Genomic DNA, 144179 nt, shown 5'->3' with positions numbered 1-144179 from the left:
ATTCTCTCAACGTTGTGTGAAGACATAGCACTCGGAGGGAGATAGAAAGCAGAGCCGGTAGAACATCAACTATGCAGATTCACTGGCCAACCTCCCTGCCATGGACAGGAGGGTAGGGCAGGAGCCATGGACACTGGTTCTCCCCAGGAAAACCACAAGAGCCATTGGTTCTCCCCAACTTCAGAGGAGAGTTCCTTTGCTTTTCCAAGCCCTGCACAAATCCTATTTATGAAGCTTTGTGCAGGGGTCAGGATTTGGGGGACAGCTCTATCCCTGTTTCTCACCAACCCCTTGAAAGTCAAAAGTCGCGCAATCAATTTCAGACTATGTCACATATCACTGTTGAGTGCTCACTGACTTATTTTGATGGCAGGCTACTGGTTCTCCATCTGGCTGATGATGATGCCATTAAACAGTTGGGCACGTTGTGCATATGCCAATGATGGCCAACCCCTTCCTTCATGGATTTCTCCAGAAAGCAAGAACTGCTTTTCTGGCTGGCAGTTCTTTGTGGATTCATGTTCACCAGAGTAATGGACTGGATAACTTCTGATCAAACATCTTATCAAAGCAACAACATTATACACAGCAATTTCCAGCTGCCTTTGAAAAAGAAAGAAGAATACTGCTTCATTGCTGGGGTTAAAAAAATGTTTCTGCTCACCACAGAAATAAAATTAAATGAATGATGAGCTATAACTTTAATGAGACTAATGCCCTTGCTTGTTTCTTAAAGTTAATTCTTCATATACATTTTTTCTGCTCTGTTTTACATCTGTCCAGAGTCCGTGCTCCTGGGGATTAATTATGCACTCAGCAGTCATTCTGAAGCCCAGTTTTAGTATTTGGCAAGACCAATTCTTCCAGACTAGCTTGCAAAACAATACCTTGTTTCAGAGCAGCACCACTGGCTGGAGTTTCTGCCCAATTTTCTTCATTTTGGATAGTCTTTTATTGAGCTGCTATTGAGAGGTGATTGCCTGTCACAGAGTGTATATTCTCAGTAGAGTATTTAAAAAAAATCCCAGGAGATTTTTTTATTCAAAAATACATTGTGATGTAATCTTGTATTCTCCCCCATCCCATCCACCCAACCACCACCCTTACTAGCCTTTAGTAGCAACTGAGTCAATCCACAAGGTACAGATTCAGACCATCTGGATCCATTCTTGCCCAATGGTCAGTGGTGTTCACATCCAGTGTTTTCAAGTCCTTTATTAGATTTACCATGAAGTTCGAGGTTCAGATAGTTATTGGTTCAACTCTGAATTTGAGGGTGTTCTGACCAGAGAGGTTGTTTTGGGACAAGTTCCGATTTATGATGAACATCATGAACCACAAATAAGCAATTTTCTTTGCTGTACTGACCCCCTGGGTGAAAATTCTACCATTGATAGCATTCTTGTAGTGCCTCTGTAGTCAGTGAGACTCCACAGATGTAACTGAGAGCTGAATTCTCCAGGAGACATTACTCGAGAGGGAGTGGCTATGGTCCAGGGATCAGAGAACGTGGCTGGGAGTGAAGCATTCTTGTTTCCATTCCCAGATTCCGTTCCCCCTATTTCTGTTTTAACTTATTGTGTAATCTTGGCCAAGCCACTTCACTTCTCTGTGCCTCAGTTTCCCCCATCTGTAAACTGGTTATAAACTAATTAGGAATAAAGTATTCTTATTCCAGAATAAAGAAAAGGAGTACCCGTGGCACCTTAGAGACTAACAAATTTATTAGAGCATAAGCTTTCGTGAGCTACAGCTCACTGCATCCAATGAAGTGAGCTGTAGCTCACGAAAGCTTATGCTCTAATAAATTTGTTAGTCTCTAAGGTGCCACGGGTACTCCTTTTCTTTTTGCGAATACAGACTAACACGGCTGCTACTCTGAAACCTGTTATTCCAGAATAGGAGCATCCACACAGACCTAATCAGGAATAGTTACCGGTAATCTGTTTTAAATTCACACCTTACCTTATTCTGGATACATTTTCATGTGTAGACAAGCCCACAGAAATACCAACACAATTGGTACTAATCAGCAATCTTCCTAGCAGTCTCAGCATGGTGCTCATTATAGGGATATAAGGGACAGATGCAAAGTCTGGATCTTAGTCCAAATTTCCCCTGTGTTCACACTGGTCAGTTTTGAGGATTTGGCTCAGTTCTGTTTCCAGTTACATATTTTTTTACCTGTGTTTTTTACCTGTGTTTTAACACTAAACTGTTAAAACTGATTCTTTAAAACACACAAAACATTAGTAGATTTGCATTCTGTGTGTTCCCTTTTTGCACTTCTCTTACCTTGGACAAGGAAAACAGACTAAACATTTTCATTTTTGTTTCTAATCAACTTCTAGTCAATTTATCCTTCTGATTCTTATGCATTACCACAGTGCTGCCATGTTCAGAGCACACGGACTGCTGGGGAATGTTTATATCTGTTTAAAGAAAAATAAGCTTTCCATAGAAATTTTAGCTCTTAGAAACTTTCTGCTTGGTTTGAGGATTTGTAAAGGCTGGTTTTTACAGTTTCTAAATTTGAGACCCAGATTTGACCTGTCAGTGTCCTTGTAAGAAGTAGTTGTGAAACAGCTGGGCATTCTGGGTGCTGATATGCAAATGAGAAACACCAAGCTTCTGTTTCTATATCCAGAACTGTCAAAATGCAATGTGGACTAGAGCAGACAAATATGCAACTGACTGTGGGACAGAATCAGAAGCAGTATTGTTATTGGTAGAGGCCTAAAATCTGCCCTGCTTTATCCCTGGGTTTGGCAGGTGTAAAGCAGGGGATGGTATGGCTGTGAAAGGCCAGGAGGGGGTGGCACTGTTTGAGGTGCTGGTAGGGCTAATGTGGTCCACTGATGCACTGATTCATTGCATCCACTTAGCATCACGTATTGGCAGGGCTCCTGGTTAGCTATAGCTCCTGCCCTGGCATCATTTCTCAGGGAGGGTGGTGACAGAAACACCATCTCTCCTCTGCATGGTCAGGAGATATCTCTCCACTGATATCAGATGTCCTTTCTTTCCTGTGCCACCAGGGATGAATCTTCCCTCTAGGAAACAGTGACTTTTGGCTGTTGCCTCATTTTTATCAAAACTTTTCACAACTATTGCTTGTAACCTTATCCTCTTTCTTTGTCACTATAAACCTCAGCAGAGTTTAACCAGCTGTGACTGTTTTGAGCTGGTCATTAGGTGACAATAGAATTTTTCTCCTCATACCGCTCACAAGGAGATGAGTCTAGAGTCTATCTCCAGGGGCTTACTAACCCTGGTGATTTACAGCTCACCATCACTCAAGCCATTTGCTGCCCTTCCATGATCGTCACGTTAGCCTGGGGCACAGTCTCAACCCCAAGCCCAGAAAAGGCTGCAATCTCTCTGGATTTTTATATCAGCTACTGCCCCAGCCGCAGCTGTCCAGGCTGCAGCCAGATTATGTTCCTTTTAAAGAGCAATTTCTATCCACTTTCAATCACAGGTTTCATGACCTCTGGAGCAGCTGGAATTTGCAGGAGATGGCCAATCGTGTAAGCAGATATCCTTCCACTCACAAAGCAACATGAGCTAACCGCGCTGCCATTTGGTAACCTATTAATTGTGCTGGCTGGATCAAACTGTCATGGGCAGATTTCTGTTGTACAGCAGCAGTAGCCATCATCCGGCCCAGAGACCTTAGCTCTGCCAGTGTTGAAATGATATACATTGTTGCAAGCTTTGACATCATTCTGGCAGGATCAAGCTCAGCCATTTGTCCAAATCGGGGATTGCACACAGTGCCCTGGAGAGCTGAGATATTGTGCCAAGAGGGGATGTTAAAAGAAAGTTCACTGGAGAAGCAGGTTCAGGGAGAACCTGGACAATGTCTGGTGGCATCTCTTACACAATGGGAGACATACCTAGCCACCACATCTGCTGATATATTGACTCTCACTAGCTGGAGAGAACAGCTGTGACTTTGACCATTTGCACCATGAAAAAAATAAAATATTAATAATTCATATTTACATAGTGTCTGCCTTGCCAAAGCTAACCCAAGTGATTTACCAAAAAAATAATAATAGTAATACAGATTAAGGGCCCAGTCCTGCAAAATGATGAGCATCTACAATGTCCATTGACTTCAGCAAGAGGTAATGGCACTCCAGTACCCTTCTGGAGGTGCTCAGCACCTTGCCCGCTCATCTCTTTAATGAATAGAAATATTTGAGCTTAAGACAGCAAATAAAGCCAAAACCAAGACACTGTGCCAAAGACTCTCTTGAATTAAGAGCTTTTTAACACCTGCAGTAAATGGAAAACTTTGTGGTCATCCTTAGATGTAAATGGAAGGCACACTCTTGGGGTGCAGGGACAAAGTCCCCACTTGCCCCAGGGAAGACAGTTTGCTGGAGCCAGGAAGAGGACCAGGTGTGTAACCTCTTTGAGGCAGGGACCATCTTTTTGTTTTGTGTGTGTGTATACAGTGCCTAGTGCAATGGAATACTGGTCCATCACTAGGGCTCCTAGGCACTACGGTAATACAAATAATAATAATTAAAATGCCTTGAAAATGGACCAATTTATAGACACTCAGCTAGACTCAGACTTGCAGATCAGCAAAAGGAGGCCAAAGATACTGTGAGGGGCTATGGAAACTGCCACAGAGCTTGAATCTTTCCTTGCAGCAGAGCACCAGAAGAGGAAGCAGCTGCAGCAAGGAAAATTGAAGTTGATTTTCATGAGCCCTCTAACACAGCACTGTGTCTAATACGTATGATAAGAGGGGGGTTCTAATCTGGTTTGTGACATTTTTTAATGATTAGAAAAAGTGTTAAATTTGGTTTATAAAACAAGGGAAATTGGCAATAATACAAAAATTAAGGAAGCAGTTCAGTTAAATGCTGATGCTTTGAAAAAAAATGGCCATAAAAAGACTGTTATAAATTTAAGGCAGGCCAGGACAGAGCATCACAGAGTCTAGTGAAAGCCCCTTTCCCAGTTTGGAAAAATGGGAAGGGAACATCAGATGAAGGGGCACAGCTTGGAGGTAAAAGGATGAGCCCCACTTTTTCTTTTCTTTTTATTTTTTTTAAGGTCTAGACAATTAAAAAACAATAATGGGAGTCTGCCTATTAAGTGTGCAACAGGACCTGTGAAATGCATGGGAACCGTGGACACTGGCTCCAACAGAACAGCTATTAAACCAGACATGCAACAAAGGCTGAGGAATAGGGGATCCAAAACTGAACCACCTAGTTAGTTGCAAAAGGGAGAAGTGCACTCCTCAAATTTTGGGGGAAAATGGATTTGAAAACTAGACCTCTGGAATTTAAGCAAGAAGTCTGGAGAGCTGATAGAGTGGATGAGTTAATAATTGGTTTGGGTTTCATTATAGTTAATAATGTACTATATAATGTGTAATACATGTCAGGAACAGAAGCCACTGCGTCCAGGCCAGGAGGATCAGGGTTACTCATACTTGAAGGGACAGAAAGGCGCAGAGCCTGGAATTCTATTGAGACAAGAGAGTATGGGGAAGGTTCTGTTTGAGATGGAGGGAAGAAGAGGACAGAACATGGAGAAGAAGCAGAGGAGAGAAGAAAACCATGGAAGACTTAGATGAAGCATCCAAATCAAACCTGTCACACACACCCCAAGCAAGGGGACACGAGAAAGGAGTCTACAGCTAGGTAGAGACATTGATCTCTTCCAGTTTGGCAAATCCTATGTGCCTCTAGTCCAGTACCTTGCCTCCAGGAGTGGTTGAATTTGGATGCTTTAGGGGAAAATCTTTGTTGGCATCCCAGTTCCAGGCACAGTACAACACTTATGGGTGTTTTGTTCCTGTTGGTATAGCTACAGAACTGTAGCGGGGCAGACATTCTATTTATAAGCATATCTGATGTCAGCGAAATTGTTTCTATAGATTGTACATCAAGTACACAAGAACATACTCTGGCTGAGGGGAATGAATTAGCACAGGTTATAGAAGCGGTGTCTTCTTAATTCAATACATCTGGTTAAGGACAGCAGCTGGCCCTCTGCCCAGACCTTCTCACAAGCTCTCTGAAAGCCAAGCAGATCACTTTACTAACAACAATGTGAGAAGGAAGGTTTGAAAATGCTGTTTTTAAAGGGCCTGACTTATTAGCCGGAGAATTCTAAACAGGACCTTGACAAAAGGTCCAAAGCTCTATTCATAGAGGTCTTACGATGCTCTTTCAAATATATAATTTGCATAATATATTAATGGAACATCTAAACGGTTAACGCTCCCTGTGAAATGATTACATGAGTTAGCCAGAACACAGATTTTTAGCAAAAAGTGCCTAAGAACAGACAAAAGATTACGTGTTATTCCAACGAATGTTCTAGCTTGCACCTGTTCTTTTTAATTATTCTGAGTCTGGTTTTGTCTGGAGACAGAATTGCTTAGACTGCTATTCTGATTTCTGTCGCTCCTTGGAAACATTTCCTTTGTTTAAAAAAAGTGAAACATTGTTGTGTATTGTTATTTGCTGTGGCTGTGCACACAGCCCACATGTATCTTACCCGTGAGGTGGTAGCAGCCATCTTAAATCTGGGTTCTCTATTAAAAGAAAAATAATAATGCAAGAGTTTTCTTGCTGACCTGCAACTGGCATTCCTTTAATTATCTGAGAGTCTATTTATCATCCCCCTCACCAATACCTCCTCACAAGACCTTTTGATAGCTGGATGTTTAAATTACATACAGATTTACAATTTATGAACCACTGAAATGTGAATAAATAAGCCCTTCCAGTCTGCCAAGTCTCAACCCCTGCCTTAAATTCCCCACTTACTGAAAATTTTCCCAGATATTAAGCAGCATTCAAGTCTTATAATTACAGGTATATGAGCCACCTAATCAGTTAGGGGAAAGCAGCAAACAGCTCTTGTAGCAATTATTCCTCTTATCTCTGAGCAGGGCACTGACCCACTGCGCAAACTGCAGGTAGGAAAACCACAGGGAAAGCAACCTTAAATGTAATATTTACCTAAGAGGAGACATTTCACTGGAAAACAAGCTACAAGATCTGCTGACATCTTGGTACATAGAATTACGTGTATTCAAGCAGATGTGGTCCTGGGTAGACTAAGGGATTAGGCATGGTATGTGAAGTCTTTTGAGCAGTCCCTAGTTGGGGGTAATGAATAGGTAATGAATGAAAGCTCTTACCATATGACATCTGTTGGGTGGTCCATCTGAAGTGAATTAGCAGTGTCAGTGAATTTCCTAACATGTAAGTGGGATTCCATTGCAACTAAATAGCTACTGAAGTTGGTGGGAAACCTGCATACAAGACCCTCCTTCACAGTATAGACTTCAATGGGCAAGTCACTTGACCTCTCTGCACCTCAGTTTCCCCATCAGTGTCAAATGGAGATAACTGTACTGGCATAAGTCATAGGGGTGTTGTAGGATGAAATAGTGAGATGTTCAGATATTACCGTAATAGAAGGCATTTAAATTAGATAGATAGATCAAATGTATTCATGCCATTGGGATGGGATACCCAGTGCAAACTGCATGGATGTGTATGGGGGCATGTTGGCTACTGCACCCCACTGGCTGCTGTAAACAGTTATTTCCCATTGGCTACATTCTCCATGTGTGTCACTCCCATTGAGATTCATGGGAATTCCAAGGGGGAAGCCTGGAAGAGTGGGACCTTTATCAGAAAAAAAATCCTTTTAGGACAGATTCTGCAGGTCCTGAGCAAAATAATTATTCCCTGAAAATGAACTGGAATAACAGACAGGACTAGAGTAGTCTCATGGGCCTCATCTTTGTGGCTATCTCTAGAATGGGCCAAACCAAAACCCTGATTCCAAACACACCTGAAATGTGGGAAATGTGGATTTAGATCTAAACTTTGTTTGGGGCCCAGGTGTTGCTAGAAACTCAAAAATGGCATTGCTATTGAACAATGTAATTTATAAAAAACAATCTAACAGTGAACATTCCCATTCAACTCTATGGGAATCAGTCCATTGTCTACAGTGGGCTTTGGATCAGGCTCTATATACTGCTGATAAGCATGCTGTAGTCGGTAGTCCAATCTGTAACTGATTAATCCAGGCCCAGAGTTAAGGAGGCCCTATGTATTGACACTAGACAGCACAGTCTGTGTTAGTCAGTTAGTCAAGAGCTAGAGAGAACCACAGAAAGAAAAGGAGTACTTGTGGCACCTTAGAGACTAACAAATTTATTTGAGCATAAGCTTTCGTGAGCTACAGCTCAAATTTGTTAGTCTCTAAGGTGCCACAAGTACTCCTTTTCTTTTTGCAAATACAGACTAACATGGCTGCTACTCTAGAACCACAGAGTTTGTCTGTGTCCAACAGCCTCAATAAAGAATACAGTTTATATTAATTACTTTTCTTCCACAAGGGACGCTACAATAAGCATTATGTTTGAAAAACCATTGACCCACTTCCACATTGTTGCCATCTGGATTCACAAGATGTTGAGTATTTACACCTTTTAGTGAGAAAGGGAGTGCAAATGATTTGATTATGTCCAGGGAAAATACCCCAATAGCTCAGCACATACCACTCTTATTAGTATAAGTACAACCAGTGCTCACAAACGCCACCGTAGAAAAGCCACGAGTGTCAGTTGTTAGATTCCCTGTTGGAGTTTTGGCAGGTGACAGTTTCCAGTTTAATCAATCAGTTGCAAAAATAAAATGAAATCCCCTTATGGGTAGGGCCCTACCAAATTCACGGCCATGAAAAAAACGTCATAGACCATGAAATCTGGTGTCCCCCTGTGAAATCTGTATAGTATAGGGTAAAAGCACACAAAAGACCAGATTTCACGGGAAAGCCTAGGGTTTCTCAAATTGGGGGTCCTGACCAAAAAGGGAGTTGGAGGGGGAGTCACAAGGTTATTTTAGGGGGGTTGCGGTATTGCCACCCTTATTTCTGTGCTGCCTTCAGAGCTAGGTGGCTGGGAGTGGCAGCTGTTCGCCAGGTACCCAGCTCTTAAGGCAGCATCCCACCAGCAGCAGTTCAGAATTAAGGGTGGCAATACCATACCATGGCTTCCTTACTTCTGTGCTGCTGCTGGTGATGGTTCTGCCTTCAGAGCTGGGCTCCTGGCCAGCAGCCACCGCTCTCCAGCTGCCCAGCTCTGAAGGCAGCACCACCGCCAGCAGCAGTGCAGAAGTAAGGGTAGAGGTACCACAACCCCCCCATAATAACCTTACAATCCCTCTCTCCCAACTCCTTTTTGGGTCAGGGCCCCTACAATTACACCACTGTGAAATTTCAGATTAAAATAGCTGAAATAATGAAATTTACTATTTTAAAAATCCTAAAACCATGAAAATGACCAAAATGGACCGTGAATTTGGTAGGGACCTACTTATGGGGGACCATCTTGGTGGGAAGCAATGTCAAAAGAGTCCCATTTTGTTTTTAGTCTAATAGCATCCTGGATGGTAGGATTTACAATTCTGCATACTAAATCAAGGTTCTTCTGTTGAACCGCCCTGCTAGCAGGAATTAAAACTCTGCTCACTGAATCTTAATGGCCTCTTCAAAACTGCTTACAGAATTTATCACTTGGGAAATTTAACCATTAACATCCACAGGATGGAACAGGATTTTCTTTGTGCTGATTGTGTTTAACCCTCATTCATAACATACAAGGTGAAATTTAAACACATGTGCAACAAGAAACCAAGAGTGAGAAATGTGGGTCCTTCAACCAAATCTGTCTTTCTCCAGCGGCTGAAAAGCAACTTTTGATGACATCCTGTGGCGGGCTCTGGCAGTGCGGTTGTTCCAAGGTCTGAAATCAACCTCCCCCTTTGCAACTGATGCAGGTTCCCTGCAGTAACAGGATGCTCATCTGGGAGCGGTGAGACGGTAAACAGCAATTGGTGGTACATGTGGGGGCCCAACACAATCAAAGAATCACATCAGGATTCTAGAAACCACAGGCCTGCTGTAAACACGAGACATGCCAACCTTCCTTCACCACAGGACTTTTCTGGAGAGCAAGAGGATTCTTTTGTGCTGTGAAGATGACCCACCCATCCTGTATTTCAAGCAGCATCCCTTTTGGGGAGCTTGACCCAAAGCCCATCGCAGTCAATGAGAGTCTTCTGGCTGTGGGGCAGGCCCTTGGTGCCTTATGTTCTGGACCCATATGCAAGAAACTTGAACTACTAAGAAGCATTTGATCAGACAGAAAGGATATGTTGGCAACCATTATTCATTTAAAGGCTCATATGATTGTGTACTGTGAATAAAGCTTTGTTCAAAAAAAATGGGAGGGATTCTGTTCCCTACTCTAGTCCCTCTATGCAATAGTAACATGATATAGGAGCCAAAAACAGCCTCCTCCCTGCCCCCCCCCCCCGCAAGGAATGGGGAGAGTGTGTATTCTGACACAGGCACAGCATAGGACCACTCTAGCCAGCTTTATCCTGGCCCCTCTGCAAGTCCTTCTGCATGGGACGTAGCCCACGTAGCCTGCGTGGGTTCTGCCCATAGTCGGTCCTTGGGAGGCTACAATAAATTTGAACAGCACCTGTTACTCTACTGTATATTAGACGCTGCTCAGGCCCCTGAAGAAGCCTGGAATTCAGAGACTCCTGGAGGTGCAGCACAGAATATCAGCTTGGAGGGTTTCTCCTTCCTTAATTTTTTTAACCTTATTAATATGAGGTCTTGATTTCCCTCTTTGGCTGTTTCAGGTTCTACAGCACCAAATCCAGCAAAGAATATAAAGCTGAACGGATCAGAGAAAAAATACTCAAACTGCCTTGAAGTATTTTGGTGCCATTCTCTGCTTGTCATTTGGCTTGTATTTTAGTCCTTTCCCGTTTGTCTAGTGCGTATTCAGTTACATTTTATAATATCTAAAGTAAAATAAATGAATAATGGAGACCCTTGAAAGAGTTAAAAGGAATAGTGGAGGCTAATGAACCCTGAGCTGAACAGTGTACGTGATGCATGCCAACTTCCTGGTAAAAATATATATTACTTTGCAGTCGGATCTTTCTGTCTGTGTAGATACTTACATGGCTCCCATCTCTTATAGTATTTCTCAGCCAGCAATTTAAAAACATTTTGCCAGTACCAACTAACTAACTCTCACACCATCCCAGTGATGATGATGATAAGTATTAATTGCCCCTTTTAATAGATGAGGAAACTGAGGCACAGAGAAATCAAGTGACTTGTCCAAGATCAATAACAAGCCAACGACAAAGACAGAACTAGAACTCCAAATCCTTCCATTCCAATCCCATGTTCTAGCCATGCCTTAAGAATTCTTGTGCTGTAACAATTCTCCCGCTATCACATCTATTAGATGAATAAGGGCATCTTACTAAAAGTGAAACTTACCTCACTGACACCTAGGCTTCTGCTCTCACCAAACACAGAATGAGGAAACAGTATTGATAACCCTTATGTCAAACATTTAACAAACTCCTAGACATGGTACCCCGATGTCACACGATGGAACCTTGAAACTATGTGAAAGTAACTAACAAGCTACACCACCAGTCAGTTGCACAGACCACTTATAAAGCAGGTTTTCCCCATGATGTGCACATGTAATTTATTAGGTTTCAGAGTAGCAGCCGTGTTAGTCTGTATTCGCAAAAAGAAAAGGAGTACTTGTGGCACCTTAGAGACTAACAAATTTATTAGAGCATAAGCTTTCGTGAGCTACAGCTCGATGAAGTGAGCTGTAGATCACGAAAGCTTATGCTCTAATAAATTTGTTAGTCTCTAAGGTGCTACAAGTACTCCTTTTCTTTTTATGTAATTTATTACATTCATTAACAGAGTTAATAGCTGCTAACAACAGACCCCCTAGTATCCTTCTGGCCTTAAAAATCATGAATCTATGGGCCCTCAAAGAAAAGCATAACATAAACACCTGTAGAGTTTACAGGAAGTAAGTGATGAGCCAAAAAAATTTCATGAAAAGCCACCTACTTTCTCTCAATTTGATAACGTAATGATCAGTTTTTTAAATCGCGTGTGTTCTAGTATTAAGTAATAAACATTTAGCAAGGTTGCATGGAAGGGAAACATAGCTACAGAATTTGTATAATTCACTATGAGAAATGACTCCATATATTAGAGCTATAGCTGTCCTAATCTCCTAGGTTCCTACGTTATGCACTCCAGTGATGTCTACTCATACCACTACAGCTCTGTATCTGCAGTTCCATTATAAATCCTTACTTCCAAAGGCTATTTACATTTAGAGAATTGCATTTGCAGTACAATTTGTTCCTTGATTTTTTTTAATACGCAAAATGATTTTTCAATTTCTCTCCTGATTCAAATCTCCTACTGCAACTGGGAAATTTTCAACTACAAGATTTCTTTACAGAAACATAAGATTACCCCGTACTTTTTTGCCAAATGCTGAAGTATTTGTTTGGGGTAAACAGAAATTTCCTCTTTTATAAGCAACATCCTCCTCGTGCTTGAATTACTGAGAGAGACTTTACAGCTCAGTGAGTCCCATATTTTAATGATCCACAATAATGGAAAACAACACATTAAATAGGAGTCTGTTCTTTTTTAAAACAAATCCTGTTATTTGTCATGTTGTATGATTTATTCAGGTGTGTAAAGCCATCTAGAAATCTATTGTAACACAGAAATTGCTGTTTTAGAAAGCTCAACTGCTAATCCCTAGAACACAAAAGAAGCACATTGATATATTTGGAACGGATATTTTTCCCTTTGGGCACAACAAAGAGAAAATAAGGGGTTTTTGATACCTTCCCCCCATTCCCCAAAATAATATTTTTCCAATACACCTTTATAAATGTATGATATAATAATATTTTGCAGCACCTTTCATCTGACAAGTCCTTTACAGCTGTTAGTCTAGTAAGCCAAACAACACCCTTCTGATGTGACTAAATTTAATTATCCATATTTTACAGCTGGGGAAAGGGTAAACTGAGCTCCAAAGAGGTCAAGTGACTTGCTCACAGTCACACAGCCAGAAAATTGCAGTCAGGTTTAGAAGCCTAGATGGAGGCCCTGCTCTAACCTCTTAGATATACTGTCTCCCTATGTATAATATTTGTAGAGATAGGGTTAAATTCTTTCCACTAAAAATAAGAAGTAGAAATGCATGATTAGCAATATCCCTCTTTGCCTATGAAAATGGTCCCTAGACTGTTATTATCCAGGGAAAGAAGAACCTCTGCAAAATCAGTAGAAAGAAACCTGCAATGAATCCTGCCAAACACCTACCAAACACAGTGGCATGTCATGTGCAGCCCCTTGGTTGTTTTATGTGCAAGAGACCCGCAGTTGCCACTACCTGCAATTTCGTGCTCAGGAGATCTGCAAAAGCAGCTACAATGGATTTTTCTTGAAACTTGTCGCCCATTTATGTTTATCAACTTCATAGTCATGCACAAGCTCTTTATTTGCAACTAGATTGCCCCTCCCGCCGGTTTACTCGCTTGTTTTGCAAAGCCTAGAACTGCTGCCACCCATCCTCCTGCCAGTGCAGCCGGGTAGGTAGTTTGCCTGCCCTCCCCATCATTCTGGACTAGCGCACCAAAGTGACGCAGCCCTTCTTTCCTCTATGACGTAGACAGTTGCCGGGCAACAGGAGAGAAGGTTTACTTGACAACATAAACAAGAGTGGAGAACAAAAGAAGCCGCGGAGCTAACCAAAGGCTGCACGGTTCTGTGCCACTCTTCCAGGTGCATGGCTCTGCCCGGCTGCAATTGACCAACGCTGCTATCAGAGAGGGTAGGGTAGTCATTTGGGTGAGAAGCCAAAGAAGGGAGGTATAATTTTTATTGCGTTTTCCCCTCCTACGGTTTTGAACAGCAAATACAGCTTTTCACTGAGACAGAAAGTTGGAGGCATTAGTATGTTTCACTAGGAAATTCCAGGCACTGATGATTTACCTGTGGGTGGGTGAGTGTGTATCCATGCATGTGTGTGTTTTGTTGGAAGCCAGGGAAACCTAACCCGTCTGCTTCTCAATTACCTGCTGCTGGCTCAAGACTTGAGCCCATCCAATGCTCTGGGAACTTGGAAACTAACCTACATTTTATCTTATTAATTCTATTTCTAGACTGTGTATGTTTCATTCAGCATTTTTCTGCACTGCACTTTAATAGTAGGGAAATGTGGCATGTAAATTTATCAGTAAACTAAAAATGGTAATTCCCTATCAATTGACTTTGGCACAGTGAGTGACGGTATAGACCTGTGGAACCATTAAAATGTCAAAGATTGTGAAAGAGACACCAAATGCTTTTAATACCGTTTTTTCATTATGGATCTCAATAACTAACCCTATTAGCACTTAGGTAACATTTTAGATAATTTACAAAGTGCTGTGCAAACAGTCTTTAATAAGATTTATAAAAGAAAAAAATGTATCCACATCTTAGGAACAGGTTAAAGAAGGACCCTTATTATTGTTACCCCTTTTTTGACCCGAGCAGCTAGTGGAAGTTTGTAGCCTTGGAGATGTTCCTGTTGGGAATAGAAATCGGTGAGAGGCATTTCTTTGATGCAGCTTTGTTTATTTACAAAGTCCTCCTGTCTCTCTGAATGCACACGGAATCAAACAGTAGGAAGCAGCTTCTTCTCACAGCACCAAGACCATTCTTTTCAGCCTGCTCCCATGACCCAAGGTTTCTTCCAAGGTCAGATACCGCACTTTCAGCTGCTCCTTCTGTCTGTCTCTGTGTTCTGCCTTTCCTCTCTCTCTCTCATACCTGGTCACAATACCCAGTGGACCCCTCCTCACCATGTTGTTAGTTTTTGGGCAGATTCTGTTAGCTCTTTTTTTAGGTGTGGGTCCTGAAGTGCTTCTTACAACTATCTCAAGTGAAGGGTGCGTTCACACCCACTCTCAAATAGGCTTATGATCCATGCACTCATTAGTCTTTCTCAGTGTAACACTATACTATGAAGCACCTTTTATCTCAAAGAATATCACAGATAAATGGTTACTGCCACATATATAGCCCTGCAAGATGCTGAATGCTCTCCACTCTCATTCATTTCAATGGGAATTGAAAGTGCTCAGCACTAGGCAAACGGCACTTTGCATTCTGGAGTAGCACAGCTCTGGATTATAGATATCCAAGTGAGCATTGAGGGGTTTGCACTTTTAGGTGTTCACTGTGATTGCCCAGTTGCCCTGAATGACCAAGATATTTCTTACATCATGCAGCAGAAGTTGGATTACACAGGTATCACCCAAGTTGGGATCTGCTTAGGGCTCACAAGATAAACAGGGTTAGCCCTACAGAAACCCCAGATACTGCAGGGAGGGTGATTTTGTAGGGAACTTTCTTCTTTTTGAGCTGGTGCTAACCCAGTGATTCATGGTTTGGACCTGATGCAGAAGGAGAGTGAAAGCCAGCTCTGTGATGTAGGAAGCGTCTTTAAAGGAGTCTGGGGTTTTAAGGGGCAGGGTTGGAAAGGGGAGGTGGAGACCACTTTTTGTACAGGAAATAGAAGGTTGTTCTAAGTGTAGGTGGTAATGCAAATTAAACTGCTTAAAATATAGCCTTAAAACTAGTGCAAATGGCAGTCGATATTTTCTCCTCTCCTTTATGCCAGTGCACATCTGGAGTGATCCTACTGACTCTAGTGAAATTACACCAGTGCAACTGATTCCCATCTGAACTTGTCCTAAGGAGTCACCTTCCAAATGAAGGAGGTATGGCAATTGTGTCTGTTGATTGTGGGTGAATTTTGATGATAAACTACAATCATTCTTCTATCTGTACATTAAAGATAATTGTATTGTGATAATTATGCTTTCCCCCTAGGTTTCTTCTGTCTGTACATTAAAGATAATTGTATTGTGATAATTATGCTTTCACCCTAGGTTCTATCGCAGAAAATATAAAACTCAGCCAACTGCCCATCTAAACCTTTCCCAAGGAGTCATCAGAACGGAATTCACACAGCATGTCTGTGGTATCCTATTCGCATTTGACTGTGTCCCAGGAAACGTCCAGCCCTGGAGCCATTTCCAGTAAGAATTTTAATTCGTAACTTGTTGCTTGCAAGGCATAAATCTAATGATGAAATGTGGGTGTTGGCTGGAGCACTTAGAAGTGTGGTGTATGGCATGCGTGGGAATGTTCATGTCTTTAAGGAAAGACAGAGACCATAAGGCTTATTACTAACAAACCCCCTATGTTTTATTTTGTCCCTCCTTTCCCTAAAGTGGTATACATAGTTAAAGCCATGTCTACACTACAAAATTATGTCAACCTAACTTACATCGGCATACAACCAGTGCAGCTGTTAAATTGCTTGGAGCTATGCACATTTGGCTCCCCATGTCAGCAGTACAGCTTCTCACCAGGAATGCTTGTATCAATTGTATTGTTAATGTGGGGCACTGTTGGACAGCTCCTGAAAGCGAGGAACAGTTGATGTAAGCAACGCAGTGTCTACATTGACACTGCATCGACCTAATTACATTGACCATGACTCTACACCGCTCGGGGAGGTGGTGTTACTACATCGGTTACTACATCACTTACATCAGTGGGAAACAAATTTAAGTGGAGACTCTTCCACAGCTAGGCTTCAGAGCAGCTGTATTAGTCTGTATCAGCAAAAAGAACAAGGAGTCCTTTTGGCACCTTAGAGACTAAAAAATATATTTGGGCATAAGCTTTTGTAGCTAAAACCCACTTCATCAGATGCATGCAGTGGAAAATACAGTAGGAAGATATATATATACAGAGAACATGAAAAAATTAGGATTGCCATACCAACTCTAATGAGACTAATTAATTAAGGTGGGCTATTATTATCACCTTAATTGATTAGTCTTGTTAGAGTTGGTACAGCAACCCCCATTTTTTCATGTTCTCTGTATATCTATCTATCTATCTATAGATATCTTCCTACTGTATTTTCCACTGCATGCATCTGATGAAGTGGGTTTTAGCTACAAAAGCTTATGCCCAAATAAATTTGTTAGTCTCTAGGGTGCCACAAGGACTCCTCGTTCTTTTCACAGCTAGGTTGCTGCAAGGCAGCAAACATCAACCTAACCATGTAGTGTAGACCAGGCCTTGGACTCTCTTTTCTGTGTGTAACCCACACGTTCCGAGTGTGGCTCTCTGTCCCCCTCTTGTGGCTGGATCACATAGAAGTTTGAGTTTTCTACAGGTGTTGGCTAAGAGAGCTGAGTTTGCTAGTTTAGGCGGTAGTGGTGCAAGCTTTTAGCTCTAGCGGCCACGGGGTTCACTTCCCACTATCAAGGACTCACCCATTGGATCATGTTTCTCCACCTTTTCAATGTAAAAAGTCTGCCCAACCATCTGCTGGGAGTGGGACAGTGAGGGGTTTGAAAAAGAAGATATTACAGAGTGAGAGACGCTTTCTTTTTCCTTTCTTATGGAGACTTGATATTCGTTCTTTCTTTGCTATATTCTTTCATCTAAAATAAAACTAATCTAGACTGCAAGTGAGTGTTTTGCTCTTTGGATGTAGGAAACACAACACCAAAACCAACCTGTTCAACTTCCTATTAAGCATTCTGGTATAGTCCAACAGGCATAGTAATGTAATGTAATTGGAAGTACCACTATGGGGCATTTAAAACATTGTATACCAAATTCCACTCTGAGTTACTTGTGTAAATCCAAAATAACTGCACTGTTGTCAATGGAGTTATTTAGATTTGTATTGCTGATGGCAAAATTTGCACCTGTGGGCCTTATCCAAACCCCATAGAAATCCATGGAAACACTCCTATTGACTTAAAAGAGATTCAGCTCAGGCCCTATTTGTGCACTGCACATATTACTATATTACAGAAAGGAACCCTAGATTATGGATGTACTGGTTCCTTAAGACAGGCAGATATGGTACCATCACTCTGTCTGAAGGCCTGAGCTATAATTTCATTAAAATCTAGTGAAAGGAGTTAACAGTTGAGCTCTGTAATCAGTCTTCAATCACGTTACAAAGTCACCCCAAGATTCAGCACAAGATGTGAGAAATAGCCCCTCTCTGATCAGAAAGTGGCCTTGTTTTGACAATAGGGTATTGTGTTAATTTCCCTTTGGAAAAGCCCTACTATCAATGTTTGAAAAACATGCTCAACTCAAGCATCCTGCAGAAGATAGGAAGAAGCTTTCCTGCTGCATCTTTCAATGAGAAATTAAAAGGCAACAAAAGCCCCCTTTCTGATGTCTGTAAAAGCAAGGAAATACCAAGACTTGGGGATTAAGTCTATGGATTCAAGTATTTCCCTGCCTTCTTACCAGTGTTGCTTATTACTATTGATTTATTGATGGCTGAATATTGATTTGTATTGAACCAGAGGCTAGGACATTTTCTCGGCAAACAGTGCCAACCTCTGGGGTTCCCTCTACCAACTCTGGAGTGGAAACAAAGTCTTCACTTTCAGGTAAGGTCCTGACACGCTTTTCAGCTTTTAATTGTTAACCACGTGCCAGATCTACAGGTGCTTATTCAGGTTGCTGTACAACCTTTAGTCTGGCAGGTTCTAATGTCATCAATGGGAGCTTTAGCTGAGTAAAATATTGAGAAAGGACTTCAGGAATTGGCCCAATGGAACTGGATGAGAGAGCGAGGTGGGTGTAGCTGAACAGTAAAATCTCTGCTCTGTCAACACAGCCTCCCCAAAAGATCAACTGCTGTAAATGTGCTAATTCCCAAAACTATACCCAGTAGGGCCCATCAATAGTGATCTCTGATAGAGTGAAGTTTCTTTAATATGGCCAAATCCTGAGGCCCTTACTCAAAGCAAAACGTCCATTGTAAACAATCAGTAAGGACAGTAAAACCTTAGGACAAAACACAGTATTTGGCCCATTGTGAATTTGCCAGTTCAAGAACAGTTTACTCTTAAAATGCCTGTCTCCCCTAGCAAAAGGACCAGGTTATACATTGACGGTGTCCCTTTAAAATATGTTGGATAGTGCTGAGGTAACTCAGATTAAAACATTGCCCATGAATTTTATATTTTGAAATTGTCCTTTTTAGCTCTCTCCACACTGAGGCTCTGCTAATCGAGTTCTGTTTCTTATTGTGTGCATAGATAATGAGGAGTTTCAGCTGAGGAAAAACCCATTTAAAATCCCTTCGGATATGGATATCTTCTTACTGAGAGACAAGGAAAGAGAAAGGGCTAAGGCGGTATGTATAACAACTAAGGCAAAAGCTAAGATGTTTGCAGTGCATTTGAAAGGGGATGGCAGCCTTAACAAAACTTTTTGTATGAAAGAACATTACAGGCCAGATCCTCAGCTAGTGTAAATCAGAGTAGTTTAGGCGGTCAATGGAGACAATCAGTAGTTTAGGTGAAGTCAATGGAGCCAGGTTGATTAACAGCAGATGAGAATCTGGGCAGGTATTTGAAGATTATTTTTATTGCTTTTTTGCTTCTTTCCTTCTATATAATGGTGGATTTCCCATTCCTGTGGGAGGCTCCTGAGGCTACTGGGATTACTTATTTCTGTAGCAGCCTTGGGTTTTGCAGATCTCATGTTTTACAATTAATCAGACTCATCCCTTGACTTGGAGAGCCCATATACTAATGCTGGTTTTGTGCTGGGCCACCAGCTAAATGATTGCTAAGGTTGACAGATTAATTTAGGGCTGCAGGCTTCTGTCCATAAGAGGAGGGGAATTGGAACCCCAAGAGCAGACTAGTGAGGCCTGGAAATTGGGGAGAGCTGGAACTGTGGTATGCTTTCTTCTTCCCCACAGCCCTGGAGTGGTTTCCTCAGGGCTCCAGATCCATAAATGGGGAAGGACACAGGGGAGCCCATGGTAGTACGACCCTTGTAGGGTCTGTGCTTTCAAGAGGCTGCAGGAGGCAGGCAGCACTGTGGAGGCAAGAGTCCTCTGTATGGATGTCCCTTATATTTGAGAGGTTCCCCGAGATCAGCCTCTTCTGTTGAGTAGGGGGACAAATGCTAGCCCTGTAATAGAAGAAAGAATAGGAGACTCTGCCAGTTCCCACTCCCCCTCTCAGGAATAACCCACAAAGGGAAACACGAGTTACTCAATACATACATTTAAAATCTAGCAGGGGAGGAGATGTAGCAACAGTGTGCACACTGTTGGGTGTAAGCTTCAAGGAATGAGACCAATTGTTTTGGTGGCTCCAAGGCAGTATCACTAGGAGTAATAGGATGAAACTGAGCAAATTTAAATATCAGAAAAGCTTCCTAATGGGGAGATCAGTTAGATTGTAAAATAATCTCAAGTCATTTGAAGAGTGTACTGGACAAACTACTTGACTAGGAGAACTTGTCTACATAACTGAAGTCTCCCCTTAGGAACGTGAGCGAAAGAAGACCCTGAAAGTCCATGAGAAGATGACCTATTCCACTATGATGAATGCGAAGAAGTCGGGGTTCAAGAAGGAGCTCCAGAAGGAGGAGGAAGCAGAGGACAGAGAACTGTCAGCAGAAGCAAAGCGACTGAAAGCTCTCCAAGAAAGTATCTCTTGGAAGATAGCGGTCACCAAAGGTAGAGAACTTGCTAGACTTAACATACCATCAGGCTCTCTGTGGAACTATAGCAAAGAAGCAAAGAAGGGTTGAGAGTTGCAAATATTCTTGTTCTCTTCAGAAGCAGCTCTTGGTTAACTAAGTTGAGTTTCTCTAGCATGCAGGCACCACAGTCGTCTATCATACCTGGCCAATATCCATGCACCTGGTCTCTACCATATGTATGTACATAAGGACTTATATGTGGCACACATAGAAATTTATTACAACACAGTGGACCAAATTCTGCCTTACCGTACACCCTGTGCAAAAAGTTGTCATCAATAGAGTTGTGTGGGGTGCGAGTCATTACAGAGCTTGGTCTGGGGCTCCCAAAGTTCAAGGTTAGGCTGTGGGTCATGGAGATATTTCCATTCCACCATGATCCAGCAAGTTATATTTGTCTGCATTTAGGGCCAAATCCTGATCCCATGAAAGTCAATAGGAGTTTTGCCATTAATGCAATGTGACTTAGATTTGGCCCTTATGGGGGCCTGACACTCCATTCTGTTATACCAGTTTCATGCAGGTGTAACTCCATTAAAATCAATATAAAACTAGTGTAACAGATTGGAGAACCAGTCCAGGAACTCCACCTCAGCATCCTTAGTACTTTCTTGTTGCTAAATACATGCACAAGCTTTTACCTCTGCAAGTAAAATTCTCCTTTGTTTTTACATGCTTTGCAATCCATTTTTTTCCGCTTTGGCACTAACTGCAGTGATGGCCACAAACCTGAATCACAAAGACTGAAAACCACAAAGGTTCAGCGCTTTGCTCTTTAAAGCAATGAATTATCTAGTTCTCATGGCTTCAGAAATTATCCTGATTCAATCCTGTGACTCCATCCAAGTGCCAGAAGCCTCCTGAGTTTTTTCTCCTTTTCCTAATCAAGGACAAAGTTAATTCACTTTCTGTTACCATTCAACTTCCTGGTTTTTCCCCCCTCCAGCAGACAAAGACACCCAGCGTGAGCTGGCTTAATTCTGTACCTGCTCGTTTAGGCCTCAAGTGAGGATGCCCATGCCCATTTCAATGAGTTCTTGCTACTAAATGCAATTTTGCATATACGCCTCCTTTTGTTTGGTCACTTGACTACTTGTTCCACCTTGAGTTTGCATGACTTTGTCTCATTCTTTCAGACCAGCAAGTGGAAAAAGAGATGCTCCATGAATACATAGACAAGAAGCGACAGATGTTTCTGCTGCAGGTATTTGGCTTTGGTTTACAAATGTGATTTATGTAAAACCTATTTTGAGCTCCTTCCTTGTGTGTTGTTTCATATGCAGCATGTCTAGTGGTTAGAGCAGGGAGGTGCTAATCAGGCCTCATTAGCTGAGTGTGTTGGTATTGTGGTTAAGGCACTGGAGAGGGACTCAGGATATCTGGCTCTATCACAGATTTACTATGTGGTCTTATGTAAATCGCTTAATGTCCCTTTGCCTCAGTTCCTCCTCTGTAAAATGAGGATAATACTTCGCTCCTGCACAAGGCTGTTATGAGGATAAAGTCATTAATGACTCTGATGTGCTTGGACACTACGGTGATGATGATAGTGTAAGTGTGTGGACAGTTTGGACCTGATTCACAAATACAACTCCCATTTTATGCCAATATAACTCAGTTGAAATCAATGGTATTATCTAGTGGTTAGAGCAAGGAAGGGGGTTATAGGACTCCTGAGTTCTATTTTTAGCTTCAGCACTGACTGGCTCTGTGAATCATTAAGCATCTCCCTGCCTCAGCCCACCCATCAGCACATAAGGGTCAAAGTGCTTTGAGATCCTCTGGGTGAAGGCACTGCTGCACTGTGAAGCCGTGTGTATGTTTGTGGCTGATGTAACAATGTTTGCAGCAGCCAGAAAGAACTAGGCTAAACCAGAATTCGAAGGAAAAAGCGGAGTGAGGAGCTAGCATGAGTCACTGTGTTGCGCTTTTGGGTTGATTTCAGTACGCTGTGGCAATAAAGAGAGATGAAATTCAGAAGCTGGAAAATTTAGCAGCAGAAGAGGAAGCAAAACTGGAAAAGGCTGAACAGTACCTGGAGAAGGACGCCGCCATGTTTGATGAGTTCCTGAAGGAGAATGATAAAAACTCTGCTCAGGCGCTGAAAACGTAACGCAAGTGGTGGGGGCAACACGTAGACGCTTTGGCATGGATGTCTGGACATGAAGGGGCTCCCCAGCCAGGGTCTCTGCTGCACACACAGTGCTCCCAGGAGCATCATTGGGAGTTCTGCATGTGGCAAGGTGGCAGGTTCATGCCCCTGTCTCTGGGCACATCTGTTTGGGTACCCATGCTAGAGGTTACACACCGACCCTTTGAATCCAGACTTCTCCCTGCAGAGCTCTAAAATTGATTAGCATGCAGGCTGACTGCCCAGTCAAGTGACATCATTGGCTTAAGCCAAGTTTGAGTCCAACGGGGGATTCACCACCCTGTGAAGGTTGTTTCCACTGCTGCCCTGCCTGGGGGTGGACACCTGCAATGGGGCTGTTGGGAGATTCCTCAAACAGCTGCTGACTGTGCCCCTTTTTTTGCTGCTTTAGTCAATGGGGCGGCCACTCTGCCCATTGATAAGGGTTGTAGTGCAGCAGTGCCACTATAGTCTAATCCCCAGGCAAAGGTCCCGCCTTCAGGCACCTCTAAGGGAATCTGTAAGTGAAGGTGTGATTGTTGCACAGGTAGGCCTACCCATGGTAGCTTTAATCTAGCTAGAAACAGTAACAATGGTAGCATAGATGTGGCAGCACATGCCTTCAGGACTGGCTAGCAAGAAGAATACAAGCATGCCAGGATACCTGGGTATGTGCTCTGGTTGCTAGCCCGTACCTCCATGTCTCAACAACTACTGTTATCCTCTGTTTTCTGAGTCCAGTATTGCAATATAATAATTATTTACATCTACCATGGTGTCACTGGTAACTCAAAGTCTGGGTGGAACACTTGGTTCTAATCCCCTTGTTTCAGACATTAGTAAATAGTAGAATTTTTTAAAAAATTAGTTTAAAATTACAATGGGAAATGGGGGAAGGAGATTTTTTTTTGCCGTCTCTCTTCATAGCAAACTTGAACATTCCTTTTGATCTGAAATTCTTTGAACCCCATTCACTCGCCCCACAACTCCGGCTCTGGTTTTGGCTCAAAGGTGACTTGGTTTGTTCATATTGCCAGTGAGCTGGGTGAAATGAGTTTGATGTCAATCCAGTAGACCAGGAGAATCACAAAAGAAGTGTCACAACAGAGAGTCGGCAGAGTACATTTTCAGATATAATAAAGATTTCCTGCCGCTCCATCTGTTTCCTCTATTCTGTACACTTCTCCCCCACCCCACTACAACTGCGGTTCTATGCACATTTGCAATCTTATTTTTATGCATTCTTCCCTAGTGCTGAAAAAGAAACCAAAGCAAAGATAGAGAAAATAATCGAGATCCGGGAGCTTACTGCACAAATGATGAGCATTCAAAGGTAACGATCACCCAGCGAACAGTGTCACTGGGTAGCTTGAACCTTTAACAGACCTTATGGAGCTGCATCCTCAGGGCTGCCCCCTTTAAAAGTTTGTGCCGTCAGTGTCATCTGAAGCCAAACTGTCATGAGACAATAGCTGTGTAATGGAACAATGCAACTTCATGTTGCAATGTTATGTTGTAATGCAATCCGATAACATTGAGCTGATTATGCCACCCTTCCTCAGGCTAAAAATAAAAAAACTTTAGGGGACTTAAATGTTTGTGTGGGTGGCAGGTTACCCCATCCATGTGCTCAGTCAGGTTCTTCTCCTAATCTCAGGGAGAATTATCAAAACTGGGCCAAATTCAGTCCTGGTGTAAGTGGGTGCCATCCCCACTGATGTACCAGTTTATGGCACTGTTGAATTTCACTCTGTAGCCTTGGAGTATGACACACAGAAAGGAAAGGTTGAGCTTCTCAAATTACAGCACTAAAGCTTGGTCATCAAGCTTTTTTATTAAACTTCGATAGTGCCCTCTCATAATATGGACTGGGTTTTAGAGAAGACTTGGGATTGTCTCTGTGGGCATTGGCTTTACCTTAAAATACTTTGATTGTGCTCATTGATGCTGGCTTAAATCTGGAGTAACTCTTTTGACTTCACCGGAGTGTCAAGATGTTTGCATGGCAGTTGCTCAATTATCATGATGCTATTTCAATAGCACTACTTCAGGTTTACCCCAGCATTGCTGAGAGCAGAACCTGGCCAAGTCAGGAATATAAAAGGGATTTCCCCATATTATATCTACCACAAGCTGACATTTTGTTTATTGCAGGTTCTTCTATGGAGGACATTGTTTGACCATTCTCAAAGTTAGAATGTTGCACAAAGCCCTGCATAGTTGATTGGAACTCCCGGGAGGCTCTTGGAGCCTGATTTTTTTAAAAAAACAGGCCAAGTGTGAATGCACACCCCAAAATGTGCACAATATCATGGCTAATGTGCATGCCCAATTACTTCAATTATGTATGCAAATTGGGTATTTTTAAACAAATGATCACGCATTTGCTGAATAGGCCATTGACATCCCATTACACAACATACATGTAATCGTATATACAGTACAAATTTTGTGTACATTCATATTCAGGAAACTTAGCCTTCATCTCCAGAGACAGAAGGAAAATCTGCTCTCCTATTTACATTACTTGTTGCATCATCTTGGAGTAGATGGATAGTAGATGAATGCCTTGCACTGTATGTAAAACTAGATAGATTTGGTATAATAGCTAGAAGAGGTTATAGCTAGACAGAGTATGAGCAATGACATTTGAAATGGATTTTAAACTTCCAAAAGATTGGGTCTGACCATATCTAGGTTTTGGTCTGTCCCCATCTCTAGTATTGACTCACTTAGATCTGAGGTTTAAAAGATATTATTATGATATTTTTCATGGAATATACACTGTACGGAGCAAGCCTGACCTTGGCACAGGGAAGATGATCCAATAAGTCTTCTCTAACTTGAATGAAGCTATGGTTTTCCTCATTGAGGTAGAGATTAGGGCGTCCTCCAAACACCACATTTCTCACTCATTACTCTCTCCATCTTCAGAGATCTCACGCCCAGCAAAGGACGACAGGATGCAGCTCATTAATACACTGCTCCATCTTTTGGCCATAAAGGTTCCCTTCCCCCAAACCTGCACGACTAAGCTTGCTACCTTGGCACTCCCAGCCCAGCTACCGTGGCAACTCATAATGTGAATTAGATCTTCTGATCTTTCATGTGGCAGCACTCTTACTGAGCCAGTCCTGATCTTGTTTATAACCCCTCTCCTGGAAGCCTGCAACAGGAAATCTTTCCTAACTGAAAGCTGTTTCAGCCCTCATCCTCCTATGAGCTCTGTATTGTAGGGGGCTGGCATTGATTCTCAGATGACAGCTCTATATTGTGTCCCTCAATCTCCTCTGGGAGCCTTTACAGGTGCCTGATTTGAGTGGTGCTTCAGAACTGATTCAATGGAAGAAGTGACACAGATGGTCTCCCTCACCATGTGCTGTACCAACCTAACTTTTTTTTTGGCTACAGGATTTCAAATAGTCTACTCGTGATTCCTGCAAGCCATTAAAGTGTGCTTCTGCTCTGTAAAAAAGGCATTGTGGGGTTCCATGCTTTGTCTCTGGTTTTTGGATGACATCTGCTCGACTTGCCAAAGCCAGCCCTGCAAACCAGGCTGGGTTCTCAGAGTCAAGCTGGGTTCTTTCAATCTCATCCATCATCTCCACTACAGCTAAAAATGCTACAGGCCAAATTAGGTCCTTGAGGACACCTGTGTATTACAGGTGCCTTCACTGGACTCTCACAGGAGCAGTGGTTAAAGTAGGGGTGAGGTGGGACTGGGGGAGTGAAGACCCTCTCTTGTACTAAAAGCAGAGGAGAGCTCCCCTCTTCTCATTAGCTTCAAGAGGCAGGGCTTCTCCAATGCTCCTCCTCCTTGGCTAGTGAGTGTTGAAAGCTCCCCAGGGGTGAAAGTAAGTTAAAGGACTTACTGGTACACCGGAGTCCTGAGCAGGGGGCGTGGCCTCAACCGGAAGAGGCAGGGCCTTAAATCCCCGGGCCCTTTAAATCTTGATTTAAAGGGCCTGGGGCTCCAGCTGCAGTAGTGGCGGCTGGGAGCCCCGGGCCCTTTAAATCACCCCCGAGCTACCAGTTGCAGAGATGGCTGGGAGCCTTGGGGTTTGGGGACAATTTAAAGGGCCCAAGACTCCAGCTGCCATTACTGCAGCTGAGCCCGAGGCCCTTTAAATCACTGAGAAGCCCTGGGGGCTCCCGGCTGCCAGCTCCCTGGGGGCTCTGGGCTCTGGCAGAGCTTTAAAGGGCCTGGGGCTCTGCTGTGGTAGCGAACCCTGGGGTAGTGGCGGCCGGGCTGTATCTGGGATTTAAAGGGCCCCGGGGCTCCAGGCGCTGCTACCGCCCCGGCCCTTTAAATCCCCTCCAGAGCCCCGCTGCCACTACCCCAGGGCTCGCCGCTACCCCGGGGCTTAGCCAGCAGAGCTTAGGCGGGGATTTAAAGGGCTTGGGGTTCTGGCAGCTGCTACCGCCCCAGCCCTTTAAATCCCAGCCAGAGACCCGTCGCCACTACCCCAGGGCTTTAAATTGCTGTCTGGGAAAGCTGGTCCCGGTACGGTGCATCGGCTCTTGCCAGTACGCCGTACCGGCTTACTTTCACCTCTGGAGCTCCCCCTCCTGTATCAATGTACTCTGACCCCCTGTGCAGGGGTAATGGGTCAGAACAGAGTGACCAATTATTTTGAGGATGCACAAGAAGAAATACATGGATGCTAGCTCACTCTCTCTTAGCTGTGCAGAACTAACAGCAGTTAAAAACTTGTTGGCCTTGAGTCTGTGGCTCAGACTTTGAATGCACCCAGGCAGCTCGTCTGTGGAGTGAGACAGTGCCATTTTGACATAGTCGCTGTCGGAGTAGAGCTGCCTTTCAGGATAGAATTTCTTCAGAATGGTGCTTTTAACTGTGCTATTAAACGTAGTGCAACCCGTTTGCTCCTCCGTCCTAGTGAGATATCCAGGTTTGAAGACACTTTGAAGGAGTACAAGATGTACAAGAACTTCCTCTACCAGCTCTCTCCAAAAGAGTGGCGGGAAGAGCATGAAAAAAAGCAGATGAAGACAAAGGCGATGAAAATGTCCTCTGAAGTGAAAGAAGAAAAAATCTCCCATTCTCCTATCACACCCAAGGGTAAGTTCTACCAGGAAGTTTCTTGCCATTCCTCACTGTGTGCAGCCTCCCCTTCTAAGGATTTGTTCCTCTTGTGTTCAGGCCAGGATCCAACACCCCGGACCAGATGTGGCAAGTTGCCTTATCTCGGCTATACAGGATGTCAGACTGTTGATTTCTCTTCAGGAGGGCCTGATATGAGGTCCCCAAGCCAAATCATGCAGAGAAGGGAATCCCTCAGGCCAAGCAAAAGCCCTTCAAAGCAAAACTTTAAATTCCAGCCGACAAGACGTCAGTAAGTATGAGATTCTCAGTGAAGGCAATCAATGTAAATATAGGAGAGCTGTCAATCAGATGACAGTAGCTACAGGTATGCATGAGTATTATTTACCTTCTGTGTTTTTAGGAAAACCGTCCAGTTAATGCATTTGGCTCTCTTATTAGAGCAAATCAAAATGCTCAGAGGGCCAGATTCTCAGTGCTGTAAACTGGCATAGCCCCATTGATCTCAATAGATGTACACCAATGTACACCAGCTGAGCACTTGGCTAAAGTGTTTGTTTCCTCAGACTGCCACCCAGTGATATTCTAGGGCAAAAAGCATTTGTCCCACAACAAAACTTCCTTCTGGGTAGAAGTGTTGCACTCCACCAAATTGCCGTTGCATACTGTGGTACGTTGAAACAATGCACCCATTGCTATCTGTTGGATCTGGATCCATTTGTAAAATTCCCCAAAAGGAGTGATCTGGGAGGGGGGAGGGTTTGGAGCTTCCCCACTGTGGCATGAAGAGGACATGGAACAGAGTGTATGGAGCAGCAGCAGCAAGAGCTGATGAGTAGGGTCTGCTGCTGGCATCAGTCCAATGTGTCTCACCCTATTGCTCTTCATCATGCACTTGGGGCTTATTCCTTGCTGGAGCAGTGAAATAAACTGCTACACTGTTCATTAATGGCCATGGGGTCCTGCTTTGGAATATATTACTCTGCCATGCCTTCTAGTTGCCCACTTTCTCTCCTGTGTCCCGGGTATAGGGAACAGGGATGTACACTCTGCAGGTGGCTCCAGCTGTGTGCAAACCCCTCTGCCTAGGAGCACTGCTGCAGACCCACTCCATAGCACTGCTCCACGGGCCACTGGATCAGGCCCTTGATTCAACCCATTATAGAGAGCAGGGCTCAGCTGTCAAATTCTGATCCAAAGCTGGATCCCAGACTCCCCTAAAGGTTGAGGGTGTTTGGAATCAGTGGTTTTGGTTCAGGACTATCTGTTGTTGCAATACCAGTGGAAATGCAACAGCTGAACAGAACCCAGAAAGGCTAAGATTGGCAGTTCTTTGGGGCAGGGACCATCTTTTTGTTCTGTTTGTACAGCAGCTAGTGTAATGGGGCCTGGTCAATGTCTTGGGTTCCTAGGGGATACCATAAAACAAATAAGAGCCTAGAAAGAACCCAGCCCTGTGAATATTCAGGAAGTTAATATTTAAAATCAGACAGATAACATGCAAAAGAAATGTAAATTGCCAGCTATTTACAGCTACAACCAGAGGTGGTTTTCAGTTGTTATTAATTTAGCAAGTGTACTAGGAGTCTGGGTGCTAGCTAACAAGATCACCTTTAACATGGCTTAAGCAATCATTTCTGTAAGTGCCTATCACTGGAAATACCTTTTCAGGAGCATTGCAGCCCTAGCAATGGAGGAGAAGGAGAGTACAATCTTCTCTGAAAATGAGGATGAGGATGAGGTCAGTAGCCTTGTGTTGAACTACTCAGATATTATACCTGTCTTCTCATTCCATCTGTGGCTTGTTTTGCTGATTTCCCATACCTTCCAACCTTAGTTGCTGAATTGTGGAGTTACTGTATCTAATGATTACAACACTGCATGCTTATTTTCTTTTAGGATACCTTAGTGATGAGTGTAATATAAATACCTGAACCAAGGGAATCATTTATTTCCTTTGCCTTTAGCAGACCCAGGATCAACTCAGTTTGCCACCAGTCATACTATGTGTTTAAGGTTTTTGTTATCATAAAGTGATTTTTTTTAGTCCAAAATTGAAGTTTTGTAAAGAGACATTTTTAACAACTGTAAATAGAGGTAGTGTTTGGTCTCCTTAAATTTCAACATCTGCTCCCAGGCCATTTACAATGCAGCTGTTTTTTTGGGGGGTTGCATGGAGGCTAGCTTATGGGAGACAAAAATGAAACAGACCAATGACAGAGCGGAGTAAAATGCAGAAAAGTAAATTCGCAGCATAAATGGTGAATATTAGATTTTTAAAATCTCATCTTTTCATAATCCCCATCATCATTAAAACAGGCAAGGATCAAAAACCAAAAGCCTGCTCTTGGCTTTAAATGTCTATTAAATGTCTATTTAAAGCCAACATATTCAAAGCTGCAATAGCTGCAATTACATATGGGAATTGAGTATTGTACAAATGATTGTTCAGCCATCTAAATGGCCATTTGTGCCTGCAGTTATAGTAACTGCCCCACCACAGCTGGTGTGCAATTGCACACTGGTATTTGTGTATGTAAGCCTCCACCTTTTTTAAAAAAAAATCTGTCCCGTCACCCATTCATTCTAACTTAGAACACAGCGGGTCTGTGTGAAATTTAGGTCCTAAAAGTGTTGACGGTTGCCGAATGCAGAGGTACTTTCAAACTGTTATGTTTTGATACCAAATATGATATTCACTGCCTAGACTTGTTGGAAGCAGTACATCTGTACAGAGAAACACATCACTCCCTTTGCTTAAAGGATGTTACACCACAGTCGGGTTGCAAAGAGCCCAGACGAACCTCAGCTGATTAAATGAGACGTGTGATGTTTCCCTCCCTCTTTAAAAATAAAATGAAATGCTGTGTGGAAAGTAAAGATATTAAAGTGCCTGGGGAGCCAGCAGCAGACCAAATGTGCACCATTAACAGCTGCCTTTTTAGACGTAGGATACCAAATCCTATCAACCCCTTAGTATTTTGCCCCAGAGGGCTTGTTAGTGGCTGCAGCTACCCTGTACTTACCTTTTTGCTGACAACGTGCCCGGCTTCATCCTAAAATTGATATAAAATGCAACTACTTCTGTTCAGGTTCTCACACTGCCCTCTTCACCGCAGCATCTGAGTGCCAATCCAGAAGGCTTTATATGATGTGACTGGCATTTGTCATGTGCGATTTTCACTTCCCACCCCCCCCCTTCTCTCTCCCAGGAGAAAATCAAGTGAGGTTTTCTTTTCATTTGAGGGCAGCGAGCTGCCCAGGATATATGGTCCCAGGAGGTGATAGGAGCCAAGAACAAAGGGAGGGCTGGGGCTCTTATAGCAGTCTGTTCCAACTTCAGCTATCGTTGGTGTAAGGAACCCTGCATTGTTAGTATGTTCACTGTTGCTCTGCTTCAGTCATAGTCTAGGGCCAATTTATGGCTGGTTTTAAGCAGCTTATTGGGAGCAGATGTCTTTAATCTTTTACTTTCCTGACCTTCATGCCTGCGAACATTAGGAGCAATAATTAAAAGGGTGAAGGGCAGTAAAGGACCTTCCAATCCCTCACTGCAGGGAGGTGAAGACAGGGAATGTTGAGAGAGGAATATAATGGGTTCTTACTGGGACATAGTGGCTTCTTACCTGGTCCAATGTCAAACTGTGTGTGCCTCAGATTCACCTCATCTTGGTATCTCATTTCCCCATCTCTTCAGGCCCTTGAGTGCTTTAACATTTTGGTGATTTAAGTAGGTGGATCTTCCAGCCAAAGCAAAAAGTCCTTCCTTTATGGGGTAAACACAGACCAGACAAAATGAAGAGACCCAGAATCTTTCACCCAGTCCCCATATGGGGTCAGAAGCCTTCCCTAGTGCTCTGCACACATTTTACCTTATCTGGGGTCCTCCTCTGGGCCACAGCTTCCTTCCTCTGTTTGCAGCCTTTTCCACATCACCTCCAGTTGGCACAATGGGGGAGCCCAAACCCTTCCACTAGTCTGGATTCCATCCCTGGGACCCTATACCAGCATCTGCCCTCAACCCTGCTTCGCTCTTCCTAGGCCCTCTCCCTCCTCTGCCAAACTGCTGCTCTTTCCAGGCCTCTCCAACCCACTGTCTTGGTCCTCTGTGAAGAGCCCCAGCTCAGGTCTTGCCTCAGCTTGGTCACTCTCCTACTGAGGGGTTCTATACATACACGTCTATCGGTTTAATTACTCCTTGCATGGACTCTTACTCTGGTTTCAGAGTGGCTTATTTCAACATAAACCTATTCCCAATCAACTACACTAAAGCACAGTAAGAGTGGCCACAGAACCTGTGGCACTGGTTTAATAAAACTTATTTTAAAAAATCACACCTCCCATTAAACCAGTGCAACAATGGATGGAGACAAGCCCAGGCTGAAGGTTGCCTCATTTATAGCAGGTCCCACTTTCAGCCTGCACTCATATGGCCCCTCCCAGTCATGTGATTCAGCTGGGGAACTACAACTCCTGGACCTTAAAAGGGGATGAGCCCTGGAACTGGGCTGTCTGAACCAGCTCCGGCCCTTAAAGGAACAGGCTGCCCTGTTACAGAGAGAAGAACCGTGACGGGATTTCAGATATCAGAATCAAACTGCATATAGATGCTAGGACACCCAGTCTTGTCACAGGCACTCCCTTCTTATAATAACAGCTCTGTAGTGCCCACAGCCCCCTTAATTCCCCATCAGACTGAGGAACGAGGGCCTGTTTGGGGCTCTGAAGGAGACATGTAAACTCCTAGGGTGAGGGGGTGAATAGAGATAAGCCATGTAGAAAGGCAGTAAGAAATTTTGCTGACCCATGGCCTTGATGGCTTGGGGAGAGGGGGGTGTCTGTAAGATGCCTGGCTGTTCAGGCAATTCTAGAGCAATGCTGCTCACAGGCATTAGGAAGCACAACCCAACCCACGCAATACGAACAAAACAGCAAGGAGCCAGGTCCAAAAATGCATGCTTCTATCAGTCCAACACTGCTGCTAAAACAATCCTCCTACATAGTGACAACTTTGCCCCCCATTCCTCAAATCCCATCTTTGGCACTGTGTCCCTTACAGCTTCAAATTCAGCCCTCTCCTCGGATTAACCCTGCTCCTGCTGATATATCTCCACCTGTGCTCTTCCCTATCCTTAATTCCTCCTTCCATCATCTGGTCTCATTCCCAACTTTGTGCCTTTCTTCTATTATGCTGAACCTTATTGCTGGAGCACTTCCCTTACACACGTCCAACCAGATCGCTCTCCTTCAAGGCCCTCTGTAAAATTCAACATGCCGAGGGACTCCTTCTCCCATCTTTCCACCATGAATAATCTGCACACCCACTCTCTCCAGAGCAATGGACCCATATCTTGTTTTTGTTCATTTAGAATTTAAGTTCTTTAGGACAGACGACAGACACTTCTTGATCTGTGTGTAACAAGCTACATAATAACTATATATTAACATTATGACATGTAGACCAAACTTCAGCACTCATATAATAAACTGCTAAATTAGAGTCACCAAGCGAGATGGATGCACCCCCATATTCTGTATTTCCCATCCCAGGAGCCGGAGTTATATTTTACTGATCCCCAGCAACTGCTGCATATTTTCACTGAGCTGGAAGAACAGAACCTGTCCCTAATCCAGAATTCCCAGGAGACTGAGGAAACCTTGGATGAGCTCCGGCATACTCTCACCACTACGCGAAGTAAAATGTAAGTGGCTGAAAGAGGCTGCATATATTCTAGCATTAGAATGCCTGGGGTCTCCCCTGCCACAGATCATAGCATTAAGGATCATGGTAAAGTAATGTATCGGCCATGCAGTACACGGTGAAAGAGGAGTCTCTCTCCTACACTTTGTTAATCAGATGAACTGCATTCACCGCATTGCCTTTTAACCACGGGATTGGAGGGGGTGCTACTGGGACAGTGGTCTGTCTGTGTGCTGTCACAGAGGAGGGCTGACTTTAGCTCTGAGTTGGTCTTTTGGTCCCCAATTCACAGGGGGCCAGGGAATTGGTGTGCTAGGCACCGGAAAGGAAAGGTGAGCAAGTGAGCCTTGTTTCACTCCTGATCATTCGCCATGTGTTGCTAATATTTAAGGCACATAAGGTTCTGTACAGCATTGCACAGAGGACTTCCAGCCAGGAATAAACTACAGCATCTGTGATAATTCCAGCGAGAATCCTCTCTAGTGAAAGTCAACAGGCAATCCAAGTGTAAAGGCTTTAAATTGCAGGAAGCCACATGGGCATTTTATTCCTCCACCCCTGTCTGTCTTGTATATTTAGATTGTAAGCTCTTCAGGGCAGGGACTCTCTACTACTCTGTGTTTATTCGGTGCCAAGTGAAATAGGGCACCCCTTTCAGCTGGCCCTTAGACACTACTGCAATAGACATGACTAATAATAATCCTATGGTTTAGATGTGCATTAGCCTCTTGTGGTTTTTTTTTTAAGTAGGAATCTTTCTATTTTGACATATTGAAACTTTTCACCATTTAATTAACTCTCACCCTCAATGCACAGAAAATACTATTCCAGAGACCTGGAGTCCTCTCTAGCTCTTGGAAATAGAATTTCAACTGAATGCCTTTACCAGCCAGTCTCCTTACAGAGGAAAGTGATGTCACAAAGTTCAGGCTCCACCTGATGGTTGGAGGAGTTATAGCCACTGTTTACAAAGACACTGGAAGAAAGCTGTGTCTAAGAAAGATCCTTTTAAAAAACACCTCCTTTTTCTCCTGGATTAGGGACCGTGAGATAAAACAGCTGAAGCAGCTTGCAACCACGCTCAAAGCCTCCATCATCAAAGAAGAGGAGACAGCAGCAGACCTGGAATTGAAGGCACGAGTCTTTTCCTTTGGAGAGTACAAAGCAGATGTGCAGGTATGTGCAGAGAGCAAGACCCTAAGCAAGTGAGAAATTGGCAGGGATATGTCTAGGAGTAGCCTGTCCTGCTTCTTCCCATGATAACTCTAGCCTGTGACCAAACAGAGAACTTCAGCTTTCCAGTGGTGAATGTGATGGGATCCCTGGGGTGCTGCCTGGGACTGTGAGACCGCTGTGCCCTCTTAACTCTCCAACCTGGGCCGACTCTCACAATGCTTTGCTAACGACAAGTAGCAAACCCCTCCAGGTGCTGTGATCACTCAGCACAACTGCACGTGGAGCCCCACACCCAGCTAGATCGCATGAATGCTCCCAGAGCCACTCATGAATCACACAGAGAAAGGCACCAGCCAAATCCCCTTCTCCCAGCCTTGTACCTCAGGAATAGTCTTGCACTTCTCAAGACAAGCAGTGCAAATTCATTAATTGGTTCACCACTTCATCAATGGAAAGTGGATATAAACCAGCCTTTGCAAAACCTGAGCAAGCACCCTTACCAAACACTTCAGGCAAACTCACTGATAAACAGTAAAACAAATGTATTGATGACAAAAGATAGATTTTAAGTGATAGGCAAAAAATCAGTTAGTTACCAGAATAAAATATAAGCACGCAGTCTAAACTCTCAACCTTATTAAACTGGGCAATATCTAGATTAAGCAGTTTTTCTCACCCCACTGGCTATTGCAGTCTTTAATATGCAAGTTTGTCCCTTAAACCTGGGCCAGTCTTCTGAGTGTCCTTATTGCTTGTAGCATAGATGGGGGCAGGAGAAAGGCTCAGCATGTGGCTACTGTGTTCTGTTTTATACCCTCAGTCCCTTGTGCTTGGAGGATACAAGTCCAGGCATGTGTGGTGAGCATTGCTGAGTCCCCAGGCAAGGTTGAGCAGTTCCCCTGGTGTGGCCTCATGTAGACGAGTCATTGAATTGTAGCTCCCTTGCTGGACAATGGCTGTTGATGGGTTATTTGACACTCTGCCTAGGCGTTGGTTACCTCCCTTATCATTGCCTCTGGACAGCTAGTATCTGGGCGCTTCCCAAACCCACAGCATATTTTAGTGATAACCATACAACACAATCTCATAACTTCATATGCCTTAATTATATATACTTAGATAGAAGTGACTTTCAGCAAATCATAACCTTTCCCCCGATACCTCACATGGCATGCTTTTATATGCAAGATCACAATTGTATATAAATGAGGAATATGGAGGTTACAAGGCGCTCCCCCAAGGTACAGAATGTCAGTGAGGTTTTAGCACCCATCCTTTCCCTATACAAAAACCTACATGTAATGGAGCTAGATGCTGAAAGTATCAAAACATGAGATGAGGCACTGAGTTCTATTGAGGGAATTGAAATGTTAATTTCAACTTTTGGGCTGGGTTTAAGCAGATTATGCTGGGCAGGTCCTCAGGAATTGTGACAGTTTACAGCAGCTAAGGACCACTCCCTTGCCTTGTCTCCAGGACAAAATGTTGGTGAGTCTGAACAAAAAGGTGATGGAGGTCTATCGACGTTGCATTGGAGAAAATGAAGCCAACCTGGGAACCCTGCAGATGCTAACAGTCATAGAACACCAACTAGATGACTTATTGGAGTGTCTGGAGAGAGTCCCGCAAGCAAAGATAGAGCAGGCGGAGAAAGCCAAAGAAAAAGAACGCAGGATGAGGTAAGAGGTAGTTCTGCTCTGGCTGTGGTGCGACCCGTTTCGGGGAGTTCACATCAGCATTTCAATGTTTAATGTTTCTCAAACTCCAAAAGATAAAAAGAGAAGCCAGTGGAATTGCTTGCGTGTGTCAGTTAATCAGGAAGAAATAGCAGGTATATTAAAAAGCCCATATTATCAATACTTAATTACTACCCATAATTCTAATAAGAAATTAGGAGATACAGCAGTAGCAAAATATAAACTGATCAGGCAGAAAAAACTTCTTGCTATAGTTAAATCTATGTTTTCATATTGATCATTCTTGCTAAGATAGTATGCTAAAAGATAGGAGGGCATGTGTGAAAATCCTAACTTATTCTCCAGTACAGTATTTGGGAAATTTGACAACAATGGCATGTTTTAAATTAAATTTTTTACCTCTGCAAAGCCCTAAAATGCTAACCCACATTAGTAGAAAATACCATACTCCTCTCCACCGCATCTATGCTCTTAAGACTAGATGTACTCTCATTAATGACTTGAGAAGCTGAATAGAGATAATCGTTTACATCCCAAGAAGCGAGCCAGCAATCAGACTGTGTGATCACTGTCTGGGTCACATCTGCAGAAAGAAACTTGAAGTGGCAGAAAGAGTTCAGTAACAAAAACATATGACTTTTTTTTTTTCCTATCTCCTTCCTCAGAATTCAAAAAAAGGTCATTGTACCTAAAAAGGTCATTTAGACTAAAAGCACACACACAAAACACAAAACAAAAACCACACCTCAAAAAAAACCACACACCATTGCAGAAAAGGAAAATGCCAGGAAATGAAGTTACCCTAAATGAAAGGGTTTAAAATTAGAGCAGTATTTTGAGAAGGGAGGTGGGAGGAAAGAAATCACACTTGCTTCTCAGTTGTAGTGGCTATACAAGAGAGGAAGCCCTCTGCCAGCCAGGAGTCTGTCACTGCAGATTATTTTTGTATTACCAGTTACCCCCTGTGCTTTTCATGCATAAAGCACAGTGGATCAGATTTGCCATTGCCCTGCCACTTAGTGTAGTCATTTGCACAAGGGCAAACCGGGTATAAACCCCTACCAGGCTGATCAGATAACATTTTATACTCACTTTGCACTGGTGTGAGGACACAAGGTGTCAGGTAAGTATTGTTACCCCACAAATGCCATTAGCCCTATTTTACAAAGGTGAAGGTGACGCACACAGAAAATCAGTGACAGATTCAAAAATAGAAGCATGATCTCCTCTGTTCAGTTTACTACTGCTTTGTCTCCACTGAGAAATGAAATAGGTTTTTTTCGGGTGGGGGGGAGAAGAGAATGTTGGGGGAGAAATCAATTGCACTTTAGAATTGTCTCACTTGCATTGTAGAATTCCCTTGTACTAAATGGAGCAGGCACTGTATCACAAAACATTCACCTCTTGTGGATTTGTCCTTTCTTATTGAAAATCGGGGTCAAAAAAATATCCTGCTGGGCAGAGTCCATCATTTTAATTCCCATTTTGCTCAATTGCTCTGAAAGGATGAGGGACGAAAAAGTAAGACAACAGAGGCAGTTGCAGGAGGAGAGGTTGCAACGGGCACTGGCAAGAGCACAAGCGGATATAAAGAAAAAGGTAACCTAAGCAATTCCTGATAATACTTGGCACTTATACTGCACCGTTTAATGGAAAATCTCAGTGCACTCAGATGTTAAGGATCTGGAGCGAGATCCTCACCCCTGCTGCAGCCCCTCACAATGGATAAGTGGGCCAGAGTAGCGTAAAGGGACCCTAGAATCCCTGTATCCATATGGGAGTCCCATATAAGAACTACAAGAGACAGCCACAGGCTCCCTTCTGAGGGCCCCTCAGAAGCACTGGAAGGGATGTGGTTGCACTGCTGCAGTATGCAACACTGGATTCTGGGCAGCCCTGGGAGACTGCCATATCTTAAGTAGGCCCTCAGGACTTAGTTACACTTGGAGCCACTCTAATCTCAGGAGTAGCCCAGGATCAAGGGGGCACTAATATGGCCTAAAGGCACCTTAGCCCCACTTATCCTCCTGGGCCAAGTTCTGTGCTGCACCTTAGAAACACAGAACAGAATCTTACCCCCCCCCCCCCTTCACAAGCGGTAAGGAGCCACAGCTTACACTGGCCTCAGTTTGAATTACCACTGAAGAATCTAGCCAGAAACTTCTCAATGCAGCTGCACACCAAACAAGTGATTGTGTCCATGTTACAGATGAGTAAATTGTTAGAGTGCCAATGTGACTTGCCTAAGGTCAAACAGGAAAATCAGTGGCAGAGTGGGGAATAAGCTACAGGCAGTCTGAGTCCAAGTAATATGGTCCAACCAGTGGAGAACAGATTCTCTACATGTCTCACTACCTATTTCTTTCACCATTTGAAGTATGGCATCATCACCATGATGGGATAGCTATTTCAGTTAAACTAGATATTTTGAATATAGAGGCTGCAGTGCAGTGCCTTTGTACAAACTAGCCACTAGATAATCAGCAATAGCATATACACACAGCCAGCCCTGGGCCACCAGTAGCTGTCTTACTGAAAGAATTAGGTTTCAGAGTAGCAGCCGTGTTAGTCTGTATTCGCAAAAAGAAAAGGAGTACTTGTGGCACCTTAGACTAACAAATTTATTTGAGCATAAGCTTTCGTGAACTACAACTCACTTCATCGGATGCATCCGATGAAGTGAGCTGTAGCTCACTAAAGTTTATGCTCAAATAAATTTGTTAGTCTCTAAGGTGCCACAAGTACTCCTTTTCTTTCTTTGAAAGAATTAGGACACCCACTCTAGTTTTTCCAGAGGGGTTTATGGGAGCTTCTGTCTACAAACTTAACACTAGAGGGACGGTAACATCTCCTAAAAAGTAGCGTAAGCTTGCAATATAAACATTGGTAGCAACCAGCATTTGCAGCCAACCTAATCTTCTCTCACGACCATTGCATTTTGGTTCGTTGCAGACTGGCAGAAAGCTGATGTTCCGCTCCGAGCCAGTGCCTATCAAAGAGAAAGAAGATGAAGATCAAGGACTGATTGATCAAGAGAAGGAAGAAGCTCTCTATTACTTTACTTAAGACCCCAAATAAGGCTGTAAATTAAGGACAGCACCAATGAGATACAAAGGCATTGTACCAACCTGACCGGGGAATGTTTTAGTTTGGGGTTCTTAGAATTATATACAATTTTTGCAATGAATTAAACAAAATTTCCCATTTTCTCTTGCTAACTCTTGCTCCCCAGGAGAGTAGTTAGTTTCAGTGGAGCCTGTTGTGCGAGTCAAGAGCTATTTTGGCATTGCTTTAAATCACTGTTTACTTAGAAAAATAAACGGAACTCTCTCCCCCATTTTGCCTCTAGGCCAGTTGTCAGCAACTGGGTTCTTCACAGAATTGAAGTCAGTCGTAAGATCCCTGGAATCTTAGGAAATCACGTTCATTACACAGGTGGATGACATCTTTAGTTACAGCAAGATAAAGCTAGGTTCCAAACAGATGTTTGTCACAAACCCCAAGCCTACGCAAAAGGAAACACCCTTCTAGGAGTTGGAGTTTCAGTACAGGCTCCACCCTGGCTATTGAACATACAAGATTCAAGATGAAAGCACAAGCACTGCAGATGAAAAGCTGTTCAGCATCAGTTTTAAAGCCAATAGCATATACCTTTGCATCAACAAAAAGATTACTCACATCAAGAACAAACCCAATGCCAAAGTGACAAAAAAAAAAAAAACTTTATTAATCCTTTTGCACCAGCAGTTCTTCAGATGTCCATTGCCAGCAATGGACTTCAAGCCGATTAACCCGAGTCTCGGCCCCAAGCAGTTAGCAATTTACATTCATATACAAAGCCAAGTGAGGTACATTTTCAGAAGTAGAAACAGATGGAGTTTTAAGTCCCATAAAAAGAAATTATGTTTCTTTGCCATTTTCTTAAGAACAACTGGTATGGTTCCATGAGGATCAGAGGAGTTTGGCATTCAGGGTGATAGCTTCCAGGGACAGCATCAGCGACTGCTCTAAAGCAAGACCCAGTAGTCTGTTCAACAGGGCTGTGCTCCTGCAGATGACTCATAAGCCCCTTTAACCTTTCCACATTGGACTCCATGATCAAACAAAACAGCAGTCCCTACAACAAGTGGGTGAAATCTCCTCACTGACTTACTCTGGCTTGGAGACCTCACTTGAGGCAGGCTAGAGATCCCTTGGGCATGAGCATAGGAATATCCAATGCTCAAATTGTTTAGCCATCACAGACAGAAAAACATTAGTTCAACCAGAGGATAAAATACTGCCTGCAAATCAGAGAGTTTTAAGTGAAAATAGCCTGTATGCTTCTTTCAAGTCTCAGAAACAAAAAAGTATTTATCCGGACATATACATAGTTCAAAAGGCACAGGAAGTAAAAGCATTTCTGAACAACCTCAGGTGAATTCAACAACAGTATAACTAAATAAATAAATATGTGCAATATTAGGAAGATCGCAATGTTCTTCTGCATGACATCTTATTCTGTAAAAAATATATACACATACGTGCATACATACAACTCATTGAGAATAAAAAAAACACACACCCCTTTATCAAAGTCCTATACATAATTTTATAGGCATTCAATACAACAGCATAAACATTTAAGTTACTACCTTAAAATTTAATAACCAAAAGGTGTTTTGTTTTTTCCACTGAGAATTTACACAACCCTATGCTTATTCAGGCTTATGCAATTCAGTTAAGTACAGTACATACATCTATTCTTCTAGAAACTGCAATTTTTCAAATGAGGCAATCCTAGTTAACAATACTTTTCCTTTTCCTCTCCCTCTAAAAACTCTGACAACTGCATAATCAGTAGGCCAGCTGGACACTATGCTCACTAGATAGAACCATCTTCTTTAAAACCAGACTAAAAGATAGTGGCTAGTTATGAGTAACTTGGCAGCACTTTTTTTGTATTATAAAGACATAACAAAGGTGCCGTGAATTAAGTGACTGTCAAACATTCCACCAAATTAGGAAATGTTAAGACTAACTTGTCAAATACTGTTGGAACATTAGCTAATTGCTTATGGAGAGTATAGTTCTCTAACAAAGCTTTCTTTTTTCAACTCTTGCTGGAAAAATTCAGCTAAATATTATTCAGGATGAATGAATGAGAGGGGGAAGCTCAACATAGGGACCAAAACTCATTCACAGTTAAAATTCAATCTATATTTTGCTATCCAAGGGACTTTTAATTAATTTCTTCTCCCTGCTTTCTGGACACTACTTTCCTACATTGCCTTATAAAATATTTTATCGCAATTTGCTGTCAACATACAAGATGGCTGAAACAAGTTTGGGAAAAAATATTTCAGGATTTTTTTTTTAATTCCTTATCACCCATGGCGAGTAGGAGACCTTTCCTAATGGAGGAAAAGTTTAAAAGTCACATGAAAGATTTTAAGTTTGTATTTGTTCATTAGCTGTGAAATATCTGCTTTCTTGTGAAAACAGGAAAACTATTACCCTGGTTAGAAGTGTAATAGCTATGGCACTTTTCTACAATGGGATTTCAACAAGTCTGCCCCCAGCATCTTTGATCACAAGACAGAAAGAATCTGTTATACAGGCATGTTAAGTAAGATTTGCCGATTCTTTTCTTTTTTAATTCTTTTTTCATGTAACTGACATTAAGTGTGTGATCATAGTCATGTACTCCTACTTTTCACATTTTCTTTTGAGAAACTGGAATACAGTTATATTTGCTTTGTCAAGATATGATTGCACCATTCTGTTTTCAAATTAATATTCCTAACAATCATTCCAGGTCCTGTAAGTTTATTGTGCTTCCAGTGAACTGAGAGTTATCAGAACCTGCATCGTCTTCTGTGGAGTTGTGTGGTTCCTGTCAAAACAAAGAGTTTGGAATTCAGACAAAGCTTTCACCCCATTATGTTTTCATTGCTTGTAACACACATTCCCTTTTTTGTAATATTTCTTTATCTTCAAACTTAATTCAAATTATGCAAAGAAACCAAATGCACTGTTCACAGCAAATTTAAAGTTGTCCCACTCTTGAATTGCACACTGATCTAGCTGGATTGCCAACAGCATTTCATTAAAATGCTGATGGGCTAGGGATGGATCCTGACTATTGTTGACAAAAGAAACAAAATAACTGACCATTTAAAAAATATTGTTTCCCTTCAGGTTAACCCTTCAGAATTTGAAATAATCCAACTCCCCTTCTGTACCCACCAATTTATTATCGGGTTGTTCAAGACGTGAATACTTCTGGGAAGAAGGTATATAAACCACCTTTTTCCTACTGGAAAAGGTATTAATATTTGGCTCAAATACTATGTTGCAATTAACTTGACAAATGGAAAGCTCCATAGCAGTCATAAAAAAAAATGATCTATTTCTCTCCACTAAGATGTTAGCACTTGGTTCTCAGTTATGGAGTTGTCCATGTTCACAGACAAACAGCTGGTTAGAATAGTAGATATTAGGAGTATCTTGAATAGGTAGCAAGACAGTTTTCAGCTGTCTTTGCACATGATGCTTTTGGGATGCAAGTGGCATTTGGTGGAACTTTACTGCAGTACAGTCGTAAGAGATATTCCAAAAAATGAATGAATTTAGACCCACACTGCTATCCAAAGGTGATTTTCCAGAGTGCAGGGTAGAAGAGAGTTCCCTTCCCTTCAGTGGTTTTCTTGCACACTTTTACTAGTGCAGGGATATTTTCCATGTCCCAGCTGTCACAAAAGGTACTTCTCTGATAGTAGCCCAAGTTGTTAAAGGGGTTTTATGTTTCTGGTAGTTGCCATTAGATTGTGTCTGTTTAAAAATATCACTCCCTGTTGCTGCTGGAGTTATTTGAATCCCAGTCACTATGGAAGAGTAGGATCTACAAATGTCTTCACTTTCCTTTTGGGAACTACCACTTTGCCTCAATCTGTACTTGTTTGGGGATTTGACACTCAGCATCCAGCAGAGCTTCCACTCAGGCACCTATTAACTGGTCGTGTTTTCAGGAGCAGTTGGCAAGCAACAGCCCCGCTATTACTAACGGAAGCTGCTGGCTACAGAGTACTTTTGAAGATCTGGTCACATCATATTTAGGGTGCCTAAATCTGAGCAGAGGTTTTTTGAAAATCCAGCCCCACAACCATAAGTGCAGAGCGCTTTTGAAAGTCTGGCTCCCAGTCTTCCCCTGTCTTCTTGGCCACCTATCATAATAGCATGGAACATTTTTCTTGACGTTACCCTTTGGGGCAAAAGTAAATGGCATCTCCAACATGGAGCAAATTAAAAATGGGGGCACCAGCGGAAAAAAAAAATGGCAAACCTCTTGTGGTCACAGAGCTAGAGACTGTGAAATTAGACTTTGGTCTGAAAGTAGAGTACTTCTGTAGTGCAGGACAGCGAAAGTGTCGGTGCAAAATTGTTTTCATTGCATCTAACTTGACAACCAAAATCAGAGTTCTAAGGTGCTGTACCTGAAGGATATGAACAGGTAAATCCACTGTAAGTTGAGAATGTGATGAGGAAGATTGAGAGCTGAGCTGAAAGGGCAAGTCTCCCTCTCCTGGAGGATCATCCTGTGAAGGGAAAAACATAATGCAAACATAAGATTTTCAAGCGTCTCCTATCACATAGCAAGCTTCACTCTCACCACTACAAAAAAAATCAGGAAAGGTGAAGAGTGCCTTATTGGCCAAGACCTTACAAAGGGTAGTGTCTTAAGGCACCCCAGCTTTGAAGGCTGATGAGGTGCAAGAAATGTTTCCAGTGGTTTCATGGAAGGTGAACCAATCCCCCTAGTACTCAGTCACATGTGGGAACTGCAGATTCTCAAGAACTTTACTACAAAAGCTATGAGTTCACTTGAAGGCCATTGTGCTGCCAACGTGGTGGTCCTGGGGCAACCCACGTGATGGGGGGGGGGGTGAGGAAAAGCTCTGCAAGTGGCTCACCCCATACTAAGGGTAGGTGAGCTGAACAGCCTCCTGGAAACCAAACACCTCCAGGTCTGGCCAACAGCTTACTGCTCTCCAGTGAGATAGCAGCATGTAGGGTGAAAGCTTGCCTGACATTTCCTGTTAGAAAACCCTGTCTTTTCAACTGCTTATAACTGCCAAACTTTAACCATTTGGGCAGAAATTTTCCATACTGAATATTGGGGGGCGGAGGGGGGGGGAGCCGGCGGCACGACGGATGGAGAAAATAAGGTGAAAGGGTTCGGCTGTTTCCAAAACATGAGACCAGGGAAAAACACTTTGCTTTCCCTATGATAAAAAATGTTGGCAACCTTTGCTTTGAAGAGCTCCAGTGCCCCGAGCTTAGGAGTGGGCCTTGAAGTTAGGTAAGGGAGGGGCCTTGTGCATGTGACTTTTGCTGTTCCTATGAAAATCTGTCCAAATGTGACCTTGTAAGACTCTCAATTCACAAATACTCAGTAGAGACTTGGTAGACAATCACATTTTCATTCTGCGAGGACTCCATCCACAGTAAGCATGCTCCAGCCCTGCAAAGTGCTGAAAAGAGTCTTCCCTGCAATTATAGTTCTAACTTCTCTAGGCTGAATTCGTGTCTCTTCTCTGCTTTCAATGTCCTCCCTGCTGATGCACTAGCAGCATGGAGGAGAAAACCACCTAAGTTGTATGCAGATGAGACAAGACCCTGCCCTGGGTGGAGCAGCATGTGTGAGAGAGTAAAAATAACTGGAACAAGTAACGAGGGGGGAAAAGTGAGCTAGCACATCTGTGTAAGTAAAAATAACTGGAACAAGGGGAGCAAGCACAGAAACTGGGACTGACCGCCAGGGAGAAGCAGACACAGGGAGCAAAGAAGGGGACAGGAGGGGAAGAAAATTGGATCTGACCAAGAGCCCCAGTACAGGGGAGAATTGGGACTGGCTAGGCAGAGAAACTGGGACAAGGAACACAAACATAAGAACGATCATACTGGGTCAGACCAAAGGCCCATCTAGTTCAGTATCCTGTCTTCCAACAGTGGCCAATCCCAGGAGCCCCAGAGGGGAAGATTCATTCATCCCGTCACCCATTCCCAGCTTCTGGCAAGCAGAAGCTAGGCACATCATCCCTGCCCATCTTGGCTAATAGCCATTTTGACTAGAGGCCAGAGAAGGGGGGAGAAAGAGATCAGACAAGAAGCTGGGAAAGAGGAACTGGGATTGAATGGGTGAGAAAAATGGGACTGGGATCAGAGACAGTTTAGAGAGGAAGAGGCAAAAAAAGAGATCAAGCTTGGGAGAACCTAGCAGAAGGCTCTGTGCCCACTAGAGAACACTCTCCTCCAGAGCCTGGAATGGAATCCAAGACTTCCAAGTCTCACCCTTAGTCTGCTGCTAGCAAATATCTGTGAAGCCCTCAGGCAACGTGTCTCATCCCACCCAGTGCTGATCCATGAAGAGGATTACAATCTACTACTGCTACCAGTCTGTTATTTTAAGTGGTAGAGGTCTGTGGCATGGATCTAAAGGTATCAGCAGTGCAGCTGATGACCAGCGTCACTAGGATGACATGACAGAATTTGGTTTTTCAGCCTGCTTTTTTAAAAAAAAGCTCTGGGAAGTTGCACATAAAAGTTGCATGAAAAGAACATTAAGGCTGCAAAGTCAGGCATTCAAAAATTACAAACTGCCAGGATTAAGGTTCCCTGTGCAACTTATTTTGAGGTCTTGCACAGGGACGGTGACCAGAATCCAGACCGTCACGCCCCGGGCATTCGGCTGATGCGAGCCAAGCCTGCAGAGGTCCGAGTAGCATCCTGGCGTGCTGTACCATGCATGTGAAAGACGCCATGTGACCAAGTAACCTCAGGCAGCCCTTGTGGTGGTGGTGAAGTACTGTCTGAGGCTTTGTATGATGTCAGTCATTGCTTAGAAAGAAGCCTCTGGCCCAGTTTGAGGCCAGCACTGCCATGATGACCCTGGTACCAACTCAAAGGATAGAGTTTGACTTGCTTTCATTGAGAAGACCCAGCCTGTCGAAGGTGGATCTCACAAAACGGACCTGTGCATCCACCTGGTCCCTGAAGCGTCTCCCAGAGCAGCCAGTCGTCAAGGTAAGGATACACTTGTAGCTGCCTCCAACGGAGGCAGGTGGCCATGACTGACATGCAGTTGGTGAACACTCGGGGGGCTGTGGACAGGTCAAATGGGAGGGCTGTAAATTGGTAATGTTTGTGACAGACCACAAATGAGGAAGCATCTGTGGGCATGTTGTATCAATATATGGAAGTACACATCCTTGAGGTCAAGGGGCGGCATACCAATCTCCCATATCCAGAGAAGGGCTAATTGTGTTCAGGGAGACCATGCGAAACTTCAGCTTTTTCATGAAGCAACTGGGGCCTTGCAGCTCAGGATGGGTCTGAGACCCCCCTTTGCTTTGGGGATTAGGAAATAATGGGAGTAGAATCCCTTGCCCCATAGCTCCTGAGGAACCTCCTCCGCTGCCCCTGCGGTGCGGAGCGTTTAGACCTCCTGACTGAGGAGAGGCTTGTGAGAAGGGTCCCTGAAGAGGGACGGGGAAGGGGGTGAGGGCAGGCAGAATATCCCACTTCTACCGTGTGAAGGACCCAGCGATCTGATGTTATTTGTGACCAAGCATGGTAGAAGTGGGATAGAAGGGGCAGGAAACAGGGCTAAGGATCCAGTCCATCAGCTGGAATGTTGCCCCCGGGCGCACCTTCAGAAGGCCTGCTTAGAGCCTGAAGAAGCACATACCTGGCCCTGATTGGATAGGGGCTGGGAAGGCTTATGCCTGCCATTCCTGCCACGCTTCCTAGAGAAGTCCTCCCTAGGACATGGAGGACAGGGACGCTATACAGGTTGTGGCTTAAAGTGCTTTCTCTGGGTGGCTGGGGTATGCACCCTCAGCAATTTCAGCGTAGCCCTGGAATCTTTAAGGCTATGCAGCCAGGAGTCAGTTTGCTCTGCAAACAAACAGTCCTGCTCCATCAAATGGCAGGTCCTGCAGGGTATGTTGCACTTTAGGTGCTTCGCCTTCATGGCAATCCCGGAGGACAAGGTACGCACCGCTGAATATGCGGCGTCCAGTGAAGCATGTAAAGAAGTCCGTGCCGCTGCCTTGCCCTCTTCAACAATTGTCCCGAACTCCTCCCTGGATTCCGCAGCACTAGTTCTTTGAATTTTAATATGGACTTCCAGGAATTGAAGTTGTATCTGCTTAGGATTGCCTGTTGGGTGGCAATCCTGAGTTGGAGTCCCCCAGTTGAGTAGGCCTTTTAGCCGAACAGGTCCACCGAACAGGCCACTAAGAGTCTTTGGATTTGCGGGTAGGACCCTGCTGCACATGTCTCCCGTGCTTGTTTACCGCAGCCACCACTGCCGAGCAGGGCTGTGGGTGTATGTCAAGATATTCATATCCCCTAGCAGGGACAAAATACCTCCTCTCGATTCCCTTTGCAGTTGGAGGAATGGAGGCAAGGGTCTGCCACAGGGTCTTTGTGTTGGCCTGTATAGTTTTGATAAGGGGCAGAGCCACCCACCTTCCGGGGCCAGGATGTCCACCCTCCGGTCCTCCGTCTCCACGATCTTCCTTAGCCTGCAGGCCCATGTTGCACACTACCCTATGTGTCAGGTCCTAGTGGGACCGACTGTCTATAGGGGGCGGTCCTTAGCCAGAGGTCCCTGCAACCACTTCATATGGGAACGACGATGACATCAGTGGGGGTACAGGGCCCCCATGGGACTCTGGGGCCATGGGGACACCCTGCACAGCCTCTCCTTCCACATTGACCGCCCCAGGGTCCATGCTGGTGGTGGAGGAAGGCTCCGGGAGCGGCGGGATGGTCTGCACCAGTGTCACCTTAGAACCCCTCGGTGAGAGTGCCCTGGGCCTGGTGGTATGCCCAGAAGTTCCAGAATGGCCACTTCACAGGCACTTGTCACTGCACTTGCTATGGCCCTGCACCCACATCCCGATGCCTGCAGTCCGATTTGTGTCTGGTATGCCTGGACTCCACCACAGAAGACAAAGACCTGGAACACGAAGGCCAGGGTGGTGCTGATCGGAGCTGTACCTGTGATTGGTTCCGGGAATCTGGAGAGTGGTGCCGTAAGGTGGAGTGCTGGTGAGAGGTCAAGTGGTGGGGACCGGTGCTGCAAGTCAGAGCGGTGCTGCGGAGATGCAGCTGATTGCATCATCGTGGGCTTACCTTGAGACGGTGCCACACGTTGCAGTACCAGAGGCTTCTCCTGACCAGCCAGAGACTGTGGCGCCATCATGGCACTTAAGTCCCTTGCGGCCTCAAAGGTGTCCGGGGTGGACGGCAACTCGATGTTCTCCACCACCTGGCCCAGAGTCCACAAGCACCAGACTTGATGGCCCCCGCTTGCGGGACTGAAGTGAATGGTGTCATCTCCTGGGCTGTTGGTGCCGGGTGCTCCTCCCCAGGACGTACACCAGTGGCGCTTTCTGAGGTGGCAGTCCTCAGCGCCAGAGATCAACCCGTCCTGCTTGCAGTGCCGCTTCTGTGGTACTGGGGAATGGGAGCAGTGCCGCACCGCCTTCTGCCGGCCTCGGGTCTCTATGCCTAGCATCCTTCCTTGGCACCGCTTCCCATACGGAGCCCAGAGTGTACCGCATGGAGGAGCTTGGCTCCGGATCCTGTCGTGACAAAGCTGGCTGCGGACAAGGGGCTGCCCCCATCAGGAGCTGCTTCAGGCAAAAGTCTCGCTTCTTTTTCGTCCTGGGACAAAAGCCCTTAAAGATCTTGCACCCCGTCAGTTTGGTGTGCCTCCCACAGACACTTCAGACAAGAGTCGTGGGGGCTTATGGCAGGATCTGCAGGGTTTAAAACCTTGGGATTGAGGCATGCCCCAAGCGGAACAGGAAAGTTGGGCTGGGGAGAACCCCCACTCCTTCACTAACTACTGTAAACTAACAACTATTAATGCTACCAAACTAAACAACTAGGAGAAACGAGGAGCACTTGCAATAGCAAGCCACTGCAGTTCCAACGACCGTCCCTGGCAGTAAGAAGGAACTGAGGAGGTGTCGCGTCGGCAGGGTCATACGTTCACCGCCGTCAATATGAGCAAGCACTCGAAGAATAATGTAATTTGTGTGTGTTTTTACGGCATATAGGGCAGGACAGGATCTTTCCTTCCTAGCTCGCACTCCTGGGGCTGTTCTCACTCGAGGAAACACTGTTCAGAGACCCCTCTCCAGTGCAGCTACTCCCGTGGCTTTTCAGTGCTGCCCCCAAGGCTTCCGCCATGCCACTTCACAACTCTCAGTCTCCCCATCACCTTAGCAGTGTCTAAACCTCCCCGCGTCCCGTCCCGCCCTCCCCCCCGACATGTGCATGAATAAGGGGAATATTTACAGAAGGGTTTTAATTTATACTATAGCATTCGTTTTTCATTATCAGCTAAGGGTGGGGTATAAGGTCTCTCCATAAAGTGGCTCTCTTGACCCGGCCTTCTTCATTCCAATTACTTTTGTAATTTTTAAGATGCTTGGAAAAATATTTCTATTATTGGCGATAAGTGTGTGAAGGGACTCTCACTCTGAGGAGAGAAAAATGCTCCTTTTGGGAAACAGCCTTAAAAACAGATCATCAATGCATTACTCACCAAGTACCTTGGAATGCAACAATCACAATATTAATATAGGAGAAGACTATATCGGATTTGAAAGGACAGTCAGATTCTTCTGTGTGAACTGGCAAATCATTAGAGAACTGGGTAGATCGTATGTTTTATTCATGTATTCTTACTTGAAGTAGCTGAATTTGCACATACTGTGTGCCAGTGGCTGGATCCCTTATTGTTAGGCCTCCATTTGGCAAAATAATGTTGCTACACAATCGATTGCCATGACTGGTAGATGAGAAGCTGGTAGGACTCACTTTACCACCTTTGCTTTTCCTCTGGCCAGAATCTGATGCTGCTGAAATAAAGTTTTTATTAATTATGTTGATACAAGGAATCTTGTTTAAGAAGGGAACTGGGAATTTTCTAGCTCTGTTTTATAGAACAGGGGCAAATTCAATCAAGTGTCTTTTCAATCTAGGATATCACCAAGCATGCATTTTGGACAAGCTGCCATAATTACAGATCACTTCATAAACAGACAAAAAGAAGAATAGTCCTCTACTTCCTAGACAAGAAAGGATTTTTTAAAAGAAGTGCATATATGCATAGTGCTAGAAAGCAAGAGATATGATAATGTTTAATTTGGAAGTGTAATCCTTTGCTTATCTCAAGACATAACCAAAAACAACTGTCACCTTGATTTTCGGAGATAGGAGGCAACAAGAAATGTAAGGAAAAAAATTGTTTAGTGCAATGTTCCTCTCCCCTTGGGGGCAGCTGCAACTCAAATAGCTGTCTCTTGTTGTTTCGTTATTTTTTCTAGGCAAGTTTAGCAAGCCATGGAAATCATTTGACCTAACAAAGCAAAGTTTAGTGTACATCAACAGACAGCTATGAGTTCCACTGTAGTTTAAGGGGAGAAAAACAAATGGGCTAGTAATGTAAACTATGGCCCAATGTTTGTGTTTTATAAAAATCTGCTACACGAGACTCAAGGTTAACAGAAAGGTTTCAATTAAAAAAGAAAAAAAAAAAGAAGTCAAATAAATTCCCCTACAGTGCTTGCAAATTAACACTGCAGCACTGTGATAATGCCCGACCTAGAAGTGAAATTGACTAGTCTGTTTTCATTCCTTGTCCATGTTGAGTAAAATGAAATGCTAAGAGTGGACAAAAAGCACAAATAGCAAATTAGATTTTTTTAATTATTTTGGTTTTAATACATTAAGGATAATCCTACGAGTAGAGTAAGTAAATGATATTGAGGGTGAGGGAAGGAGGAGTTTAAATATAACTTTAACCTACCAGGGTCCTTTTAACAGAAAGGGAAAACCAAAGTGTGGGTTTTTTAAGCTCTCAGTGAATATGAAACTCCATGCAAGAAGACCATCTTAATTATCTACAAAAAAAGCACACCTCACTCTGACTTTGTTGCTGATTAAAATAAGTTTATCTATTTGAAAGAGATATGCTCTCATTTCATTGCATGTTACTAGATTCAGCAAGGAAAATGCCTCCTCACCTGTGCTGCTCCCATTCCCTTTCTGTTTTCTTTTCTTGGCTAGCTGAATGGCTCTGTAGTCTGTCCTTGCAGATCCACCACTCTCCTAATCAAACAAGAGATATGTTTTATACATATTTGAAACAACCAATTAAGCTAACAAAGCCGACTAACAAATTGGTGGTTGCTCATAATCTTTTATGTTATCCTGTATATTCATCTTTGGTTAGGATTTAAAATTAGTAAGTTTCTCAAAACAGTAGCAATCAAAATTCTGATCAGTCCCTGCATGTATCTGGCATCTAAGGTTAAATACACTTCCATGTTTATCTGCATTTTCAATAAGGTCATGTTGTGATAAAGGAAACATTTTATACTGAAAACAAACATTTATCTTTACACAGTACTGGAAAGGGGAAGGGAATGGTTTTCTGGAAGCAGTATTAAAGATAGAGTTATGGGAACGAAGACTGAGACTAACAATTTCAGTTACTTTCCATGCCCAAACCCTTCCCTGAAACTAATACACACAGGACATACCGTATAGTCCCCTCCTTATGCTTTCTTGTTAGTCCCACTTCACCCTTGGGGGGTTAATTTTGAATTTTATTTTTTTTAAACTTTGAACATGATCCTCCCTCCCCCACCCTCACAATTCAGGCCTTTTAAAGAAATTTTCACCATGTTGAATCCATGTCTAACATATTTAGTCAATACAGAGTTCTACATCCTTCATGAAAAAAACCCATGTAATTGGATAAATCTGTATGAAAGGTCTGCTCATAAGTTGCAAGCAGCACTGGAGTATCCTCAAAGTTAAGATGCTTCAGTCATCTGGGGACAACTGAATATAGTTACTGCATACCAAAAACGAGCTGCAAGTCACTGTGCTAAGATCCATTTCTTTCTGAGCACTGTAGCTGCCTGGAGGGTTGGAGAACACAAACTGTGTCACCACTTTACTGCCTTCCTGTTGACCAACAACATCCGAGCTAGGAAGCAAGTTTCGTTCAGCTTTAGTTGGTGTCAGTAACTCAGGTCCGTTGCTTCCACCAAGGCTGCTGGAAGGGGTCAAAGTGGTAGTGTCTATCGTTAGATTATTGCTGGATGTCAAACCATGCAGGTCTTGACTGGAATTCTTCACTGATAAAGATGCTAGCGAACCTAAGGCTTCTGCATTTACCGTCTGTACATCATCCAGATTTGAAGTACTTTGCTGTAAAACGGTAGCAGTGGTTCCCATCAAGAGAGAACTGTCCAGGCTATGTGGAATATCACTGCTCGTCACCAAAATCAAAGGGTCAACTGTTTGACCTAGGGAATTGCTATTGACAGAAAGGTTTCCACCAAGAGTAGAACCTACTGAAGCAACGTCTATGGTGACAATTCCAGAGTTTACTAAAGCCATATCTGTTGCAATCCCAGAATTGTTACCAGACACATTGGAGAAAAGGGACACAAGGTCTATGTTGCTGAGGTCACTTTGTCCTGGACTGGTGAGTTCACTACTAGGTGTGAGGGAACTGGTTGCTTCAAGCTGGGTTAAGAGATCTGAAATATAATACATGTATTAAACTTGTTGAAAATGCAACAGACAAATGATAAAAGAAAAGGAGTTGGTATGCCACTACCTGTGGCTGAAGGGTGTGCAACACCCAAAAGTGGGAATACACAGAAGCCCTAATTACTAATAGAACTTATTGATACCTGTTCTAGAACAGGTAAGATGCACTCTTAAGTTTACATGCACTGCAAATAAATGAAGCAAACATTACTGACCTCAGAAACTGTGGTGTTTAGAAGCAACACACTTGTACCAGACACATGAGAATTTAATAGGGAAGAAAACACACTGCATGCAAATGTCTGAAGACAGAGTATCATTAAAATTATAGGCTAAAAATATTTCCTAAATAAAACCCACTTTTCTAAACCAGAATTACAAAGGAAAACAAATTCACCTTTATAGTAAATGTTAGATTTCCCAATCAGAAGAAAAGTTGTTTCAATCAAGTATTAGTTTCCTGTGTAATGTATCTTCCTCCCAGCCTTATCAAAAATCCAAAAATATTGTACAGAAGCGTCTCATCTGTGTATATATATTTAGAACATTGAAAAAATTTTCACTCTCTTTCCTATTCACTATGCTACCAAGGTTGGACTTTGAGCTCTGTCTTAGTGCGCGTCAGTTAGTTGTCTAGATAAAAGTAAGATGAATTTTTAAATTTGCCACATCACTGTAAGACAAAATTACTTTAACAACGTTTACTAATGTTTCACAGTGATGAAGAATCTCATATGCAGCAAACAATTATACAGTAACATTATTTGTTCATACTGCTGGACAACACAGTTCCTTTGACCACAGGAATTTCTACATACACTTATATTCTCCAAAGTACCTTCAAAGCGGTCCATGCTACAAGTTAGGACTTAAGAGTATTTTGATTTTAAGTCCTCATTATCATGTTCTAGAAAGAATATTTTGAAAACTCTTCAAGAGCAAGATCTAATTACTTCAAGATGTTACCGACTTCTGAAAACCACAAGCAAACCCTAGTCGCAGCTCCCACTATAGATTTTATATTATGTGCATAGAGAGAAAAAATCCTGGCCCCACTGAAGTCAAAGTCTTGCTGTCGACTTCAACGAGGCCAGTATTTTACCCACAGTTTTTGCCTGATGTATATAGAGTTTAGGCTTCCCTTTGCCCCTGCCATATTTTGAGGCTAAAATATTATACCTGGACTGAAGTTGTGCTGTTTGACCATGTGAGTCTTCATACTATGCTTGGACGTGAACAATTTATTACAACTGGACACTGGGCAACGGGTCTTCAATGAATCCACATCTTGAAGATGTTTCTTGGAGTGAATATACAAACTGCTGCGTGCAGAGAATTTTGCACAACAACCTGCAACATGACACACAAATATTGCAGAATCTTTCTTAGTTTTAACTTAAAATTAGTATTTAGAATTCCCTAGTAAACATCTCAAAGTCACATAAATAAAATGTTCTAGTTAGTTAACTTGCAGCACTTGAGCACGGGTGCCATACATAAATACAGGAAGTTGAAGCAAGCAGCACAAAGCAAAGAAGCACAGAGTTTCAAAGGAACAGAAGAAATGCCATACCAGAGCAGACCGCTGATGCATCTAGTGCAGCATCCTGCTTCCAAGAGTAGCAAAAAACCCAAATGATTTAGTGAAAAGTGCCACAAAGGCACATTAAATAGAAGCATTGGATAATGGCCACTGGTGAAACCATGAGGAGAAAATGCTTCCTGACGACCACAGGGCAAAAACCACTTTGTTTTATGCCATGAAGTGTAAGTATCAACGTTCCTTGTTCAGTCAGGAAGTTGGATACATGGTCTTGGGTCTATTTATACCACACTTATAATCTAAACCCTTTTAAAAATCCCACTAGAGATTGTGCCTCAATGATTTCCAGCAGCAGATGGATCCACAAATCTCTTGCTTGTATTCATTTTAAAACCATGGGTCTTATCTGTAAGTCCCCATATACCTTTAGCCACTTAATTATCCCTTAATGGATATTTGTAGTTCTACCGAGACCTTTTTGCTAGAAGAGGCAACCCAAGGTGTCCACAAGTACTGGAGGGTAAATGTACTACAGAGTTATAGAAAAAGGCCATTATAACTCTTCTGCATGACTTTCTATGCATGTTAAATATGACCAACCAGCCTATTAGATTAATCTGAACAGCAATCAGACGCTGAGCAGACATCTTCATTTTAACATTGCTCGTGATTCTTCCCTCCTGCAGCCACACATCAAAATAATTTTTCACAAGCAGTTTATCCCTAGGGTACAATTAGTCAGCTGAAAAGATAAATAGAGTGTCTGGACAGTATCACATAGTCTTAAATCTAAAGTTGATTTCCTTTAGTCACTAACTGATAAGAAAAATCAAGTGACAATGATCTGCTAGCCATTTCCCCCGCCTCCTTCATGTCTGGGACAATGTGGTTTAGTCAATTAGATGTTCTTTAAAAAATAAGCTACAAAGAGGTTTTAAAAAAGTAAAATATGACTTGAAATACCCAAGGCTCCACTCCTTCACTGAGCCTTAACTGGGCAGGACCCTGCAGCTACCAAAGCCTCACGTGCTCTAGTAACAGCACACAGGACCACAAATAAACCGTACCTTCCACTGGACATTCAAATGGTTTTGTGCCTAGGTGAGTTATACTGTGGCCTTTCAAGTGTTCTGCTCTTGTGAAGGATTTCCCACAGCCTTCTACTGGACATGTAAACCTCCTGTCATCTTCATGTTTCCTAAAAAAAAAGGGAGATTACTATTCCCAAACTTAAGTTCACTACATTCTCATTTCTAGCATTAATTACAACCACTCTGATTTTAAAATTCACTCTTAAAACAATTATCTGCATTAGAACATGTTTAGCCAATGAGAAGATCTGACAAGTAAGCCACATGTTGGATTTTGGTGTGGTTTTATTTTATTTCATTTTATTTTTACCTTTTATGTCTTAGTAGCTTGGACATGCTGGTGAAAGACCAGCCACAACCTTCAGAATCACAGATAAAAGGCCTTTCACCTAAAAAAAGGTCACATTTAATCATATAGTAACAAAAATACATGCCGATATTGTGAAGTCTCAGAGAAGTTTAAGGGACATCTATACTCAACCCAATCCTCCCCTTCCCCCGCAACAATGAGTCTCCAAGCCTGGGTCACTGGACTCAGGCTCATACTGTAGGGGCTAAAAATAGCAGCGCAGACATTCCCGCTCAGGCTGGAGCCTGGGCTCGGAGACCCTCTTCAGGTTTCACTGCCAAGCAGGAATGTCCACATGGCTATTTTTAGCCCTGTAGTGCAACCCCAAGTCAGTTGACTTAGGCTCTGAGACTCACTGCAACGTCTTTTTTTGCCCCTCGTGTTAACTTCCCCTCAGTTATTCTAAAAAGTTAAAGAAACTAAAATATAATTTTACAGTTATCAAACAAGTTTCCTTATCTACTGGCCATGTCCTGCAATTGGATCTGCATGGGCAGACCCCTAAGCTCCCATGGAACCCAAAGGCACTCTATGCAGGTGCATGGATCCACCTATATAGATCCAACTGCAGGAGACGGCCCTATATTAATTTGGACAACCAGATTTTTTAAAACCCAATTTGCTTTTCACTGTTTATGTAGTAGTTTGTGTGGGTTTGTTTTTCACCCATTTCTCTCAGTTATGTTTTGTTGTCCAAACTAAAACGCAGTCCACATTAAAAAAAAAAAAAAAAAAAAATCAATAAAATCCACTTCTCCCTGAAGAGGTTTACACCAACTATTGTTGTAAACACTTAAAATTACTAAAATATTTCTCTACTCTTGCAGTTTGTTCTATGCAAGTGATAGAACTTGGTCTATAGTTAATTTTCTCCTGTTTCCATAATCTTTCACACAGTAACAGAGAGAAAGAGACTTGAGACAAGAAAAAGCGTGATTGTAAAGCCACAAAAAATGGCAGAAGACAGAGAGAAACGTATAGAACTACTTTTAACTTAAGTTTCTTTTTTAAATTGACAAGATGAAGCTGTCACTTATAAGTCACGGACAGTTGTTTAGAGTCATTTTCAGGTTCTCACTCTTCCAACTCTTGATCACAAACATTTAAGGGGTGTTTCTATTGACATTTTAAAAAAATTCTTATTGACGTTAGGTTTGTAAAGACTGCTTTTATAAATGGCTAAAGCTCGAGTCTGCATTTGACCCACTATTTCTTTATATATTCAGCTCTCCCAATTTACGAACTATCCTGATGAATACCTGTGTGACTTCTCATGTGGATTTTCAGTCGGCAGGCTTTGTCATACTGCTTGCTACAACCAGGGAAAGAGCAGGAGAACTGTTCTTGCTCTCTGAAGTGGGCTCGATTATGAGAAAATAATGCACTCACTGTGATAAAGGTTCTCTCACAACCTATAGAAAGAGGGGAACATCATCTTAGCTCAGTGTGACACACAAAATAGGAAAAAACTCTATACCAGTGGTTCTCAAACTTTTCTATTGGTGACTCCCTTTCATACAGCAAGCCTCTGAGCATGACCCCCCCCTTTATAAATTAAGAACACTTTTTTTACATTTAACACTATTGTAAATGCTGGAGGCAAAGTGGGGCTTGGGTGTGGATGCTGATGGATTGCGACCCCCTGAGGAGTCACTCACAACCCCCAGTTTGAGAACCCCTGCTCTAAACTATACTTCAGGGTTTGCAACTATGGGCTGGAATTGAATGCATCCGATGAAGTGAGCTGTAGCTCATGAAAGCTTATGCTCAAATAAATTTGTTAGTCTCTAAGGTGCCACAAGTACTCCTTTTCTTTCTGTGAATACAGACTAACACGGCTACTACTCTGATACCTGTCACCTAGACATGGTATGTTTTGGGCACAGAAAAAAGCAGAACCAGTGCAATTTAAGATACACTGCTCACAAAAGATGTAGTCATTTAGAAAAGCTGGTGGACTGATGCACATCAACAGATAAGAAGACAACAGTGAGGTAAGTGCTCACAGATTAAAAAATTGTTCTACTATTGTTGTACAATGATCAAAACCCTATGTAAGTCTAATGTGGATATGTTTAGTGATATCCTTTTGCTTTCTGCTGTTATTCGGTATCTCTCTCCGACAAGGGACAGAAGATGGAGATCAAAAGATTCCAACTGTGCATCCCAGACATCAGGGTAAAATAGAAGGGTGGCAGCACAAGCAAGCTAGAGATGACCATCAGGCAGGATAAGCATGGTATCAAACCTACAAGACAGTCTAAAGAAGGGACTCCAGGTTAGCCATCCTGGCATAGAACTATACCAGCTGATCCCAAAGAAACACTGCACTATGGTAGTGCTCAAGTAAGTACCTCACCTACATTTAATCAAAAATATCCATGATTTAGATTATTTGAAAAGATTGCTTGGCAGGCTGTGAAAATATTGACTTGTTCATGACAGGGCTAGAAACAGAACCTCCTTCGATCACCAATGGATGAGAAACATTCATATACTATTTGAAATGATGCAGACTATTGCACAGGCTACACCTCTTCATGGGTCTGAACAAGATCAGCATTGCATGATGTTTCATCAGGGAGCCCCCCCCCGACAGGAGCGATTCATGAACTATTCTAGGTGTGTCTAAAGGAGACGTCTGCCTCTTGGGTCAGAACTGTGACACCCCCCGGCCCCAGCAAGGCAGCTGCTCTATGAAGTCTCCCCACACAAACCAGCTCTGCTCCCTGTTCCAAAGAGGCAGGTAACCCCCAGTGGTCCCACCGATGCTGTAATTCATTCCCCGCCCCATTTCTCTCAGGCAGGCCCCCGAATAGCTCTCACAAGTCCCAGGATCATAGATGGGGCTGGGGCGTCCACAGACCGGTTTCACCCGGGAGGGTCGCCGGCCGGGTGTAGGTCTCTGGGGGGCGTGGGACTGTGCCAGTGCCTAGGCACGAGGCGCACCCCCATCCCCAGTAAGGCCCGAGAGGAAGGGCGAGGCCCCGAGGCCAGCCGGGGGAAGACGATTACCGGGGAACTCGCAGCGGTAGGGCCGGTCGGGCTCCAGGTGGCTCCGCCGCTGGTGCGCGCCGAGGCGGGCGGCGCTGGGGAAGCGCTGCCCGCAGGCCTCGCACTTGTGCGCCGCCTCCTGCTCGTGCGCCCGCCCGTGCGCCCGCAGGTTGTAGACCGTGGTGAAGCGCTTGGTGCAGCCGGGCGCGGCGCAGGCGAAGGGCCGCAGCTTGTCGTGCGAGTGCAGGTGGCGCCGCAGCTTGTAGGCGGTGGCGAAGGACCAGGCGCAGCCGGGCACCGGGCAGCCGAAGGGCCGCGCCGCCCGCCCGCCGCCCGCCCCGGGCCCCCCATGAGCCGCCTGCCGGTGCAGCCGCACCTGCTGCTTGCGGGAGAAGGTCTCGGTGCAGCGGGGCTCGGGGCAGTGATAGACCAGCAGCGCCCGGGAGCCCCCCGAGGCCGGGGCCGGGGCCTCCCCCTCCGAGCCGGGGGGCTCGGCCCGGCCGGGCCGCGGCGATGGGGCTGGGGGGGCGGGCGGCTCCGGCGCGGCCCCGGCGGCAGCAGGGGGCCCCGGCTCGGCGGCGCCCGGCCCCAGGGTCAGGACCCCGTTCTCGATGCGCACCAGCAGGCTCTGGTTGTTGATGGTGATGGTGCCGGAGAAGGCGCCGGGGCCCGCGCCGGCCTGGCCCGCGCCCTCCGCTCCCCGCCGGAGCGGCGCGGCAGGGCCCGGCGGCGGGGGCAGCAGCGGCGGCGGCGGCGGCGGCGGGGCCGGCCCGGGAGCCTCCTCCTGCTCCCCGCGGGGAGGCTCGGTGCGGCCGCTCTCCCCGCCGCCCGGCCCGGCCCCCGGCTCCGCCGCGCCCCGCACCAGGTTGAAGACGAGCAGGAGCCCGTCGCTGTCGGGGCCGGGCGCCGGGGGGGGGCCGGGGGCGGCGCTGGGGCCCGGCTCCTGCTTCTCCTCCAGCAGCATCACCGGGAAGCTCATGTACAGGCCCGAGGCGGCGGCCGGGTCCCACTCGGGCGGCGGCGGCTCCGGCTCCCGCTGGGGCAGGCGGCCGGCGGGCGGGGCGCTCGGTGCCGCGGCGCCGCCGCCATGTTGGGTGTCGGGCCGGGCCCGGGCCGCCTCCACCGCGGGCAGCCCCTGCGTTTCCATCTTGGGGGTCCCTGTAGCAGCGGCTGAAACCGGAGCCGCGGGGCGGAGCCGGGCCGGGCCGGGCCGGGCGGGAGGCGGGGGAAACCCGGAACAGCAAGTCCAGAGCGGAGCCGGGCGGGGCGTGGGGGGAAACCCGGCCCCGGGATCAGGGCGGTGTTACGGAAGGGAGGAAGGGGCTCCCTGGGGCTGGGGCTGGAGCGGAGCGCGGGCCGGGGGGGGACCAAAGCAGGCATAGAGCGGGGAGTCCCTGTTGCCACCCGCGCCCCGTCACCAATCCCAAATCCTGAGCTTGGTTTACAGCTCCTGGGGACCTGGAAATAACTTGCATGGGTTGGTCTGTGAGATTTAAACTCTGCCTGGCATGTGCCCCCCAGCACTCCCCTTCCTATTATGTCTTTTACCAAATCACATCTCTTACTTGCTTACAGGGGCAGCTCTAAGCTGAGAGAGTGTGTCTCACTTTGACCCGGCAGGGATGCGCATAAAAACAAGTGGCAAAACTTCTCAAATGCCAAAAAATTAACCCGGGTCTAAATCTGAGGCTCCCTTTGAGCTTGAGGCCCAGGCCAAATGACCCTCCTGCCCCCCCCCATTGGCCCTGCCTGCCCCCTCCAATTCCCACTCCTTCTCCCTTGCTCCTCTCAGCTCCCCTTCTGCACCCCAGTCTCCTGTCTCCTCCTGCACCCCAAGCTCCCCAGTCCCCCCTTTAATTGCCACCTTTTCTCCACATTCCCCAGGACACGCCTCAGTCTTCCTCCTGCCCTGCAGAGCCCCTCTGACCCTGCTACTTCTTCATATTCCCCAGTTCCCCCTCTGATAACTTGCTGTGGCCCCCTCCAGCCCCTGCACATCCTCCTCTCTCTGTTCTGAATCCCCATATTTCCATCTCCCCCTCCCAGGCTCCCTCCTGCTCCTTTTCACAATTTCCTACAGTGTCTTAACTTCCGTTCCATTGAAAACAATGGCCATCTTTATTGGGGGTAGCGACACTTCCTCATGCAAAGTCTGTAGGAAAACATTGGCTATCTTGCCTGTTGCTTCAGTCCTGTTGAAACTGATGGAAGATGGGTTTCAGAGTAGCAACCGTGTTCGTCAGGGGACACCATCATAGGGCCTAATCACATCAGCCACACTATCAGAGGCTCTTTCACCTGCACATCTACCAATTTCAGAGTAGCAGTCGTGTTAGTCTGTATTCGCAAAAAGAAAAGGAGTACTTGTGGCACCTTAGAGACTAACAAATTTATTAGAGCATAAGCTTTCGTGAGCTACAGCTCACTTCATCGGATGCATTTGGTGGAAAAAACAGAGGAGAGATTTATATACACACACACAGAGAACATGAAACAATGGGTTTATCATACACACTGTAAGGAGAGTGATCACTTAAGATAAGCCATCACCAACAGCAGGGGGGGAAGGAGGAAAACCTTTCATGGTGACAAGCAGGTAGGCTAATTCCAGCAGTTAACAAGAATATCAGAGGGACAGTGGGGGGTGGGGTGGGAGGGAGAAATACCATGGGGAAATAGTTTTACTTTGTGTAATGACTCATCCATTCCCAGTCTCTATTCAAGCCTAAGTTAATTGTATCCAGTTTGCAAATTAATTCCAATTCAGCAGTCTCTCGTTGGAGTCTGTTTTTGAAGCTTTTTTGTTGAAGTATAGCCACTCTTAGGTCTGTGATCGAGTGACCAGAGAGATTGAAGTGTTCTCCAACTGGTTTTTGAATGTTATAATTCTTGACGTCTGATTTGTGTCCATTCATTCTTTTACGTAGAGACTGTCCAGTTTGGCCAATGTACATGGCAGAGGGGCATTGCTGGCACATGATGGCATATATCACATTGGTAGATGCGCAGGTGAACGAGCCTCTGATAGTGTGGCTGATGTGATTAGGCCCTATGATGGTATCCCCTGAATAGATATGTGGACAGAGTTGGCAACGGGCTTTGTTGCAAGGATAGGTTCCTGGGTTAGTGGTTCTGTTGTGTGGTGTGTGGTTGCTGGTGAGTATTTGCTTCAGATTGGGGGGCTGTCTGTAAGCAAGGACTGGTCTGTCTCCCAAGATCTGAGAGAGCGATGGCTTGTCCTTCAGGATAGGTTGTAGATCCTTGATGATGTGTTGGAGAGGTTTTAGTTGGGGGCTGAAGGTGATGGCTAGTGGCGTTCTGTTGTTTTCTTTGTTGGGCCTGTCCTGTAATAGGTGACTTCTGGGTACTCTTCTGGCTCTGTCAATCTGTTTCTTCACTTCAGCAGGTGGGTATTGTAGTTGTAGGAATGCATGATAGAGATCTTGTAGGTGTTTGTCTCTGTCTGAGGGGTTGGAGCAAATGCGGTTATATCGTAGCGCTTGGCTGTAGACAATGGATCGAGTGGTATGATCTGGATGAAAGCTAGAGGCATGTAGGTAGGAATAGCGGTCAGTAGGTTTCCGATATAGGGTGGTGTTTATGTGACCATCGCTTATTAGCACTGTAGTGTCCAGGAAGTGGATCTCTTGTGTGGACTGGTCCAGGCTGAGGTTGATGGTGGGATGGAAATTGTTGAAATCATGGTGGAATTCCTCAAGAGCTTCTTTTCCATGGGTCCAGATGATGAAGATGTCATCAATGTAGCGCAAGTAGAGTAGGGGCATTAGGGGACGAGAGCTGAGGAAGCGTTGTCCTGACCCATAACTATTTCACATTTGGTGACAATGTATACCTTCAAATCAGCGGCACTGCGATGGGTACCCGCATGGCCCCACAGTATGCCAACATTTTTATGGCTGACTTAGAACAACGCTTCCTCAGCTCTCGTCCCCTAATGCCCCTACTCTACTTGCGCTACATTGATGACATCTTCATCATCTGGACCCATGGAAAAGAAGCTCTTGAGGAATTCCACCATGATTTCAACAATTTCCATCCCACCATCAACCTCAGCCTGGACCAGTCCACACAAGAGATCCACTTCCTGGACACTACGGTGCTAATAAGCGATGGTCACATAAACACCACCCTATATCGGAAACCTACTGACCACTATTCCTACCTACATGCCTCTAGCTTTCATCCAGATCATACCACTCGATCCATTGTCTACAGCCAAGCGCTACGATATAACCGCATTTGCTCCAACCCCTCAGACAGAGACAAACACCTACAAGATCTCTATCATGCATTCCTACAACTACAATACCCACCTGCTGAAGTGAAGAAACAGATTGACAGAGCCAGAAGAGTACCCAGAAGTCACCTACTACAGGACAGGCCCAACAAAGAAAACAACAGAACGCCACTAGCCATCACCTTCAGCCCCCAACTAAAACCCCTCCAACGCATCATCAAGGATCTACAACCTATTCTGAAGGACGAGCCATCGCTCTCTCAGATCTTGGGAGACAGACCAGTTCTTGCTTACAGACAGCCCCCCAATCTGAAGCAAATACTCACCAGCAACCACACACCACACAACAGAACCACTAACCCAGGAACCTATCCTTGCAACAACGCCCGTTGCCAACTCTGTCCACATATCTATTCAGGGGATACCATCATAGGGCCTAATCACATCAGCCACACTATCAGAGGCTCGTTCACCTGCGCATCTACCAATGTGATATATGCCATCATGTGCCAGCAATGCCCCTCTGCCATGTACATTGGCCAAACTGGACAGTCTCTACGTAAAAGAATGAATGGACACAAATCAGACGTCAAGAATTATAACATTCAAAAACCAGTTGGAGAACACTTCAATCTCTCTGGTCACTCGATCACAGACCTAAGAGTGGCTATACTTCAACAAAAAAGCTTCAAAAACAGACTCCAACGAGAGACTGCTGAATTGGAATTAATTTGCAAACTGGATACAATTAACTTAGGCTTGAATAAAGACTGGGAGTGGATGGGTCATTACACAAAGTAAAACTATTTCCCCATGGTATTTCTCCCTCCCACCCCACCCCCCACTGTCCCTCTGATATTCTTGTTAACTGCTGGAATTAGCCTACCTGCTTGTCACCATGAAAGGTTTTCCTCCTTCCCCCCCCTGCTGTTGGTGATGGCTTATCTTAAGTGATCACTCTCCTTACAGTGTGTATGATAAACCCATTGTTTCATGTTCTCTGTGTGTGTGTATATAAATCTCTCCTCTGTTTTTTCCACCAAATGCATCCGATGAAGTGAGCTGTAGCTCACGAAAGCTTATGCTCTAATAAATTTGTTAGTCTCTAAGGTGCCACAAGTACTCCTTTTCTTTTTACATCTACCAATGTGATATATGCCATCATGTGCCAGCAATGCCCCTCTGCCATGTACATTGGTGAAACTGGACAGTCTCTTCGTAAAAGAATAAATGGACACAAATCAGATGTCAAGAATTATAACATTCAAAAACCAGTTGGAGAACACTTCAATCTCTCTGGTCACTCGATTACAGACCTAAAAGTGGCAATACTTCAACAAAAAAACTTCAAAAACAGACTCCAAGGAGAGACTGCTGAATTGGAATTAATTTGCAAACTGGCTACAATTAACTTAGGCTTGAATAGAGACTGGGAGTGGATGGGTCATTACACAAAGTAAAACTATTTTCCCATGTTTATTCTTCCCCCCCCCACACACACACACACTGTTCCTCAGACCTTCTTGTCAACTGCTGGAAATGGCCCACCTTGATTATCACTACAAAAGGTTTCCTCCTCCTGCTGGTAATAGCTCACCTTATGTGATCATTCTGGTTACAGTGTGTATGGTAACACCCATTGTTTCATGTTCTCTATGTATATAAATCTCCCCACTGTATTTTCCACTGAATGCATCCGATGAAGTGAGCTGTAGTTCACAAAAGCTTATGCTCAAATAAATGTGTTAGTCTCTAAGGTGCCACAAGTACTCCTTTTCTTGATGGAAGATGGCAACCCTTTGGAACAAGGCAAAAATTCACGAGAAACCTGTAGTTCACAAGGTTAAAACACAGAAAATATCACAAGGCTCACAATAAAATCATGAGAAACTCTGAAAAATATGTTTCTTTTAGCTCTCATGGTTGTGAAGTGATCCTGCCAATGCAAATGTGAACCCCATGTAATTAATGCTGTGTTGTCTGCCTAACTTTGTAAACAGCCAGAAACAATACTTAACACAATTTTTGTATTACTTTTAACTATATATCCATTTGAAAACATATGTATATTAAAGGTGATTATTCTGGTATTACTTTATGCTCCTTCTGTTTATGGGAATAAGCTATCAACCAGTATAAGGCATCTCTCTATATATTATAAATATATCTTCACTTGGGGTTGTACAGCTTTAACTATTTAGTAATTTATTACACACACCCTACTCAAAATAGTTAAATCAGTACAAAAACTGTGTGTAGACCAGGACTAAGAGATGTGACCATCCCAGTCCTTGGATCAAAGCATAAGGATGTCACTCTAAAAAGCCTAATTTTGACAATGAACATGTCATCATAAACTTTCATTGCTAATCAGTTTATGGGGAACTGGTCAGTATGAACCCCATGGGTGGTGGGAAAAGCGGAACAAAGGAAGGAGGAAAGACAAGAAAGAGGGAAAGAAACAGAAAGGAGGTTGAGGAAGGAGGAGAAACAAATAGATTCCTAAAGGAAAGCAAATTCTCCCACTGAGAGATGCTGAAGTCAGTTGAATAAGTGAGTTTAGTTACTACATAAAAGCTATATGCAATCCTTGATCTTTGTGCAAAACCTCTCCTTGATATCACAGACAGAGCTGCTGTGATTTGAGGGTAATATGTAGTCCAAAACGTATGCTCCAGCCCATAGACCATAACTGAAAATGGAATTTAGCCCTCTCCTGTCTCCCTTCCCACTACCTCCATATAAAAGAAAATTATGTCATGTTTCGGGCAAATTAACTATAATTTAGATAAAAACAACGCAGAGTTGTATGCCCAAATAAATGTGTTAGTGTCTAATGTGCCACAAGGACTCGGCGTTGTTTTTTTGCTGATACAGACTAACACGGCTACCACTTTGAAACCTACAATTTAGATGTTAATAGTAGTCTAAGAAACAGCCAGTAGATGGTGCTATAGCACTAGCCCAACAGTTCCATTTTGCATTTATTTTAAAAATTAATTTCTCTTCACAGTATAATTTAGCATTTAATCTTGAGCACCAAGGCTTGTTTCTTTATGTGGAAACCTTATTCACTGATAATACTTCCAACAATATTCAGATATTAACAAGCTCCTATTATTTGTGAACGCCTCCTGTAGTGTATTAATATGGGTGTATAATAAGGGCATGTAGGTTTCAACTCAGGCTAGTCTTGTGCAGCGTATGAGTTGAGAGACACAAGGAGACCCCCTTCCATAACATGCTTGTGCAAAGGGGAAGCCACAATATCAGTCCTCCTGATACATAAGACCTATAGGTGGTGGTGACAGCAGCACTAGAAACCCCAGAGGCAAGCTAGACATTGCCCCCAGTGCCTGGAGGAATTATTTCTGAGTTACTCATACTTTCCCTGTGGTAGGTCAACTTTGCAGCATCCCATCACTGAAGGGCCTGGCAATCTAATTGTTTTGGATGCCTTCTGGTGGTAATTCTTATTACTATTTTTCTTAGCTTAGGAAATGCCTCTTGGATAGCATATGGCCTAGAATCTTTCTCAACAAGTTGGGAGTATCTGTGTTTGGAGAGTGGGAAATGAAGCATGGTAGATTGTTAGCAAAATTCCAGGCGTCCGTCACTGCTAAGGAAGAAACCCAAACCAAAAATCCCTCCTGTGTACAACACGCCAGAGAGATGCTATGAAAGCTCTCTGGAACCACAAACCTAACCAATCTCAATGAAACACCAATTCAGCTACAGTGATAGATAGATATAAAAACTGAAGCCCCAGATTAATTATTCTCCCTCAAGTTGTGGATTTATGTCCTGTAGCCATAACTGTGTATAAGCTTTTTCAGAACATGCAGCCTTGTCTTTCCCATGCCCGGAGAAGAACGTGAAGACACTGTTTGTAGTTAAGGAAGGACTTTCACAATGGGGCAAGTTTTATAAAGGACATTGCTACAGAAATTCATTTACTTTGTCAGTAATTGCATGGGTGTCTTTTATTATGACTGCATATATGTTTGAATAAGCGCACTCTCCCCCTTCACAGGTTTCTCCAACAGTGAAGTCATCATCCCAGACATGACATCAATCTCCCCATGGAAGGGGGTTGAGCAATCACACCTTCAGAATACTGGCTTCTCTGCAAGACAAGGCAGGGGGTTCAGATGAGCTCAGAAAAAAAACCTTTGCCCTAGACTTGAATATGGTTTCAGCATGCTCTTAATCAGCTACTGCTTCACCCCAGTGGTGAGTAATGGGAAACCTATTTCCTTTATCTCCCTGGCAAGGGTATCATGAGGCTCAATTAGTTCACATTTGTAAAATGCCTTGAAATCCTCAGCTGAAAGGGCTATACACGTACAAAATATATCACAATTAGTAAAATGACATATATATCACATTATTAAATATGATGAATTACTCATGGATTCATTTAAGTCCTTTCATTACTATTCCATCGGCCATCTTGCATTGCTCATGCTAATTAGTAAATAGACAAGCCTAACTAAAACTGATTGCAAGAAGGTCTGATCCTCAACCAATAAATCTTGTTTGGAGATTATGTTAGAGTACTGTTGTTTGTTGATATATGGCCTGGTCCTGCAAATGCTTACACCCAGAGGTATGCGTGCGCCCATTGACTATGGTAGGAATACGCGTGGGAGAGTTTGCAGAATCAGGCCCAGATCATAAAAGCCTTGAGGCTGGGACCATGTCTCTTTTTGTCTGTTGTACTATACTGAGCACACTATCAGAACATAACTAGTATGAAATAATGAAAATGAATCTAACATATTCATAATAAAGATTTCCTTAGGCAGCCTTTTTCCTCAGGGATTTTCACATGAGGATTAGGTAAAATTTATATCTTAAAAATTCATTCAGTACAAAGAACTGATTTATTTGCTGGGCAGTTATTCATGATAAAACAGTCACCCAGTGCCATTAAACTGAGAAAAATATCTTTGAAGTCAAAAGGTAGTAATGATTTTGTAAGAGGCAGCTATCAAGATGCTAATTTTGGGCCCAATTCAACTCTTATTTAATTCAATGGGACTACTTTCGAAATAATTATGTATATAGGTCAAAGCACAGATTGGCAATTTTGGCTGATAGCTACTTATGTTGTGGATGTGTAAATTGGCAATTGTTCTTCTGTAATATGTAGCAATTTTGATCTACCACAATTTTCACTTCCCAGGACATTTGGTTAACGTGTGTATTTACAGCTGTATATTGTATAACTACAGACCAGTCAGCCTCACCTCTATCCCTGGAAAAATCATGGAGCAGGTCCTCAAGAAATCCATTTTGAAGCACTTGGAGAAGAGGAAGGTGATCAGGAACAGTCAACATGGATTCACCAACGGCAAGTCATGCCTGACCAACCTGATTGCCGTCTATGATGAGATAACTGGCTCTGTGGATATGGGGAAAGTGGTGGTTGGGATATACCTTGACTTTAGCAAAGCTGTTGATATGGTCTCCCACTGTATTCTTGCCAGCAAGTTTACTAAATATGGTTTGGATGAATGGACTATAAGGTAGATAGAAAGCTGGCTAGATCATCAGGCTCAACTGGAAGTGATCAATGGCTCGATGTCTAGTTGGCAGCTGGTGCCTCAGGGGTCGGTCCTGGGTCCAGTTTTGTTCAACATCGTCATTAATGATCTGGATGAAGGGATAGATTGCACCATCAGCAAATTCGCAGGTGACACTAAGCTGGGGGAGAGATAGATATGCTGGAGGGTAGGGATAGGGTCCAGAGTGACCTAGACAAATTGGAGGATTGGGCCAAAAGAAATCTGATGAGGTTCAACAAGGACAAGTGCAGAGTCCAGCACTTAGGATGGAAGAATCCAATGCACTGCTACAGGCTGGGGACCGACTCGCTAAGCGGCAGTTCTGCAGAAAAGGACCTGGGGATTACAGTGAACGAGAAGCTGGCTATGAGACAACAGTGTGCCCTTGTTGCCAAGAAGGCTAATGGCATATTGGAGCATTGCCAGCAGATCGAGGGAAGTGATTATTCCCCTCTATTCAGCACTGGTGAGGCCACATCTGGAGTACTGCTTCCAGTTTTGGGCCCCCTACTACAGAAAGGATGTGGACAAATTGGAGAGAGTCCAGCGGAGGGCAATGAAAATGATTAGGGGGCTGGGGCACGACTTATGAGGAGAGGCTGAGGAAACTGGGCTTATTTAGTCTGCAGAAGAGAAAAGTGAGGGGGGATTTGATAGCAGCCTTCAACTACCTGAAGGGGGGGTGGGGTTCCAAACAGGATGGAGCTAGGCTGTTCTCTGTGGTGGCAGATGACAGAACAAGGACCAATGGTCTCAAGTTGCAGTGGGGGAGGTCTAGGTTGGATATTAGGAAAAACTATTCCATTAGCAGAGTGGTGAAGCACTAGAATGCATTACCTAGGGAGGTGGTGGAATCTCCATCCTTAGAGGTTTTTTTAGGCCCAGGTTGACAAAGTCCTGGCTGGGATGATTTAGTTAGGGTTGGTCCAAGCTGGGGATTGGACTACATGACCTCCTGAGGTCTCTTCCAACCCTAATCTTCTATGATTCTATGATTATACATTGTAAATAGTATGGTATGTGATCAGGAGAAAAATTATAATCTTGAATGAGAGCATGCTGTACTTTACAATAGCACCTGAGACACTAATAGGGTGCAGAGAGTTGGCATTCACCTGGTTTATTGTGCATTAGCCCCAAAGCAGAAAGGGAAAGTAAGGTATGGTCTTAAACAGTACATATAACTCCCAAAAAAGAACACTTCCAATCACAGGAAACCCATAGAGGATAGGATGATAAATCTTTGTTTGAAGAACATGCTAGTCCCAACAAAGATCCATCATGGCTAAAAAGGAACTGAGTTGAATCTGTACTCAACATTGCAGGCAGATCAATCATAGGAAATACAAAAGTCACATCTAGATTGAGTAATTAATGGCAGTCCATAAGAAATAAACTCATTTATATATATATAAAAATCCAACCTTTCAGTTAAAGTTACTGGTAATTAGAACAAAACATTAATAACCTTAATGTTAGGATTAGGATGCAAGGAGCATAGCTTCTTCCAATTACATCAAGCTACATCAAATCCTTTGTCAGCATGGTTTTTGGTGGACATGGGAGAGAAGAAGAAAGGGAATCTACATTTGGCTTTGTACAGAATTACTGGGTGAAAGGAAGCCCATCCTGTCTATGAGGTTAGGTTTTGCTGCAGATTAATGTTGATTGAAAGAAAATTACTGGATGATCTTCAAACAATTTTTAATATGGTCTTAATTTTTTGTCCCTCGTACAGCAATAGTGTTCACTACCGCTGGAGCAGAAGACCATAGAGATAATGCTCTAAAAATCCAAGTCTGTCTTGAGAGACACAAAAGAGACTAGAGTTTAGGATTCAAAGTTTCTAAGGCCATGTCTACATGAGAGAGACTATACTGGCATAGCTATGCTGGCATCGCCTTCTAGTGTAGACGCAGCCTATGCTAGTAGAAGGAGTTATTCTGTTGACCTAGGAACACTAATTCCCCTAACGACGTTAGCTACATTGACATAAGCCCTCTTTCATCAACATAGCTGCATCCATGCTGTGGGTTATGTCATCATGACTATGTTGGTTTGGGTATGTGTATTTATTGTTCATACCGCTGACTGATGTAGCTATGCTGATAGAACTTCAAGTATAGACCAGAACAAAAGGCCTCCATCAATCTAATAAGTGGCTTCATTTACTCAGATAATGGAAACGGCTATTATGAAAGAGCAAATCTATCATAGTCCTTCAGATAGATGGGTGTACGCACAGGGTCAAACTCAATGGAATTGCACCACTTTGGACCGGCATTGAATTTGGCCCACACTACAACTCATGAAGCTGTTTTACACATTTTCCTGGCCTTGATGTTAACTTTATTGAAATGATTTAGTGCTTACCCCCCTTGTTCTTTTCCCAGTCACTGTTTCTGGCATTGCTTTCTGTTCAATTAAAGAGACTCTGTGTTCTGTCTTTTGTGCAAATCTCAGATAACCCCTTTTTCCAGGCAAACCCTGATGCAGGTAGATGCACTAAAAATTCCTTTGTTTCATACCAAATATCAAATTGCTTGTCTATACACAGTAAAACAGAATAGCTTGGCTTCAGCCCATGTCATTTTAATACTCAAATACCTGAATACCAATATTCAGCTTAAGAATATTTTCCACAAACATGTTTTCACGCCCCAGTCTTATAGTAATTTGACAAGTATTTTTTTATTTATAATATGGAGATCAGCAAGTCCTAGTTTTTGGCTGTGGAACTAGTTGGGACTACTCACAGATAAGCTGAACTTAAACTGCATTCCAACAGCACAGAAGAAACATGGCTGGCAAAGGAAGACCAACTTGTGTGTGGGTCTGTGAGGTAGTTATATGGCTCATTGTTTCTGGTGCAATATTCCAGCTATCAAGCCAAGGACAGACAATTCAGTATGCATCACTTTAATATATACATATACTGATACACAAAAAACAATGTTAAAAGAATGTCAAGGGCGCAAAATCAAATATTCAAAAGTTACAAAATGCCAGAATTAAGGTTATCTGTTCAATTTGATTTGCTCCCTTCTACTCATGCATTATAATACAGTCTTGAATTATATTGTATAATATTTTTTTCCACAGGCCCCCTGCCTCATTCAATGCACAGGATCGGACCTGCACTGGGGATGACTCATGGTTGTGTAGTGAAAAGGGCTGTTTTCTGCAGGATATCTGCTTCATTTGTTACAGAAGTTGGAAGGTGTACAGTTGATGAGGCAGGGGATTGCAGGAACAGAAAGGATAGGAAAAAGAAAGGAAACTTCATGGAGGATAGGTCCATCAATGGCTCTTAGCCAAAATGGTCAGGGACGGAACCCCATGCTCTGGGTGTCCCTAAACCTCTGACTTCCAGAAGATGGGACTGGATGACAGGGGATAGATCACTCAATAATTGCCCCGTTCTGTTCATTCACTTTGAAACATCTGGCACTGGTCACTGTTGGAAGTCAGGATACTGAGCTAGATGGACCGTTGGTCTAACCCAATATGACCATTCTTACGTTCTTTGTCTGACAGGTAAGGCAGTTGAACTCTGCCCTGGAGAATTGGATTCTATCCCTGCCTCAGAAATTCCATCATGTGGCATCACATTGACATCCACATGGGTCATCAGCAGTGTTGGAACCTTTAATGCCATGTGAGCTAATGTACTGATTCCAGTAGAAGGTTGTCATCTTCTAGTGGACCAGCACTTGAGGGGGATGAGACACACACTTTGCCAGTGGTTTTCATGGGTATTGCCTGCCAGATAAGAAATGGTCTAACTCTGCAACTGCTAAATGAGATGTTGAAACCCCTTGTCCACATTCAGACTGCGTGTCTGAGAACTCTAATGGAGCTGAGAGCCATCAATCATGAAATCATTGTTAATACATTAGGAAATAGAAGGGAATATAAACAGAAATTGAAGAAACTGGTGTCCATTCAGAAATGTTCTCAAATGGGGACTTTGACAAAAGCTAAGGGTTTCAATGTCCTGTGAGCAGCTTAATCAATAACATCCCCAGCAGCTAAAATCCTAATAACTGTTCAATTGGTTGGGGCTGGTAATATCTAACAGTAAAAATAATTGGGAAATACCATATACTAATACAATACTATACTCTGAGCAGTTCACCTGTGCGTGTGAAGTGTGTGTGTGTGTGTATGTGTGTGTGTGTATTACAGCTGGTCTAAAAATAGAAGGGGGGATATGCATGTTTTCCCCATTTTTTCATTGAATTAGAAAATTTGTCACAATACCTCCCCCCCCAAAAAAAAAGTTGGCCAGCACTAAAAACACTGTGGATTCAGGAACTATTATTTAAAATCTTGGCCTTAACTGTTGGTCTTGATCCAGATACAACTTTAATCAGGCCTTTGTGGTTAAACCATATTAAAAGCAAGATAGTAATAGGTTTCATCTCTTACCAAAAGCTATTGCCAGGACACAGTTTCACAAAATATCTCTTACGCTTTTAGCAAAATGGCTGCCATCTACACAAGGATCAGAAATGCCAGCTGCAATTATGGATAAGTCAATTTACTCTCAGTACAAAGTCATTCTTCCCTTTGAATTTTCAGTCTGTGAGGCTGAAGGGAATGGACAGGAATTGCTTTGGAACGACATACCATGTGTTTGGTACATTCAGATTGCAGGCGATGACACTTGCAAACAAAGGTCTAAGGATTTGGGTGCAGAGTAGCAACAGGAGTGACAAAGACTGACAATATGTCTTCAACATGGAGAAATGAAGCTACATAACAGGAGGACACAATTTAAATATAAAAATTAACCAATTAGTTGCTGCAGATATTTTATTCCAGGACAAAAGCAGGGTTAGTCAGCTTCTTTTCCCCTCACTGTGAAGCCAAAGAAGGGCAGTATCCATGTTTCTGCAAGGTGTACATCTTCCCCCTGTCTTGCGCTCCTGGACAATCATACAGAGTATGTAGATAGTGCGCTTCCTTTCCAAAGCATTCTGAAAACATTCATTCATTCTCAAATGTCTTAGGAGGTGAGTTTTTTTATCCCCGTTTTACATGTGGAGAAATTGAGGCAGAATACCATATCCAGCCTTGCCATAAAAAGACACAAGTCCAGCGAAAGCCAATGGGAGATGAACGTGCTTATAACAGCAGAATTTACCTCACAAGGATGTGAAGTGATTTGCCTAAGGCAGTGGAGTGTGACAGTGGCAGAACAAGGTAGAACTGAGAACTCCTGATACCTAACTCCATACTCAACCCACTAGATCAGTGATACTCAGACTGAGGCTCCTGAGCCACAAGTGGCACTTTAATGTGTCTCCTGCAACTCTTTGCAGCATGATATTAAAACACTGCGTGACTTAATTATTAACCAGTCTAAGTTATTAACCAATCAGGATGTCTTTACTATGTTATTAACCAATTGTAATTGATAAAACAACAACACTTGGTCAGTCATTTTGCTGTGACAATAATATATACATATACAAATAGCAAATGAAACAATGAATTCACACGACTGGCTCTTTAGGGCAATGTTGATCACTCATTTGGCTACTGAACCACTGAGGTCTGTGTATCCCTGCACTAAACTAAGGGACCTCTCAGATTTCTGAACAGTCAGACAGGAATGGATATTTTTTATGTAGCTTAATTTGTTAGGCCCCGATTCCAATACCCTTATTCACACTGAATAGTATCTTCCTCCAGAAGTAATCTCAATTAAGTCAATGGAAAAACTCCCAATGATTTCAATGGAGTTTAGATCAGACCCTAAATGTAGGGAGCTTCCACAGTACCCTGCTAATGATGAAGGAAAAGAACTGCTCACATGGGAGAGACAATTGCAATGCATTTATTATCTTACCAGAGAGTGAGGTTGGGTAACAAGAAATCAATTTCAAAGTAGTAAAGTGTGATAGTAAAGTGTGTCTGAAAGGAGCATGATGAATTCAGAATGCAATTAACGATGCAGGGCTTGCTCCAAAATGCTTTCGTCTACCACCTTGTGTGGGAGAGTCACCTTTAATTTACCAGTCTCCTCCATCGCTTGGCAGATTGTTTCATAGGCATTGCTGTTGCCCGACCAACAGCGTCTAGCTACCTGTCAGATCACAAACATGGTGAAAGTAAATAAATGTAAAAATGCAACTGTATCTCCCCACATCTCACCTCGCCCCATACACACGCACACAATTTAATTATAACAAATCTACTAAACTCATGCTAGTTCCCAGTTTCTTTACCAGCATAAGAAATCATTTGCTCTTTCACCCTAAGCATTTTTTAAAAAAGTTTTTGGATGGTCTTGATGCATTTTAGTCCAGTTAAAAATTAGGGGCTGATAGTCCTGGCTAGAGCAAGGCACACTGTAAAAAGATGCTTTGCAAAAGTCCCTCACAAGGAAAAATTAATGCATCTCAATCCAGATCTGCAAAACTAGCTGCTGTTTCAGACCTATGTCTGTCTTAACCAATCACTGATTTTATCATGGGACAAAAAGTTACATGGAAGGACACTGAGATCACTGCACATATTTTCAAATTGAACCCCAGGTAAGATTTGAAACCAAGGGGCCAAACTCTCTGCTAGCTCCACTAAAGTAAATGGAGTGGTAGCCATTTACACCAGCAGAATTCAGCCCATAGTCTCTAGAACTGGAAGACTCAGAATGTCTATGGCAAAGTTATGCCCAAACCATGGACCAGATCAAACCCCTCCTAGAACTTTAAAAGAAATACTAAGATTCAGATGCAGATATATTTGTAAAATAGGTCTGAAGAAGGACAGATCCAAACCTGCTTGAACTTTGGAGAAGGTCAGACATAGATCTGAATTTGCTGGTTTAGCCTCATCACGAGTGTATTGGTGCTATATAACTATTCTCAAGTATTAATTTATTATATCATGTATCCATTATGTCATTTAACACAAACATCAGCGGCCAAATCCTGAGCTCCTTACTCAGTCTTTACACAGGCACAATCCAAAGTGCAATGGGCCTAGAAATATTATTTTGGTATGTATTACAAATTAGTGTTTGAAGTATTTGGTCAGACTCAAAGTTGTTAAAACAGGCAAATGCTTAAGATCCCAGTTCAGCAAAGTACTTAAGCACGTGATCAATTTAGAACTAATACATTTTGAGGATTATAAAAATAAAAGAACTACTAGTCAATGTCCCCTGCATATAAAGGATTATTCCTGGCAGTGTATTTTCTAGTGTACTGTCCAATTTCTTTCCATTTTTGGATGTAGGAATATAGACAATATTCTAAGATTGTCTTTTTTAAACAGTGCACCTGAGAAGTTGTACTATTGCATGCAATAAATCACATTGCAAGTAAATCTTCTACCAGACTGTTGTTTTATAGGCTGTCTCTGATAAATTATGCTTGTTAAGCAGCGGCCTCCATTACTCAAGTCTAGAGATTAATTTAATCTTCCTTCTTCCTCAATGATTTATCTATTCTATCAGATCTCGTACAGGGAGTGCATGTGGATTGTTCCTCTTACTGTTTTTTGTACCACATTCTCTAGAGAGAACCCGTTTTCAGATCTAATGCGAGGAAGGAAACCGTCTTCACCAATTCTTTTGAGAAATAAAACAAAAACAGGCCACACCAGAATTGGCAAGCAATCACCTCAGTTGGTCTGAGACACATCAAGTAATTATGAATAGGCAAAGTCTTCCTAAAACGCAACAAATTTTGTCCTTTATAATTTTGCGTTATGTAATTATGCCACTGTGGGGAGTTGTCTATAGAAATTGAACCCAGGATCTCTGGATCTAAAAAGCATGAGCTACTCCTGCTTGATCTAAATTACCACCTCTAGTAGTCCAAGCATGAGAATAGAGTCATAAACCCATATTGGTCTAGGTACTAACAGAGGACAAACACTCTGTGTTAGTATGTGTTACACTCTCCCTTAGGCCAAGGAAACTCAACCCAAGCTCATAGTCCATTGCAGTTCAAATAAATAAACTGATTTGTGTTTGCACATAACTAGCATTTAGTACTAAACTCTAGACTGAGGGACATGTGGCATGTACCCAGGAATAAAAGTGGCCACAGGTGCCTAATGTAAAGGTATCTTGAGGTTGCTCCTTTTCCCACTGACAATATTGGAAAAATATATCTCATTGATATAAATTGGAGATAAACAGGCCTTTTATGCATTGGGAATTCAGTGGGGATTGAGGGTGCTCTGGATCTCCCAGGATAAGGTCCCAAAGCTCTACATTTATTGGGTATCTTTTTTAGGGTCTGACCCCAAAGCTCATTGAAGTTGACTAAAGTTGATAGAAAGACTCCCGCTGACTTCAATGGGGTTTGGATCAGGCCCATAAATTGTACATATCAGAGAATAGTTAGCAGAGTTAGTTACTCTACCTATTTCATGGTACAGCTTGCATATTCCTGGGACACCAAGCATTTTTTATGTTTTGAAGAAGAAAAGTAATATTTCAAGTCAAAATAGAAGGCAGATTTTGCTTACTCCATTGGAAACATCCCAGCTGAGCATCATCTTAGCTTGTTCCTCAGCCTCTGCTGATCCATCCAGAACAAGGCCAAATCCTCCATTTATCACTTCGCCCCTTTAAAATACAAGTATTTACATTTTTAAAATATTTTTTTTAAATGATACAAATCAATCCTATAAGGTATCCCTCCAGTCAGATGCACTGGGGGAAAGAGAAAATCTAAATTAGGCCTGGATAGTATTGCTGAAATTGGATACAGGACACCATCAGTGAGTCTTTGTACTTAAAAGATGGAAAGCTAGCAGTACAAGGAACCAAAGTCCTAGTGTAGAAAAGGGTGGGAAGCCCATTCTGTACTTTCCCACACTATCAGCCAGCAATCCCATTCCTGATCCAAGTGGCAGTGCCAGAAGCTAAGCCTGCTGTAAGTCTCCTGAGAACAGTATGTTCCACATAGCACTTGCTTTATTTAAAAAAAAAAAAAAAAAACAACAAATACAGAAATGCCAGCATTCCTGATGATTAAAGAGCTAAAGTCACAGGGCTTCTTAAAGGTTAAGCCTTTCATGTTTGCTACATTCAGGTCTAGCATTCAGATAGTATGGTGACGGGGATCCTGTTGGTATCTAGATCAGGGGTCTCAAACACGTGGCCCACGGGGTTATTTCCTGCGGCCCGCCAGGCTCCCCTCCCCCCAGCACGCCACGTCCCCACTCCTCTGCCTACCTGCAGGCGCTTCCCACCACCAAACAGCTGTTTGGTGGCACTTAGCGCTTTCCAGGAGGTGGAGAAGAGGCGGGGCAGGGGCGGGGCCTCATGGAAGGGGTGGAGTGGGGGCGGGGCTGGGGGCAGCACGGGGGGCGCGGGGGTCAGTGATCCGGCCCTCGGGCCAATGTACTAGTTCTCATGTGGCCCTCATGGTGATTCAAGTTTGAGATCCCTGATCTAGATAGACAGACCGACCTATTCATACTCCCATAATCAGAGTGTCACAGCTAAATACAAGGTGGAACAGTTTGTTTAGCATAAGGCGTTAAAATATATTTCAAGGGTCCATTCAAGGTGAAGTGGCCTGTGAACACCTCTCCAGTCATATGGAGGAAAGGACTGAATAAAGGCACTGGATTTATGGCCTATTACAATAATCAATAACTAAGGCAGCAAGTTTGTCATGGAGGTCACGAAAGTCACAGATTCCAGGACTTTCCAGGACCTCCGTGACTTCTGCCCTGGCCAGGGCAGCTGGCCAGGGGGCCACCTGAGCAGCTCAGGCAACTCCTGGGCCAGCTGCACCAGCTGCTGCTGGGGCAGTCTCGCGCCACCCCCACCCCCAGCAGAGCAGGAGTTTGTGTGCATGTGGGAGGGGGCTCAGGGCTGAGGGTTGAGGTGTGGAAGGGGGTGAGGGCTCTGGGCAGTGCTTACCTTGGGGAACTCCCCAGAAGTGGCAACATGTCCCTCCCTCAGCTCCTAGCTCTGTGCGCTGCCTCCACCCGCAGCCACCACCCCCACAGCTCCCATTGGCCACGGTTCCCAGACAATGGGAGCCACAGAGCTGGCGCTTGGGGCAGGGGCAGGGTACGGAGCTAAGAGAGGGATGCGTCGCCACTCCTGGGGAGCTACAAGGAGCTGGAGAGGGAGCCTGCCAGCCCCCAACCTCCCTGAGCAACTGCAGCACCCCTGGACCGCTCACCCCAAGCACCCACAGCACTCCCTGGGCACCCCCTCCCCAAGATTTAGTCAGGGGTATACAGTACAAGTCATGGACAGGTCATGGGCCGTGAATTTTTGTTTACTGCCCGTGACCTGTCCATGGCTTTTACTAAAAATACCCATGACTAAAACGTAGCCTTATCTATAACCCCACAGCTGCTTCCTTCACTCTCCCCCTTTCCCCTCTGTTCTTTTCCTCCCTATGACTGGAGGGGTGTTAACAGGCCACTTCATCTTGAATGGTCCCTTGAAATGTGTATTAACTCCTTATGCTAAACAATCTCTTCCACCTTGCATTTAGCTGTGACACTCTGAGAACGTTTCCCAAACCGGAAGAAGAGCTCTGTGTAAACTTGAAAGCTTCTCTCTCACCAACAGAAGTTGGTCCAATAAAAGACATTACCTCACCCACCTTGTCTTTGGTCCACTGAGTGTGACTGATAATCTAGCCACAATTCCAAATTCTGCTCTCAATTACACCCATGTAAACCCAGAATAACTCCTGTTAATTTCAGTGCAGTTACTCCAGTATAAATGAGATCAGGACCTGGTTTAATATCTCAGATCAGCCCACTACAATATAGAACAGTAAGAAAATTAGATCTCTAGTTTTTTTGTTTTGTTTTGTTTTGTAAAATATTCTCTTTGGCAAAACACTTGCAGAAATGTTTTTTAGTGGCAAAAGATCTTCTCTGAGCCCAACATCTCAAAGACGATTCTTTGAAGCATGGAGGTTAAGGGCTAGATTCCTGATCTCAATAATAAGCAAGTAAATCCAGAGCAACTTCACTGATTTCAGTGGAATTACACCAATGTACATCCAGAATAACCGGTTAGAATCTGGCCTACCATCTAAAAAGACACCCATAAATTAAACCCCAAACAAGTCATGTTTGTTAGGATGGCTTTGCCAACAAAACCTCTCACTTTTAAAGGAGAGTACTCTGCCTTCATTAGCATTGGGTAATATTTTCAAGTAATTAAAGAAACATGTGGCATTTTGACCTAAGCTACCTCCTATAATTTCCAGATGCCTCCTGGTAAGGTGATCAAAGAAAACCAGGCCCCTCTCACAATCAAGATGTCACACTGTCAACTGTGTAGTTCAATGTTTAAATTACCTCTGCTTTTTTGTCACTACAGTTACATAGACCTCATGCTAATATATATTCTAGTGCAAATGAACAGGCCTTGAGAAATCAATGACATTCAGTTGCTATAATTATGGCCAAGCCTGAGTTATTCTGTACCCACATCAACAGTGCATGTGATGCAGATCCAGCTAAATAAATACAAATCCTGTTTTTTGCTTGTGTTACAAGGTTATAACTTAGTGAATCAAAATGGAAGAAAGACATTTCTTGAGCAGCATAAGGAAGAAGCATCAGATTTGTCAACAATTCTGGTGAAAACAAAACATCTACTGCGAAGGCTGGCTGCCAAATAAATTGTGATCCTCTTTTCTGAATTTCTAAACAGCAACATTCCAATGTCAAGCTCATTTCTTTCTAACATATGTATATACATACACTCCTTTATCAGTTATCAGGGAAATGAAAGAAGACAAATAAATCACACAGATGAAAAGCCTACATCGACTGAGATCAAGGAGATGAGGTGGCTAATTTTCACCATGCACAAGGAGATTTGTATATTGCAGGGCCACCTGACTTCTCATATCCCCAGCTGTCTTTACAATGCAACACAGGTTCTCAGTTGCTGAAGTGCAACATTGCTGGATGAAAATGGAAGACCAAAGAGCATCTGGCTCTGTAAGGCAAGGAAATCAAATATATTTGTAATGGCTGGGGACTGTATCTTTTTTTAGGAAAAATTTAATATTATCCCTCCCTTTCTCCCAAGAAGCAAATGCAAGGAAGATGCAGCTCCAACTAGACTGGGTGGTATACAGTTAAACGGAACAGAACTACTGCAGTGCCAAGGCTTTTAGAAAGCTCTCCGACTGCAGCATCTAATAACATGACATTGTTACGACATTTGAGTCTCAGCATAGTGGCTTATTAAGGCTTGTGCATGGACAGGCCCAATTTTCAACTCCAACGTTCTTTGTGGAAGCCAAACTCTTTCATCAACAAGGCCAAGCCTACCCCCATGAGTAAAGTGAGCAACAATGAGCCCATCAGGTACTGTACCAAATACCCAACCCCAAATCATCCTGGCAATTGGTAGGCTGGGTTACCAGTACCTGCCTTTCCATGAATATTTGGATTCCAGTAAACTTCCATTTGCTAATTTTCTGATTCATTTTGCAAGCACAAAATGTATTACATTCTGACACAGATTCTGCTCGCTGGTATAAATCCACTTAAGTCAGTGGAGTTACTCCAGATTTACATTAGTATAACTGAGATCCCAACCTGGCCCATGCACTCTTCAAGCAAAAGAAGTAGGACTAGATTCCCAAAATGGGGTCCACCATGGGTTATACAGGGGTCTGTCCCTTGAGCCAGGGCCAGAACTGTATTTTGGCACTTTTGCTGTATGGAGGATGCCATTTTGTTCTCAAAATGGCATCCTCCAAATAGCGTGAGAGGTCACACTGGTGGAGGTATTCCCAGGCTGGCAGGGGCATTCCAATAGTACCATTCAGGACCACACCCTCCCTGTGAGGGTTTTTTAGAAGTACTTTTTTTGCCACAGATGTCAAGACTCGCATCACTTCTACAAGACAGGAAAGTAATACCCCCATTTAGGAGAAACAGAAATACAGATAAAATGAAGTGTAAAGGCCCTTTTCCAACATGAAAGTGATGCATAAAAAATGAAAGGGGTCCAGGGCGTTTAGGCAGGTGCCAAAGGGGTCATTTGCAGAAAAAAAAATTGGGAACTACTGGACTAGATAGTCTTTTCTATCACTTGAAGTTTGAACAGTCACAATCAATGCATAGAATAAACAATTCCTAAAAATATTAATCAAATACATTTAAATAACAAATACATTCATGGACATAGTGATCTTTTGGCAGATTTTCCAGCAGCTGACTAAAAAGGCTAAATTCAGCACAGAAATGACTCATTATGAATTATTCACTCAGAATCTAGTTGTTTTCCATCTCTACAGTCTACGGTTGAGATCATCAGAGCAGTTTTGAGGATTTAGAGACATATCCTCCATTATAATTAAGGACATTATGGATGAAATCCTGGCTCCACTGAAGTCAATGGCAAAACTCTAATTGACTTCAACAGGGCCACGATTTCACCCTGTGTGTCTGACTTTCTCAAGACTATGGCCCAATTCTGATCTCACGCAGGTGTAAGTCAGTAATAACTCCATTGAAATCACTAGAGTTAGAATAATGCAGACAGAATGATCTGACCAACCAGAATGGGAGATTGTTTTAGCTCCAATTAACAAGGCCACATAATAATCAGTGCCTTTGTGGATAACACCTGTTGCAAGCTCTTTAATTCTGGTTCTCTGTACAGTTGTTCTGTAACATGTTGGAAGGAGAGTGGGTTCTTTACAGCATTTAACAGCAAAAACTGTGCCCCTCTCAGCAACATGCTGTTCCACTGGACAATAGCCTAGAGACTATAGAACCAGCCGAAGCATCAGTAACTTCATGCCCCTCACACTACATTCTTAGCTGTAGTTTCCAAACTTGCTAGCATATGTTAGACTTGCAGTCTTGGTGACCAGCATTCCCTATGGCAATAGACTTTCCTGCTCTTAAAATCATGTGCTTGGCTGAGATTTCATATGTCAGACACTGTCTTACGGAGCTTTAGAAAAATAAATGACAGCAATGCAGTATTATCATTTTTCTTTCACAGATCTGAAATCCTTGATCAGACATCCCTATATGAAGTGAGCTGTAGCTCACGAAAGCTTATGCTCAAATAAATTTGTTAGTCTCTAAGGTGCCACAAATTCTCCTTTTCTTTTTTGCGAATACAGACTAACACGGCTGCTACTCTGAACCCTATACTACAGGCAACCACCTTAAACTTGTGAACTAGAGGGTCAATCAGAAAATGCTGTCACATTTAATGCCCTACAACTCCTCACCTGACTCACCCAAGCAATACCATGGGACTGCTTGGGTGGGTAAGGCAAGCCAAACTTAATGGTATGGATGATGATGTAATTTTATTTGTTTTATTAATAATCAATAATAAACCCAGTAGATTTATGTAACAACTGTACACCCAGAATACTCAAGTGCACAAGTTTTGCAGTAAGTTGTTTGCAGATGGGCCCAGTTGGCCCTAAATACCTCCCTCTAGCTGTGTTTGCTGGAAGCTCATGCAATGAACATGGAGATTCATGGAAAGAGGACAACTTTTTGCTATATTTTGAGGAAAACTATTCTTAAACACTGTTAAAAACTAAATTTTCTGCTTCTTATAAATGAGCCAAAGGATGCCTAAACAAACAGCCAAGGCTTAAATTCTGCTTCAAGCTACACCAATGTGAACCTGACATTGCAGTTGATGGAGTGATTCCAGACTTACATTGGTGTAACTGAAAACAGAATGCAGCCCTCAACAATAATAGAAAAGCTGTAACAAATTGCTATATCATACCATAACAATCTGTCTCTCTACTGCAACATTTACAGAGCACCCATCATCACAGTACGTAGAGTCCCATCCAGCAAAGCACTTAAGCACATGCTTAACTTTAAGCGCTTGAGTAGTCCCACTGAAGTCATTGGGATTTCTCACATGTTAAAGTGCTTTGTTGGAGCAAGGCCTAGGTTAAAGAGCTATGATTTAGTTTAGTATATTTTTTCTGGCATTGTTTAACATGAGAAGGCTCTAACAACACACTCACGTGTGCACAGGTAGGGGGAAGAACTTTTTTCCAGATTGCAAGTGGTGATCATCCTATGCCCTGAAACAGGAAGCCTGATAGTCATTAGTTTGTTCTTCCAACTTATCTGTCTTCTATTAATGTAAATCTGCTAGAAATGAGTAATCTGAACCGCCCTTGAGTAGTTTGAACAATCATACAAAACAAAGCAAAAAAGCACCCTCTTAATTTTTTATTAGCCGTGTTTCCACCTAGCTAGGCATTTCTATCCATGGTGCTTAGATTACATGATGAAAGTCATCTTAGGCAACTACTATATTCTGATCTGACATAAGTGCCGGTCCAGAGTAAGTTGTTAGTGGAGTTACTGTGGATTTACACTGGTGTAACCAAGATCAGAATGTGACCTCTGAGAATTCTCTTGAAAAATACATCCCCATCTCTCTATACGGCAATCATCTTGTTCTGCTTCTCACTTTAGAAATCCCTGCAGGTTCAGTGTGTAATGCGACAAGGGGGCTGTTGTTCAGTCCTTGCATTGCTGCTGCCTTTTATCCTGCCAGGCATGAGCAAGGGAAGAGGAGCGAAGAACTGAATGAAGAAGGATGGAAAAAAGTTTGCTGGCACCTGAGCTGTTTTGTATCAATAACCCTTTGTTGCACTTTAGCACATGGGCATGTTATATTGGGGTCCTAAGGTCACAGATTTAAATGCAGCTTAAGGGGAAACCTAAACACAATCCATCCACTAACACTCTGGTTCTTCGTGTGTGAAGACAATGTTGGAAGTGGGGTCTGTTCAAAAAGACTAAGCCAGTCTGTCCTTCTTTGGCAAATTAAGTTTCCCAAATAGTGCTATGGCCAATGTCTAAAACACTTTTTCTTGACATATGGACATTAATTAAAAAAGCGTCATATAACACCACTCTTCAACCTATAATATACACTTTGAGCTTCCCTACCCCAAACCTCCATTTTTCCCATGAACATGGCCTTTTGCTGCCGCAGTAGCAAATGTTGACTCTTCTCTCTCTTTCTCACACGTGCGTGCACGCGCGCGCACACACACACACGTCAACTGGATGGAACTGCTCTTCCTTTCAAACAAAATCAAGTTCTCCTTACCAGCCAACTCCACCACCATTGTGTAAGGCAACCCAAGTGGCTCCTCTAACTGCATCTCCTACAAAATTCTGTACCGCCATATCTAGGAAGAAAGGAAATGAGTGATTGCAGTACCAGAATGCTTCATTTATTTCATGTAATGCTTGTTGTTACTTCATTGCTTTTTCTTGGGGAGGGCAAAGGGAAGAGACTATTTTTTCCATCCTCTTTCTTTCCACACAGGAGGAAACACATGTCAGTATCACAGAAAGTTCTGCTCGCTTAGGATTGTTGTGCTCTTTATACACTGATAATGTGGATATCTAAAATGAGAGGCCTATGCAAGAGTAGAAAACTAGAAAATAAGTAAATAAGGGTATGTCGGCATTTCAATTGCTACAGCAGCGCAGCCAATGGGAGGGGTTCTTCTGTCGGCATAGGTAATCCACCTCTCCAGGAGGCAGTAGCTAGGTTGATGGTATAATTCTTCTGTTGACCTAGAGGTGTCTACCCTGGAGATTAGGTCTGCTTAACTATGTTGCTTAGTGGTGTGGATTTTTCACACCCCTCAGAGACATAGTTAGGCTGATGTAAGTTTCTGGTTCTAAAACTTCACTGGAATACATAAGACTTTGCAGATATGTGGCACTTTTCATGGTAGAAATATTATTTAATTATAACCCTCAGTTATAAGTCAGAGTTGGGTGGGTATTGTCATTTCCATTCACAAACAGAGAAACTGAGGCATGGAAGTTAAGGCCCCAATTTAAAAAAAAATGTCCAATGATTCTGGATGCCTCAGTTATGGCGTCTCACCCTGGGCACCCTTCAGCACAGGCATCCAAAATGAGTCGATGCTTTTGAAACCCTAGACACAAAGTGGAAGAGCCACGGACAAGAAATCAGGAGTTGCCGATTACCAAACCTGTGCGCAGACCACCAGATCACAGCTCCCTGTTATGCGCAGAGAACAAGCTAAAAGGCCTGTGCATCAATGAAGACTGAGATTTTCCATGGGACTTAAGTAGTGTGAAGGCTTTGCCTCGCACCTCTGTACAAGAGTGAGTTTAACCCTTAATGATTCAAAGTTGCAGAAGTTACCTAGAATATTTCTTTCTTTAAAAATCACAACTTAAAAAAGCAAACAAATAAATTAGAGGCCTGATTTTCAGTGCACAGTTTCCTCTGAAGTGCACATAAACACAGTATATACATTAGCCCATGCAATAGCAGGCACTAACACTTGCAAATCCAATTCTAAAATGTCAGCTTTGCATGTACATTTTAGTACATCAAAGTACACACAGAAGTGTGCATATGTGGAAGAAATTGCGCACACCAGAAGATGATGGGCTAGATCCCAGTGAAAACAAGACTCTAGGATTTTTGATTCAAGAACAACAGAGCAAGTGCTTTGATTTTATGAGTTCAAAATCAACCCAAAGAAACAAACACACCCCTAGAATCACATTTGCAATGGTGTACGTACTACATATTCAGTGTAAGAACTAGCTAATGTAGCCACTGATCCATATTAAAACCCTGTCCAAAAGCTTTCATTATTGCATCATCTTGTCTGGCATAATGTCACTTTAATAACCCAGTTAACATAATCATTACTTTGTCAGAGGGCATTGGGGACAAGAGGGATAAGAGTGTACACTCAACATGTAAAAACTTCCATTCCCTTCTCAGGCAAAAGGCTGAGCAAAATCAAGATTAGGAGGGAAGCATGGCAAGCAGATTAATGATGCAATAATTTGCAAGCCCTCTGCTTTGGAAAAGGTCACTAATTGAGTGAATGACAGCATGGAAAGACACTTTCTTCAACAGAATCTGCCTGGGCTGAAATGACCCTGATTGTCAGGCTGCAGTGCTTAATGCAAAACCAAAACAGATCGGCCAAAGTTACAGAAAATCCCTATGTTAAGTAATGAGAGGACTTCAAATGTGCCAGTTCAGATAAACTACCAGATATTGCAGTGTTGAGGGGGGAAAAAAGAGAAATGAAGAGACCTAAAATGTTCCCCCACTCTCTCTGAGAGCTCGTCCTTAGGAGCTTGGAGAGCTAGGGACTGATCTACAGACCACTGAAAACTATAGAAAGACTCCCATTGATTCCAATGGGCTTTGGAGGAGGTCTTTCAAGAGGGTCCATATAATTCAAGAAAACAATTTTATTAAACACCGATAAGCAAATTTCACTCTTAAAAAAATGAGCCTCCATTACAAACTGGAATCCTCAGCTAGCCGACAAATTAGTCAAATTGTGCAACTCTGGAAACCTGCTAATAATACTTTGTCCATATAGCTTTGTAGCATCCAAGGACCTCCAAGCACTTCACCATCAGCAATTCATGACACCTTGCAACACCCCTGAGGTACACAAATTATTATTATTCCCATTTTATGGTTGGAAAATTGAGGCAGAGAGAGAGATTTATGCCAACATTTTTGAAAGCGTGCACTGATTTGAGTGCCTCCATTTTTGGGTGCCCAATCTGAAATACTTTGGGCTTGTTTTTCTGAAGTGCTGAGCACCTTCATTTTCCCCTGCTGCTCAGCTCTCTACAAATCAGGTTCTAGGGCTCCCAAAATTACAGGCCCCTTTTGAAAAGGGAACCTGGATGACTTAGCCAAGGTCATTCTGCAGCTTGGTGGCAAAGCTTGAAATCTAATCCAGAACTCCTGATTCTCACTGCTGTGTATCAACCATCAGCCCATGTTCCCCGATGACAAGCGCTGTCTCATAGAATCTGAACTGTATTTTCTTGTTAATGTACAGAGTAAAATGAACAGGGCTGTGTCAGTATTAATTCTGTACAAAACATTTTTGTACACACAGGGTCTGATTCTGATCTTGCTTATATTGTACCAGGTTAATACTGCTGTAACTCCATGGAGAGTTCCTTTGATTTACACAGGTGCAAGATCAAAATCAGGTATAATGTTCCATCAGCTGGGGCAGATTCTATTCTTTAATTACACCAGTGTAAATCTAGAATAATGCCAGTGACTTTTGTAGCATTATTGTAGATTAACATTGGTGTTACCAAGGGCCCTTCTACTTTAACTAGTTCCATGCTAATTTCTGAAACATAATTATATCCCATCAAGCCGCCATGTCAAGACAACAGGAAATCTGATTAATTAGGATGAAAGGGTTAAACAAAACCCATTTAAATTGTTCTATAAAAAACTAATTTCTTGTTTTAAGCCATTTCTTTTGTTTGCCTAGACAGACATGTCTCAGCTGCTCTGCTGACCTGCACAAAAGGCTGATCCATCATAAATGTCTGAGGTCTCTCTGTAAGGACTGTCGGTGCCACTCACATCATGGTGATCTCGACTAAGGACAACCGGTGCCTGCAAGAAACCAAGGACAAGGAAGTGGAATCCTACAGACTATCAATTCTGTCATTCACAGACTGTTTTTTGCAGATTTCACTCTCCACCTTATTGACTTACCATCTCATTTCAAATCTCATCTAGAAAGAACTCATCACTCCCTACCCTAATCCTCTTAATTTCCTTCTCCCTCTGCCACTAATTTTTTATTATAACTGGTAAATAAATGCTGACTTTTTGTGTGTGAAATCTGGTGGAGAAAATCACCATCATTTCACACCCAGAGATGAAGAGCCCCCTTTTTTGAGAGAGAGAGCTCTGTGTGAAAATTATATTTTCACACTAAAAATAAAAAGCAAAATGTGGCAAGTAATTGATCTGAATTGACTGCTATCTGAAATTTTAAAGACTTTGTGGTATTGGCTAATCCTCATGTGAAATAGAACAACAAAAAACAGGGCAAAGTCATATTTCTTCATGAATTTGGAACATTTTTGAAAATGTGAAATTAAGTATAATATCTGAGGCTATGAGAGATTACATAGATACTTTTAAAAAGCTCCACATTTCATTTTATAATTTAACTCTAACTTTATCATTTAGTACAATTGGATTTGTAACTCTACAGCATTTAAGGAAACTGTTTGTTTTTATGAAAGATGCTATCCAAAATGAGAAACCAGTCCTGTGAACCTTACTCACAGAGAATTCTTTATTCATATAATATTATTGACTGCAGTGGTACTGCCTGTGTGATCAAAGCTTTGTGAGATCAGGCCTTTAGCTTATCTTGTATTGTTTTAATGGATTCTTAACCACAAATCGCAACATATATGTGTAACTTAAACATCACTATAGATTGTGAGCTCTTTGGGGTGTTTGTACAGCACCTCGCACAATAGGGTCTGAATCCATGTCGGGGTTCCTAAGTGCTACTGCAATGTAAATAATAGAGCTGGGTAGAAACTGGAATTCCCATTCCACAGTAAATTCCAAAACAATTAAAGTTGTTGAGAAGTGGAACAAGAAATGAAATTTTGAAATTTCTCTTAGAACAAGAATTCCAAAATTTCATTGAGAAAAAATGAGATTTCATTCTGACCTTTTGGAAATGTTTCTGAGGCTTCCTGAGCTGCTCACAGCCCTGGCAGCCCACCAGATGGGGAGCCCAGCAGCTCAGAGGACTTGAAAACCCTGGGCACCCCGGCTCTGCCTGACAAGCTGCCTTGGACCCAGTAGCATGGAGGCCCCGGGAGCCTGGGCTGCTGAGGAGCAGGGAGCCTGGGCAGGTTGGCAGGAAACCAGACAGGATTCTGCTGGAAATCTGCCTGGTTTCCATCGGAATTTTGTCGAAATAGACACATTCCCCTGGAACGTTTCAATATTGTCAAATGGGCATTTTCCAGTGGAAACTGTTCCACCAGAAAATTTCCAATCAGTACTAATAAATAATAAACTAAAAATAAGGGAACACTGAAAATTAACAGCTTCCTACAGCTCAGATAAATCTTTCTTGGCCGGCGGCTATCTAGCCCACTTGATAGGGCCTGATTCGCCTCTCACTTATGCCAGTTTTACACTACAGAAACTCCATGGACTTGGCACGATCTGGAGTCAGTTTGCTCACTCTGCTCTGTGCTGCCAGTGAATTATGAAGTAACTTCAAGGGCATCTCTATGGCCAGCTCATGAGAATGGCTAAGAAGGGGAATGGAGATTCTGAAAAGATGAAAAAGATACAGAACAAAATCCAAAAGGCATGGAAGCCTGCCCTTGTCATTCATAGCTCCGAGGGCTTGGTTTGTCTGGCCAAGTTTAGTTTTTAAGACTAGCTTGCAATGACATTCATTTTGAATCCTGACAAAATGAACGGTATTTGAAGTATGTTAAACATTTTCTGAGTAACAAAAACCAGATATTGCTCCAATGACATTCGTTGTAAGCATTACATGAATTTGCTTCTTTAAAAATGATGATAATTGAGCTCTGACACCGGAAAGACAGAGACGCGTGATTTAACACCTTCGGGCCTGACTTCAAGTGCACTTAAACAAGTGTGAATCTGGAGCAACTCCAATGGAGTTACACTGTTGTAAAACCTGTCTGAGAGGAGAATTGGGCCCTTAGATTTTGTGAGCAACAAAAATAGTAAAGATGGGTTTGAATCTCTGGATCCGAACGGCTGTCTGATTTGGGGGGTTGGAGATCAGTCTGGGCTCAGAACCCTCTCTAAAACAAACACACATGCTGATTATGTTATTCTGTTGTACAGAAAAACATGCATGCCAGGCCTCATCATACTAAAATACAGGGAGCAAAATGCCACCACAGCATGCATCACTTAAACACCTTTCATGAGAATAAAAGCAAGAATTCAATTTTGTTCACCAGAGGTTTGTATACCACATAGTTTTGCTGCAGTGTAAAAGCCTTTATTATGCATGTACCAACTGAGCCCAACCATAAGCCCCAGATTCTTTGCAATAATAAGTGTGTATTATCTACAGCAGTGCCTAGGATCTAGGTCCCACAGTGCTACTTTGCTGTACAATCATATACAAAGCCCCAGAGACCTTAGAAAATCCCAATATGTACAAATTCTTGCGCACGTACTACATTTCAACAGGGTAGATTCTGCCTCCATTACTCACGCTGACTAGTATCGTACTCCTGCAGTAAGGTACCACCCAGCGTGCACAAAGCTGGCAGTATCAGACACTGTGTTAGTTTCTCTTAATTTTTCACTAGCATATGAAGTGTGAGTGAATGTTGACTGTATGATGCCCATACACAACACCAGGCAGATTTCTGACCTGGGGACTAAATGTGGTATCTATGAAGACATTCTCTCGGTCAGACTCTCCTCTCATTGAATATGTTCCAGTGTAACAGGGAGGAGAATTTGGTTCTACATTTTCTAATATACTTTTTTATGACCATTGGTTGAACCGTTCTACTTCTCCCATCCCATCCTGATCTCAGATACTAAACACAATTACCACGCTGCATTGAGTGGGAAAAGCCATACCTTAATCCTTTTCTCAGCAATGGCTCGATTAATAGCCACCGCAATAGACACACGACCCTTCTGATCAGAGTACAAGATTCTAGCTTGGGAGCCAACTACCTGGAAAATGAAAATGCCAGAGTGTTAACGTTCCGTCTGCAACTGGCTTATCTCCAGGCCCCAGCAGTAGACTCTGCCCCCTCCGCTGGAGAAAGCATGGAGTATTAATTTGGAAACAATCAGCTTCCAGAAATAAGAAATTAACCCCCCGGCACACCCCATTGAACTGAGTTTTATCTACACTTGTACAATGAGACTTATTTTTCTAATTAGCTACTACAGTCCAGTAAATCCCACTTTTTAAATCAACCTCATTGTCAGGCCCACAATCCCCTATCAACAATCCCCTTATCAACAGCTGAGAAGCAGAGATTGGAACCGGTGGTGGTGGCAGTGGGCCGGAAGGGCGGAGAAATCTGGAGACAAAGAACATCAAACATCTGTCTCACATAGCTATACTCCCATCCATCCCTTACTTTGTGGTCTTTAGTCTGACTTCCAGCTGGGGGGTGGCATGCTTGAATCCTGAAGTGCCCACTGTTAACTGGCTGTGGTGCTTAACTGTGCTTTAAAAAGAGAGAGTCCGTCTAATATGCAATGCCATAGGAGGAAATAGCCCTTTCCCCCCTTCTCCTGTAAAAAGCTTTACAGGACTAGAACAGCTGTCCTGAAGGGGAGAACCCAAGACAGGACAGCTCCTTCAAGGACAGATTTCAGCAGTGGAGCTCAGGGGAAGCTAGTTATGAATAAAGTGTATTGTGAGCCTATGTTGCCTTGTTGAAAAATAGAGGTGGACTCAAGCCACAAAAGTTGGCTCTAGACCCAGTTTTCGAATATCTCAAAGTTGAGAGGGTGAGGTGTTAGTTTGGTTCATTATGAAGATGGGGCCATTCACAACATTTGGATCTGGAGCTAGGATCAGATTTCAAACACCCTTGGTGGAAAGGGCAGTGTTTGGAGTCAGAGTTTTCACGAGGGCCCTCTTTTCTGCTTTTTGGTATGGCCGTGTGTGAAAGAGGCTGTGCATTTACCAAGCTGTGCCTCCCGGCTTCCCGAATCCAGTGGATATTGTCGTGGTATTGTTGCTTCACAGATTCACTGACTGCAAGAGAAACCAAGAAATCAAAAGGTTTAGAAAAATAAATGCAACTTGCTCTAAATACTACGGAATTCATAAAACAACTCCAGGGTTCAAACCGTACTCTCAACATAGGCGCAACAGAGGAATATAGGAACGGCCATACTGGATCAGACCAGCAGCCCATCTAGTGGCCAGCTCCAGTTACTTTAGAAGAAGGTACAACAAATCCTGCAGCAGGCAAATGTAGGATGATTGAAGCGCTCTTCCAAATCCATAACGGATTGATTTAAACCCAGACACAAGAGGGTTTCCAATGCTTTTGTTCACATTAACTATAACAACTCTGGCTATTCTTGTTGTGCCTATAAATGTCCCATCTCTCTTTGAATCTTGCTAAATTATTGGCCTGAGCAACATCCAGTGGCAATTAGTTCCAAAGTCTAATTCCACACTGGGTGAAAAAGTATTTCCTTCTAGCAGTTTGAACTTCCAGCTATGGAACTTCAAAGGGAGTCGCTTATGTGCATCTGAAAGCATAATCTGGTACAATGGTTGTAATCACTGGGCCAAATTCTCTCATTTACATCTATGTAACTCCATTTAAGTCACTGGGTCAAACTGAGCAGCAACAGAAATGAAAGGGTGAGTTACATGCGGAGTGTAAGGTCAGAAAATGAGTGTAAGTGGCAAAGAAGTGTAGCATGCATCAGTCTGGCATGGGTGGGCGTGTTATAATACAAATCTAACATGTTGATGAGACTGAAGGTAACTGTAGCAGGTAAGTGACTAATAAGGTAGAAGGAAGGTATAAAATAAAGTTGGGGCTGCTTTATTTTGCACCTTCCTTTTAGGTGTTTTTGCTGTTCTACCTTTCCTTCTGCCCCTTGGTGAGTGCAGTACAATAATTTGCACACCCAATGAATGCCAAATCAGTACATGTTACACTATACAGCTCACACCCATTCCCTCACCAACTTACAAGGGGCATGTAACTTATACCAATATTTCCCTCAACACTGAATTTGGCCCAGAGACTCTCATGAGGTCTGAAACTGAGTCCAGACGGGGCTTCATGGGGGTAAGTGAGGAGTATTGAGACTATTGTCTTTTCACAAGGCCTACATTCAGGCAAATATGCACAGCCAAACTAGAAATTGAGGAAAGACCCCGATATTGAAGATCAGGTTTAATATTTTGCTAAACAGAAATGTAAAATATGTTAATTTCTGCATAGAAAAGATACATTACTGCAGGCCTGAACTAGCAGTGAAATAGAAGCGAGATTGATTTAATGATTCTGTAAGGAAATTTCAGTGCTTTATGGGTTGGCTATGAGTGCCTCTAAATTATGCAGCAGGGATTAATATGTCAGCTCTTATAATCAGAAGGAGTAAAGGCTGAAACATCTGCTTGCACCATCCTTTCCTAGAAGACTTGCATTTAACTTTAAAACTGTTACAGAAATATCCTGTAGAATTTAATAGATATGACAACCTTAGGGTACTATTAAAGTTTTACAAGGGTTTATAAAAATTGTTCTACAGAATTTAATAGAGAATGAGATCCTTTCGATAGTTTTAAAACAATATCCTATAGAGTATAATTATCTATTCAGTCCAGGGGTTCACATAAACCTAGAAAGGATCTCATTCTCTACTGAATTCTATAGATCTTTTCCTTAAGAGGAGCTAGTTGAGAAAACTGCTGTCATTCAACTAAGACTATGGGGACATATGACTACTAGATAAATCTGACCCTTCTACAGAGCCTGACACATTATCAGGCTCTCTTTTCTAAAAGTTGGTGTGTGCCGTGTTGAATTTCCTGTTATTTCTGTGGGGGTGGGGGATAGCGTCCTTTCATTAAATCTGACCTCCTGGGATTGAAAGTATTGACGCTCCTTCTTGAGCCGCTGTGGCTCAACCTTGGACTAACTCCACACCTCTCTCATTTGTTAAACTGTTGCCGTCTCTCTCAGGAATATGTTCCTAAATCAGACAGGTTACTGTGTTGCTTCTGGTATTTCACAGATACTGGTCTTTATTTAGGCTTTAAAGCACATTCTGATCTTACAAAAATAATCCTCATCAGCAAGGAAATTGATTCCTTGTTTGTTTGTTTTAATTTATATTTTGCTGTCCAACCCTGTCAAACTCTGACTAGGGTGGTGAGCAAATTCCTCATTTAAATTAGTTATTACTATCTCACTGCCATTTGGGCCTTGATCCAAAGAAGTCAAGTTTCCCAGCATGTGTCACAAGTGTTTTACATGTCAAGCGTGGAAATATACACAATAATATGATGCAAAGTCCCTAGAAGGTTTAAACCATTCTCCTCCTTTTTATTACCATTGGTTGAACTGTTCTACTTCTCCCATCCCACCCTGATCTCAGATACTAAACACAATTACCACGCTGCATGGAAATATACACAATAATATACCATTCTCCTCCTCTGTTGTGGGTTCACAGATTTTAAACAGAATATGCATGTGTCACAAGTGTTTTACAGGTCAAGCAGGCAAATATACACAATAATACGCAGTAATACACATCATTAAAATTGGGGATGAGTCCTGACTGAAAGTCTGATCCGAATTTGAAATTCCCCAAAATTCAGGATGTTGGGCTCTTTTGGTTCAACCTTTTACATTCTGTAAAATTCAAATTTGGGTTTAGCTTTTGAATATTACTGATGTTAGGGAATGGCCAGATACAGGATTTTGGTTTAGGCCATGTATATATTTACAATGGCTAAACAGCAATTAGAATAGTCAAGAACATGGGAGGTCAAACTGGAATCCATGAAAGGCTGTGTTTATTCAGTGTGTTTTCCATCCAAGTTCAGTTTTAAATTCTCTCTGAATTCCTCTCTCCATTGTGCTGCCAAGCACAACAGAAAATCCAATAACAGAGTTGCCCCCAAGTCTGCCTCCATCTGCTGGGTTTTAAAGTACCATTTTTATATCAATGTAAAAATACAAATAGCATTCCAATACCTTTACTCCCTGTAAGAGGTGCTTTCTCATATCCTTTCCATGCATTTCTGTGTATATATATATATATATATATATATATACATACACACACACACACAACACTCATACGCACATACTTACACAATATTCAATTAATTATGTATATACACAGTGTGAAACATTTAAATGTCATGTGTTGGCTCATTCTGGGATGGAAAAAATTACTGGAGAATGAATCACATGCCGGATAAGTTGTTGTGTATTTATGCTGCCCTGGTACACAATAGAGCACCACAGTTGCCAACTTTCAGGCAGTAAATAAGCATCCCGACTTTCACAATAAGCCAAAAATCTAGCTAATCCCATTTCAAAACAAGGCCAAAACAAGCCAATCCCTAAGAACCCCAACACTCTATGTGACTAGATGCCCCTGGCGTGCAGTCTGGGATTTTGGTGGGCCCGCTGTGCACCCCGACTCTCCCCCACCCCTTGCCCCTGCTTGCCCCTTGCCCCTGCCTGTCTCCCCTTGCCTCTGCTTGCTGGGAGTGGATCAAAAAAAAGAAGCAACAAGCTACAAGCCACAAACTAGTCAACAAGCAACTCATAAGCCAATTAAGCCAAAAACAAGCCCCATTTCTACGTTTTTTTCATGGGTTTGGCACCGCTGCCTGGTGCTCCGTGGTTCCCTCCGCCACCTGCAGCGGCTTGGAGCTCTGGAGTCCCCCTGCTGCCCGCAACAGCTCAGAGCTCTAGGGTACCCTCACCCGTGGCGGAGGGACCCTACAGCTCCCGCTGCTGCGGGCTGAAGTCACGGAGGTCACTGAAAGTGACAGATTCCATGATTTCCTCGACCTCCGTGAAAAAATTGGAGCCTTATTCATCAGTGGTTAGGTTACTAGCCTGAGAGGTGGGTTCAAGTCCCTGCTCTGCCACAGACTTACCTTGGACAAGTCACTTAGCCCTGGGCTACACTACGAGTTTAGGTCGAATTTAGCAATGTTAGGTCAATTTACCCTGCACCCGTCCACACGACCAAGCCTGTTTTGTTGACTTAAAGGGCTCTTAAAATCGATTTCTGTACTCCTCCTTGGTGAGGGGTTTAGTGCTAAAATCGACCTCGCTGGGTCGAATTTGGGGTAGTTTAGACGCAATTCGATGATATTGGCCTCCGGGAGGTATCTCAGAGTGCTCCATTGTGACCACTCTGGACAGCGCTCTCAACTCAGATGCACTGGCCAGGTAGTCAGGAAAAGTCCCGAGAACTTTTGAATTTCATTTCCAGTTTGGCCAGCGTAGTGAGCTGATCAGCACAGGTGACCATGCAGAGCTCATCAGCAGAGGTGACCATGGAGTCCCAGAATCGCAAAAGAGCTCCAGCATGGACCGAACGGGAGGAACTGGATCCGATTGCTGTATGGGGAGAAGAATCCATGCAGGCAGAACTCCGTTCCAAAAGATGAAATGCCAATATATATGCCAAAATTTCCAAGGGCATGATGGACAGAGGCTACAACAGCGACACACAGCAGTGCTGCCTGAAAATTAAGGAGCTCAGGCAAACCTAACAAAAAACAAAGTAGGCAAACGGTCGTTCCAGGTCAGAGCCCCATACATGCCACTTCTATGATGAGCTGCATGCAATTTTAGAGGCAGCCCCTACCAGTACCCCACCACTGTCCATGGACACCTGCAAGGGGGGAGTCTCATGCAACAGGGATGAGGATTTTGAGGATGAGGACGATGAGGAAGATGAGGAGGAGGTTGAGGATAGTGCACAGCAGGCAAGTGGAGAATCTCTTCTCCCTGGCAGCCAGGAACTGTTCATCACCCTGGAGCCAATACCCTCCAAACCCTCCCCAGGTGGGCTCCCGGACCATGAAGCTGGAGAAGGCACTTCTGGTGAGTGTACCTTTGTAAATATAATACAGGGTTTAAATGCAAGTGTGTTTAATGATTAATTTACCCTGAAGACTTGGGATGCATTCACGGCCAGTACAGCTATTGGAAAAGTCTGTTAACGTGTCTGGGGATGGAGCGGAAATCCTCCAGGGACATCTCCATGAAGCTCTCCTGGAGCTAAAAGCCTTTGCAGAAGATTTCTGGGGAGGGCAGCCTTATTCCGTCCTCCATGGTAGGACACTTTACCAGGCCAAGCCAGTAGCAAGTAGTCTGGAATCATTGCAGAACAAAGCATTGCAGCGAATGGGCCTGGGCTTTGGTAGCATTCAAGCAACATCCGTTCTTTATCCCTTTGTGTTAGCCTCAGGAGAGTGATATCAGTCATGGTCACCTGGTTGAAATACAGGAAATTTGTTTAAGGGGACATTCAGAGGTGCCCATTCCTGCTGGGCCATTTGCCTTTGGCTGAAAAGAAATCATCCCCCGTTAGCCACGTGGTGTGGGGAGGCCCGTTCATGCTGAGCTGTTCGCGTTTGGCTGACCAGGATCTTCCCTGATACTAGCCACGCGCACGCGCGCGTGTGTGTGTGTGTGTGTGAAGCGATCGTCCCAGAGAATTGGGGGGGGGGTTGGGTTGTGCTGCACATTCACCCTAAAACTGCAGCCTCTCCTTTTAAATGGCCAACCCAACAGGCTTTGCTTGGTATGGGAAAGGAGGGTGCTGCTGTTTGAAACCATTCCCACATGTTATGAAGGTTGAAGAAGCCGAAACCCTTTGCCTTACCATGGCTGTCTGCAAGCCGAATTCTGTTGCCCAGCTGAGTGTGTGTGATGTCTCACACCAAACCGGCAGGCACTCAATATAAGAAGCAAAATGCGACCTTGTACCAAAAGCACATGTGCTATGTAATGTGAATTGCTTGAATCAGTGTGAAATAGTCTTCCCTTTGTTCTCTAAAATGTATCTTTTTAAATACTACTCTCCCTTTTTTTCCTCCTGCAGCTTCAAATATTTCTACGCTCCCCCTATCATCTCCGTCCCAGAGGCTAGCGCAGATTAGAAGGTGAAAAAATGCATTTGCGATGACATGTTCTCAGAGGTCATGCAGTCCTCCAGCACTGAAAGAGCTCAGCAAAATGTGTGGAGGCAAACAATGGCGAAGTCCAGGAAAGCGTTAAATGAACGCGATGAGAGGAGGGAGGAGCATGATGAGAGGAGGCAGGATGCAATGCTGAGGCTAATGGGGGAGCAAACTGACATGCTCAGGCATCTGGTGGAGCTGCATGAAAGGCAGCAGGAGCACAGACCGCCACTGTAGCCCCTTTATAACTGCCTGCCCTTCTCCCCAAGTTCCATATCTTCCTCACCCAGATGCCCAAGAATGCACGGGGGTGGGGGGAGGCTAAGGGCACCCAGTCACTCCACCCCAGAGGATTGCCCAAGCAACAGAAGGCTGGGATTCAATAAGTTTTTAACTGTAGTGTGGCCTTGTCATTCCCTCCTCCCCTCATCCACCACCCCATCCAGTGCTTCCCTCCTCACCCACCCCTCCCAGGCTACCTTGCGAGTTTTCCCCCTATTTTTGTGATGAATTAATAAAGAATGCATGATTTTGAAACAATAATGACTTTATTGCCTCTGAAAGTGGTGATTGAAGGGGGGAGGTTGGTTGGCTTACAGGGAAGCAGAGTCAACCAAGGGAGCGGGTTTTCATCAAGGAGAAACAAACAGAACTGTCACACCGTAGCCTGGCCAGTCATGAAACTGGTTTTCAAAGCTTCTCTGATGCACAGGGCGCCCAGCTGTGCTCTTCTAATCACCCTGGTGTCTGGCTGCGTGTAATCGGCCACCAGGCAATTTGCCTCAACCTCCCACCCCACCATAAACCTCTTCCCCTTACTCTCACAGATATTGTGGAGCACACAGCAAGCAGCAATAACAATTGGAATATAGGTTTCGCTGAGGTCTAACCTAGTCAGTAAACTGCGCCAGCGAGCTTTTAAACGTCCAAATTCACATTCTACCACCATTCTGCACTTACTCAGCCTATAGTTGAACTGCTCCTTACTACTGTCCAGGGTGCCTGCGTATGGCTTCATGAGCCATGGCATTAAGGGGTAGGCTGGATCCCCAAGGATAAGTATAGACATTTCAACATCCCCAAAGGTAATTTTCTGGTCTGGGAAGTAAGTTCCTTCCTGCAGCTGTTCAAACAGACCAGAGTTCCTGAAGATGTGAGCGTCATGCACCTTTCCCAGCCATCCCATGTTGATGTCAGTGAAATGTCCCTTGTGAGCCACAGTGCTTGCAGCACCATTGAAAAGTACCCCTTGCAGTTTACGTACTGGCTTCCATGGTGGTCCGGTCCCAGGACAGGGATATGTGTTCCATCTATCACCCCACCACAGTTAGGGAACCCCATTGCAGCAAAGCCATCCACTATGACCTGCACATTTCCCAGAGTCACTACCCTTGATAGCAGCACCTCAGTGATTACATTGGCTACTTGGATCACAGCAGCTCCCACAGTAGATTTATCCACTCCAAATTAATTCTTGACTGACCGATAGCTGTCTGGTGTTGCAAGCTTCCAGAGGGCTAACATCACTCGCTTCTCAACTGTGAGGGCTGCTCTCATCTTGGTATTCTTGCACTTCAGGGCAGGGGAAAGCAAGTCACAAAGTTCCATGAAAGTGCCCTTATGCATGCAAAAGTTTCGCAGCCACTGGGAATCATCCCAGACCTGCAACACTATGTGGTCCCACCAGTTTGTGCTTGTTTCCCGGGCCCAGAATCGGCGTTCTACAGCAGGAACCTGCCCCATTACCACCACGACGTCCAAACTGCCAGGGCCCATGCTTTGAGAGAAGTCTGTGTCCATGTCCTCATCACTATCGTGATCGCGCTGATGTCGCCTCCTAACCTCCTTTTGCAGGTTCTGCACATACTGCAGGATAATGCAAGAGGTGTTTACAATGCTCACAACAGCAGCGGTGAGCTGAGTGGGCTCCATGCTTGCTGTGGTATGGCGTCTACAGGAGAGCAGAGCTGCAGCGGAAGCAGCGGATGATGACAGATGCCAGGAGAATAGATATTTATACAGAACAATGAGAGGACCTGCGAGGGGGATTCATGGCACCAGGAGAGCAGAGTTGCAGCGGAAGCGGCGGAGGATGACAATATGCAGAAATTTGCTATTGAGACTGAGCTCATTTACAAGAACAGGAGAGCAGAGTTGCAGCGGAAGCAGTGGATGACGATGGTTAGCAGTCCTACTGCACTGTCTGCTGACAGCAGCACCCAGGACATAACAGCAGCCGTGAAGGTGAGCTGAGCTGAGTGGGCTCCATGCTTGCTGTGGTACGGGGTCTGCATGGAAAAAAGGCGCGAAATGATTGTCTGCCGTTGCTTTCACAGAGGGATGGGCGACTGATGACATGTACCCAAAACCACGTGTGGCAATGTTTTTGGCCCATCAGGCATTGGAAGCTTAACCCAGAATTCCAGTGGGCAGCGGAGACTGCGGGAACTGTGGGATAGCTACCCACAGTGCGCCACTCCGTAAGTCGAGGCTAGCCATGGTAGTGAGGACACACACGGCCGACTTAATGGCTTAGTGGGGACATACGCAATTGACTGTAAAAAATCGATTTCTAAAAATCGACTTCTATAAAATCAACCTAATTTTGTAGTTTAGACATACCCTTAGTCTTTCTGTACTTCAGTTTCTCATCTGTAAATAGGGAACAATAGGACTGCCCCACGTCTGGGGTGTTGTAAGGGTAAACACATTCATAGATTTGAGATGCTCAGATACTACAATGCGGGGGGGACCAAATAAGTACCATAGATAGATAGACTGACTTTGTATAAAAGTGAGAGTAGAATCAGGCCCGACATTTTCAAAAATAGCTGCCAATTGTATAGGCATGTATGGAAGAACCATGGGAAAAAATTATTTGCCATCAAAACTGCAACCACAGATCAGGTAGTGAGGATTCAAAATGGGTGGAAGGGCAGGTGCCGATATTTGAGGCCACATTTAATTCTCAGCACAGTTTCACCCACAAAACTGGAGATAAGCTGGAGGACTAGACAGAAATTAAACTACTGACTTAAATGCATTTTTTGTTTTTCTGCAATAAACACATCCCAGTGAGGACTTACCTTGACCATTTTCTTTAGTGCATTTAATGTTCACGAAAGGTGGACAGCTTTAGACAACAATGTTTTGAGCATTTATCCTAATAACAGGTATGGTATAGCTAGCAGATGTACAGGGCTCCCTAAAACTGTCCTCCCTGGGGGCCTCATATATAACCTGGTGGAACCACCCAGGGGTAAAGAGGTACATCAGCATCCTGGCCTCTATTTCAGTTCATAAAACCCCAAAGGTGCCCATCCCCTAAAGCTGTGGATGCCATGACACAAATGACATCACACAATATCATTCATGGTCCATGCAAAGAACTAACCCTTCAACACAAAGCAATAGCACTCCCCTACTTCACTGCAGTCCAGTTCACAAATGCCTCAAAGCCACTCCTCCAGGAGAACACAGGAGCCTTGCGGCAAGCCCAGAAGATTAACATATCTGGGGATAGGCAGACCAAAGAGGGAAGTGAATTCTAGAGTCGAAGGGCCCTCAGAGTGAGTGCCCTGCCAGCAGCTCCCTCTCAGTTTAATTGAGGGAACTGCCTCCAGCTTGAGCACCTTTGATGACTTTAACTGCATCATCACATATGCTAAAAGAAAAGGAGTACTTGTGGCACCTTAGAGACTAACAAATTTATTAGAGCATAAGCTTTCGTGAGCTACAGCTCACTTCATCGGATGCATTTGGTGGAAAAAAAACAAAAACAAAAAAAAAAAAATTTCCACCAAATGCTTCTGATGAAGTGAGCTGTAGCTCACGAAAGCTTATGCTCTAATAAATGTGTTAGTCTCTAAGGTGCCACAAGTACTCCTTTTCTTTTTGCGAATACAGACTAACACGGCTGCTACTCTGAAACCTGTCATCACATATGCTGGGTGAGAGGTGGTCTTTTAAACAGACTGTTCTCAAGCTATTTCCGACTCTAAGATCATCCTCCTGAATTCTACAGACTGACAGTGCAGCTCCCAGAGCACTGGTGTCATGTACTTTTGACATGAAAGCCTACTTAATAAGCAGGCTTCTTCATTCTACCCCAGCTTTAGCCTTCAGTTCTCAAGGCCTAGCCCCAGGTCAAGTGCATTACTGGGCTATTGGCTAGAGCACTAGACACAGGAGACCTGCATCTTATTTCTGGCTCTGCCACTGGCCTGCTGGGTGACCATTAGCAAGCCATGTCACCACACCGTGCCTCAGTTTCCCCATCTGTAAAATGGGGATAATACTATTGACTTCCTTTGTGAAGCATTTGGAGCTCTACTGATCAAACATTCTAAATAAGAACTAGGTATTACTACTATTATTATTAGCTGAGTCTCAAGCTGACAAAGGCATAGATAGATGCAGCAAAATCCATACCATGTGCAGATAGGAAATAGTGCTCTTAGTCACAGCCACAGTTTACGCATCTAATAGCAGCCCCGGGCTCCATAAACCCCCTAAATAGTGCTTGTAAGTCATAAATATTGGCTGCACTTCTTGCTGACTTTAATACCTATGTGGAGCAGACAACAGCTTGGTTTTTCAGGTCTCGCCTGAAAGACACACTGAACTCCTTTGATTGCACCCCATTCTTCACAAAACTTACACCTTTTATGATAGAAAAAGAGTTGACATCCTACCTCCCTGATGTATAGCATCTTCAAGCACTGATGTGGCGATTAAGTCAGTGGTAGCCAGATCCTGTGGGTCACCTGACGTACAAACCCAGCGGAATGGTCCAAATCCCAGGGAAAAAATATCTCTGGGAAGAGAACATGTTTCATTAAGAGATAGTTGAAATTCCTGTCTGATTTATCCTGGCAGTTAGCAATGCTTTTCTTTCATTAACTGAAGATGGAGGAATTCTAAATATTTCAAACAAACTAATCTAAACAGAAAGCACTTGGGACCATTATTCCAGAATTTCAACAATGCTGTCTCACCAAGACATCAGCGAGTGTGGGGAAAATTGCAACCACACTTGCAGTGCTCACAGCCTTTGATAGAAAACTCAAGGCTATTAATCAAATAAGGGTGTTCCCCAGTTGACTGCAGGTCCTTTCATAAAGTAAGATGTTGGAGGCCTAGCTCTCTCCTTCCTTACACCAGGGTAGCTGATTTACACCAGTGTAAGAAGAGCACCCAGCTCCTCATTTTAATGTCCACAGATAAACCTGTAATCATTTACAGAGTGAGAGCTTGATTGAGCCTCTCTTTTGCACCCTTGTCTAGTCATTTACAGCTATGGAAAGTGAATTCAAAGTGGGTGTAAATGTATCCATCCACAGAAGAGAGTGGAAAAGTCTGATCTGGTAGCATTCTACCTTACACTGCACTTACCGGGCCAGAGAAACTGGCCCTTTCTGCTCCCACTGTGCTTAGGCTGGCCCCTCATCTGGTATTAAACCGGACAGTCCTGCTTTTCTAGGGTTTGTCCCCTATCCAGAACTCAGACAAAACTGGATGTGATTTTACCAGATGGGGATGCCCTTTTGAAGAGTGTTCTGCTTAGTCCCCACTGGCGTGACCTGGCACATGAGTGGAGGTGGAGTGGTGTGCTCTTAAAAATGGCACCCCCCTGTGTGGTGTGACCTCACACGCACCATGAGTCTCAGGTCATGCTGCACAGGGGCAGAGTGGTGCGTTCTTAAAAATGGCTCCCCCTGAGGGGTGTGACCTCGCATGCAACATGCATTCAAGGTCATATCGCTAGTGGTGGAGTGGCACGCTGTTAAAAATGGCAACCTCCATGCACTGTGCATCTGAGGTCACACCAGTGGGGGCGAAGCAGCACACTTTTAAAAATGGTATTGGACAAAATCACATCCAGTTTTGTCTGAGGACTGGATAGGGGACAAACCCTAGAAAAGCAGGACTGATATGATACCGGACGAGGGGCCAGCTTTAGCACAATGGGAGCAGAACGGGCCAGATTCTCTGGCCTGGTAAGTGCAATGTTAGGTAGAATGCTACCAGATCAGACTTCTCCACTCTCTTCTGTGGACGGGTACAGAAAGGGCCAGATTTGGATGTGTGGCCAAGGTCATGCCAGTGGGGAAAGATTAATGCCAGCAGGAGCAGGCTCATGCTGTTCCCGGAAGTACTGGTATGTCTAGTATTCCGGGAATGCATGAGTGGCCACCCTAATTGTGCCACTAATCCAAAAGGAGTTAGTCTCACCCCAGGGTAGTGAGAGATGGCAAATCTATGTATACAGCCACAAACCAACAGGGCACCACTGCAATGCCAACTCTGCTTTCTGCATATATATAAATGTCTTCCAGAATTACTGAGCTGTTAAGGTTCAAGTCCTGCTTGCCTTAGTGCATATGAGATGTCCCCGTAGGCCTGATTCTGATATTACACTGATGTATATCAGGAGTAACCACAGTGAAATCAACAGTGTCCATAGGCCAGACTCTTGGCCTTGTTCCAATTTTTTTACATTGCTCCAGCATACACACATTCTTCTTAGCCATGCTGGGCACTGCTCCCATGCAAATGAGCACATGGCCCACACAAGGGTAATACTAGTGCAAGTGACATAGAACCAAGACATGATGGGATGTCTTAGATAATTCATTCAATGAATGCCCCTTCCCATCAGCACCATTTTACTCTGCAATGGGACTAGGAAGGATTTGGCCCTGTAAGCGGGGTCTCCGAGTTAAATTATTTTTTGGATATTCTCATAAAAAGCAGTCCAGTTTGTAGTTCTACTTCTACAGTAAATGGAAATAGCTCATTGCCCCAAGTTATCTATTCCTTCCAACATACCCCATAATGTGCTGAACATAGGAAGGGTATCGGAATTCTATTTTATTGGCTCCTCTTTTCTCGACATCAGCGCCTGCAAACGGATTTTAAATGCAGATTAGTTGATGAGAAGAACGGCTACAAATTTGGGCCAAATTGTACCCTGAGTTCATGCACGACTGCATCCCTGCCTGCTCAGCTCTTCCCCTGCCACACCAAAAAAGGGGGTCAGATCTCTGCTTGATGGCACTTTACTTCTCCTGGATCCCTCTCACAGGTGCTGTGTGAATGGAGGGGTGGGGACTGGGTGGATATGGGGAGGTCGGTGGGTAGCAGAGGATCCTCTTTTAAGGGAATGATGGAGGCAGCTGTGGCTAGGGCAGTCCTCCATTGGAGCTGCTCTGCTAGAGACTTGGATGGGTAGAGGGAACAGGATCCCAGAATCAGCTTTCAGACAAAAGGCTTCTGTATGGAAGGCCATGGTCTCCTGTATATACCAGGGGTTGTGGAAAGTCACACAGTTCATACCATGGGGATGAGCAACCCCCTCCCTAAATTGAAAAAGGCAGGAAAAATCTATAGGAAGACCTCTGTGATTTCTTCCCCCTTCCTCCTTTCTATGGGATTTCCCACAAGGGAAGCAATACAGGCTGCTATAAATTAAACCAGAGCAGAGGAGCAAACTGACACACAGACGGCCCACCTCGGCATCTCCCCGGCTTAGAAACACTATACTCTCCTGGGCCTTAACATTTCAGGCTCCAAGAGAAATTCTCTTAAAATCACTCACCATTTCTTCTATTTGTTTTAAATGTTCTTGTTAGACGAAAGAAAACTGGGAATAAATGAGAGGCAACGGCAGCTGAATGCAACCAAACAAATTAATGATATTCAAGAGGGCCTGTATTTTGCTGAAGCCACCTCCTGAGACATCCTCAAAGCCGACCCTACTGCTTTCTTTTCCTCATTTTTTTTAAATGGCTCATTTTTTAATTTCATTTTCTAGTTTTAAAATGTCAGCTTGTAAAAGAAAAGAAAATATCCTTGCCATATCCTGCAGCACCAACACAGCAGACTTAAAAAGTGACCTGAAGCCCTTGGGGTGAGATTTTGTGCTGCGCCACAAAACGCATAGCCCATGAGGAAAGAGGGAAGGCGCTTTTGTGCCCTTCCAATTCTAGGCTGCTCCGTGGGCAGAACCTGCCCCAGCCAGGCTTGTATCTCAGGAGGGCAGGTGCAAAGGTGGGCTAGCCATGTGCCCACCACCAGCTCTGTAACACAGAGCAGCTTAGAATGTTTGTCCCACCCTTAGCCCTGCCTCTTAAACCGGGGGAACTCATAGATCAGCATGTGGCTGGTCAATACAGTGCCTGAACCAGAGAAATTTTTCCCTGGCTGGCCAAGGGACTTTTACAGCCATTGTACATTGTGAAGGGGCCATAGTTGAAGAGGGAATCCCTCCCCAAACATTTTAAGGGGTCAAAACATGTTCCTTGTTCATATATTTTAAGCAACCACTCTGCATGGAGATGTCTTAGCAGCTTTTTCATTTTGATGCTTTAACAATGCAATGGAGTAAAAAGAGAAATCCTGAAGCTGCCTCCTTATATATTTTCTGTTACAAAATGATTAAGGGTGAAAATCACTAGTGCTTTAAATGTTGATGCCCTACCATTCACAGAACCTAGCCTGAAGATCAGGTTTGCTGAAGGAAATATATTGGGCCAGATGCTCAGCGGGTGTAATCTGGCATTGCTCCACTGACTTCAATGGAGCCAGACTGATTTACACCAGTTAAGGATCTGGAGCAATATATTCTACCCCTAACAAAGGCAGATGTCTGCTACATTTTCTTTGTACTTTCAGTTTGTCTGATCTGCATCCTGACAAGCCGCGAGGGTCTGTTTGCAATGCTAAGAAAGCTTTAGAAGATTCCCTTGTAAATCTCTGGTGGGCTTGAGTTTAAGGGCAGCGGGGCCATCTGGAACTGTAACATTTGCCACCCCCTCCTGTCCAGGATAAAGAGGGACATTAAATAAAAAATAAGAGTTGTGAGGAGTGGGACAGAAGACGGGAATTATAATCCTAGGCCCTGGTCCTGAAAATGTCTTAACATAGGGAGACCCCTGCACCAGTGGGGCTCTGCATAGGAATCCACTCACACAGAGGCAGCTGCAGGATTACGGCCTTATTTTGCAAATTGCAGACTGGGATGCTGTTACCTTGTGTAGAATGGAGGTATGAGTGTCCAGATTAGAACCCACAGTTCAACTGCTGGCACAAGTTGTGCCCACAGAATGGAGGCTTGTCTTTAGAAAGCTTGGCCACTGGAGTCCATCATCTGTGTCCAACATTGGGTGCAAAGTTGTGGATGTGACATTACAGGACACTTCAGAAATGTGTATTTTATTTTTCTCCTTTGAGGAAAGACTGAGACTTTGCTTCCCATCTACACACCCTTCCCCCCCCCCCCCAAAAGTCAGTGCTGTTACTTTAAAAACAATGGGCCAGCTTTTCAGTGGTACTGAGCACCTGTTTCTCCCACTGACTTCACTTGGAGCTGTGGAGGCTCAGCACCTCTGAAAATCAGAAACAAACACTACGGAATAAAGCCCAATACCACTAGTCTTCATGAGAAAAAGAATGGCACCGATTTAACGTCCAGGCAGGACTGACTCCTACTACTACAATCTATTTGGAAGACCTGCTCTAACAAAGGTAATGAACTATATGTTACCTGCCGGAAAGGAAAGAAGTGCCCTGGTTACATCTAGGAAAGTCAGCACCTACTCACCGGCTCTCTGAGCTTCCAAGAGAAAAGCATTGCCATAGTCCCAAAACACCATGCCCTTATCAGAGAGCCTGTTTATAGCAGCCACTTGTCTCCTCAGACTGAAAATAAAAAGGCAGAAAGTTAGCTCTGAGATTCATCCACTTATATAAAAGGTTAATGTCATGAACACCCTAGCATTGCTGCCCTGGGCTGTGAAAAAGTGGGGAGAGTTAGATAGATGCCTTTGAAAGACTCAAGATCAATCCATGTTCTAAGCCCACCAGACACCAAATAAAAATACTTTCTACTTCTGTAGCACCTATTATCCCAAGCTCTCCAAATGCTTTACAAATATTAAGTGAACCTCACGACACCACTGTGAGGTAGGGTAAGTAACACACAGGAGTCACCTATTCCAGCTCAGAAATGCAGCCAGCTCTGGGTTGGAACACAACAGCTGTTTAACAGCACACAGCAATACTGCCCATCAGCTCAGAAGAGGCAGTGAACAACAGTATCTTAACTAGCTGAAACTACAGAGATGAATTCAGAGAAGCAGAATGTGGTTATTGTACCTGAACAGGAATTTGGCTAACACAGCCCAGTTATCACCCATACTATTATGAAGACTGCCATTGGATCTTTAATGACCACAAGTGATCAGGAGCTTGGTTTTATGGGTTATCCAGAAGAGACCTCCTGTATCAGCACTATACCTGCTAGCAAGAAGCTGCAACACAGGTTAAATACTGAGCCAGGATGAAGAGTGTCACCTACTAAATTAACAACAGTATTTCCCAAAGGTCTGCCACCCAATTAAAAAGCCAACACAGGTCCTGAGATCTAACAGGAAAAATTGCAGAAGGTGGTACCGCTAGAGACTGCCTCCTAGCACAGAGCTGGCAGTTTCCAGTAATAAGGTAAACTTATCAAAGGCCAAGTAACTTCAGACCATTATATAATGTGAGCAACTCTGATCACTGTCTCCTCCCTCCTCCCTATTTCTGGAACAGAGATCTAAAAACTTCAGGCAGCAAGAGAGCTACCACTGCTAATCTTTGTAACCTCATTCATTAATTCTTAGTGCCAGTGGTTATGGTCTGAAACCCCCCGGCAACTGGCAAAGGCTCAAAAGCAATACAGCTGCGGCTCTTAAATTTGTAATGGTCTCAGAAATAAAGTCCACTTCCAGCAAAGTCATTTGCTAACTTGGTTTTAGATCAAAAATCAGGAAGTTAATGAAACCACTTCAGCCCTCTCTGACCCCTTCTTTGGAGATCTTTGCAGTTCTCTGCTCCTTTTCCTTTTGCTAGCCCTTAAAAGCATGCACAAGGTCCGGGCTATTTTGAACTGGCTGCAGTTTCCACCTGTTTCTTGGACTACAATAGAATCACAAAAAACAGAGATTAAAAAGATCCCAGTAGATTATTTAGTCCATCCCTTGGCCAATACAGGGGCCTAATTTTCTTCTTGTTTTCACTGGTATAAATCATGAGTGAAGGCAATGGAATTAAATTGCTAATTAAGAAGAGAATCCGGCCCTAAGCCTATTCTCAAGAGTACCTTTTTCACCCTCAGAACAGCATCTAAAATGAAGACCTGGGAGACTGAAATCATCATTTTAGGCCCCTGGGCCAAAGCCAAACAGATGACAAACACAAATTCTAGCATTAGATGGTAAAAACCTCTTCAGCAGGAGTGTTTCCAAGAGGAAGGAGAACAGCAGGAGTGAAGAGTAATAGCACGCAGAGCCAAAGAACCTCTGTAACTGCAAGCACCTGCTGGGTTTTAGTGAAGAACAGTAGCACTGTTCCCTGCTCCTACCCAATTAGCGAAGCTACTAGCAAGCCTGGAAACGATACAGAATAAGGATGTTGTTTATTTTCTGCTCTCTACGTTTAATAACAACTCACTCACATGCTAGGTACCTTACATAGGCTACAAAGCCCAATATATGGTTGAAATAGATCCAAGCAGATATTTTCAGACTTTAGTTCATATACAACAGGGAATGACCCTGCAATGGCAGGTAGAGGGACTAAGCAATCTGATAGACCGTTTCCCTCTCTAGAATCTGTGAGGTCGATTCTATGTCAGTAACACCAGTGTGAAAGCAGTCACGCCACAGGAGCTAAAAGAGTTACACCAGTGTAACTTCAATGGCATTACTCCAGATTTACACTGAGAGAACTGAGAGCAGAATCTGATCCACTGATTCTATGAATCTTATTATGGGGAAGATAAGAATCTGATCGCTGGAGAAGCAAAATAAACACTGAGCCTAGAAATGTTGAGCAACCAAACCTGCATAATCAAGGCTGGATGTTTTTCTAACAGATCTGCTCTAGGAATTATTTTGGGGAAGTTCTATGGTCTGTGTTATGCAGGAGGTGATCACAATGGCCCCTTCTAGCCTTGGAATCTATGAATCGGGTAATTGTTTACCTTTCTTGCACCAGGGTACGGAACCTCCCTGGATTAGTAGACATGAGCTGGTTTGCCTCCTCAAAGCTGAGCTGCACGGGGTAGTATCCTCCACTGAACGGATTGTGACAGGAGGTTTGGTCGGATCCAAGATCAACTAGCTGTTCTCCTGTTGTATCAAGTTCATACACAAGCCTCTCCCTATGGAAAGGAAAGATAATATATAGACTGCTTGTCTGGTGGCTGCCATTGCAGGCATCACCTCATAGTTATATTCCTTGTGAGCATCAGCAGCACCAATTTGGAGTTCTCAGGAATATCCCTTGACATTTTTTTATAATATTACAAGGATATCCTGGATTGGCAATGTCTGTTTGTGGATGCCTGATATTAGTATAAATAATGCTTGTCACTGATTTCAGTGGGCTTTGGATCAAGCCACTAAAGCAGCAAATTTTCTATTCTCAATGTTCTGATTACCAAGGGGTTGTCTTTCATTAAGACACCATTCTCCAGTTTCTGATTACCAATGAATTATCTTATTAAGACCCCATTTTGGTTTCCAAAGCCAAAGTTATCCATTTGTGCCTAAAAGGGGTACTTTGGTCGGCAAAATGTAATTCCCCAATTTGGAATTTGGACACCAGATTTACCTCCAAGAGTCAAGATGTAGCTTCAATGGTTGGTTTGAAGGACAATTCCCTTTGTCTACAAGCTTGGACATTGTTCCAGGCTAACTGACAAGGAAAAGTGCCATCTACCATCTGGTACTTACCAAAGATCTACCACATTCCCATGGTAGCCCAAACTAAGGGTAATTTTATTCTCTCTTGCAGCTCTATAATAGAGTAAAAATAGAAATGGTTGAAGAAAATTCATCATCTGGATAGTTGCAGTTTACAAACTACACATAAACAACCAAAGCAGTCACTCAAAGGAGCAGAGAAAAGCATATGTGGGTTCAAACAGCAAGATAGGAGTGATGAACAGTATCAGCCTAAACCTACAAAAGGATCCTTATGCTGTGTGGGATTCCTTGAGTAGACTGGGAGTTCTAGGTGCATAAGCAATACAAGATTAGGCACTGTACCAGGAACTGGACAATGGACTGAAGAGGCTGTTTTTATTCAGACAGACTTTCTGTCTGAAAGAGTTTCAGAGCAAACAGAGCTCAGACCGTGCTGTTAATAGTGAACCGGTTAAGGTGCCGGACAAGCCAAATACCATTCCTTTCACTTAAAAAGCTCAACAATATTCTTTAAATCCACATCCTCAATATGGAGATGTTATACTTTCACATAGCTCATCCTTTTCAAACCAGAGTGATTCTGTAAGGGAGCTATGGAGTAATAATAACAATACAGGGAATTCATGAGTTGAATTTCTAATACATGGGCCTGATTCTCTTCTCATTTACCTCATTTAATAGCAGAGGTGATATGAGGAGAGATATCCTGTAATTCCTCCCCTGCACACCCATGTTGGGGATTGCAAGGGCTGCTGTGGTTACTTCAGACCTTGAGCAGGATTTAGCACATAGGGACAAACACAGCACTTCATGAGCCATACCTAAGCCGAGCAATGCAGTGGTCCAGGCTATCAGTGATTTCCATCAGCCAACCTTGCCTGTAACGTTTCAAAAGTGCAGCTTCATCAACCTGAGACAAATTGCATAATTATTTCAGGACTGTCATCTCACCTACCGAAGAACTTCTCCAATCCATCTTTAACTTTAAAATGATCTTGGATGAAACACTAACAAATGTACATGAGACCACACTTCTGCATTGGCTTCAAGGTGATGAGCTGGGTAATCTAATCGTTGTTTTTTATTTTTAGCTTTTAATATTCCATCAGTTCTGGTTTCTGTGGTTTCAAACCAGGAATGGAACAAGAGCTGAATCTTTTCTCCAACCACCTCCCAACCCCAACCTTTGTGGTTTTAATAAAATGGGAGCCAGACCAGCGCTTAAATTGTAATGAAAGAGGTGCCGAGGCTCAAGCAATTTTTTTACTTTCATAAACAACATGACAAGCCCAGAGGTGCCGGGGCTAGGAACTGCCAAGCCCAGAAGTGCCAGGGCTCAGCCCTGGCAAGCCCCAGCACAAATTAAGCACTGAGCCAGATCCAAACCAACCTGGCTTTAGAAAAACAAAATCCTAATGAGAGCTGGTTAGGAAACATTTTTTCCCCACAAAAAAATTTAACAACAATTTTTTTATTTCTCTTGGAATTGTTCATGTTTTAACTGAAAAACTGAAAACAAAAAAAAAAGTTTCCACTTTCAGATTTTCAATGCCCCCCCCACAATTTTACAATAGCCCATTTAAACTGCCATGCATTCTCACAGCCCACCCCCTGCATTTTCTTTCCATCATTTCCAGCCACCAAACCACTGATATGTAAACAAAAAAAGTTATATATTTGGGGGTTGATCTAATGCCCATCAAAGTTGATGGAAAGCCTCCTCTTGCCCAGTTATTTCAGTGTGTGAAACGTTCCTTCAATTCCCATGTCACTGATTAGGTATATCATTAAAAAACCCTGGTTTGGGGCAACACCAGTGGAGCAGCAGACTAAGAAGTCAGTTACACAGAGGAGACTGCTTCTCTTGGTATGCTGTTTTAGTACCAGGCAAAACATCCATGATGGAAAAAAGAATGCAGAATGGTACATGACAAATAAATGGGTTCTGATACTACAGTTCTAAAAGTCTGAGTGCAGCGCTGATTGGACTATCTAAATCCTCTGTGTTATAGTATCTTATATACTGTATTTCTGACGTATCTTGATAGGGTCTTGGATCTCATTTCATAGACCCCATCAACACACCCAAAGAAATTAACTTCCTTTTCATCAGATTCTAGAAAATCTTTTATGCTCTTTGATCAGCGAGTCAACAGTTTTTAAAATGACATCAACCACATGGATTCACATCACACCTGGAGTAACTCCATTGGACTAGTGGAGTTACACTAGGGATTCTCTTCTTTAACCCTATACCCCTGCATAATAGCTTAAACAGGCCCCAGCAAGTAGTTTATGCCCCAAAGTGAAGATATGAAAAAACCCCAGCTTTTGTTTTGATTCCAACACACCTATGTAGGGTTTGCAACCCAAACATTGCGGCATTTTGCTAGCATATGAATAGTTGTCAGGGAACCTGACCTTAAAAAGTGAGAAAGAGGGCCAAGGGGTTCGGAGGGCAGGAGGGGCATCGAGGCTGGGGCAGGGGGCTGGGGCACGGGAGGGAGTCAGGGTGCAGGCTCCCAGCAGCACTTACCTCAAGCAGCTCCCAGAAGCAGCAGCATGTCCCCTCTTCAACTCCTATGCGGAGTGCAATCAGACAGCTCTGCGCGCTGCCCTGTCTGCAGGCACCGTCCCTAAAGCTCCAATTGGCTGTGGTTTTTGGCCAATGGGAGCTGCGGGGACGGTACTTGGGGCAGAGACAGTGCGCGGAGCCCCCTGGCTGCTCCTATGCATACGAGCTGGAGAGGGGACATGCCACTGCTTCCAGGAGCCGTGCCGAGCTATGTGCCGTCAACCGGACATTTAATGGCCTAGTCAGCTGTGCTGATTGGAGCTGCCAGGGTCCCTTTTTGACCCGGCGTTCCCTGGCAACCCTACCCAGCACTCACCCCACAGTGGCAGCTCCTGCAGCTCCTCTGCTGTGGGGCTGGTTGGGCTTGGCTTTCTGCTCTGAGCATTGCAACCTCCGGGGTTGCAATGCCACTCAGCTTTGGCTCCACCCCCTGACTAGACCAAATTTGTGTGAGTGGAATTGTGACCTAGCTCATGGGGTTGCAGAGCCACTCACTCAGATTTGGCCTATCTGGATTCCTGTCATGACAGCTAAGCCAAACTTGAGTGGCACTGGGATCCCAGAGGTTGCATTGCCTGGAGCAGGGAGGTGAGCCAAGCCAGCCCCATGGGACAGGAGCTGCAGGAGCTCTCTTTGAAACATTTGAAACGTGTCTCTTTGAAACATTCTGGTGACCTAATTTGGGGTCCTGACCCACAGGTTGAGAAACCCTGCCATAGTTCAATATGTTTCTTGCCTTTAAATATCTATAACTCCTTCTACTGATGTCAAAAACCACCTATCCACTCTCCCCCCAAGCCAATGCCTCATTGGGCTGCCACAGTTAAGGCACACCAGTTTCATAGCCAATGGTACAAAAAGGAGTGATATAGCCAGCATCACATCCAATGAATCAGGAACCCATTTTGCAGCTGGGTGAACTAGAGGTGCCCCTTTCAGTGTCAAATCAAATGAGACTCAAACCCATGACCTTCTACTGATGTGCTTATACCTATCTATACTATTCATGTCTGTAACATACTTATAACCTCAATTCATCATTTATTAACTCTTCTGAAATAGTTTTTAAATGTAACTTTACTATAAAGTGTGAAATGTGACTGATATTTCCCTCCAAGTAAGAAGGACAGGATGAGGTTCTATAAAGTTGAAAAATTCGTTAAAAAATTAAAAGGGAAGTAAATTGATCTTTCAGCTCCGTTCAGTGGAGCAGAACTGTATTTATATTCTTTAGAAAAAGAATAAATGATTATATAATGAAACAGCCCCATTATTCCTAGTCTATGCCTGATCTCTATTTATTACATTTTGGAGTATAGAAAATTATTCTGATCAATTCTGGTTAGAAACCAAAGAAAACTTTAGAAGAACAGAATCATTATAAGGAGCATCAGAACTTAAAAACAACCAAAAAATGCAGGCACTAAGAGACTTTATTGTTTTTCTTTATTTATATTTCAAATCTGGGTGGATTTTATTTTGGTCTTATGGATACTTACATTTATCAACATTAGAATTCTAGTGTTTGGCTTTTAGATGTGTTGCTTATCCATCATTTTATAAACCTAATGGGCTCATAACATCCAGTGTGCTGATTGCTAATGCATTAGTGGTCTTTAACTTAAAAGATAAAAGGTAGCTAATATTAGCAAAATATCATTAAAAATTTATCTTACTCTAGGTGGGAATAAGAGTAGAGGCTGTGTTGCTACTTGCCCTCATTTTTTTAAAAACTGTCAGACAACTTTCCTCTAGGCCAGTAGTTCTCAACTCTGGTCCACTGCTTGTACCGGAAAAGCCCCTGGTGCGCTGGGCCGGTTTGTTTACCTGCCACGTCCGCAGGTTCAGTCAATCGCGGCTCCCACTGGCAGCGGTTCGCCGCTCCAGGCAAATGGGGGCTGCAGGAAGGGCGGCCAGCACGTCCCTCAGCACATGTAGCTTTCTACAGCCCCCATTGGCCTAGAACAGCGAACCGCGGCTAGTGGGACCCGCGATCAGCCAAACCTGCAAGCATGGCAGGTAAACAAAACAGCCCAGCACGCCAGGGGCTTTTTCTGAACAAGCGGTGGACCGGAGTTGAGAACTACTGCTCTAGGGGATCAAATAGATGAGCCATTCTGGCAATCTTTGCACAGGCTCCCATTGGGCCAACTGATAAATTCCATCTCCCCCAGGCTGAGGCTGCACATCAGTGGTGTGCTGTGGTGGAAGAGGAAAAGGCACTCTGACAATTCCCCAGATAAAGTACTTGCCTCTAAGAGTCCTTTATAAATTGATATAATTTAGAACAGCTCTGAGGCTGCTCTAAATTATGCTGGGGGCAGAGGGTGGAGGAGGAGGGGAACCAGCCCCTGGCTGCCCACTCCCTACAGCATCTGGGAAGGTGCACCCGGAGACTGAGACAATGGACTTCAGTGCAGGTTCAGGGTGTTCAGAGTCCAAATGCAGAAGTGCAGAATGAAGCAGCCCTAAGCTTTGTGTACCAAAATGGAACATTTGAAAGAGAAATTGTATTGACCTTTCATATCTGGTCAAGATAATGAGATCAGGACTTGCTGGGATAAATGCTTGAGACACGTGCTGCCCCAGTGGTCTTTAGCTGATCAATAAATGCCCTGTGATGGGCCTTGTTGCTTAAGGTGGGATTTTCAAAAGCACTTGGTATTGATTTAAATCTGCTCCCATTGAAGTCAATGGTAAAACTCCCATTGACCTTGATGGGAGCAGAGTTAGGCCAACGCTGAGCACTTTTGAAAATCCCACTAAAATAACTAGAAAATTCCAAGATTTTGATGTGAAACTCCCATGTGAAGTTAAGCACATGGAACAATCGTGAGTTATTGACAGGGGATCCTCTTTTTGCTGATGGTGGTTAATCTCTTACTCTTAATGCAGACAAGATTCATTTAAGATTTGAACTTGATAACAATGGATAACATAGCTACAGAAAATGTTATTTTCATTTTAGCCTTATTCTGAGTTGAATAAAAGGGACATCTTTGTGTTCACTGCAAGTGATAAGTAGGGGACAGGTGACAGCAAGGAGCTATTGCTGCACTGGACCACAGGGAATAGTCCACAGAACTGTGGTAAGAGATCTGGGGAGAGTCCGTACATTTGGGGAGAGTCTACCATTAGGCTCTCTTATAAGCCTTGATGAGGCTGCCAGATGCATTAACCCTATTATACTCACCCCTGTTTTAATACCTTGGGCCAGACTGAGTCCTGTCATAAAAGGGCATAATTCCCACTCAAGTTCATTGGAGTTAGGCCTACTTATACTAGGGCCGAATTTACCCCAACATTCAAAACTGGCTCACTTAGAGAATGATTGTTTATTACTTAAATAGCACTAGGCATGTACCTGGCACTTTGCAAAAGGCAAGGTCCATACTCTGAGGAGCTTATAATCAAATCTGGTGAACTGAAAACAAACTATAGAGGGTGGAGGACTTTAGGGAAGGGAGGGGAGCTTATAATAAGCAATGGGAAGGGTACACAGCTGTTGGGGGAGAATTTTTTTTTAATGAGATCACATAAATTGCATGTTTAACACAATTCTTGCCTGTTACACATTGGTAGGGTAGAGAGTGTTATAACTGATCAGGCGTAGATGCTTCCAGAATGGAGTTTAGCACCGGAAGGCAAAGTGAAAGGAATGAGGAACAAGCCGAGAGAGAGAGAGAGAGAGAGAGAGAGAGAGAGAGAGATCTGAGACAGTGTATAAAGGAACCCTGCAAAGGGAATACAGAATGAAAACAAAGAGGTGTTGGTCTTACCTCAGCAATGATCCCCACACATCCAGCAATGACTGCAGCTTTAGCTTGAGCACCGCTCATCCCTCCAAGACCAGAGGTGACAAACACCCTCCCAGCCAGGTCCTCCATGCCTAAGTAGCGACGACCTGCATTCAGCACTGTTAGCTAATACACAGTGCACAACAAAGCAATTATTGGTAACCCCTTTCCCTAAAATCCCTAAAATTTAAAGATATTTAACATGTTTGTATCTCTATTGTACTTTTGCATTGATTAGGTATTTGTTAAGCCTACATTTAAGTAGAATTGGTTAAGATACTCTAAGATACTGGTGTTTTTAGGAGGGTCAAGTGCTCTTCCCAGCCTTTTGCAAAAATGTAACCCTTGAAACACAATGGAATTGGGTTAAGGGATCATTCACATTCAATATCGGGAGAAACTATTTGAATGGTTAAAGAATAGAACAAGCTGCTGAGCAAGGTTGTAGACTCATCATTCCTGATCCTGAACATATTCAAGAGACATCCAAGTCTCGTGGATGGTTTAGGGATGCCAGAATCAATCCCGCCATGAGGCCAGGGAATGGAATACATATTAATTAAAGGTTCCTTTCAATCCAAAGGAGTCTGTGGATATACTCATGGATTACAGAATCTGTGCACACAAATCTTTAGAGAGGATTTTGAGATACTATGCAGGAAGAATCTGGCAGAAAACAAAATACTGTATTTCAATACTAAATAAAATGAGGGATCAAGAACAAGTTACATTCACAAAAAGAAAAGGAGTACTTGTGGCACCTTAGAGACTAACAAATTTATTAGAGCATAAGCTTTCGTGAGCTACAGCTCACTTCATCGGATGCATTTGGTGGAAAAAACAGAGGAGAGATTTATATACACACACACAGAGAACATGAAACAATGGGTTTATCATACACACTGTAAGGAGAGTGATCACTTAAGATAAGCCATCACCAACAGCAGGGGGGGGAAGGAGGAAAACCTTTCATGGTGACAAGCAGGTAGGCTAATTCCAGCAGTTAACAAGAATATCAGAGGAACAGTGGGGGGTGGGGTGGGAGGGAGAAATACCATGGGGAAATAGTTTTACTTTGTGTAATGACTCATCCATTCCCAGTCTCTATTCAAGCCTAAGTTAATTGTATCCAGTTTGCAAATTAATTCCAATTCAGCAGTCTCTCGTTGGAGTCTGTTTTTGAAGCTTTTTTGTTGAAGTATAGCCACTCTTAGGTCTGTGATCGAGTGACCAGAGAGATTGAAGTGTTCTCCAACTGGTTTTTGAATGTTATAATTCTTGACGTCTGATTTGTGTCCATTCATTCTTTTACGTAGAGACTGTCCAGTTTGGCCAATGTACATGGCAGAGGGGCATTGCTGGCACATGATGGCATATATCACATTGGTAGATGCGCAGGTGAACGAGCCTCTGATAGTGTGGCTGATGTGATTAGGCCCTATGATGGTATCCCCTGAATAGATATGTGGACAGAGTTGGCAACGGGCTTTGTTGCAAGGATAGGTTCCTGGGTTAGTGGTTCTGTTGTGTGGTGTGTGGTTGCTGGTGAGTATTTGCTTCAGATTGGGGGGCTGTCTGTAAGCAAGGACTGGTCTGTCTCCCAAGATCTGAGAGAGCGATGGCTTGTCCTTCAGGATAGGTTGTAGATCCTTGATGATGCGTTGGAGAGGTTTTAGTTGGGGGCTGAAGGTGATGGCTAGTGGCGTTCTGTTGTTTTCTTTGTTGGGCCTGTCCTGTAATAGGTGACTTCTGGGTACTCTTCTGGCTCTGTCAATCTGTTTCTTCACTTCAGCAGGTGGGTATTGTAGTTGTAGGAATGCATGATAGAGATCTTGTAGGTGTTTGTCTCTGTCTGAGGGGTTGGAGCAAATGCGGTTATATCGTAGCGCTTGGCTGTAGACAATGGATCGAGTGGTATGATCTGGATGAAAGCTAGAGGCATGTAGGTAGGAATAGCGGTCAGTAGGTTTCCGATATAGGGTGGTGTTTATGTGACCATCGCTTATTAGCACTGTAGTGTCCAGGAAGTGGATCTCTTGTGTGGACTGGTCCAGGCTGAGGTTGATGGTGGGATGGAAATTGTTGAAATCATGGTGGAATTCCTCAAGAGCTTCTTTTCCATGGGTCCAGATGATGAAGATGTCATCAATGTAGCGCAAGTAGAGTAGGGGCATTAGGGGACGAGAGCTGAGGAAGCGTTGTTCTAAGTCAGCCATAAAAATGTTGGCATACTGTGGGGCCATGCGGGTACCCATCGCAGTGCCGCTGATTTGAAGGTATACATTGTCACCAAATGTGAAATAGTTATGGGTCAGGACAAAGTCACAAAGTTCTGCCACCAGGTTAGCCGTGACAGTATCGGGGATACTGTTCCTGACGGCTTGTAGTCCATCTTTGTGTGGAATGTTGGTGTAGAGGGCTTCTACATCCATAGTGGCTAGGATGGTTGTCCCTCGGGACAACCGGTTCTAAAAGGGCTTCTAAATTTAACAACTGTCCAAAAGTGGTGCCTTAGGTTCCACTTCCCTGGGTGCTCTGGGGCTGGAGCACCAACGGGGAAAATTTGGTGGATGCAGAGCACGCACCGGCAGCTCCTCGCCCCACCCCCGGCCCCAGCTCACCTCTGCTCCACCTCCACTTCCTCCCCTGAACGCGCTGCCCCTCTCTGCTTCTCTGCCCCCCCCCAGTTTCCCGCGAATCAGCTGTTCGCTGAGAGGGCTGAGAAGCAGGCGGCAGCTTCGCGCTCAGGCCCAGGGAGGCGGAGCGGAGGTGAGCTGGGGCGAGGAGGGGGTGCAAGAAGGGTCGCCCGCGCCGCAGCAGTAACCCGGGGGGCGCTCAGGGGAACCACTCCCTGCCCCAGCTCACCTCCGCCTCACAGGCCTGAGCGCAAAGCTGCCACTTGCTTCTCAGCCCTCCCCATTTTCCCGCACGAACAGCTGATTTGCAGGAAACGGGGGGGCGGGTGGAGAAGCAGAGCGGGGTGGCGCGTTCAGGGTGCGGATGCAGAGGTGGAACGGAGGTGATCTGGGGCCGGGTGCAGGGCAGGGAGCCAAAAAATTTTCCCAGTGGGTGCTCCAGCCCCAGAGCACCCAGGGAGTCGGTGCCTAAGGAGCCACTTTTGATGTGATCGGTGTGGGGGAGTGGCCGCTCCCCCTGCTTCCCCCCTAGCTACGCTACCCCACCTCTAGGAGCCAGAGGGACCTGCCAGATGCTTCCTGGGAGCCGCCCCAGGTAAGCACCACCGGTACTCCCCAACTTGCCCCCTGGCAGGTCGCTCTGTTTCTTAGGGGCAGGGTGTGGTAGGCACCCACTACGGTGGCCCACAAGACCCTCCTGCCCGGTTCTGGGGGAAGTCAGAGGACAGAGGAAGGGGGTGGATGGGGCAGGGGTCCCGGGGGGTGGGGGCAGTCCACGACCCCCTTGTGGGGTGAGGAGGGAACCGGTTGTTAAGATTTTGGCAGCTCATCACTGGTACTAGGTATTAGAACAATGCATGTTCAGCCAGTTCACCTATTGTAACTAGAGATGGGCCCAGATTAAAACCCTGGATCCAGACACTCTCAAATTATGGCTCTGGATCATGATTCCATCTCTGATTTGAAGAGTTTGGGGAGGAGCTAAAGTTCTGTTAATTAGGTGGCAAAACTCATTTCCTTTAGTAGTCAGGCGCATCCTGATAACAACAGTCAACTCAGCACCCACCACCTGTCTCGCAGACAATGTATAGACCCTCCCCAAATCTCTTACCACAGTTCCATGGACAATTCCCTGTGGTCCAATGTAGCAATAGCTCCCTGCTGTCATCTGTCCATACCTATCAGTTGAAGTGAACACAATGATGTCCATTTTATTCAATTCAGAATAAGGTTAAAATGAAAACATTTTATTTTCTGTGGCTATGTTCTCTGTTGTTAGAGAACTTGGTATTATCAAGTTTACAATTTAACTGAATCCTGTCTGCATTATGAGTAAGTGATTATCCACCACCATCAAAAAGAGGAAACCATGTCAATATCTCGCCATTCTTCCATGTGCTGAACTTCAATGGCAGTGTCACCTCGAAAGCCCAAAGCTGGTTATTTATTGTAAGAAGATCAAATATGGGTATAGAAGGAGCTTTGGGAGTGCACAGCTGCAGCCCAGACAAGTAAAATGGAAACATGGCTTTATCTGGGCTAAGCACTCTGGCTGTGACTCCCAATGTGGATGAAATGACGTACACACTGGATCACCACTGAAAGTCAATGAAAACAGAGGATAAATTTTTCAAAAGCAACTAAGTGATTTAGGAGACGTCTACACTGCAAAAAAAAACCCCTCACTGCGGTGAGTCTCAGAGCCCAGGTCAACTGACTTGGGCTGCTGGGCTTGTGTTATGGAGCTAAAAAAGAGCAGTGTAGACATTCCCACTCTCTGAAACCAGCTCAGGGGAGAGGGTATCAGAGCCACTGCTCCAATCCGAGCAGGAACATCTACATGGCTATGTCTAGCCTTGCAACACAAGCCCTGCAATCCTAAGTCAGTTGACTTGGGCTTTGAGACTCGCTGCAGAGAGTTGTTTGGGTTTTGGTTTTGCAGTGTAGATGTGACTTGACATTCAGTGGAACTTAGCACTTAAATCACTTAGGTACTTTTGAAAATTTTACCCTAGATTCCTAACTCGCCCAGGTTCCTTTGAGAATGCTAACCTCCATATTCATGCTCTATATTAACCCCTTTCATATGTGCTCCTTATTTATGTGCACCTACTTCCCCTTGACTTTCACAGCACTGTAACTGTTAACTCTCACCATGACATGCAAACTCTTGTATAATTGAGTGAACAATCCCCCTGCTCCATAAACTGGATGAGCAATGAAAAAATAAAATGCAATCAAATTATTTATTCCCAAAATATCAAAAATATCATGTCTTGATCATGACTGAGGCTTTAAACCTTGATTCAGCTGAGTCCTTATACATGTGTTTAACTTTAAGTCCCAATGGGACTTGAGTATGTGCTTAAATTGTTTGCTGAGCACAGATGGGAATCACTCATGCTTAAAATTAAGCATGTGTTTAAGTGCTGTGCTGAATGAGGAACTTACTTTAGTGATGGAACACAGTTAAAGTCCATCTATATTAGAAATTTTAATCAAAAGGTAACTGGTCTCTGACTCAGGTTTAGTTAATATAAGACTGCAAACCTTTGAAACAGGAGTAATAATGAAGCATATCTTACATTGTAACTCCCATTGCAAACATTTTCTCATATTCATCTCTGGAGGAATAGTTGGGAATAACCTAAAAAGAAAAAAATAAAGCTTTGGAACACAGCAATGGTTCTATTCCACAGGCCAAATTCTGCTAGACTTACTCATGCCAGTAGTAAATCAATTAACATCAATGGGACTAATCCCCAGGGTAAGGCAAGTGGACTTTGGCTCCATATGTTCTAATATTATGGAAAAAGTGACTCATCTGTCATGCAGCTTACCTGCTTTCAAATCTTACAGAGGTAATTAGCTGTCCACGTGAATAACAAATGAAGAAATGGGTTTCAGAGTGGTAGCCGTGTTAGTCTGTATCAGCAAAAACAACGAGGAGTCCTTGTGGCACCTTAGAGACTAACAAATTCATTTGGGCATAAGCTTTCATGGGCTAAAACCCACTTCATCGGATGCACGGAGTGGAACATACAGTAGGGAGGTATGAAGAGATGAGCACTGAATGGCTTAGAAGACTGACAATGGAACACAGAAACCACCTCTAGGTCACTCATTCAAATCTGCCCTAGGCTAACTCTGACAGAAAAACATGGCCATCTGATGAAGGCAGAATTCTGCCCTTAATTATCCCAGTGCTAACCCCACTGACATAGAGAGAGTTGCACTGGAATAAATGAGGGCAGAATTTGGCCTTACGCGTTTTTTTTATTCATGTAATGATAATCTAATAAGGAATAAGTTTAAAAACAGCCTAAGATGAGGCAAACAGAATGAGATGATAATACCCACCATGCCATTGGTGATGATTAATCGAGGTGCATACCGATGGCTGGGGAAGAGGCCCAAAGGATGTCCACTGTACATCACTAAAGTTTGCTCTTCTGTCATTTCACACAAATAGTGCATCACCAACCAGAACTGAAAATTAAAGCAAAGGAAAACTAGTGAATCTGTTTCCATCTTGCAATGATTGGTCTTCCAAGAGCTCTTAAATTTCTAGTATAATTACAACTGTGTGACTAACATAGTGTATTTATATATAGAAAATCAACCAGAACTTTTGCTACATTCTTGCTTCTAATAAGGTCTATTAGAAGGACATTGCTCAACTGCAAACACATAAATTACTAGTGAGAACATTCTGAATGAGCACCAGAAAGAACAGCAAAAAAATTAGTATTTTTCTCCAGTACAAAACTCAGAAATGACTTGCTAGCACTTAATGGATCATTTTTTGAATTGTCCTAATTTTAACCTGAAATGAGCCATTTGGTTCTGGCACTTTTCTGAAAATCTTCCCAAGACCAAATGCTAAAAATTTCTCTTTAAAAAAACAGCTACAAAAACACACACAAACCTCATTAATCTCAAGATTGCAAGGTCTCCTACGGCTTCTCACCTTTGAAATAAATCTGGATTACAATTGGCACTAGAAGGTGAAAGAAGTTTTCATCCTAAACAAAAATCACCTCTTTTCATCATGTTGATAAAAAAAAATACAGTCCTTGATACACATTCAGATATATAAAAAAAAATTCCCAACATCATCTGCAAAATTACTGTGGAATTACACTAGAGAGCAAAATTTGTCCCTTAGTCTATAAACTGGCTGCAGAGTTAACACAAGTCCATTATTTTCCCACAGAACGTTCATATTATTTCAAGTGAATTTTCAAGTTGTGGTTATGGACTGAAAACACACAAAATAGTGTTTTGCTATATTTTATGTACAACCACCATCTTTCTGCCTGATTAGCAAGCAGCAATGACTGTCTCTAAAGCAAGACCCATCCTGGCCTTCTTGGCTGAAAAGAATAGCCCAGGTCACAATTTTAAGTCTTGAGGCTGGAGGGGCTAAAGTGAGGGAATTTTGGAACCAGAAATGGATTTTTCTTTAGTAATCTACTTGGAAGAAAGCAAGGGGCTGTGCAGATGATGTCAGCATTTTCAGGATAAATTTTGCAATGGCAAAAAAAAAAAAAAAAAAAAGCACTCTGATTTCATGACATGAACACAGAGAACAAAGTGACCCCATTACAACCCAATCATTCATCCGATTGCTACTCTAAGTAACCAGTAACAAAAAAGCATTGTTTGTTCTGCAATGAAACTCCTGCAGTTCACAGCTCTATCTAATTTGGACAAGACAGCTGGAACTAGAGAAAGGACAGAGTGTTATCAAATTTTGTGTTGCTTGCATTTCACCTTGTAGTCTCACATTTGCCCTGAGGCATACCAGCCTCTGAGACACATGCATGCATCTAATTTAAATGGAGGTGCTGTTCACACTAAAACAGGAACAGGGTCTCACAAGTTATTTATAATGAATTTACCCTCAAAAAGCCCCTGGTGGGGGTAAGGACTATATTCCACATTTATCCGCTCGGAAATTGAGGCACAAGTGACTTGCCCAAGGTCACACATGGAGTTTGTTACAGAACTGGGAATAAAACCCAGGTTTCCCATCTCCCAGACCTGTGCCATAACCACAAGATCATTCATATTCCCCTACCTGTAAGTTAATGACAGGTTTCAGAGTAGCAGCCGTGTTAGTCTGTATCCGTAAAAAGAAAAGGAGTACGTGTGGCACCTTAGAGACTAACAAATTTGAAGTGAGCTGTAGCTCACAAAAGCTTATGCTCTACTTATTCCTGTAAGTTAGTAGTTTTTGAAAAACAAACAAGGGACCAAAGTCAGCAGGGATACATCTGACCCAATGCATTTCTGTCTTAAGGGTATTTTTGTTTGTGAGAGGTACAGGAAACCTTAGAATAACGTGCACCATCTTCAGGTGAGCTCTGGGAGGAATTCAGAGCCAGAATTCCAACTAGATTTTCCAGTCTGCAGGAGGAGGTGCATGCCTGATGCTACATCCCTTCCAGGGGATGCAGCATATTCCTCTCTGCACACTTGTCCAGCTCTACCAGCAGCAAGGAAGGACTATAGCCCCATCTCCTCCTTTCACTTCTCTGCCCCCTTTGTAGTATCCTTGTGCCTCAGAGGATTCATGGAGGGAGCAGTTTCTGTGCTCACTGCAATTGCATTTGTGCCCTGCTGTCCACAGGGGTATATGAGAGCTGCTCCTTGAATGTTCTTCCACTTCATCCCTGTTGAGCAACTGGACCCAATCTGGTTCTGAATGACTAAATTGCCCTTGTATAAGACGTAACCAAGTACCCATGTTATTGATAAAAAGAAAAGGAGTACTTGTGGCACCTTAGAGACTAACAAATTTATTAGAGCATAAGCTTTCGTGAGCTACAGCTCACTATGATGTCAGTGATTTCCTTGAAATGTTTTTTCATGTGCAAATTTCAATGTTTGCAAAGTGTTTGTGTTAGACAACTACACTGTACTGCATGCCATTACTGGGAAGAATGGGGACAACATATAGTATGCAGAGGCTTGTTCTATGAGTAGAATAATACCTAATGCTTCTGAAATCTTCTCATCTAGTTGGGAAAGCAAACTCCCACAGACAATGGCCTGAGCAGGGTATCTGTACATTAGTGGGGAATTGACATTATGTCTCAGGATTATTGAGCTTTTGGGCAATGTGGGTGTCTTCCTCTGTGTTCTGCAAACCTGGCCTTGACCCTAGGTCTCAGATTTGGACTTTAGGATCCATTATACATTCCTTATACATGCCCCAGAATTTAGACTCAAGCCCCGACCACACCTCTTTATCAAAGAAGATATAATTCAATGTTACCAAAACTGAAGCTAAACTGGACAAAGAAATGGTCAGCTAGTAATTATGAAATGTCTTCAGCTGTTCTTTGATATTGTTGGAAACAGACTCAAGATTGTGCTTTTTAAGTCGTTATTAGTAAATTGCATGTTGTGCAAACTAGTGTGAAATTAGTATAAACAAACAAATATTCCTTATTACATATTAAGATTCAATTTGCCTCTAAAATTATGTAAACAAACCAGAGGCACATGCAAATGTACGATAGAAAGAAAAGAAATTATCTTAAAATACACAGTTGTCGTCACAACATTTCTATTTGGCAGCATGTGCTCTTCTCACTAAATAAAGCTCTGTACATCTCTACAGTTCATAACTCAGGATTCATCTACTCAGACAGGATGTTTTGGAATATTACAAGACAATGACTGCCAAGAATTTGTCACAAACTCTGCCTAAGCAGAATGGAGTTCCGATGGGTGAAATATGAATCTGATTTACTTTTTCACAAGACCTCTGGTTGCAAATGTATCAATGTCATACCTGAGCCCAGCTGCTGAAGACTTGTCCATTTCCTCCGTAAGTTACAAGCTCCTGGGGAAACTAAAAAAGGCACATTTTCATTATATTAAAACTAGTGCTTTCCTGTAACATTTCTGCAAGATTCCTTTAACAATCCCAGAGATTAATTTAATATTAAATTCAACTCATTGTTATATTTTTTGCATCAACATTCTCTAGACTTTTGAAACCAGAAAGTATCATAGTAAAAGTGACAATTTAAGCAAATCAGTGGATTGTAATCTATCCCTTAGAATAAGGGCTATTAATTATTGCAAAAATGGGGTTGTCTATATGCCAAATTAATTAATTAATTAATCCTTGGGTGCTGTTCTTTTAACTAGGCAGGCAATGCAAAAAGCTCCCTTAAAGACAGTGTGAGCGATCTTGCTTCTGAGATGCATGCTGCACTTTCAAAGATGCAGAAAGGATTAACATCTACTTTTTTATATATATATTGAGGACATAAGATATTGAGTGCTTAACCCTACTCTCATTAAAGTCAATGACTTCAATGGGAGCAGCATTCAGCCCTGATTAATTTGTTGTGCCTGGCAACCCCAATCAGAGTCTGGCCCCGCTGCACTCTGTAAATATATAGTGAGAGATGGTCCTTTCCTCAAGGAGCTTCCAGTCTAAATAGACAAGGCACAACAAGTGTGTGTAGCAATGAATCGAAAAGAACAAGGAAAGGAAGACAAGTGAAATCAAAAACGTTATTGCTTTATGTGGAAGTGGGCGTGGCAGCTGCAGGAGCACCCATCCAATAGCAGTATGGCTGCTGGAGGAACCATACCGCTAGGTGGAATAAGAGCCAGCCCTGCCACTCAAAGGGTGGCATGTATGTGTATGGCTCCTGCCCACATTGATTGGAATGGCGGGGGAGGGGTGTTTCTTCCTGCAGATCCCCAGTATCCTTGGGGAAAGGAAGCATCACCCTCAAAGTTCCACAGGCCCCCAGCCCCCCACAAGAGGGGAGCTATAACCTCCATGAGATCATCTTGCTGTGCTTTCTTGACTCATTGGCTTCCACTGTGGGCTTCTTTGAGGGAGGAGACAATACTTTTACCATATTTACTGACATATACAGAGGCCTATTAATTTGAACAACCAAAATCCCTTCCCCTCCCCACAGCCAAACTGAACATCTTGGGTCTCCAGATGCCAGCCAGTACTCCAGACTCCCATGATATCAGAGCCTAATTAATAAAAATGGTCAAATAGTTAAAGGGACTCCAGTAGTCACCATCTCAACCTTAGAGCGATCCAACAGGAGTTGAAAACTCTGAGGAACATTGTGATCGGTGATAAGGTCTTTATAAAAATCATAGCTTTACCATCTAAAAACCCTGCATGCCTCTTGCATGCATAATTCCCACTGAAGTCATTAGGATTACAGCATATGGAACTGGCAGGCCTAAGCCCTACACAGATCCCTATCCTGAGAAACACAGTTCGATTTCAGCCCCAACAGAAGCCAAAGGGAGTAGCTGGCCCTCAGTCCCCCCAGGAGATGCTCAGGAACCCTTGGAGGATCAGTCCCACAGAAAGTATCATTTTGGCATGTCACACTGTACATACACTCTCTTGCAGATACTGAAAATGGCCTATTTAACTAACACACATAGAAGCCAGCTCTACAGATGTTATGGAGGAAATTCGCCCTTGTGTAGAGGACCAGCACAAGATCTATGCAGCACTACTTTACCTCCATTTAATCCTTATACTGAGGGTTTACATGGGAATAAGTGGTGCATAAACCTTGCACAGGTCCTAAAATACTCCATTTATATGCGAGCATATCTGGAGGGAATTACTTGTAGATTTGCTCCTCCTATTCTGTGAATAATTTCCATCCCTTTATTTCCATGGTACATTACCTGGGCCACGGAGGGATCCAGATTATTCATGATCATGAGCATTATTGCAGCAGCTGATTTGGTTTTGCAAGGATATTCCTCTATGGGGTAAGCTCTGAAACAAACATACACAGACATTAGGGAGGATTTTGTTTAAGCACATGTAAAGAGAAGGGAAAAAACTGCAATGAAATATTTAACTGCCACCAAACTTCCCAGAGTTGCAGATATTGATTAATAAGGAAAGAAAAAATAAAACAAAACACAGCCCATGCCTGAAAAGACTTCTGTAAATTAAGTTAACATATTTGAGATTGATCAAAGCTAGTCTAAGAATATTTGCAAATAGTTTTTTTCAGCACTTTTCTACCATTAATTGTTGAATCAATTAATCACAAGTGGGATCTAACTTGATTGACATAAGCAAGTTCATACTACTCCTGATAGCCCTAAAGAACCAGCACAAAGACAGCTGGATATTTCTGGTGCCCCAATCACCTGAATTGTTTACTCTACCTATTACAGGGCCACTCAGTTATATCAGTGCAACTCCACACAAGACTATGAGGCTTGAAAGGTTTCACTGGTGGCACAGTTTGGCCTGCACCACCTCTATTATTTCTGCTCATGCTTGAGAAGAAAAGACTCCAGCTTGATTCTCCATTCCTAGGTTGAGTTTGCAAGGCTGGCAGTTAGGGAAAAAAACACCCACATCTTCTTTTGATCCAGAAATCACTGAGGCATAATGTACATAGAATCCCACACTGGTATTTCTACAGAGCCACTTTTCAGAGCAAGATCATTCTTCAAGGCTAACTAGTGTAATTGTCTAATTGCTACCCTATGCTCTCCTTCCCACCAATTTGTTCTAAGACATCTAAATGTATCCTTATAGTGTAATCTTTCCAGGGCAAGGACTGTTTTTTCTTATATGCTTGTACAGGCCACAGTACAACAGATCTGGGGCCTCTAGGGGTTAACCCAAATCAAATAATATTAGAAAGTGTAATCATTATAAAAAGGTTTCACTGTTTTGCTTCCTCCTGTTCCACAAGCAGAAAAGTTGTTATGGCCATTGGAGGGTCATTCTGGCAGGAAAGATAATGTGACATGTTTGCACACAGACCCTTGATGGCTGGGCTTTTGCTTCATATAGAAAGATGTTTAATCTGGAAAGGTTTGGATGAAACCTGCCAGTTACATTGATCAGACATTGGCTGACCAACTTCTGACCCAAGATTGAAAATGCGTATTGTGTAGAGTTAGCAGCTGTTCTCATCCCTTGGGTGTATTTCTTTTTGTTTACCTGTACTCTGCAGGATAAAGAGGAAAATGTCTTGTAGTCACAGCCAAACTAGAAGGAAAGTCATTTTTAAAAAATGCACGGGGTTTCGTTTGTTTGTGGGAATAACATAGCAAGTACTGGGTAACTTTAAAATAATTTATTACAACATAAGATTACTGGATACATATATCAAAGTTGTATACACTTTGCACTGAGATAGAAGTGATATCATAGATGTGGTCAATTACCCAGCATCTGTTATGGAAATAATTCAGCAAGGCACAGGTTATTTAACAAGTTCTTGGAAAGCATTGGAGACAACTTTTCACTGCAGAAGGTGGAGAAAGCAACTAGGGGAGAATCTGTTCGGGACTGGATTCTGACAAATAGAAAGGAAGAGGTTAGGTGGAAGGCAACTTGGGTGAAAGTGATCATGAAATGATAGAGTTCAGGATTCTAAGAAATGGTAGGAGGGAAAACAGCAGAATAAAGACAATGGTCTTTAAGAAGGCAGACTTTAGCAAACTTGGAGAATTGGTAGGTATGATCCCATGGGAAGCAAGTCTACAGAAAAAAGGAGTTCAGGAGAATTATCAGTTTTTTAAAGAGACATTATTAAGGGGACAAGAGCAAACTATTCCAATGCGTAGGAAAGATAGGAAGTATGGTAAGAGACCATGCTGACTTAACCAGGCAATCTTCAATGATCTGAAACTCAAAAGAGTCATATAAAAAGTGGAAACTAAGTCAATATTGAAGAGTGAATAAAAGAACAATACAAGCATGTAGGGAGAAAAATAGAAAGGCCAAGGGACAAAACGAGATTAAACTAGTTAGGGACATAAAGGGGAACAAGAAAACATTTTACCAAGACATTAGAAGCAAGAGGAAGACCAAAAACAAGGTAGTCCCATTACTCATTTGGGAGGGAAAGACAATAACAGAAAACTCAGCAATGGCCATTAAATGCCTTCTTTGTTTCAGTTTTCACCAAAAAGATTAGCAGTGTATGTGGGATAGGATCTGTGTCTAAAAAAGGGAAACAACAAGTTAAGAATTACTTAGACAAGTTAGATGTCTGACAAAATACATTCTAGAATATATAAGGAAGTGGCTGAAGAGGTCTCTGAGCCATTCACCATTATCTTTGAGAACTCATGGAGGATGGGAGAGATCCCAGAGGGCTGGAAAAGGGCAAATATAGCACCTACCTATAAAAATGGTAATAAGGACAAGCCAGGGCATTATAGCAGATAGAGGATAATAAGGTGATAAGTAACAGTCAACAAATATTTGTCAGGAACAAATCATACTAAACCAACCAAATATGCTTCTTTGACAGGGTAACAAGCTTTGTGGGTAAGGGAGGAAGCAGTAGATGTGATATATCTTGTCTTTAGTAAGATTTTTGATACTGTAAGCAACCTAGGGAAATATAGTCTAGATGAACCTACTATAAGGTGGGTGCACAACTGGTTGGAAAACCATACTCAGAGAGTAGTTACCAATGGTTCACAGTCAAGCTGGAAGGGCATATCAAGTGGGGTCCCTTAGGGATCTGTTCTGGGTCTGGTTCTATTCAATATCTTCAACAATGTTTTGGACAATGGCATAGAGAGTACACTTATAAAGTCTGCAACAATTCCAAGCTGGGAGAGATTGTAAGTACTCTGGAGGACAGGAATAGAATTCAAATGATCTGGACAAACTGGAGAAATGGTCTGAAGTAAACAGGATGAAATTCAATAAAGACAAATGCAAAGTACTCCACATAGGAAGGAACAATCAACTGCATAAATACCAAATGGAAAGTGACTGCCTAGGAAGGAGTACTGCAGAAAGCATCCAGGATTATAATGGATCACAAACTAAATATGAGTCAACAATGTAACACTGTTTTCAGAAAAAGCGAACATCATTCTGGGATGTATTAGCAGAAGTGTTGTAAGCAAGACACAAGAAGTAATTCTTCCACTCTGCTCAGCACTCATAAGGCCTGAACTAGAGTGCTATGTCGAGTTCTGGGCACCACACTTCAGGAAAGATGTGAACAAATTGGAGAAAGTCCAGAAGAGAGCAACAAAAACTATTAAAGATCTAGAAAATGTGACCTACGAGGAAAAAATTGGAAAAAAAATGGGTTTGTTTAGTCTGGAGAAGAGAAGACTGACGGGGGACATGAAGTATGTAAAAGGTTGTTACAAATAGGAGAGTGATAAATTGTTCTCCTTATCCACTGAGGACAGGACAAGAAGCAATGGGCTTAAATTGCAGCAAGGGAGATTTAGGTTAGGCATTAGAAAAAATTTCCTAACTGTCATGGTAGTTAAGCACTGGAACAAATTACTTAGGGAGGTTGTGGAATCTCTGTTATTAGAGGTTTTTAAGAACAGTTTACACAAACACCTGTCAGGGATGGTCTAGATAACACTTAGTCCTGCCTCAGTGTAGGGGACTGGTTTCACAAGCAACCATACAATCCCTAGTCTTTGATATTTGCTAACACAAAGAATGTTGCTATGTGAACAAGGATATTAATGAAACAGAAGCATGCTGAACCACATTCCATAGGAAACACAAATAAACAAACGAAAACAAAGTGTGCCAGGTGGAAAAGAACAGACTTTTTATTTTTGAGATTCAAAGAAACTGTTATAAAAATGGAAAACGAAAAATAAACACACTATAAAAAGTATCTGATGCAATCAAAGAATTATTGACATTAGAGATGGAAATGATCTGGTGGGCCATCTAATCCAATCCCAGTCAGGGCAAGTTCGTCCACAACTTTTTAGTGTTCAGTGCTTTGTGCTACCTGGAGTCCGATCCTGCAGTCCTATTCCGACAAAACTCCCATTGTCTTTAGCGTGCAGTTTGTCTTAGTTTAAGTCTGCAGGATTTGGCCCCAGTCTCATGCTGAGACCTTGGAGACACAGCTGTCTGCACAAATCTGAGTGCTTTATAGTTACTTGTTTTATTTATTTAAATTTCTGTTAAAATATTAAACATGACCTTGTCTGACACGAATTAGAACACAATTAATCAGACTAGAAACAACAGCTAACCCACCAGCAGGCCCTCAACAAAACTGCTCTGCTCCACAAACCTTTGCCCCTCTCCAAAAGCTTGAGTAAATTTATTGCCCCTTACAGCACTCTCCAAATGTTAACAGGTCTAGTATATTTCAGATCAGGGTCAGGCAGCACGTTCCAAAGCTGATGGCCCCTCATGGAGAATGCTCTACCTCTCTTTTAAATCAAAGGGGATCCAGCTCTGAAGCCTCTCCTATGTGGCATGAGGAGAGAGCCTGTCTCTCAAATAGGTGGATCCAAAGCCACTCAGGGCATTTGACCTCTCCCTCTGATTCACCAATTGTTGGCTTCAACATTCCAGGAGTCTATGGATTGAAATCTACAGTCTATCAATAATAACTGAGGAGTTTTGCCAGCCAACCGAATTCAGCTTCAGCACAAGCTGCAGTGCATATAAGGCTTACTCAGAGCTCGTACAGTTGGGACTGTACTTTGTCTGCTTGTGAAACACTACAAGCACCTCTGAATGTGGCCATGTGTCAGACTTCAGTGGTGCATAGGCCTTGTGCAGTCTCTCACAGAGATGAATTTCACCCCAAGTGTTTTATTCCAGGAGCTTTAACTGATGATGTAAGAGCCCAAAGTAAATGTCTCCAGAGTAGACCTGCTTTTAAATAAGGAGCACAGTATAATGAGCCATAGAGACGGGAGGGCCTAGCTCGTGGCCACCCACAATGGTGCCTAATATTTCCCTTGTTGGTCAGTGGAATGCTCACTAATTCCAAGGGGAATTTCGTGGGGCTAGACAGCAATATAGAGCCCAGAGTATGAAGAACCTCGGTTATGCAGCTTATGGGGCAGCATTCCAAAACTATGATTGAGGCTCAATATGAACAAAGCTACTGATTTCTAATTATATACAAGGCACAATATTTATTCGTTTGATTGATTCAGTTCATTAATATATCTTGATTCTGTTTCGAGATGGGCATAAGTGGGGCCTCACTGGGGCATAGGCTTTGGGCTAGCCCTAGTTACAGAAGTAAATTTCATATCCAGAGTACAACAAGCATGGCAGTGGCAACTGATTGCAATTCTGAAAAGAGCCCTCCCAGCCTTACCTCATCTCAATTTCTGGACAGAATCGGTACATGTATATGTGGCCATAGAGCTTGAGCTCTTCTGCAAATTCCAGCGCCAGCTCTTTGTGGACTTCGGGTGGGAAATAACGCAAAGCATTTTGCAAAGCCAGCTGTCAAAAAAAAGGGCACGGGTAAAATGACGAGGTGGGTGGTTATCATAACAACATGAGATATGAGATTCTTTTATGAGATATGATGGGAAACCTGCCCAGATCGTAAGAGTATTCAAGGTTACTGCCCTTAAAAGAATAAGGACCCAAGAAGTGAGAAAGCTGAGCATTTCCGATGATATTTCTTCATCCTAATCCTTGCACAAACAGAAAAATACTCTGGCTCAGATTCTCTGCTACACCCAGTCTCCATCAACCGCAGCAGTAGAGGGAGGGGAGGACAGCAAAGGAGCCAGCTGAAGACAACTGGGCAATAGGGTTCTGGCCACTCCTTTCCTGCCCCCAGCATCCACTACACTCGGCCAGGAAGGCAGTGGTATAGGAAACAGCTCTGCTATCTGTAAACAAGTTGAGGGCTGCTGGAGGCCAGGGGAAGCCTTAATTGTGGGGATACAGCCAGTTTATGGCCCCTTTGCACCTCCAGAGTGGCACAAAGGGACTAGATTGGGCTAGACAATCTGAGCCTCTAAGATGTTTATTAAACAAACCCAACAATAGGGAGTAGAACAAGCTTCATCTCAACTCGAAGGCAGTAACCATGTCTTCAGACTTTTGGTAAAGTTTCATACATATGGTGCTATGCACAGATGTTCAATAAATAACCATAACACCATGATGTGCAGTATTCCATTTGCAGTCTGGTGCAATTTCTGGTCTTTTTTTTTATCTTTTCAATGTGCATATGTAATTCCCATTAATTTTAATGCAAGTATGGTATGTAAATTAAGTAAAGATTAGCCATAAATACTTGTGTACCTAGTTATTTCTAAAGATGTTTGCCCATCATTTCTAACCCTTTATAGAAGAAAATGTTCACATTTTCTTTATCTTTGTTCTTTGCTTCTGTAAGTCAAGTTATGATGGTGGAATTTTTAGGAACAATCTCACAAAGAGGGTAAAAATCCAGTAGACATGAGGCAGTTTCAATTTGTTATGTGCAAAATTATGTGCAGAAGGCTTGCTCAAAATAGGACTTTAATGGGATTTAAGTGATGCATAGGTCTTGTTCTGGCTCTCTGCATAAAGATAAATTTCACTCAGAGTTTACTCATAGCAGAATACCTACACTTGATAGTGGATTCTTGTAGGATCTCTCCCATTAAAAGTAACCACTAGATGTTTGTGAAATCCTCATTATGAAATGTAAATTCAAGGTTTTTCACATTCCTTACAAACTGGAAAATGGACTAATTTTCACAGAGAGCCTCACTAAGATATACATATTATTTAGGCAAAACCAGGACCAATTTCAATTAAAAATGGACCAGTTTTTGAACAAAAATGTGAAAAAATAAGACTATTTTTCAGTAAAGGAAAACATATAAAATGTGTAAAACATGCAGCATTTTGAAATTACTGGAAAATTAATTGTTGGAATGAATAAAGCCATTTTGTCCAACATTTGAATAAACCTAAATGTACGTGAGTGAGAGAAATCATACAAAATTTTGTATATTTTATGTGAAATTTTAAACTCCAAAAAAATCACAGATGGGTAGCATTTTAGGCAAATCACACATACTCTTCTTGATACTTATCAGATATTTATTACTGTTCCATCAGTGAGAAAATCAAATTATGAATTGCTAAGGTTATTTAAAGTTATATTTTGGTGGAGTTATTTTATTTTACAGTTGTTCAGCATATCTAGCCCGGAACAACAGGAATTGCAGGAAGTGGCTATGGACATAAGTAGTGTTCTTTCTTGTAAATCAGTACTGAACCAATTCTCCATTGTTGTGCTAGGGGGTGCTGTGCTGCCAAGGGAGCTATTGTTCAGAAATGACAACAATGAGGTCCTGGGCTCTGGTGGGCATTGAAGATCTCATGGCACGTTCCATAAGAGTAGGGTTTTCTCCCCTGTGTCGGGGCAAATTCACATTACATGCTGCTTGCCTAAGAGTCTTCCTGCCTAAGTTCCAGTTGGATAAGTATTCTCATCACTTTTCGTCCCAAGCTATTGCAGAGTGGGTTGCTAAGCATTATTATGCATTTGCTATAATTTTCTACAGTGGTGGGTGTATTTTCATATTAAACTGCACATTCTTGCACATGGAATCAAACTCTGGAAGCTGTGCTAAGGCACTGTATTCCCTCTGCCTGCAGAGATGTTGCCCATAGTTTGCAAAGCACATTGGTATCCTTTGAGATGAAAGGTGATACACATATGCTATTATCTTTATGTAACATTTTGTTAAATCATGTAGCCAATATGTATTCCACATTCTGGTCTATTAGAGCCATAATAAGGCCAAAGATTTTACAATCTTTAAAAGGCTAATTGCACACAAAGGTCACGAGAAAGATTTTCCACTTGCATTATAAATGGCAGCACTATCCAAGCTGCTTTCTGGTGAAGATAGTCTCAAACCATATTTAACTTAATAGATTCATTTCGGTGATTTGTAGGGAGTGGAGATATAGTTTGCTTTAAGATCTGATGAGATCACAACATCTCACCATGCAGGAGACTCGTTTTGGAAAGGGGAGAATACAGCACATATACCCTGCACTTGCAGCACCCTCTAGTGGCTGCATGAGGGAGTCATGGATGCAGATAATTTATAGAGAATGCGAACTGGAGTAGTGCAATATGGGAATAATGGCGCTTAGAACAGAGGACAGTGAAAACCCACAGACTCAATCTAATTATTCTCAGCATAGTCATTGTTCTGGGGAGACAAGACACTTTGGCAAAAGCCCTTAAAAGCCATACAAAACCCAAGCCTTGGCCCAGTGGCAAATCTAGTTGACTTCAATGGGCCATGGTTTGGTCTTTATGGCTTAGAGTTCTCCAGCTAGCTCACCACTTGAGCCTGCAAGCCTTCCACACACAAAACTTCCTCAGGCTTCAATGAGAACTAGCATCCATAAGGACTGCCAGAAAAGACAAGATGATGACTATGTAAGAAAATGTTCCTGGCTTAGGTATGCTTGCTTTTGAGAACATAGGGTCAGATCCAATTTGAGGTCAACAGAGCTATGACCATTTACACCAGCTGAGAATGTGGCCAATAAAATCCAGAGGCTGGAAATTGCCATTTTATCGACAGAAAGAAAAGAGAAAAAAATTCCATTCGCTGGATGTAGAAAATGCAAATTATTTTTTCAAATGTAACTACCCCTCCAGCACCGAGATAAGCAGTTGTTTTTCAAGAGCATGTTACTAGCTAACACAAAAATCCCAGCTATAATTAATATATGGTATCGTTGGGTGTTTTTATTAGTTGATATATCAGCTGCAATCAGCCATAACTTCAATGATTTAGCTCTGGAGAATTTCAAAAGAGAGAATAAATTATGCCACACACACTCTTAAAAATAAAATACAATTATCTGGGATAAAATTCTATGTGTGTGTGTGGCCGGGGAGGGGGGGAGGAAATGTGTAACAGGAAAAGGGAAAATATTGCAACATTTGGAATTATGGCTGTGTTCTATGTTGACTATCAAATGCTGGAGGAACGAAAATGTTATTTTTCTAACCTGGCTAGAGTTATTCAATAAATATCCTGCATTATTTGTAGTATAATAGGATTGCTAGGGATACTTTTACCTAATCTACAAATACAGTTTGGCAAATTCAAACAGTTTAACATGTAAGTAAATACTAGAGCTGGGCAAATGGTGTGAAAACATTTTTGTGACTATCTGCTTGGCTTTTTTTGGCTGAGCTTATGCCCTATTTGTATTCCCTTTCCAAAAGCATCCAAGTGACTGAGTTTTGTAATACAAACATTCATGCAAATGAATTCCAAAGTTGCATGTGCTTGTATTTGCAGAAACCAAAGTGAATTCTCAGATGAAAGTATCAACATCAAAAGCGCTTGTATGTGTGTCCAATCAGGGAAAATAAGCAATATCATGTGGCTTATGTGACCAATCACAACTAAGCAGCATATCTTGAATTCTATATGTCCCTGTCCTCTATATCATTTAAACCCCACTATGTCATCAAAATATGGAGCCTTGTGCTGGACCTTAGCACACAAGTGAATTTCATCTATAATAAATGCATTTCTGGAAATCAAAATTTCCCTGTGATTATTCTGCAAGCAGAGAAAGAGATGAAAAGGATGATTTTCAGAGATGCTTGGTACTTACGACTCCTATTGACTTCGTCTCATGCTGCAAGTGCTCAACACCTGTGAAAATCAGACTTTGACCTCACTGACAGTGTATATGAAAGTCAATAGGACTTACACTCCTAAGTCACTTAGACTTTTTTTGAAAACTCCACCTTGAACTAATTATTTGTTGAGAGTATTTCAAGCCAGTCACCTAAGTACAATATAAGAACTTGACACAAAGTTTCCTTCTAAGACATGCATGGTGGATCATGACTAATATTTTGCTCTCATTTTGAAGCACTCCACTAGCCGTTTGTTTTTCTTGCCTTACAACTGGTCACTATCACATTTTACTGATGGGAAACTGAAGCCCAGAGAAGTGACAACCAAAGTCACATTGATTTCTTGGTTCCTTGTTCTGTTCTTTAACAATGAGGTTAACTTTTCTTTCCTCCCATTTATCTTCTTGAATTTGGTGTTTATAAGGCATTTATAGAGGGATTATTCTCTGAAAAGTGATTGTAAAACTGAGATTGTGGGTTTCATGTGTTATTCTCTCTCAATAGCATCCAATACTGATGACCTCAGTTTAGAAGTAAAAGTGGATCTTTCTGATTGGCCATTGTTGTTAACTCCACATGGGCTCTGAAAGTCCAGCTGTGTTCTTTATGGCTAAGATTTTCAAAAGCAGAAGCCTAGAGTTAGCCTTTCCTTCCATATGTGGATTTCTAACTCAGTGGCCTGATTTTCAGAAATGCTAATCAACCAGAAGTTCCCACTGAGGTCAAATGTCCTCCCACTTCTCCACCAAGGTCAAAGGGAGCTGCTGGGGGGCTGAGCAATTTCGCAAAAGAGGCCACTTCAAGCTCCTATTTTTGAAATTCTTGACCCATGCCTATTACATTATAACTACTAGCAAAGATACTCCAATCAAAACTTCCTGTTTGCAGAATGTTTAGCTTGACAGATGGAAGCTGAAGAGCAGAAGGCTTGAGCTTTCTGAGACGGGGAGGGAAAGACAGAGGATATGGCTGTTTCAAGCACTCAGCCATGAAAGTGGAAGCAAGTGAGCTCAGGAAACTTATAAACAAAATAGGTCCTCAGAAATGGTTTGGTTTATTGAAGGAGATTAAATATTGTAGGGTAGGGAGAATTGTATATCTCATCAGCAAGCCCCAAGGCACATGGATTTTTCTAAATCTCACTTAAAGGCTTTATATTATTACCAGAAACAGAGGCACATGAAAACAAACATTGCAATGGCTTAGAATTATTATTGCAAATACAGAAAAACTTAGCCCGAAGGGATATAATCATCCTCAGCAAGTGTAAGTCAGCATAGCTCCATTGACTCCATACCAGCTGAGACGCTGGACTACTTTTTTCCTTTGCTCATTAGCTATTTTTATTAGAAAATAAATGTATCATTGCACATAAAGAAAAATCTCCAGATAGTCCCAGCATTACACATCACTGATAAAGGCTGAAATCCTGTCTCAAGGTTTTGAAACCACCTTGTAGAAAGACTATATTTGTTAAGCATGGAAGGGATTTGGGCTTTCAGGTATCAAATAAATACCAGCTGAGACTCTAAACCTGTTAGGAGTTTAAAGGTGAAGGATTAAAAGCCAAATAAATCAGAAAGGAAGCTTTTAAATCTTTAACAGGCCAATAAAAAATTCACAACCAGCCTGACCTTTTATTAACTATCAGAGGGGTAACTGTGTTAGTCTGGATCTGCAAAAGTGGCAAAGAGTCCTATGGCACCTTATAGACTAATAGATGTATTGGCGCATAAGCTTTCGTGGGTGAATATACACTTCGCCGGATATATGTCGTGGAAATTTCCAGAAGCAGGTATAAATATGCAAGCAAGAATCAGGCTAGGGATAACAAGGTTAGTTCAATCGCTAGAAGAGGGCCTCATCCTCCCTGATTGAACTAACCTCATTATCCCTAGCCTGAATCTTGCTTGCATATTTATACCTGCCTCTGGAAATTTCCACTACATGCATCCGACGAAGTGGGTATTCACCCACAAAAGCTTATGCTCCAAAACGTCTGTTAGTCTATGAGGTGCCACAGGACTCTTTGCCACTTTTATTAACTGTTATTGATAATGAGGGGAGAGAATAGGGTAGGATGCTGGAAACCAGATTGGGATTAAACCAATTTCAATGAGGATTTGTTTCCAGAAAATACTTGACCTGAGGAAATAATGTGGAGCCCATGATCCATATTATTCTCCTTGTGAGGTTATGGCAGGCAGGAAACTGTACTAGTTTTCATTCATAGAGTACCTGCCTCATAGCAGAACAAGGGTGAGGATCTCTCCATGATGGGAGGTTGTGGGGAGGAGTTGGCCTGCTAAAAGGTGAATATCTGTAGGTCAATAGAGATCTCGGAACATCTATGGACACCATATGCTTCTTCACAGCAGCTTCACTGATCTCCCCTCCTCCTGGCAGCATGGCTCCTTCAAGAGCCATGGAGCCATTAATTCCCCCACCTCCATCCCATGGCTGTGCCGTAATAGCCAAGGAGAGCATTCCTCAGTAACTAATGTTGCTCAAAGCAGCATTAATTCCTAATTGGATCTCTCATGGCTGTTCTCTTCTTGTTCCAAATACCCCTGGTGTCTCAATCCTTAGAAGTGGGGCTTCCATAGAGTCCCAAGGACCTAGGGAGAGATCTGAGATCTGGGTCTCCCCAGATACACACCTCCACCCTAGCTGGTTTTTAACTATTTTGGTTCCTCCTTGCTTGTGGAAATGGACAGAAAGAATCTGACCTCAAGTGCGAATTCACCACTCACATAAGCAGGTTGTAACACCAAAGAAGTCTATGAAGTTGTGCCTACTTTCACCAGTGGTGAATGTGTCCCTGTGTATCTAGCATGGGTGGTGGTGGGGGGGAAGAGTACAATGTTATATTATTATTGTTATTATTATCTAACGAAAGATGGCCTTTCAGACCATTAAGGAACCCACTTGCTGCCCTTGAACACGCAAAACTCCTGTTGACTTTTGTTTTAATGTAACCTTTTAACTGTTAAAATTTAAAAAATCTCTAATAAGGATTGAGCCTAATGATTACTTAACAGTGCAAGCTACCTAGGCAAACAAAAAAAGAGTTAGAATTGCACAACCAAGAACAAATCATTAACCCAAACCCGAGAAGTCTGTGCCTCATCAGAGAACACCAGAAGGTTTCTGATTAGGCTTTTAAATATATTTCCCCCTGTAACATCTTAAAATGCAAAACCAAAATAGAATGTATGTAGATGGTTTGTAAACAGGTGTTGAGCTTCTATACTTAGTGTTGATCAATTTTGTGGGCTAAGCCTTGTACACACAAGGGATTTTTTTTTTAAAGGGGATGCTCATAAAATGTCTGGTGAAAAGTGCTAGATTGACAGCGACAGAGCCTAAAGTCCCGTTTATCCCCAGAAAGCACCAAAAAGTGCTGTGTAAGCTTCTCCCACACTGCCCCACCGACGTCTCTCAAGGTTTTCTTTGGGGAGAAGCAATGAGGTGAAAGCAGACAAGTCCCCACAGTGTTGTCCGTTAGCTGACAGCTCAGTGATATTAAAGCCACAAGGAAACTTATTTAGTGGTCTTGTACTTTGGCCGCTAAACCCTGAGGAGCATTTGAGGCAGAAGCCTTGCTGCTTTGGATGGCTGGTATCTGGTGGGAAGGAAGGCTTGGTCTCGCAAACCCCATGTTACCTTTTCTTCCTGAGCGGTGAGGTTGGGGGTTCTCACAGGTGCATGAGGTACTCCTTTCTTTCGCCCTCTGTTTTCTGGCAGGGGATGGAGTGGAAGCCCCTCACAAATTTCCTCCAGGCTAGACATGTCTGCTGGGGAAATAGGAGATGAAGAAAAGGCTGGTTCAAGGGGAATGAGAAGTGGAGAGGGAGGTGTATAAGCACCTGGGATGTGCAATAGCTATGAGATCACCTCAGAGAGAACAGCCTACCCTGTGGCTTTTGCAAACATGCTTCCCAAGTACTGAGGACAGACACCACGGGTGACACACCTACTCACACTGTGAAATCCCATTGGTTCTTCCCTCCTTCCCCGAATAATGAATCATTTACCATTTTGCTGTTTATTCTCTGAATTTTTTTTTTTTTGCAGCTGCTCTGCTAACATTTTGGGATACCTTTGGTCCAATCCTACATTCTTTGCACACACCAAAGTCACATTGCCTTCCATGCAAAGTAAGACTGCTGGACTTCAAAAGGAGATTTGTCTGAGTAGCGATTCCATGATTTGTGCCTTGACCTGTCTATAATCTCATAACTGAATATTGGGAGCTTTCTCTTTCACACCTCTGGATAGTACTGTACCTCACTCCTGACCACTTTCTCTTTCTGTTAACAGCTGTTACCCATAATAGCAATAAGGATGCCACCCCACATAGATTCCTGTTATTATATGTTCCTGAATTTTAACAGATTTAAACTGAAAATATATCAGTCTATTCAATATTGCTACTGATTTTGCTGTGCTATATAATAACAGCAGGGAGAAAATAAGGTTTCTCTTCTACCTGGCTTTTATACACTATAATCAACAACAACCAGAGTGTCTGAGGCTCTTCCCATTCAAACATCACAAACAAACAAATATGTTTCCTGTGACTTTCCTCTTAACACAAAACATGAACTTTAATCTCACCTTTGAACCTTTGTTTAAATTGTGCAGCAGCTTTTTGGCCCTTGTTGCATTCACAAAGCCACAGCCTATGCCTGTGCTGACATCCACTGGGAGAATTGCCTGAGTAAGGACTCCAGGATTGAGCCCATAATCTGGAAAAAAAAAGAGAGAGAGAGAGAGAAAATATTAAAATAATGAACAGGTGTGAAATGGGAACATCTCAGACTTAAGGTCCATTGTTCTATGAGGTGTAAAAGGGTGAAATCAGTAGGGTTGTTAAGAAATTAAATAATGTTCTATAGAAATTATTCTGAAAACCTATAGCATTTAAAAGAAAATGATGCCCTCTCTTATAGGTTTCCTTGAACAATCCTATAGAATCCTACAACCGGGATATTATTGTGCATTAAATTTGACAGAAGGGTTGAAAAACATATAGAAAGATTATTATTTTTTGCTATTAAATTCTACTGGACTTTTCCATAAGTGCAGCAATAAACAAAATGGCAGGTGAAATTTAATGCTGATAAATGCAAAGTAATGCATATTGGGATGCACAATCCCAACCATATATATAAAATGATGGGTTCTAAATTAGTTGTTACCACTCAATAAAGAGATCTTGGAGTCATTGTGGATAGTTCTCTGAAAATATCCACTCAATGTGCAGCAGCAGTCAAAAAAGCAAACAGAATGCTGGGAATAATTAAGACAGGGATAAATAATAGGACAGAAAATATCATGTTGCCTCTATATAAATCCATGGTACACCTACATCTTGAATACTGTGTGCAGATGTGGTTGCCCCATCTCAAAAAAGATATATTGCAATTGGAAAAGGGCAACAAAAATTGTTAGGGATATGGAATGGTTTCCGTAGGAGGAGAGATTAATAAGACTGGGACTTTTCATGTTGGAAAAGAGATGGCTAAGGGGAGATATGATTGAAGTCTATAAAATCATGTTGTAGACTGTTGTAGAGAAAGTAGTTAAGGAAGTGTTGTTTACTACTTCTCATAACACAAGAACTAGGGTTCACCAAATTAAATTAATAGGCAGCAGGTTTTAAACAAATAAAAGGAAGTATTTCTTCACACAATGCAGTCA

At 43.1% G+C, this 144179-nt stretch overlaps 3 protein-coding genes across 10 annotated transcripts; 1 reads left to right on the top strand and 2 right to left on the bottom strand.

Annotated features, from left to right (window-relative positions):
- The first annotated feature begins 13623 nt into the window (after nucleotides 1-13623).
- On the top strand, nucleotides 13624-41116 carry CFAP100 (cilia and flagella associated protein 100). 6 transcript variants are annotated; one of them, XM_038409014.2, is made up of 17 exons: nucleotides 13636-13765; nucleotides 15602-15701; nucleotides 15873-16022; nucleotides 18336-18422; nucleotides 19077-19174; nucleotides 20323-20515; nucleotides 21678-21745; nucleotides 22487-22650; nucleotides 23925-24005; nucleotides 27571-27752; nucleotides 27834-28026; nucleotides 29406-29475; nucleotides 33285-33436; nucleotides 34476-34611; nucleotides 36088-36290; nucleotides 37814-37907; nucleotides 39261-41116. In XM_038409014.2, the coding sequence occupies exons 3-17, from the start codon at nucleotides 15956-15958 to the stop codon at nucleotides 39372-39374; spliced, it is 1902 nt and encodes a 633-aa protein (XP_038264942.1). In that variant the 5' UTR covers nucleotides 13636-13765; nucleotides 15602-15701; nucleotides 15873-15955; the 3' UTR covers nucleotides 39375-41116. The 6 variants fall into 6 exon arrangements, with proteins under 6 accessions (XP_043375615.1, XP_038264942.1, XP_038264941.1 ...); XM_038409013.2 differs by having other exon boundaries at nucleotides 13662-13803; XM_038409015.2 differs by having other exon boundaries at nucleotides 13676-13782.
- ZXDC (ZXD family zinc finger C) lies at nucleotides 40006-60079 on the bottom strand. The gene is given in 12 exon segments (XM_038409009.2): nucleotides 40006-42183; nucleotides 43784-43885; nucleotides 50058-50230; nucleotides 51398-51482; nucleotides 52242-52927; nucleotides 54120-54290; nucleotides 55551-55681; nucleotides 55885-55963; nucleotides 57183-57335; nucleotides 58939-59698; nucleotides 59701-59757; nucleotides 59759-60079. Coding segments are annotated over 12 exon segments (2790 nt in total). The 5' UTR covers nucleotides 60065-60079; the 3' UTR covers nucleotides 40006-42096.
- A 14490-nt stretch (nucleotides 60080-74569) lies between these two features.
- UROC1 (urocanate hydratase 1) lies at nucleotides 74570-143111 on the bottom strand. 3 transcript variants are annotated; one of them, XM_038410425.2, is made up of 21 exons: nucleotides 143094-143111; nucleotides 142140-142267; nucleotides 134151-134281; nucleotides 128734-128827; nucleotides 126836-126895; nucleotides 123391-123519; nucleotides 122616-122677; nucleotides 121142-121208; nucleotides 117377-117520; nucleotides 111844-111932; nucleotides 111050-111112; nucleotides 110296-110475; nucleotides 107872-107969; nucleotides 105099-105171; nucleotides 102962-103083; nucleotides 92260-92330; nucleotides 91190-91288; nucleotides 88081-88180; nucleotides 84836-84917; nucleotides 77236-77335; nucleotides 74570-74839 (listed from the first exon to the last, which is right to left on the bottom strand). In XM_038410425.2, the coding sequence occupies exons 2-21, from the start codon at nucleotides 142263-142265 to the stop codon at nucleotides 74699-74701; spliced, it is 2031 nt and encodes a 676-aa protein (XP_038266353.1). In that variant the 5' UTR covers nucleotides 142266-142267; nucleotides 143094-143111; the 3' UTR covers nucleotides 74570-74698. The 3 variants fall into 3 exon arrangements, with proteins under 3 accessions (XP_038266353.1, XP_043375613.1, XP_043375612.1); XM_043519678.1 differs by lacking the exon at nucleotides 143094-143111 and adding an exon at nucleotides 142390-142408; XM_043519677.1 differs by lacking the exon at nucleotides 143094-143111 and adding an exon at nucleotides 142371-142391.
- Nucleotides 143112-144179: the final 1068 nt, after the last annotated feature.

Source organism: Dermochelys coriacea, chromosome 7 (assembly GCF_009764565.3).
Source record: "Dermochelys coriacea isolate rDerCor1 chromosome 7, rDerCor1.pri.v4, whole genome shotgun sequence".
Taxonomy (NCBI): domain Eukaryota; kingdom Metazoa; phylum Chordata; order Testudines; family Dermochelyidae; genus Dermochelys; species Dermochelys coriacea.
This window is presented reverse-complemented; position numbering and strand designations above follow the sequence as displayed.

Coding starts and splice junctions, on each gene's coding strand:
- CFAP100 (XM_043519680.1), top strand. CDS start 15,956: ATGTCTGTGGTATCCTATTCGCATTTGACTGTGTCCCAGGAAACGTCC. Junction 24,006..27,570: donor CAAATGATGAGCATTCAAAG/GTAACGATCACC, acceptor CCTCCGTCCTAG/TGAGATATCCAGGTTTGAAG. Junction 37,908..39,260: donor AAGCGGATATAAAGAAAAAG/GTAACCTAAGCA, acceptor GGTTCGTTGCAG/ACTGGCAGAAAGCTGATGTT.
- UROC1 (XM_038410425.2), bottom strand. CDS start 142,265: ATGTCTAGCCTGGAGGAAATTTGTGAGGGGCTTCCACTCCATCCCCTG. Junction 123,520..126,835: donor TCTTCAGCAGCTGGGCTCAG/GTATGACATTGA, acceptor TTTAATTTTCAG/TTCTGGTTGGTGATGCACTA. Junction 91,289..92,259: donor AAGCCGGGAGGCACAGCTTG/GTAAATGCACAG, acceptor TTCATTTTCCAG/GTAGTTGGCTCCCAAGCTAG.